The 122,378-nt window shown below is 41.0% G+C and overlaps 12 protein-coding genes across 17 annotated transcripts; 5 read left to right on the top strand and 7 right to left on the bottom strand.

Annotated features, from left to right (window-relative positions):
* The first annotated feature begins 712 nt into the window (after positions 1–712).
* LOC129103352 (TOG array regulator of axonemal microtubules protein 1) lies at positions 713–14,490 on the top strand. 3 transcript variants are annotated; one of them, XM_054613785.1, is made up of 23 exons: positions 713–1,012; positions 1,366–2,542; positions 4,379–4,445; positions 6,398–6,526; positions 6,699–6,962; positions 7,083–7,372; positions 7,488–7,711; positions 8,122–8,222; positions 8,307–8,471; positions 8,569–8,634; positions 8,895–9,064; positions 9,156–9,324; positions 9,603–9,839; positions 10,256–10,379; positions 10,492–10,597; positions 10,812–11,047; positions 11,180–11,338; positions 11,822–11,948; positions 12,045–12,160; positions 12,346–12,529; positions 12,682–12,901; positions 13,012–13,098; positions 13,206–14,490. In XM_054613785.1, the coding sequence occupies exons 2-23, from the start codon at positions 1,436–1,438 to the stop codon at positions 13,457–13,459; spliced, it is 4,602 nt and encodes a 1,533-aa protein (XP_054469760.1). In that variant the 5' UTR covers positions 713–1,012; positions 1,366–1,435; the 3' UTR covers positions 13,460–14,490. The 3 variants fall into 3 exon arrangements, with proteins under 3 accessions (XP_054469760.1, XP_054469758.1, XP_054469759.1); XM_054613783.1 differs by having other exon boundaries at positions 9,153–9,324; XM_054613784.1 differs by lacking the exon at positions 713–1,012 and adding an exon at positions 1,163–1,227 and having other exon boundaries at positions 9,153–9,324.
* A 338-nt stretch (positions 14,491–14,828) lies between these two features.
* Positions 14,829–20,641, bottom strand: ccdc28b (coiled-coil domain containing 28B). 2 transcript variants are annotated; one of them, XM_054614141.1, is made up of 6 exons: positions 20,274–20,641; positions 18,687–19,105; positions 17,841–18,010; positions 17,459–17,613; positions 16,146–16,168; positions 14,829–16,015 (listed from the first exon to the last, which is right to left on the bottom strand). In XM_054614141.1, exons 2-6 carry the CDS (start codon positions 18,926–18,928, stop codon positions 15,961–15,963), a joined length of 645 nt encoding a protein of 214 aa, XP_054470116.1. In that variant the 5' UTR covers positions 18,929–19,105; positions 20,274–20,641; the 3' UTR covers positions 14,829–15,960. The 2 variants fall into 2 exon arrangements, with proteins under 2 accessions (XP_054470116.1, XP_054470117.1); XM_054614142.1 differs by having other exon boundaries at positions 20,290–20,641.
* A 1,196-nt stretch (positions 20,642–21,837) lies between these two features.
* tmem39b (transmembrane protein 39B) lies at positions 21,838–25,977 on the bottom strand. 2 transcript variants are annotated; one of them, XM_054614035.1, is made up of 9 exons: positions 25,746–25,977; positions 24,967–25,170; positions 24,570–24,789; positions 24,266–24,349; positions 23,867–24,021; positions 22,874–23,207; positions 22,594–22,781; positions 22,378–22,498; positions 21,838–22,218 (listed from the first exon to the last, which is right to left on the bottom strand). In XM_054614035.1, exons 2-9 carry the CDS (start codon positions 25,095–25,097, stop codon positions 21,985–21,987), a joined length of 1,467 nt encoding a protein of 488 aa, XP_054470010.1. In that variant the 5' UTR covers positions 25,098–25,170; positions 25,746–25,977; the 3' UTR covers positions 21,838–21,984. The 2 variants fall into 2 exon arrangements, with proteins under 2 accessions (XP_054470010.1, XP_054470011.1); XM_054614036.1 differs by lacking the exon at positions 25,746–25,977 and adding an exon at positions 25,637–25,726.
* A 946-nt stretch (positions 25,978–26,923) lies between these two features.
* khdrbs1a (KH domain containing, RNA binding, signal transduction associated 1a) lies at positions 26,924–32,076 on the bottom strand. Its single transcript, XM_054613782.1, has 11 exons — positions 31,729–32,076; positions 31,138–31,265; positions 30,651–30,767; positions 30,411–30,557; positions 30,125–30,252; positions 29,756–30,014; positions 29,529–29,605; positions 29,370–29,431; positions 29,071–29,245; positions 27,226–27,285; positions 26,924–27,142 (listed from the first exon to the last, which is right to left on the bottom strand). The coding sequence occupies exons 1-9, from the start codon at positions 31,817–31,819 to the stop codon at positions 29,136–29,138; spliced, it is 1,119 nt and encodes a 372-aa protein (XP_054469757.1). The 5' UTR covers positions 31,820–32,076; the 3' UTR covers positions 26,924–27,142; positions 27,226–27,285; positions 29,071–29,135.
* A 2,333-nt stretch (positions 32,077–34,409) lies between these two features.
* zbtb8os (zinc finger and BTB domain containing 8 opposite strand) lies at positions 34,410–37,551 on the bottom strand. The gene is made up of 7 exons (XM_054613788.1): positions 37,369–37,551; positions 37,206–37,230; positions 36,630–36,751; positions 36,451–36,533; positions 36,111–36,163; positions 35,175–35,211; positions 34,410–34,969 (listed from the first exon to the last, which is right to left on the bottom strand). Exons 1-7 carry the CDS (start codon positions 37,448–37,450, stop codon positions 34,883–34,885), a joined length of 489 nt encoding a protein of 162 aa, XP_054469763.1. The 5' UTR covers positions 37,451–37,551; the 3' UTR covers positions 34,410–34,882.
* A 74-nt stretch (positions 37,552–37,625) lies between these two features.
* Positions 37,626–41,496, top strand: LOC129103353 (histone-binding protein RBBP4). Its single transcript, XM_054613787.1, has 11 exons — positions 37,626–37,745; positions 38,164–38,311; positions 38,400–38,545; positions 39,029–39,202; positions 39,296–39,411; positions 39,669–39,829; positions 39,950–40,076; positions 40,197–40,274; positions 40,801–40,935; positions 41,020–41,130; positions 41,290–41,496. The coding sequence occupies exons 1-11, from the start codon at positions 37,730–37,732 to the stop codon at positions 41,350–41,352; spliced, it is 1,275 nt and encodes a 424-aa protein (XP_054469762.1). The 5' UTR covers positions 37,626–37,729; the 3' UTR covers positions 41,353–41,496.
* Positions 41,497–42,049: 553 nt separating this feature from the next.
* LOC129102988 (syncoilin-like) lies at positions 42,050–44,230 on the bottom strand. The gene is made up of 4 exons (XM_054613227.1): positions 43,748–44,230; positions 42,392–42,802; positions 42,184–42,308; positions 42,050–42,095 (listed from the first exon to the last, which is right to left on the bottom strand). Exons 1-4 carry the CDS (start codon positions 44,228–44,230, stop codon positions 42,050–42,052), a joined length of 1,065 nt encoding a protein of 354 aa, XP_054469202.1.
* A 1,832-nt stretch (positions 44,231–46,062) lies between these two features.
* si:dkey-157l19.2 (uncharacterized protein KIAA1522 homolog) lies at positions 46,063–73,396 on the top strand. 2 transcript variants are annotated; one of them, XM_054614506.1, is made up of 8 exons: positions 46,063–46,356; positions 55,495–55,789; positions 66,722–66,865; positions 67,031–67,074; positions 67,176–67,311; positions 67,482–67,592; positions 67,778–71,692; positions 72,444–73,396. In XM_054614506.1, the coding sequence occupies exons 2-8, from the start codon at positions 55,519–55,521 to the stop codon at positions 72,506–72,508; spliced, it is 4,686 nt and encodes a 1,561-aa protein (XP_054470481.1). In that variant the 5' UTR covers positions 46,063–46,356; positions 55,495–55,518; the 3' UTR covers positions 72,509–73,396. The 2 variants fall into 2 exon arrangements, with proteins under 2 accessions (XP_054470481.1, XP_054470480.1); XM_054614505.1 differs by having other exon boundaries at positions 55,495–55,801.
* A 202-nt stretch (positions 73,397–73,598) lies between these two features.
* si:ch211-67f13.7 (uncharacterized protein LOC565426 homolog) lies at positions 73,599–76,730 on the bottom strand. The gene is made up of 8 exons (XM_054614424.1): positions 76,181–76,730; positions 75,994–76,106; positions 75,717–75,823; positions 75,416–75,590; positions 75,207–75,321; positions 75,057–75,136; positions 74,888–74,976; positions 73,599–74,320 (listed from the first exon to the last, which is right to left on the bottom strand). Exons 1-8 carry the CDS (start codon positions 76,631–76,633, stop codon positions 73,692–73,694), a joined length of 1,761 nt encoding a protein of 586 aa, XP_054470399.1. The 5' UTR covers positions 76,634–76,730; the 3' UTR covers positions 73,599–73,691.
* A 477-nt stretch (positions 76,731–77,207) lies between these two features.
* On the bottom strand, positions 77,208–88,635 carry LOC129103401 (sodium-dependent lysophosphatidylcholine symporter 1-B-like). The gene is made up of 14 exons (XM_054613861.1): positions 88,357–88,635; positions 86,543–86,671; positions 85,759–85,883; positions 82,909–83,032; positions 82,736–82,814; positions 82,504–82,649; positions 82,304–82,394; positions 81,930–82,045; positions 81,574–81,657; positions 79,673–79,756; positions 79,461–79,573; positions 79,222–79,365; positions 78,803–78,979; positions 77,208–78,499 (listed from the first exon to the last, which is right to left on the bottom strand). Exons 1-14 carry the CDS (start codon positions 88,438–88,440, stop codon positions 78,457–78,459), a joined length of 1,539 nt encoding a protein of 512 aa, XP_054469836.1. The 5' UTR covers positions 88,441–88,635; the 3' UTR covers positions 77,208–78,456.
* Positions 88,636–96,193: 7,558 nt separating this feature from the next.
* Positions 96,194–99,761, top strand: mycla (MYCL proto-oncogene, bHLH transcription factor a). Its single transcript, XM_054614140.1, has 3 exons — positions 96,194–96,540; positions 97,056–97,678; positions 98,405–99,761. Exons 2-3 carry the CDS (start codon positions 97,135–97,137, stop codon positions 99,040–99,042), a joined length of 1,182 nt encoding a protein of 393 aa, XP_054470115.1. The 5' UTR covers positions 96,194–96,540; positions 97,056–97,134; the 3' UTR covers positions 99,043–99,761.
* A 10,696-nt stretch (positions 99,762–110,457) lies between these two features.
* Positions 110,458–117,381, top strand: LOC129103017 (cytosolic 5'-nucleotidase 1A-like). The gene is made up of 6 exons (XM_054613262.1): positions 110,458–110,586; positions 111,826–111,993; positions 112,213–112,342; positions 115,952–116,074; positions 116,169–116,353; positions 117,010–117,381. The coding sequence occupies exons 1-6, from the start codon at positions 110,458–110,460 to the stop codon at positions 117,379–117,381; spliced, it is 1,107 nt and encodes a 368-aa protein (XP_054469237.1).
* Positions 117,382–122,378: the final 4,997 nt, after the last annotated feature.

Genomic DNA, 122,378 nt, shown 5'->3' with positions numbered 1-122,378 from the left:
CCACATAATTCCATATGTGTTCCTTCATAGTTTGGATGTCTTCAATATTAATCTACAATGTGGAAAAAAAAATAAAAAATAAAGAAAGAAAAACCATTGAATGAGAAGGTGTGTCCAAACTTTTGACTGGTACTGTATATATATTATTATTTATTTAATTTTCTTCTGCAGGTTTTACAAAAAGACAAAACCTACGCAATGGATATTCTGGTTTGTTGAGCATTTGTTTGTTTACCACATAATTCCATATGTGTTCCTTCATAGTTTGGATGTCAAAATCAAAATAATACAATAAATAAAAAATGATATCATAACGGTAACAATAGATATAATAACTGCAATCGTAGCTCAAAATATTGCCTTCATTCAACTAATAACTTTCACATTTCTACACTTTTGACTGGTACTGTATATATATAATATTTTATATAAAATTTAAATTAAAATAAAGAAAAACTATTGAATGAGAAGGTGTGTCCAAACATTTGACTGGTACTGTATATATATAAAATAAAAAATATATATAAAAAAAAAATAAAGAAAAAACATTGAATGAGAAGGTGTGTCCAAACTTTTGACTGGTACTGTGTTTGATAAAATATGCACAAATAATAAAACACAAAAAAACATATTTATTTTGTATTCCTACTCAATGCAGAGTATTAAACTAGACACACAACACAGCACACAGAGGCATGTGTGTGCTGCAGCAGCTCCGTGGTGACGGCAGACCGCCTGGAGGAGCCTCGAACTCGCGTCACCATGGAAGCGCTGGTTTGCGACATCCATACGCCATTTTGCTTCCTCTGCGCGTGTGTGTGTGTGTGTGTGTATGCGTGTGTATGTGTGTATGTGTGTGGGCTCCTCTCTGTGTGGCTTCCAAACATCCAACACTCCAGACAGCAACAACCAGAGAGGAGGACATGTCTTCACTTATGGACACCGTGTCTGCCGCCACATGACGCGGACATTTGGACGACGTCGCAGAGGAGCAGCGGGGGGGGAATTCAAGGTCTGCTTTCTGCCTGTTTTTTCTAACTTTGCCAGCCCAGTCAGCCAGCAGGATCAGCTCAAACAGTCGGGTTAGCTTAGCATCGTTTGAGTGCTGCTGCAGGAGGCTCTACGTCGCTGACGTAACTCAGCCAAGGTTCGATTCTGGAACGTGTAACGTTCAGGGGCTGTACGTCATAAATGTTATATAAACCATTGTGCTGATAACGTCCACAGGTGGTTGTGTTTAATCCCTCTAATCTGACACATTATAGTGATGCATCATTAAGACTTGTGCTCATCATTTCACTCTGAGTAAAAATGTGCATTGATCCAGTCACGTGTTCACCCTTTCCTTATGTTTTGCACTCACAGCTTGATGAACAGGAGAGCCGGTTTCCCATCACCAGCCACTCAGGATGAAATCACGAAGTAAAGAGGACGGATGTTGTTGTCCTCACAGGATTGTGTCTGCGCCTTTGGATTCTCACATTTGACCGCAACCACCAGACCATCGATAATGATACCTGGATTGATCTCCCAGGAGTTGCAGGAGCATCTTCTGGACCTGAAGAACTACCAGAATCGCACAAATGGGGTGGACAAGCTCAAACACATCCTCTCAGAAGTGGACATGAAGTCAGTCCCCCCTGGCAGTATTGAGGAGTTCATCAATTTCCTCCCTCGACTTCTGGATGACAGTAATTTTAAAGTCTTGTATGGCACTTTACAAGTTTTAAACCTACTCATTCAGAAGCTAGACACAGGTGTAGATAGATATTTCCAACAGATCGTCTCAGTGGCCCTGAAGGCCCTAGGGGACACTCGCACCATCACCAGAAATGAATACATGAATGTGTTTCGACAGCTTATGAAAACTCTTGCGCCGCAACAAGTGCTGGATCTTGTCATTGGCAACTTGAAACACAAGAATTCGAGGGTTCGGGAAGATGTCCTTAACATCATTATGGCAGCTATGCTCAGTCATCCTAGGAAAGATTTCAACATCCCCAAGCTTTGTTTTGAGGTTGCACCATACCTGGCGGACAGCAAAAGGAAGGTCCGCCACGCCGCCCTCGAACTGTTTGCTGTTTTTGACCATTGCCTCGACACGGGGAAAAAGCAGCCTCTGATTAAAGCTGTGGACACGGTCGAACTCAACGAGGACGCAGAGGGTCTTATGGCAGCTGTACAGGCAAGACGAGCAAGGCACATCCTTCCCAAACTCTCCTCAGAGGGGATAGTGGAGTACGGCATGGTGGTCCCCAAACCGGCACATCGGGGCTCCCTGCAGTACAGCTCTGGAGCTGATCTGGACTGGGTGATGAACGGAGGGCGGATAAGCAGTGCAAGGAGCCACAGAACCGAACCAGACTCTGACCGATTGTATGGCTATGGCAGCCTAGGCTCCCTCACTGATGACCTTCCACTTCAGAGGAGGATTGTCAGCGCGGGCAAAGGGAAGAACAAACTACCCTGGGAGATGTCGAGCTTCTCACCCACTGAGAATGATCAGCAAGGCAGTACGCTGAATAATAAGTGCTCTGAAAAGGTGGGGTCCATCATCAGTGTTGATTTGATTTTGTGATAATTAAGCCATCTAGAAACATTACCGGATTTAGCATATGGTTTTTCTAACTTTGATTCTCTGCTAAGATGAGGCAGCTGACCGGAGTATTCGGGTATATTCTTGGTTAATTTGCCCAGAGAACAGATGGAAATGTTGTCCTTTTATTTACCATTGAGTGACACTAATGAAGCAGCTATTGACTCAACAAGCAGCATTCACTTTTTTTTTTTTCCTCTAAAAATACTCTTTGTAATCCACTGCAATTAAGGCTTAATTAGTCATTTGTACAGATTCTTCAGGAGCATCAGAGTGCTTTTCATACTGAATTTGTAATCACAGAGCATCTCGGTAACCTGGAAATCTGTTGATTTGCTCACAATCAGTCAAGCAGTGCAGCAAGTGCAGTCATTGAAGAGCCTGGAAGGAGGGGTTCTTTTTCTGGGCTTGCTTTTCCTGCCTCCCTTTTCGTCACGCAATGATAAAGCTAAACCTCAGTAAGAATGAGTTTATCTCATTCTTACTGAGGTCTTGTTTGTTTACTGTCAGAATTGCACAATTGTTCTTTGAACAAGCTGAGTCACACCCAAAGGAACCCAGCCAAAAATACATCTTAGAGGTGTCACTTTCCTCAGAGAAAAACCTAAATATAGTTATATCTCCCATGATGCAGTATGGATGCAGTGCAGCAAAGGGATAGATGCATGTTTCTCACATCTTACGACATAGAGATCTGAAGCATCCTCTTCAATCAACCTCTGCGTGTGATTTCATATTGTTTGACAGCTCATAATGCTTGATAAGAGATTTTTATTTCTGTTCTTTTATAAATACATTGAATTAATCAGTATTGGCAGCGTAACAATAGGTGTAATTGTATTGTTGAATATCTATCTCAAATAGATAGATAAAAATCGGACAGCACTCCAGGATCACTGACTCTATTCCTGGAAGAAATGCAGCAGGTGACTGGTTTCTCTGCTCAGTGACGATGTTGCTGCAAAGATGAGCATCCAATGTCTTGAGAAAAAGCCATGTGAAAATCAAGGTTATCCTACCACTTCGTTGGGGAATGGATGTAATGTGGAATATACATAACGTGTTGTATTTTATTTGCTATCAAATTGGAATGCTTTGTTAAACTAAGCCACTATCAGCTCTATTCTAAAAGTGTCCATTTGTTGAGATGAATGGCCTTTTTTCCATTAGTTATTGATTGACAATATTTTGTTCTGGAAACTATTATCCAGCTTAAAGCCTTCATTTAAAAAAAAAAAAAAAAAAAAAACCTTCTGTTTGCAGCAGTGTCTGTTTCCCAGCAACCCCATTACCTAACAGCACACTTACTGAAGGGGGGGTGACCCATAATTGGATATATCAGCATGTTATGCTTGTAAAACATGGCTTATTTACTGCTCTAGTGTTGATTGCTATCACACCAAGTGATCCACAATGAGTGCTGATCAGGTTGAAGGCAGTGGGAATAACCTCTGCCTCACGCTCTTTCTCTCTTTTAGAGGCTGAGATGCATGCAGTGATGAAAAATCTGTCATAATTCTGTCTCTACTTGATTTATTTATATTTATCTTTATGTATATTCAGTTTAGTCTGTGTACAGTAGGAGAAGATAGAAGATCCTTGCAAATGCCAGCGACTCTTGTCTGAGCTGGAAAATACATGCTACATCCCTTTTGTTCAGGCCAGTGGATGGAATTACACTCAGAGTCGTGTTTGTTTAAGGGTTGATTTACACAAGTTATTTGTACTTCATCCTCTATTCTCTAACATTGTTAAAATAAATTATTTTCTGCCCACTAATAGGTGGCCAGTGGGGATTTCCTTCCCCTGTCCAGGAAGCTGAGTCCAGAGAACTACATACCCAGTTTCAGTAAGTGCCAATACTCTCTTCTCTCAATATTACACTCGTGTATATACATTCCATACGAGGTGACAAGTACAACTAACTGGTTGTCATGGTACACTTTAGCTGAACTCAATTTAGAGCTGCTTTAAATTGGATTAGCATGCTGAGTCAGAGGAGTCACAGTGCCACATGTCACTAAAAGCCATACCAGTCTCACAAGCATACCAGTAGAGGCCATGACATTCACCAACTGTTTTAGTTCTCTGAAGCGTAGCCTGCTGGAATGTTATGGACACAAAGAATCCTATCAGAAAATAGTCGTCAAACTCTATCTCTAAACTATCATTCTACCTTAAAATGTCCAAAGGGTCACATACTCTGTATTCTCTCCATGCATCTCCACTTTAACCCTGGTACATTCAGTAAACAGTTTCAGAGAATGTCGCAGTGTGAGGAAGGATTATTGTGTGAGCATGAATCACCCCTAAATGTCCCTCAGGTTGTAAAAAGTAAGCCCTTCTACCTAAGATTTATGAATTGTATATCAGTGGCAAGAAGCTCTTGTAATTAGCTGACTGCTATGGGTAATCAAGCCTAGCAATTGTGTTGTGTTACCGCTGCTGTAACTGTAGAACGCTGTTGTGGGTTTATAGCAGGTTGTCTGTGCTGTTCAATTAAAAATAACCTGCCAGCCATGATTACCCCTCAGTTTGGCAAAAGCAGTAAAAGACTAGTGATTTTTCAATCATTTTTATGAGAGGAAAAGCATAGTAGCCCTTACCAATTATTCTTGCCCCAATGTTATGTTATCAAAATGTGATTTTTGTTTCCCACCTAAGTGAATTCTATGTTGTTTGATTTGGACTACTAACACAGGAATAAACTCATTCCAATGCTGCTATTATATTTAATGTAATCAAGACACACGCTTGTTGTGTCCTTAAATGAAGAGCACAAGTCTAGTAGGTGTTCTCCCAATATTAGAATGCAGTCTCCTTTTCAATTTGGTACTTTGCTAAATGTCTAGATCTTGTGTAACATCACTTTGTAAATGTCTTTTTTTATGACCACTGCTGTGTGTGACCTCCTCCACCTACTCTCTGTGTTCCAGAACAGTCTGTTCTCATTCTTATTGAATGTGTCTCATCGCGTATTTACCGCCTCAGTTAAGCAAACAATCTAATCATCAATCTAGTCTCTCTTATTCCTTCAATCTTCAGTCAAGATCTGTTTTTTATAAATATGTATTCTTCAGGAAGAAACATTTCAGCCAAAAGTTGAGGAACATTTGTTAACATTGTTGGATTTGAACATTTTCTTAGTGCAACAGTCAGGCACAGACATTAAATCATGTATTAAATAAGGTTTAAGAAGTCCCCGGAAAGAGAAGAACTGACCACCAGAAGCATTTATTAACAATGCTAAATTCTTCTCCTTAACAACACCAGATCAGGTTCACACTGTTGGGATAGTCTACAGTTTTATTCTCGATTGTCATTATATTTTTTTAAAATGGGATTGGCACTGAATTCTTGATAGCTAGTCTTCTTTAGTCACTCTGAACTGTGACTCAACACCAACACAGCAAAACAGTAACGCCCCCAGCTTCAGTGTCTCTGGGTTCACATCAGATTAATTTTTCTGTTTATTTCACCTGTTACTGTTACACTCAGTAAAACAACAACAACAGCAGGAAGGAGGTAAAATTACTTAATTAAGTGGAAATAATCCCCAAACTATGGTATACCATACAAATACATTACAAAACATACCTGAGTGTATCCCTAACAAAATGAAAGAAAACCAAGTATAGTAACTAGGAATACAATAATTGTATCCCCCTTTGTACCACACATTTAACAAGCTTTGGTTTACAGAGAGGTTGTTACTCTCATGTTAGTTATTTGAGCATTGTGCAACCCTTAGGTTGGTTAATAGTGTGAAAAATACAAAAAATGAATATAATTTCCATCTAGGTTCTGCACAGCCTCAGAAGCCACAATCCTCCAGAATGAGGGAGTCCCCTGCACGCCTCAGAAGAAGTGGAAGCCTCAACTTGGACCCCGACATCTTTAAAACGACCAACTTCTCCGACCCAGATGTTGGTAAGGAGTCATAATACTTATGTGAAGAAAAAAAATCAGCATATCAATACACCAAGTCCTTTAAATGTAAAGTTTTCATCATCCAAACAGTCATGAGCAATATTTCCACCTTGTTACCTTTTATCTACTCAGTACTTCATAGTTCCTGACATGTGAATGATCTTTCTCACAGTGGCACCCAAGGGAAGCATACTCTCAAGGAACCCCAGTGTTGAGCGCACATTCTCCCTCCCCTCGAACCCCACCACATCCGGATCCTTCCTGCTGCCCTCCTACCCACTGGCCTCACTCCCGGCAGGCATGCTCACTCCGACACTGTCCCGCCGTCATGCAGACTCCTCCCTCTCTATGTCCAACACTTGGCCCAACAAGAGAGAGAACATCCCCCACCAACGAGACACCAGCCCGTGGAGAGACATGACAAGTCAACCAAAGGGTAATTTAGTAAAAAAAAACATCTTAATTGACATGTGATGAATGTAAAAACGGTGTGGCCTCTTTGTATCTGTTTTTCATCCTCCACGTTGTTTTATCATCCATGTTCTACCCCCTTCAGGAGACCATCTCTCAAGCAGATGCTCTCCCCGGCCTCTTCGTGCCTCCCTTGTGAGTTCTTCTTCTTCTTCCACTTCGTCTTTCCGCCGGGCTCTGAGCAGCACCAGGGCCACACTATCTATCTCGCCAGTTGTCCCACCAGCAGAGCAGGTCCAGTCCCATAATGGCCAGAGGTCCAATGCTCCAGGCAGCCCTCAAAATCAACAGCTAGAGAGGGACTTTCATCTGTACTCTGATGGAATCAACGTGGCGCAAGAAACTCAAGAGGATGATCCTCTGGACATGCAAGAGGTCAGCAAACACACTTAAAGAAACACACTCTGCAGGTCCACGGGGCTGAAGTTTGACTCCCCTTAATCATATTCCTCTCCATGCTCATATGTGCCCATTTTTGTTATGCTCACAGATGCTGAACTCCCTGCGCTCGTTGCGAAACAGTGCTGCCAAGAAGAGGGCCAAGGTGAGCCTTAGCAGTTCAGATCCAGACAGCCCTGACTCAGCTGTGAGGCTGGACCCGGGTCTGGACTCACCATCACACACCTCTCCAATGCTTACCAGCTCAGCCAGTGAAAGTGGTCTTTCCAGTCTGAGCTCAGTCGCCAACTCAAGCTTCAATGGCATCAAAACCATGTAAGGGCTCTGCTTTTTGCTGCATTTAGCATATGTTGTTATGCTTGTGATATAATAGTTATTCTCACACCATAGGTTCCTCTTGTAGACTAGATGATCTGATTAGATCAATAGCAATATGAAGGGGAAAAACACACAGCATATGTTGTATCATGTTGTAGATGTAGGTATGTATGTATGCATGTCCTATGTAATCACAAACCTAAAGATAGTTTATAACATAAAATTGTTTCATAAGGAATACAGTATGTCAGGACATAAGTCAGACCAGTACCTGTTGTTATGTGTCATTTAACTGAGTCAATGATAAAGCAGTGATAACGTTGTACCCATCTGGTGGTCTTTGACTGTGTGTTGAAGTGCTGAGCATGGTGTCAGCATTATTGCTCACATGTCACATCTGTCAACAGTCCCGGAAACTCTGCTACTCCAGGAATGAAACCTCGCATTGCGAGAGTGCCTTCTGCAAAACTGAGGTCTTCTGTGTCCATGGACTTCAGCAGCCTTCAAGGTATAAAAGGGATTATATGGTTTGCCCAAACTATTTGATCATTTACTTTATCTTATTTACGCTTTTATTTTTGTTTTTTTAAAGGATTGTCAGAGAGAAACGAACTATCGTCAGACGTTGGTGTTGTTGGACAGAGAGTCACTTACTCCAACGGTATAATCAAAACTGAGGAAGAGACAACAGAACCGTCCCCTCCGCTGGTCAAACCAGCCTTCCGTGAATCAGTCAGAGCTCTTAAGCCTGTCAAAGGTCAGTCAAACTGATATCAAACAGAACAGGGCTTTTCCCCTGAATTTACCTGTTTTGTCTAGACAATAAATCAGTATTCCTCTGCTTTGATTCTTAGGTTCTCAGAGCCACAGCAGCAGAAACTCTCCAGCCACAGACATGGCTGAAGGAGTCATTGGAAGAGGTCAGTTTCTGCAGATCTTGATTTGTACCCATAAGTTATCATTCAATTCTCCAATAATCCATTCTATTGCCAAGGTGTTCAGACTGAGTGCCTCTTTTTTTTTTTTTTACCTAAAATTGAAAGGCAAGTGTCATGCCACATAATCACATTGTTGCAAAATTCTGAGTTTAGATACATCTCATTACTAATTATTTTAGCAGTTGATAAGGTTTAATGTCCACCAGTCTGATTACTGCAAACATCACCCTCTGGCTTCCCAGGCATGTTTGGCACTGCAGCGTCCTCCAGCCGTCCAGGAGCTGCCTCGTCATTTGAGCAGGGTGATTGTGTGGCCAAACCCCCCACTGATCCCTCAGCAGGCGTCTACAGCCACGCTGTGTCTGGCAGTCACCTAGACAGTGATGACAGCCCACGTCCGGATGAGGTTAAGGTTAGTCACACTTTGTCCAGTGCTAAATCATAGTACATCATACAAAGTTTCCAGGTACTAAAGTCCCTTTTGGTGTTTTTTTTTTCAGCAGAGAGTGAAGAATGCACGGTTTAGCCGGGATAAGATGAGGCTGCAGTGTCTGGATCAGCAAGAGGGGCAGTGCAGTCAAGTGGACCACACACGAGACAAGATCCGCCAACGAGTTAGGCAGATGCTGTCTGACTCACCCACAGAGGAGAATAGACTATTAATCATCAAAGGCAAGAGAAGATTTGGGAACTTCAACCCAAATGTTTTTATTTTTTGCTGAAATGTATATTTGATTATAATGTGGAGTTTAAGTCAGAGTTTGAATTGTAGCTCGTTTAGATTTTTCTGATTCTTTCTCTTAGTTATGAATAGGCAAATAGCACAGCACTTAATTTGGTAATCATTTTTATCACTTTTTTTGCCATATTAAACTTTTTTGCATTGTTTTTTTCTGTGATGTACTTTATTGAATCCTATTTTAATCCTAAATAATTTTTTTCCGATGTAGATCTGAATCTCAACGGCAGCACACTGGCTTCCACCAGAGCAGACCTTCTCTCTGATGAGTCTCCTATCAGCCCCACCAGTCCTGTCAGCCCACCAGGACCCCAAAGCCCCATCAAGTGCTTGACTCCACCCCACCAGCCGAGCCCCCCCACAGTGCCCCCGAACCCCAAAAACCTGTCCCGTCTTAGGAGGGCCCCTAGCCTGAGCAGAACCCGACCATCGCTGTCCCACAGCTCAGGTTAGTATTTCTTAAAAGACTTCATCTACCTGCTGAAGCAAATGTCAAGCTCAGTAATGTGTTTTTTAAAGAACCAAACATGTCACTGTTTAGCTTTATAATATTGCCATGCATCCTCTCTCAGTGGGTCCGACACTGGCTTGCAATTTAGCAATATTCCACCGCATTATAAATAGATGAACCAGTGCTTCAACGGGTCTTTGTTCATAGGAAATGTTGAAACATTAATTAGACAGTCGGAGCCATCGGAGCATGGCTGAATAACATGTTTGCTTCGCATAATGTGCCAAAATGCTTTGTTTTGACAACCTACCGTTAATGCACCGCCGCCCACGCGCACTACTTGTTGTCAGACTGATAGAGATGTAACAAGAGACCGAATCTGTGTGTTGTTTGGTGTCTGACGGGGCATTTAGATGAGCTCTCCCCTGGTACTATGGGCCACAAGAAAAATCTCTCAGAGCCTCCGGAGCTGTGTCCGTTTTCCAAGCCTGACCTGGCACTGACGCAGAGCTTTAACCTGCTTAATTCCGAAGACTGGTGAGAAACACTTGCATGTTACAGTGTCTCAGAATAGTTTTGATCCATCATACTGATAACTCAAATCCAGGAGATCTACAGAAGTTTTCATTTTCTTTTTTTCTATCCTCAGGGAGAAGAAGATCGAGGGTCTGAATTTCATGCGCAGTCTGGCTCACTACCACTCAGACACACTCCAGGGCAGGCTTCATGATGTCTGCCTCTGTCTCATTCAAGAGGTAGTATAACTTGTTGTATAACACTCCTACATAATTTTTACTTGGTTTTTTTTTTGCTGGTTTGCTCCATCTGAACCTGAACTGCTTTGCTGCTGATTTATGTATTGAATTCTTATTTTGCAGCTCATTTCTCGGTGTTGTAGTAACTGACTGCCAGCAATGCTTGAATGAGCTTGTTTCCCGTTTCGGTATTAATAACGTCCATGTCATTCAGGTGAAGAACCTGCGATCAAGCGTTTCGAGGGTTGCATTGTGTACTCTGGGCGACCTGTACACCCACCTTGAGAAGGCAATGGACCAGGAGCTGGAGGGGACGGTTAAAGCGCTATTGCAGAAGGCCGGGGAGTGTAACGCATTCATTAGGCAGGATGTGGATGCAGCACTGGGCTGCATGGTCCAGCACTGCACACCAACACGTGGCATCAATGCTTTACTCTCTGGAGGACTCGGGTCAGTATTTATCTCTGCAAACACACACAGTGACGTGCTGTTTCACCGCACTTACATTTTATACTTTTTGTGTACGTTTTTAAAAAAATGTTAATCTATGATTTCTGAAATTGTTACCCCCTCTTTTGATAGTCACCTCAATGCAGTGGTGAGAAAATGCACTGGCCAGCACCTGGCTAATCTGGTGGAGAAGGTTGGTGCTGCCCGCCTTCTGTCTGGAGGTAAAGATCTCACAGACAGAATCCTCCCTGCCGTCACCAAACTCGCACAAGACTCCTCACAGGAAGCCAGGTACACTTTGTTTTTGTTGCTGCATGCATTTTCAGTTCTTACACAAGAATTTTCTTTTAACTTTTACGTTAGCACACATTTTACGAGATTTATGATTATTTCCTGATTTAAAAAAATGTTTGTTGGACATTGGTTCACACATGTTATATAATCAACTTAGTGACCAGAAAAATAGATGTTCAGTTTTTGTCGACTCTATTTTTTTTTTTACTCATTTTTGATGCCATAGTTTGTTGGGGTTCTTATTGGATCGAAGTGTTTGAAATATTTTGTTGCCTCATGTATGTTAATGGGACTATGACTGAAATCGATATCTAAAAACAAAAGTAGCTTTTCCTGCTAAACAGCTGATTTATGGAGGTGAAATCTGCAAGACCAACAAAGATATCTCAGCTTAGAAGCCAAAATTTACACAAGAGAGAGACCGTTAATATCTGGACCTAAGTGTCCGAGTTCAAACTATCAAACTGGTTCAACCCACAGGTACTTTGGGCGTCGAATGCTGCTGTCCCTGTCAGCCCACCCTGACTTTGACAAGATCCTGGAGAAATATATCCCCGCCAAAGACCTGCCGACTGTCAGAGACACTGTCTTCACTCTGAAGACAAAAGTCAGAACTTTTTTTCTGCATCTCTTCAGAACATTTACGTGCTTGAGCTAAAGGTCACACCGTCATCTTAACTGGAGATAATTGTTGTTTTTTTAGGGTCTTGGTGAGATGCCCCAAGACACCCAGTCAGCCAGGGGTAGACGCTCCCTCCCAGGCAGCGGTACAGTCAGGGCCTCCTCTCTCACCAGAGAGCCACTCAACCAGAACAACCGGTGGGTGTAAATATATACCTGTACAGAAGCACTGTACACTCTACAACACTAAATTCAGTCTTTTATTCAAAGATGTAGCTTTTCTATGCATATAGAAAGTACAAAGTTATTCATACATACTCACAGGTTTATAAAAGTAAACCGTTTAAAAGTAAACCGTTTGATGTTCTTTGCATCATCTACAGGGAGGCTAACAGCCATTACAGCTGTAGATCTCAGACACAGAGTATTGCAGACAAGACCGAATACATCAAGCAGATCTCAGGTCTGCTGGGTTCAAAGGACTTCAGAGAGAGGATCAAGGGAATGGACCAGCTTGTGGCTGACTGCCAGCACAACCCCAACATTGTCATCAACAGTATATTCCCTGTAAGTACTAGCTTTTTTTTTTTTTCCAAAGCCTATTAATATTTATTTGTCATGTGCCTGGTCATGGTACTCAGTTACCATCATACAAGTCACAACACCAAAATGTGTCTCTTTGACCTTTTGTTCTTTTCCATTTGTTTCCCTTCGTTCAGGTGTTTGATGCGTTCAAGGCCAGGCTGCAGGAGTCCAACAGCAAGGTCAACCTGTATGCCCTCGAGTCTCTGCAGAAAATCATCCACTTGTTAAAGGACAACCTGTCCCAAGTGGTCAACATCCTGGTCCCAGCAATCATGGACAATCACCTCAACTCAAAGAACAACGCCATCTACTCTGCTGCTATTGGAGCTATTAATGCACTAATCTTAAATCTTGGTATTCATTTTGGGCCTTCAACTATTTCTGTTAGAAGTGAATTTAAAGGCTCAGTCTAATTGGATAACTGTCTTTATATGACTTTTAAAATTTCTTTGTTTCCATGACAGATAACATACTTCTTCTTCAGCCTTTCTGCACCAAGGCTCAGTTCTTAAATGGCAAAGCAAAGGTGGATCTTATCGAAAAGGTTGCAGGTATGTTTGTCGTAACAGTTCTGAATACTGCAGTAGTTTCAGCCGTGGCTCTCAAAAATGGTTTGTGCGTCTGACCACCTCGTTTCTTCTCGCTTTTTTGTTTCTAGATCTTGTGACAGAGCTCTATCCTCGGAAGCCCCAGATGGTGGAGCAGAAAGTGCTTCCCTTGCTGTGGCACCTCCTTGGCACCTCCACCCACAGCGGTACCATTCACGGCCGGAGCGGCAGCGTGAGGGGTGCGACCGCCAGCCTGTGCCAAGCCCTTCACGCCCAGATGGGGCCCAGCCTGACTGAGTGTGCTGCCTCCCAGCCTGCCAATGTCCATAAAAGTTTAAATGAGGTCCTGAGGACCTTATCCTAAAGGTAAAACAGAATCCAAACTCATCCTAAGAGAAGAACTCTAACACTGACCTTACTTGAAGACAGAGATGTTCTACATTTCTTATAGTGCCTGCACTTTTATATCAATAAAGAGAAAGTCCTTTAAAGAATAGGAGCTCTTAATCTTATCTCAGTGAGATTTCCTCTGGTACAGAACCATGGACAGCTGTAATATACTGACATCAGGTCTTACACATACTCCACCTGCTCTCTTTGCACTTTGAAAAGGTAGATCATTATCATGATAGATTTCATGAGTTTTACATTTTACCACCCTACGATTGTCTGGTTTTTTTTTCATAATCTAAACGTGTACTGTAGACAAATCAGAGACACTATTGCAGAATGTAAGATTGAAATGCACAAAAGACGAGGAACAAGACAGGGACCTGAAAGGTGTATATTTTTGCTGTTTCATCAAATGCTATGTGATATTTTCAAAATGTCTTATGTAGTTGTTTTTTTGTGATTTGAGATTAACAAAAGTACAAAATATCTTTGTACAGTCTAAATGTGTATTTGCACAGTATTAGCTTAATCTGTAATCGCATGCTGTATAATGGTACAGTTTATCATTTATCTATTGTGTAATGGTTTAAAAGTCTCGTTAATGATGTGCTGAGTTGTTACCTTTTGTCTGTTTTTTTGCATGACCAAAGTTTACTGGCAGGATCAAAATTGTTTAGAATTTTGTTAAGGAGATATATATATATGTACACTGATGCCTGGATCAAGGTTGGGTCGGAACCAATTCTCCTTGATGTGGACAGCGTGAAAGGACAAGGAGTTCAGTTTTTCTCCAGCTGTTGCCTGAGAAACAGTGAAGAACCAGATCTGATGTCTCAGTATAGTGCCAGTCTTCAAGTAGCCTTTTAACTCATCTATTGTTAAATTATATTAAACTTGTTTGTGAACAAGAGACAGATTGATATATATATCTATATATAAATAAAGTGTTTTATTTCTGTAAAACCAACTTCCCGGTGCCTCATTCAAATTGTATTGGGATTGGGAAAGGGTTATTGATGGGCCTTGACCAAATATGTTAAGGTCTAACCTTGACTGTTACATTTTGTTTTAAAGGGTTAATTCAAATTTACTCAATAAACAAACATTCTATGCCTGTTGTTTATTGAGTAAATTTGAATTAACCCAGTTTTCCATTGTTTTGAATGTCATATTTATACATTATGCTATAATACAGCCTGAAATGTTCTACAGAAAATTGCAGGCTATAAATTATATTTGATGGAGCAACCAGAATATAAATGTATTATGTGCATGTAGAGAAAAAAAAATTATTTTTTTTAATAACCAATTGCACCAATGCTTTGATTTTCAAATCACTCTTAACTTTAATAAGCTTGTCAGAGATGATATATTATGGCCATGGTACACTGCTACCAAGTCTGGAATTAATACAACACAAATCAGAAACTCACCCCCATAACTTTTAATTATAAAAAATAGCTGCCAATTTGAAAAGAGTTCTTCCAGCCGCATTTATCTTTGAATGTGCTTTCCAACACCATGGTATCATGAGAGACAAGTGAATTTGTTCTAGTGTCAGACGGGACAGACTCCCTGTGACATCTCTGTTACAGCAGCTCATTTTAGAGCATCTCAGTAGAAGGTCAACCCTGATAAAGTACTCACAACATCCTCCGACGCAAGTTATTTTAACCAATCAGTGTCAACAATTACAGTAGCTGGATGGCAAATGAGCAAAACGTATAAACCATTTTACATGCAAGTTCATCAAACATACATTTTGTATCTTTTCATATAGACCTTTTAAAATGTATCAAAGACTCAGCCAAGTTTTTTTTAAATCCAGTTTTTTTCCCCCCCCAGTAGTAATCTTTAAATGCAAAGCTATAAAAACAAGGGAGTGCTTTCAGAATAATAGCAAAAGTGAAATATCCCTTTTTAAAGTTCTAAGCTAACCACAGTGGTGTTGTCGACTAGTGCTAACATCTCTTACCTTTGCTAACAGAGCGGCATACCTTCTGAAACGATGAAAATGACAAGGCATACTGTGAAATCAACTTCTTGAAAGTGTCGTGAAATTTGCTTTTGTGACATGAAAAACCAAAGCTTACACTTCATTTCAATTATTTGTTCCAAAATGATGTAACAAGAAACTGGAGTCAAGTCAGTTTGTGCCAAGAACGTGCTAAAAACTTGAACAAAACATATTTCATCTAACACAGCTGTTTACTAAACCCTCTGGTCGTTCCTTGTGCCATGACTGAGGGCTTTATGGTTTTGGTTGAGTGTTCATTTAATGCTCTGCTGCTTTGAGTCACTATATTGTTCCCTCTGCCACACTGACCAAATGGAAAAATAGCTCCTCCTCCTCCTCCTGTGGATCGTTCCATTCTGTAACTAAGGCAGCTGGATCAATGCCATGGCAACCTGGACTGGTAAGGTGTTGGGAGAATATGACTGTGTGGTCCCCATCCTCCACACCTCACTCTGTCAGGGACCAGATGTCTTAGGCAGGTCCTGGTTCTCAGCCAAGTGGAGCTTTTGTCTGAGCGTGGTCACGTTAAGGATTCACACAGACAAACACTGAGGTGAAAATAGATTATTTAAAACCACTGTCTGTGCCTGGAGTGCTGGGTGATTCCCATAAATAAACATTCAATTGTGGAAAAGGATACATCGAGGTGCTGAGCTCCTCCAGCTGCAGGAACAAATGAACAAAAGGGTGAGATGTGTGCCAAAAATAGAATCGGACAAAATTAGAACATGGTGTGGAAGTAGAAGGGGACTAATCACTAACTGATCATATTACATAGCAGCATGGGTGTGTCACATCAATATTTGATTAAACTCCCATCGTCAGACCATGTTGTTTACAAAAGCAAATGGTCAACTTCCCTTCTTATCCACACAAAGGAGAGTCACTTCACAGCCCTTCTGCTCTGAGGCACAATTATCCTCCGCCGCTTCAACAACTATTCCTGGCAGCAGTATCTGTAACGAGCTGAAGGCTTTTTCTCACCTCCCTCACACATAGCAATGCAGCTTCCCCTCAAGCGAGCATACCAGCCTCAGGCGTGGGTAGCCAGGAGCCGCACAACATGCTAACAATAGACACTCTTTCAAGGCATTCTTGGACTACACCTAGCTGTTTGTGCTGGATAACAATAATCTCAATTAAACACAAACAAGAAACTCAGCAGAGCAGTCAACAATTCCAACTGCTACAAGACTAGTCTCAGACAGTCATATCTGCTTTAATGAAAAGGTTCACAGCTAAGACTGAGAGGAAGAAAAAATAGGTTAGGTCTATGATATACTGCATGTCAGGACCTTGACTCGTTAACACGGCATAGATGTGATAAATGCCTTTCTCTGAGGATCAAAAGAAAGCATATTGCAGTATTTCACTTTTCCCCTGATTAAATATATTTAATGACACTTTGTGGACAGTTGATAACTGTAGTGCTCCCATGAACTAATCATGTAAATCTCTCCAGGTTCTAATATACAATTGTTTTGAAGGGTAAATAAAGTGTGTAGCTTAGGCCAGATAATAAACACAAAATATGCGGAACAAGCCGGGACATGGCCTGATGTTCCATGTCTGAAACACTTATTAAAATCCATCAATTGCATTTAAGAAATTGGACGAATTAACTTAATGGAGGGTTTTATTTCTTTGGTTAAAATGTCTCTGAAATAGTAAAATAGCCATAGCCTCAGATGTGACAGTTTGTAAAACAAACGGTGAAACCAACAAAACCAGAATAGACTTTCAGTGTCACGTGATGCCGTTTCAGTGACACGTCTAGCATAGCAGAGACGATAATGTCACACACGATTTATTGTCATTTAGGGTGTAGTTTTGGCAATTTAAAAATAAATGTGCCGAAAAAAAATAAATGCATACAAACTTTAAGACCTGGTAAAAACTGAGATGATGCATCTCTTGCTTAGATGACCTTTCGTTGCTGATGTTTGTGCTTACGTTACAGAGCAGGTGCTCCAGGTTGTGGTCGGAGGCACACTTCCTCTGGTCCTCTGATAGCTCCTCCACGTGGCTGTCGAGGCTGAAGTGCAGTCGTGCCAGCTTCTCCTGCATCTCACGCACATGCTCCAGTTGCTCAAAGGAGCACACCTTACCTAGAAAAAAGTGTAACTTTTCTTAGGCACAAAGTGTCATCTCTTTTGGTTTCAGGAGGACAACAGCAAAGTCATGAGTATTTCCATGGCACCAGAAGTGTAAATATAGCACCACAACTATCGGATTTCAGATTGATCCGTTTAACAAAACCACTTCTCAACTAGCTTTACTTTCAGCCCGTAACAGAATATTCCCTCGGTGGCCTTTCTAATCGAGGTTATCTTACCGAAAGCCTGTAGTTTGCCTGAGTGGAAGTCATTGAGGAGGTTGAGGAGGCCTCCCTCCATCTCTCTCACGTCTGAGACATCTGTGAGAAACGAGTGCTGCAGGGGGGAAGACTGGACTACTCGGCTGGGCCCGGCAGGCTGGGGGGCCCTGGGCTTCTCCCTGTTGGGCCTGAGGATAAACAAACAGAAACATCACGATAATACCCAATATGTCCTTATAAATCAAAATCCTGCCTTTAATTGCTTCGTAACATTCAGACAGTGCTTTTGTTGTATATTAAGATAAAATGCAACCTGACTCATCTACTTTTGCTATTCTCGTTATGGCTTTTGACAACCCTAATGACTGATGTTATAAAACTGAAAATATTACTGTATAACAGACATTGAGTCAGTTTGCTGATTTTCTGACTTTGTTACAACGGGCTTAGCATGACAGCTAAATGCACCAAAGCTATTTCATTCAAATCTAAATCCGTTTGTTTAGCATTTTAGCTGAATGTTTAACAGTTGTTCAGCAATAGATATTGACACGCTTTCAAGACAAATTCTTTCTGATATGATATAACATATTGACTATCCCTGTATTTTTAAATGTAAATGTTTTTTAAGGGACTTTCAAGATTACAGTCACTTTTTCTACTAACTCAGATGTAGCTGTGGTGGAGACACTGCACACTATGTGTATGTGATCTCACTTCAACTATTTCAGTAAGTTATCTGTTTGAACATAATTGAGATGATGGGGTGATGGGACATGATGATGGGACATAAAAAGGCAAAGAACATGTGCAGCAGCTGTTCATAACTACTAGTGGATCTCCCCGTTCCGGTGTGACACAAACCTGGTGGTCTTCGGTGGAGCTACGACAGCTGCGAACACCTCTTTGGGCTGTCCCGGCGCCCCTATGGACCTCTTAAACTTGCCTCTGTTCTTGGGGGAGGGGGGCTGCGGCAGGCCGAGAGAGAAGGTGGCACTTTTGCTGGCAGGCATGACGGCGAGTTTGCGGGGGTTGATGGGGGGAGGAGGGGGCTGGGGGAGAGACACCTTTGGGCTCCGCTTCTTGCGTTTGTCCTCCATGATCATTTATCTTTTAAGTGAAACAGTCTGGGGTAAAGAACAGGGGGTATGCCTGGCTGCCGTACAGGACGTCCTGAAGCAACAAAGGTAGGAAGTCGAAAAACCTGCAGCCTTCCCCTCCCTGAGAAAAAGGGCTCAGTGGAAGATTCTGACTGTGCCTGCTGCAGCTCAGGATTCTCCACTCTGCAAAAAAAAAAAAAAAAAAAAAAGAAAAGCATTAAGTGGTGCACTCATTACTTTAACAGCGTCAGTAGATCATCACTACAATATATCTGTCACACAACAATCTAAATCATCAGTGTTAGTGGGCTGCTACCACATTTTAATACAAATTGAGAGTGAGGAAGATTATGTGATTGCATTTAGATGAAATTTTCAAATGGAAGCAATTTTCCGGCTTTTTTTTTTTTTTTTCATAATGCTTCCCTGGTGTAAAAAGAGAGAGAGTGAAACAGTGGCCTAGAAAGGTATTTTTAGAACAGCCTCAAAGTAGAAATACCTTAGAGAATATGCGTGAACTGAAGGACACCTATTACTGGTTTGACAACATTTTCCAAACAAACTGATTATATGCTAAAAAAAAAAAAATGTGATCAAGAAATCCAAACATCCCACACTGCATAGGCTCTGTTTTTAATCTTCACTGCTCAAATAGCTGAAATCCACAGATAGGTAACATGAATCCTTAGAGGAGCATACTCTGCTATACAAATGGATATAATGTGCACAGCTTTTAGACAAATGGATGGAGGAGAAAATCAATACACTGCATTATTATTGAGATTTAAAAAAAGTCTTACCCTTATCTATTTACACACATTTTGTGACCAGAAAACAAACACATTTTACAGGCTTCAGTGGCCCATTTAAATGTAATAGCCCTGCAATAAATTAAAAATATTTCACTATGAATTAAAAAAAGGCAGTATTGCAAGACAATTGGATTACAATAATCTGTCGTTTGTTGTTCACATTTCTGTGTGGTACTTTACATTTGGCTCAGTGGTATTAGTAGTGCTTGTTGATTGTCATCAACAGCCCAGGTGGGCACAGTAATGTCACCGTGGTCTCGGCACTGTGTTTAAATGATCACTATTATAATAGCTTCCATCTCCTTGACACTCTTCACTGCCTCCCGTTCAAACAATACAATCCAAAGATGGCCACTACAGTCATACACAAAGGCAACTTTATGCGCTGAAATCCTTGTTTACTTGCACTACATCAGCCCTGCGGATAAACTGCTCTTTCAGAACAACATGGAGACCGCAGCTTGCTCCGCTGTGTTGTTCAATTCAGCCAGAGAGAGAGAGAAAGACGCGTAAACAGATTTGACACAAACACGACTTACCGAATCAATTACGCACCAGCGCGCAAACCGGCGGAGCGACGCGTCAAAGCGCTCCATCCGCCATTTAGGCTCGTCTAGGTAGACCTCAAATAGATCCGTCCTTATACAACCACAGTTTTTTTCTTTTGAATTCTCCGCAGGTGTAAATCGATGATAATCACTGATCAGATGTGGAGAGCGGCATCGATGCGCTCGGCTGGTGCGGAGCGGTCCTGTTTGATCCGTCTTAAAGGCACAGTGCGCTCCGGAGCACAGGCAGCGCTTCAGGTCGGTATCTCTGTTTACTCTGCGCGTCATACAGGTGCGACGAGTATCCTGCCGGGGTACTGCTGAGCACTGATCAGCTGATGGTGCATATGTCCTTTATTCTGTCGTGGTCTGGTGGGTTGGCCATTGCAGTCACTTGCCAACTGGAGATACTACACTCAGGCCACATGGCGACGCCAATGTTCCCCATCCTCCTCTAGGATCCTCACTCTGTGACATCATGAGATATGACACACTTTATATGCTTGTGTTCTGTCAGATAATGGTGGGAAAGTAGCTTACTCTTGTGGTTTAAAAATACTGTTACAAGTAACAGTTGTGTGTTCAAAAAGAGTACATAAGTATCAGCATCAAAATGTGCAAATATTCTTAAATTACCAAAAGTAAAAGTGCTCTTTATGTAGAATGGCCTATTTCATAAATATCATATCAATGGGTTATTATTACTGACCCATCTATGTGTAAGCATTACTAATGATGCAGCTAATCTCAACTACTTTGTATCATGCCAGGTACCTCAATCCACAATAAAACTTATTTAGTTGTTTAGTCAGCTATAGTCGATTTATTTGTTTATTTTTATGTTGTATTAATAATCTGAATCTGCAAAGTAACTAGTAACTGATGTTGAAAAAATTAAATAAGTAGAGCCAAGTAAAATATTTCCCTCTGAAATGTAGTGGTGTAGTATAAAGTAGCATAAAATGGAAATATAGAAGTACAAGAAACTAAAACATCATGCTAGTACAGTACTCCAGTCAACAGTTCGTTTTTTATATCACAGCATAGCCTGAAATCAAGAATTTGCTTTAAAGGGCGTTGTAATCTCTACAGCGTTCAACAACCTCCATCCTTAAACTCTCAGCACGGATAAGAACAAAAAAAACTTCTTTGTGAAAAAAAGGAAAGAGCCAAATCCCCCAGCTTTATGAAAAAGTGTAACACTATGATGCAGAAAAAGGCTGTGATCATTTCAATTAAATGTTTAGTACACAGTACTCTGGGTTGCATTTTCACCACTGAATTTATAGCATCCAGTTTTACATTCCAAAAATATGACTCTCGGATACTGTTAATAATCTTAGCTTCCATAAATTCCCAATAGTCGAAAAAAAAACATTTCATGTTGTTATTCAGTAATTGTAACTCAAACATTTAAAAATGACCAAATTCTCAGCAATGAAAAGTCAATAAGTTAGTACAACCTGTCAACTGAAATGTGCACCTATTGGCTGAGAAATAGTTCTTGTGGTCAGAATAAAAAAAGATATCTGAACCAAATAAAACTAAAGCAAACTTTTAAAGTAATACAAAAATATGTCTTTTTATTATGGCAGATCAGAACAAAAACGCGACACAAAATGCAGTTTGTAGAAAAAATACAGAGCTCTTAGGCATGTTTGTGTGGTTCCAAAAGTGAATGCGAACAATAATAACTAAAAATCTAACTGACTTTCTGGTCTGATGAGCTGTTTGAGTACGAGTATGCCTTTCCTAGGACTATTCTGTCTCTGAGCAGCTTGAAGAAGGCGTAGTAGTTGCTGAAGAGGATCAGAGCCAGTGATATCGTCTGATGCCACTTTTCTGAACATATCAACGAGTAGAGCTGGTAGAATATCATGGCACCTTCAAGGATGATGAGTATGTTCAATATTCGTAAAGGCTTGTTGAAGAAGAACTAAAGGGAGGGAGAGAGACAGGGTGCAGTCATGAGATAGAGTATGTACAAGTTGCTGCCTTTTTATGATACTGCAGATATTTTACAAAACAGGTAGAACAGGAAATCTGTGGTGTCTAGTGTTGTTCTACAAAACTTCTTCCATTTAGGAATACTCACATAAAAGCGATAATGGGACACATCTGATGGAACTGCAACATTGTAGTGACCCATGGCCTTGTAGACGTTCTTATTATGTTTAACCAGAACTCCCTGTGGCCACATGTACTCCTCTGTCCATCTGCGAAAAGAGAGACAGCAGATTGTAATTAGGATTTGAATCGAATTAGTCCAGATGGACCTAGAGCCCAGTAATACACCATGAGTGGTACATACATGTGCTGAAGAACATTGGAGCAGAGCGAGGGGTCTACTTTCTGCCAGCAGCCGAGGTGAGCTGCGGCTTTGTGAAGTAGGTCGCAGTATCGAGGTGGCAACAGGTGCCTCATGAGGATGACTGACGTACTGACTGACACCAGGATGAAGAGCTCACAAGACCAGCGCTTGTCCACATACTGTGTACTCTGAGAGGAAAAAAAAAAAAAAAAAGAGAGAAGCGATATTAAAGCTTATTAAATTATTAACATTAAAAGTTACAATTGAAACAGTTTCTTACCTTGACAAACCAGACAGGAACAAAGGCCACATAGTAAGCGCTGAGCATCGAGCTGACCAGCACCTCCTTCATCCTCCAGTTGAAGTCCATCTTCAGGTACTCCACCTCCTTGCGAATGAGATCCGGGGAGAGGCAGCAGGCATGGGTGGGCATGGCCTGGACGCCGTACAGCTGGCTGGTGTGCTGCTTCCACGTCTCCTTCAGCACAGTCAGGTAGTCCCTGCCCCGGCCCACGCTGCCCACCTCCTTGGAGCCGATGCTGGCGACGGGGGAGAGCGGACCTGCTCGCCGGAAGTCACAGCTCAGCCGGAAGAATGGAATATACATCCCGAATCTGTGGAAAAACAACAGCTGCATTTCACAATACCTAGAGCCCTGCATCCACACTGCCAGGGGGGCACATTGAAAAACAAACAGTCTGCAATGATGTTAAAAAAATAAAATAAATATGGCTCCCAATATCTTTGAGGCTTCAGCTAAAAACAAAATAATACCACATCATGAAACTTGACCACTTTCTGCACGTCACTGCTTGTTAGGTGAAATGCGAAGGCCACTCATGCTTAAAGTGTTTGCAATCAAAGACATCATGGACAACAGCATCCCATCATCATATTATTAATATTCAATAAACCAGATGTTATGAGCCAGTGTTTCAATTGTAGCCCCTCACTAGAGTGCTCATGTGACAACAAACACCAGATCACTTCAATCCTTCAAACCTCAGTTCAGACTACTTTTTAAATGAGCCCAATTTTCTGTCAACCATGTATCCAACACATTTGATATCCAGCTGTCCTAACATGAAAGTTAGGAAAATATAAATGCAAACACACCAGCAGGAACCAAACCAACTGAAGCTGGGCTACACAAACTATGAAATACATGCAAATGCATTGAAACTTCTATAATGTGTCAGGATAACATGCAAACACCACAAATATTTTCTATCAATTGAGTTCAACCATCTCTATCCTCCTTGTGTATACCCACGGGTAGCAGAGGAAGAGCAGGCTGAGGACAGAGTAGGTCCTGAAGAGGTAAATAAGGGAGCGGCACAGGCTCCAGCCCGTCAGCGTGAGCACAGCAAACCGAGCCATCACTAGAAAGATCGAATGAGGGAAGGACAGTTTCCCACTCTGTGATGCCTGGAGGAGACAGCAGGAGGGAGAGAGAATAGTTGCATTAATACAATTTTGCAGTTAGACTTATATTCAACATAAAACATTCTCACAGACTAATTTTATATCTGTAGTAGTTCTTTACTTCGTAACCTTGCATCAAAAACAGAGTGACATGACTTGTGCCATTTCATATTTGAATGTATAGCAACACGTGAGAGTGACGAAAGCTGAATTCTGAAAACGTTGAAGCCAAAAATATAACTCCTACCTCTTTAACGATTGCTGCAATTAACCTCCGTGCCAGTATGATGATTGTGAACACCAGCATGTTATAATCGATAAGGTGAAAGTTCTGGAAATAATGAGATTGATTCAGGATTATTTCTCCCATTTACATTATTTTGTCACATTAAGCACAGCTTTGAAATACTAGTTCAGGTTACCAGCAGGATATGCAAATTTCAAAAACAGAGATACGGTGATCTATGGCAGACAAAGAGATTGCTGAAGATAATATCTGATGACCAAAATAAACATGATCATCAGTCAATAGCTGACCACTGAGTGCTCACCAGTGATGTGTGAGAGGGAGGGTGTGATGGGGGGTACCACCACACAGTCTTGTAGATGTTGACGTAATGGACAAAAAGGGCGATGAGGTGGCAGAAGAAAAGATGGAGCTCGAACAGCACGTTACGATCCACCGATAACTCTGGGATCTTACAGTGCTTCAGAGGAACAACCGTCTGCGCAGCCAGAGGGGGATTGGACATGCATGTCCCTGAACCATTCCTGCAGACAAAGCAAAGCCTATTTTATTATGACGCGTACATCAATCAGTGATATTATGGGACAACTGGAGGAAGACACATCGGTGTCACAGGTCATAGCTGCTGCCCAGATGAGGGGAAAGTCCGTGAAGACTCTCTAGATGCTCTAACTCCCTCAGTGTGTAATATGAGACCTTACCTTGTACGAGATCGCACCCCTGTGACCGGGGAGCTGGTGGAGTGATTGCCGTTGCTGACCGAGCCTGGTTCGTTGCTTAGTGGAGGTCTGCAGTACGTGGTACGGTTTGCCCCTCTCCTTCCACCAGCCATTGCAGACACTCCCACAGCTCACCTCTCCCAGCTATGCAACTGGTTTTTATGATTTCTCTCCTTGGGCTTTTATCTGTTTACAAGGAAGCAGGGTCACTGTGATTGAGAATGTCAAAATATGTAATAATATGTGATAATGATTTAAATCTGGCTGTGATATGTGTCACACAGGATAGAATCAGTCAGTCATGAAGTTGTGTGTTTTGCTAATAAGGAGTGGTGCAGAGCCATATCAACAATAACATAAACACATATTTGCAAGATTAAGGCTTTAAGGCAAATTGCAGCACCTGCACAGTTTAAGTGATCTGAAAAAAAACAAAGTCACACTAATCTTCAGATGGCGCTAAACAAGTATGACATAGCTGCATTGCATCTTTCTATATGGTGCAAGTTGTTTTTTTTGCGGAAGCTGACATTACAAGCGAGCTAAGAAGCAACACACTTTGCTCTCTTCCTGGGTCTTATATTGCTTATGTTCACGAGGAGCCGTTTCAGCGCGAAACACGAGGAAGAGAGCACAGAAAAAAAACACCCACCAACGTGGACCCGGGCTGCGGTCTGTCCGCAGAGACCATGCTTGATTAGATGCAAAGATTGAGGCCTAGGCTAGCAGTGTCTGTGGCTAACAGGTTAGCTCCGACCCACCTACAAAAACAGGCTGGACGAGTGGACGCGCGCTCCCCGGTGGCAGGCTCCGGTGTGCGTGCAGGAGGCCGCTCTGTGGCATAAACTACGGGTCAACCGCGACACATCTTCAAAACACTGGTTGAAATACTGGCGTGTTTCCCACTGAAATCAGCGAAGACAGTCATTGTTGATGTGAAACTAGCCGCTGGTAGATGGGGGCGCGGATATGTGAGCGACCTGTGGGAGGAGAGTCATTTAAAGGGACACTACACCGAGATCCTGCAGCGGTGCACTGAACATACTTACATGTTATGCACACTGCAAGATCATAAAAGCATGGTTTTCTTTGGTGTTGCAACTGTATGTAATTGCTATGGATCCTCTTAGTCTGAATTGAATATATATAGTGTGTGTGTGTGTGTGTGTGTGTGTGTGTGTGTGTGTGTGTGTACACAACGCCTGCAGAAAGTTGGTTTGGTGCAACTTGTTTACATGGTTGTAAAAAATTGTGCATTTGTATTTATGACAGATTTTTGCTAATAATTGGCCAACATGAGCTATGACTAACAAATGTATAAACAGGGAAGGCATGTGGAATTAAATATTTTTGGAATTGTTTAGGGACATGTTTATTTTTTACCAGATTTACCAATTTCTAACTATCACTGGTGTTAAAAGTGCAGCACAAAATTCTACAGGCTTCAGCACTAGACCCCCTTTACGAATCCTAACGACATCACGAGATCAGGTTTTGGAACTGGCTCTCAAGACCTTCTGTGTTTTGAGTTATTTCCACATAAGGTAGAGTATGTAGTGTACAACATTGTCTGTTATACCAAAAACACCTCACTTTTTATGGCAGTTCACCTATGTGGATCTCTTAATTGGATTTGCCCTAGACTGTAAGCATGATTGTCCTGGGTCTTGAAATGGCAGAGTCAAGGAAGGTCTACAGGGGTTTTCCTTGCATGTGAAAAGTGACAGAATGCCAAACCACAGCAATGTAAATAGCATTAATGCATATATAGTGCATGACCAAACTGAAAAGCAAGATATGTATCTTAATCTACTCTACTTATCAGAAACCTTAGTGCAGCTGAAAATATAATACAGACAGGCTACTTCTGGTGACCAAAACACATGGAAATCAACAGGAAACACAAGTTACATTAAAAAAAACTTTATTTTCAGTTGATTTTTTTTTTTATAAAAAAGGCAGTTAAGATGTCTTGTGTAAAAATAGTGTTAATCTGGACACGTTCAATAAAAACGTTAAAATTCAACATGAACAATGACCACATCCTCATGAAAAGTATAAAACCCACAAATCCCCTGGGGGGTTAGTATTGACAAAGAAGCAGTCAGCCTCAGAGACACAGCTGGGCCTCTGCTCTTTCCAGGGACTTTCAATGGACCTGTTAAAGACAGAAAATTATTTAATATTGTAAACAGCAAAATACAAAGCCAACACTTATTTGCAGTATCTTTTTTAACTGACCATTAAAAACAGGTAACCTGGAGTTCAATGTGTCAACTGCATGTACAGTTTTCTGACAACCTAAGAAGAGAAACAGAAATGAGATCTTGCACACACCAGTAACTTAGTACAAAGTGAATAACACACATGCAAAGTTAACTTTATACTAGAAAAGCATCATGCAACTCAAGCTAAAAGGTTTTGTCCACCAATGGGAAGTTTTAACGCTTTGAGTTCAACTACTAGTTTTCATTAAACTACATTCTACAGAAATTATCAAGATGGAAATTGGTAAGTATTGAGTGAAATGAATGGACCATTATTGGTTTTATTTGAGCAAGAGTTGCATCACAACCATTTCTGATTGTTTTGTACGGCTTATTTTGCTCGGAAATAACTACAGATAGCATAATTTTGTACTTCAATGTTTTTGATATGTTTTGGATGACTTTCATTACTTGATATTTTGCACAGAAAACAAAAAATAAATAAAAAATCTAACAAATGAGTGTTGGGGTTAGTTTTACCTTCTTGTGGCGATCTTTAGGCTTTTAGAATCCTCTCCTCTGCGATTTTTTTCTTTTATAAAAACCAGCCAGCATGACTTTGCATCAAAGTCAAGTAAGATCCCTGCAAGCTTGATTTGAAATACTGTTGAAATTCAGTTATTTCAAGTGGCTGAAGATACATTGCTCTCTTTAGAGCTTGAATAGGTACACTAACTGAAGGTTAATGACAATCCATGTTCAAGCACTACATCATTCTCAATTCAAACAGTTATTTGGCAGCACATTACCTCAAGGAATGATGAGCTTTATTTGTATTTTGAAGGTGACATTACAAGTGTCATTTAGATAAGTTTTGAAAACAGACGAAGAGGATAAGCTCACTGTCATAACACTGCTTTTGTTTTTTTTGTCAGACTAACGTGTATACATACAGCTTATTCAGCGTTGTTGAGAAACCACTGAGGACCACTTGCACAAACTGAAGGCATTCCTTTGGTACAACAAAGGCAAAATACCATGTTTAGTTTGATTAAAAAGAAACTAGAAACTTTATTGAAACACGCACTGCAGAAAAACATTTGGGGATATATTTAGTATCCTATTTAGCCAAAGGTACACAGGCATTATGCATTTTGGAGACGGTACGGCTGAAAGCATACACAGTTTTCCTAAGGTTATGTACAAAATATTGAGTTGGCTGCTGCCTTCCTCTCACACAGTAAGGATTGTTAGTCCTTCAAGCTTTTACAAGAATAAGTCGTTCAGCGTTGATTTCGCAAGTAATAGTCTGGACAGATCACAATCAATTGTAAAGTGTGGCAAAAAAGCATTTTTCTTTGCCAAATGGATTTCAATAGTATTTTAGGATACTCTTTAGCTTCACACCAGACTAGATTTGTATTGAAGTATAAACAAATATATGATAAGACCTTTGTTGTTTTTTATCAAAACGGCTCAGGGCTGTATTTGAGTTTGTGACTAAATCTGTTCTAGTTATAGTGAAGTTACATTGAGGCATTGTGAATAATTTTTTTGTCCAGCGATTAAGGACTTTTAGAATGCAGCCTACGTGAGAAGAATTTATCGCCACAGTCACATTTTGTTCAGATGCAATTAACTTAAAGGATAAATCATCATCATTAAAATGTTACTCGTTTCTTTGTTTGGGTTATGTCACTAGGACCTGCCAACTACGCAACTGAAAACATTAAATGGTAACAGGTAAACAACGAAAAAACTCCGTCTTCACGTTTTCCTCTGGCACTCTATGATACATCCAACAAAACGTCTACCGAGTTAAAAAAACAAAAAAATAAAATAAACCATAAAAAAGGGGAACAAACGAGAGGGAAATTACTTTTGAAAAGTTCAGTGAGTAACAATCGGAGACAGTTGCCATAGCAACTCTCTACCAGTAGCCGTTCAGTATCTTCCATAGGGATGCTCTCTATACGTTCCCTTCGACTGCCTGGGAGTGGGGGTCTTGCCTCCAGCCCCGGAATTGGACCATGAGTTGTCCCACTCATCTTGAGCTACAAAGACAGAAGGGAGAAACACAGGAAAGCAACATCAGTGAGGTAAACAGGAGGTCCAATCAGAGCCATGTCCTCAGTGACAGTGTGCTAGAAAAATTGGGGGCAGTTTTTATTATCTTACCATAAGGCTCATATGGGGTTTCCTGGGCCTCCCCGTGTCCATAATCATAATATTCAGTGTCCCTGTGGGCCATAAAGAAGTATGAGTATAGTGCTCCTCCAATTTACATAGTCAGACTTAATGGGCACATAAAGTCTACTGAACTTAATTTTGACTTACGCAGGTGCAGGTTGCTGATTATAATAATTATCATATCCCTCATAGGAAGGCTCTGCGTACTGCTCATCATATGCAGGCTAAAATGACAACAAATTAAGTTAGACAATGTCAAGCGAGTCACAACTATCACAACAAAAGGAACCCACATTGCACCAAATAAGAGATCACCATTGTCTGGCAAGAAACAAGTCTTGTGAAAAGAAGAAATCAGGACTTAAGCGACTTACGTAGTCCTCATAGCCATCAGATTTGGACTGTGATGATGAGGGAGGACCCTGGTGGGACATGGCTGCAGAGGGGAGCATCCTTGGAGCCCCTGCTGCAGGTGGTCTGGAGCGGGGAGCTGAGCCTCCTCTGTTAGGAGCAGACGGTGGTCCACCCCTACCGGATGGTGCACCTCTATGCCCGTTGCCTCGCCCTAATCCCCCCCGTGGGCCTCCACGTGGCATCCCTCCTCGGGGAGCTCCACGTGGCATCCCTCGCCCCCTGTGGACAGTTAATAAGGTTGTATATGTGATTAAGAAATTGGGAAAACTGATCCTTAAAACTAGCAAAATTGTGAGTTAGATGTTATTGTCACAAAATCAGGCTCCTACCTTGGTCCTCCAGCACCAGGTGGTCCACCCCTGCCTCTTCCGAGGTGACCACCTCGCCCCCTGCCTGAACCGTCCTGGGAGCCATTCAGGAAGTGAGGATCCATGTATGGGTCATGCTCGCCGGGCTCCTGCAGACAGGGGAAAAAAAAAATTGTCATTCATCCAAATACTACATTGGAGGTTAGTCACCATGGCAACTAGCAAAGCTGCCTTACTTGAATGGCAATGTTATGCACAAAAAAACATTTCTGTAATTGGGGTGTAAAATGTTCCCTTGGTCACATACCGGGATAAGGAACTTCTTGACCTCCTCCATTGCATGGGCCATGCGCATGTAGGCTTCTGGTATGGGTGCCATCACCTCAATGAACACATGCAGCTCCATGGCCAAGTGAGCATATTTGGCCTCACCACCCTTCCTCAACTCTTCCTCCTGATTAACAGAAGAAATTTTGATTAATAAAACATCAGGATAATAGAGTGTAACATCCTTTGAAAGGTGCAGCTAGGAAAACGCTTCAAATACCTTATTCTTGTCTCTCATGGAGCCTTTACCCAGAACGGAAATCTTTGCACCAGTCTCCTCCTGGAGTCTCTTGATTGTGCTGCCCTGTGGCCCCAAAAGCTTACCAACAAAGTTGACCTGAGGAATATAGCAATTTAATTATAGCATTGCATTAATTATGTTACGAGTTATGAAGAAAAGTAGACTACAATAAAAAAACACAGCAGGTAGTACAGACAATCCAGAATGAAAGCAGGTCACTGTCAACACCACAGCTAAAACGGTCCCTCTAAATCTAAATCTGCATTTTTTTTGTTTTTAATACTGCAAAATCAAATCATGCAGAAAATAGTGCATGACTTGACTAATTATGGGACAACCCAGCTGTAAGAAGAGAAGATGCTTCTATCAGACTCAGAATTTTAAATGTGTAATCTCCAATTCACCAAACACAGCATCCAGTGGTCAAGCATCATTAGCTGAGAGAGAGAGCTAATGAAACTCTTACCCTGGGGTATTGCTTGGTAGGAATGAGTACCCGCTCTTTCAGTTTTTGATTCTTCGTAGCAAACAGGTCCAGATAATTTTCCTTTTCTGGCTCTTTCTTGGTTTCCCCTTTCTGGATCCTTTCAATCTCTGCATGTGAGAAAGAAAACATTTTAAGCATGTGGAATTCACAGGTGCAATGACTATAGATATAGATATATATATATATACACACACACACCACATTATGATGCATACCAATGGGAAATATATTTAGAGCATAATTAAATAAATAATAATCCATTATATGAGCCTTAACATGCAAAAGATGAGTGGATGAGTCTAACTGAGCCATCCTCTTTCATTCATAAATAAACATTTATAAGGTTACATTCTTTTGAAAGAGGATACTGTCTGTTAAATTAAACTACACATGGTCCATGCTCAGCCAGGAGGGTTTGACCCACATCTCCTAACAACCACGTGTTCGTGAGGCCATTGTTCAGGCCTGCACCGGCCGCTGAGGACGCGTTTCAATTTAAACAAAAAAAAAAAAAGACGCAAGGCCTCGCGCCACGCTGAGCTTCACGTGCATAAGCTTCCCCAACATTACCTGCAGAAATGAGCTTCATCGCGTGCGTGAACGACGAATCCAAGCTGTCTTTCTCAGCCAGGAGCTCCGGAAGGTATTTAGTGTCTTCCATTTTGATTTTTTTTCTCTTTCCTTTGTGGGCTCCACTTGCACGGCGGACTCGGATCTAAACGCGCGGCTCGTGACGCACCAGTACGGCCAGAACACAGCGCGAGGCCCCGCAACAAAGAACTGCGACCCAGTAGATTTTAAAAAAGAAAAAAAAAACAACCACTTTATGTGTCGGAGTTGTGCAGGACGAGCCCGGTGTGTTTGTGCAGAGTCGCGCTGCTCTCTTCAATGGACAAAGGAGCAATGGCGCAGCTGCATTTCAGCGCGGAGGGAGGAGCGAGGGGAGGCGGTGACGTCACGGAGAACCGAGAGGGGGAGGGAAGACAACAGCAGGGGGGGGGGGGGGGTGAACTCACTGAGATCAGTGGAGACTCAACGCTGGAATACATTACATTACATTACAGTCATTTAGCAGACGCTTTTATCCAAAGCGACTTACAGGAAGTGTATTCAACATAGGTATTCAAGAGAACTACTAGTCACCAGAAGTCATAAGTGCATCTCCTTTCTTAAACAAGCATCTCAAAGCATAAGCCAGAGCAAAAGTATAGTGCAGAGGCAGATTACTATGAAAACAATAATTGCAACAGACTAATCCGAATATAGTAAGTGCAACAGTCTGCATATCATTTGAGCAGAGAAGGTGAATCTTCCATCAGTGGTTGATACTGAAAAGTGGAGCTGTTGCTTTACTGGTTTTGTATCAGGGGTTGGGTTGTCCTGCTGTGGTTTCATATGGTTCCAACTGGTTAAAATGGTGGAATTTATTGTTGCAATTGTGGTTGAAACAATGGGGTGCCTCCATTTAAAACAATTTTTTGCAACTTGCATTATTTACATGTTGAAAATATTTTAGCTAAGCTGCAATAAACAATTATTTGTATGATTCTATTGTTTCTTCTTTTTAATTATTTAGAATTATTTGTTTAATCACCAAGTACAACCCTCAGCCTTCCACTTAGCACTTATTCTATTCCTATTAGTCTGTTGCACTTATTCTATTCCTATTAGTCTGTTGCACTTATTTATTGCTTATTATTCATATTAGTCTGTTGCACTTATTTATTCCTATTATTGCACTTATTCTATTCCTATTAGTCTGTTGCACTTATTATTCCTATTTCTGTTGCACTTATTCTATTATTCCTATTAGTCTGTTGCACTTATTCCTATTATTCTTATTGTATTATTAGTCTGTTGCACTTATTGTATTCGTATTAGTTTGTTTCTGTACTTTTGCTCTGGTTTATGCTCTTAGATGCTTGTTTAAGAAAGGAGATGCACTTATGACTTCTGGTGACTAGTAGTTCTCTTGAATACCTATGTTGAATACACTTATTGTAAGTCGCTTTGGATAAAAGCGTCTGCTAAATGACTGTAATGTAATGTAATGTTTAATAATTTTTCATGCAAACTATTGAAAACTTACCTTCATATTTTAACACTGCACAAAGCGATCCCTTCAGCCAATGAACCCAGTTATACATTTTTACACTAATATGAAACAAAGAAAAACAAGCTAATCTACCATTTGATTCCAATGTTGTACATTTTTAATGCTTGATACGTTACTCAAATCATTAGTTATAAAGTAGTTATCTTTAAATTTTTTGTCCATTAAGTAATCAGTTATTGAGCTATTTAAATTGTAGGCCAGTAATTTATCAAAGTGCATTGAAGTTACTGTGTCCTATATTGGATATTTGTCTCAGAATGAGTATTTCAGTTAAGACTGATTTGTAGTACCCTTTTTTTATTACTATTATTATTTTGCATATTCCACAATTAGTCAGTCCTGCATGGAATTTGGCACGGATTAATTACTGCAATAAAATACTACAGCGAAAGCCTCTAATGTACCTACAACTAATATATATATATATGCACGTCTTTTTACTCTATTTATCCAGAACAGCTTTCAGAGACTGCCTGGGATTGTTTGGTCAATATTAATTAAAAAAAATGTCATATTCTATCAGTAAAGTGTTGTTAGATTTGTCCCTGCACGGGGTTTACTGTAATCATGCTTGTCGTGTCTTATCGTTCTTTTTTGGCTGCATATTACTAATAAAGGATTATCTTATCTTATCTTATCTTATATGAGGTAAAAACACCAGCTGGTCTTTTTGGATGTGATTTAATACTGGATATTAGCAGAACAATGTATTGCATAATAAAAGCACCCACAAAACCCAGGGCCATCTGAGATACATTGGCCAGAGAGTAGAGTATACAATCCGTACACTATAATACATTTATCTCAGTTTAAAAATGTACTACAAAATGAAATATCCTGCTATTCTTCAATGTTGACTCATTGGATGCCTTCTCCCTTTTGAAATTACAGACACATCACATCATTAAGACCTTACTGTATAGAAATAAACACAGATTTGTTAAACAATTTAAATCCTCCAGTGTTATTAACAATAATGCATATTCTACACTTGCATGGCAGTTTCTAAAATACTGCTGTGTTGAAAGTGAGATATGGTTATTTTTATGGTTATTTTCTTTGCTATGTAATTCTGGAGTTGGAGCTTCTGTTTACTGCTTTGTCCTCCTAAATGACCAAACACACACAAAATATTCAAAAGCAAGATTTTATTTTAAAGTACCAGTAACCATTTAATCAATTCCACAGCAGAAAAATAAAAGTATGTTGATTTATTTACAATGAATAACGAATTGAAACAATTCATGTCAAATTTGTGATAAATAAGAATTTGCAAAAGCATTTCAAGTAAAACTGGTTTGACAAAATGTTTTACATTGTTCTAAATTAGAGTTTGACCTTTCAATAGTGACTATAAGCAAAGAGTCATTATTTACGAGGTTTTGTGATTTCTGAAATTATACAATTTATAAAATATCAGTGTCATATCACTGTAATCTATTAGTGAACAGAAATGTTGGGAAACATTTCTGTTGGTAAACAGTTCACCTTACAAATACAAAACCAGATTTTACAATCAAGAATCAGTGCCTTAAGGCCACTTAAATTGGCCGATTAGATATTCCAGTTTCATTGAACCAGGAGTGTTGTCTGCCTCTGGAGGTATTGTCAGATATCAATGATGGCAAATATCTCTGGTTTTTCAATGTCATGGATCTGCATTGCGGAGTATGTGATGGCTTTCACTTCAGTTCCCTGGATTTACAAAAGAGGATACAACACAAACACAGCATTTATGTATCTTTTATTATGTATTCTACACAATTCTCTTTTAAGTGTTGATGATTTTAAAAAACATAGCCCTCTGTAATTGTATTCTGTTATTTAATTATATACAGAATAATAATCTGAAAAAGGGATATTTTACAGGGATATCTTCAAACAAGCTTCACTGACTTACCTGTGGATGCTTTGCCAGAGAGAATTCTTCACCCCAACTTAAATCAATAAAAGAAAGATGACCGTATGAGAAAGCAGCTTAAAATAAATAAATAAAATAGAAAGGTAAGACTAAAAAGATGAAGAAGATAACACAAAGGAGATGGGAGGGAGGGGCAGCCAAGATTATCCAGAAACACTGTGGTCAGGCTTTTGGGAGTGGAACGAGGTAGGTTTTTAAATCTGGAGTAAAAGGCATCAAGTGTGTTTGGGAGAGAGAGGTCAGCTATAGTATTTAAAATCTGTTCATATCAGGGACTCCTTCCAAACCGACAAACAGTCAAAGGTAGAAAATTACTGTTCCAGTTTGTCCTCATATTGTTATTTGTCTGACTTTACTGCACTTATGTGCCGGCTTTTCACCTTTATAAACCATCCAGTCACCACTCCTGTAGACCTTCTCTTTGTTGTTTTGAAGCTTCCTGAGCTCAAAGGGGAACCAGGATTTATCATCATTCAAGGAGCGCGTTATCCTGGTGGTTGTCTTCACAGAAGCTGATATATGAGGTCATTGTTTCAGTGTAGTGATACGTTGTGTCTCCCTCGAGAGTGTAGCCTCCAATTAAGTTGTTGCGCTTATTTGATTGATTATCGTTTGCGGGTCACCCCGTGATATTTCCATCCCAAATGCACGATAGACCCACAGAAAGTTTCTGTAGAAGTGAGCTTCTAACAAATATATGTTTGTTTGATCAAAAGTTATCTGGGTGGAGTTGCAGGGAATGAGTTAAGTAAAGACAGAAAAACCCACCAAAACATTGTGGCTACCTGGCAGCATTGTGACGTAAAACTAAAAACTCAGGCATGACTGGTTTATAACATTTTCTGATCAGCAAACATGTCTACTCCATATGCGAGTAGTAATTTTAAGACAACTAAGATTTCTAACCAAACTTACCCAATGGAGCGGATCTTGAAGTGCATTCTGTCTATGTGCAAAACTTTGACCTCCTAGTGGATAGATGTCACAAATGATTGTGTCAGTAGAATAACGTAGGAAAATAAATTATCAATTTATAAACAAAATATTAACATACACTATCCATAGAACAACAATCAATTTACGTGATATGTAAATTATGCACAGAATAGTGCATACTGTGGCACATGTGGGTGACATTCAAATTCCTGATAAATAATATGATTGTAGTTTATGCCGCGATGTCACCATTGGACGTTTTCAAATAAACTTCATACAAAACATGTCCAGCACCCCATGACTGATCCAACAAACTCACCCGGGGAACAAAGAAGAGATCTGCACTAAACTTGTACAGCCAGTCATCTAGGAAGTGGAAAAGAAGAGACTCCATGTCATCACCTTTTGAGAAGGGAAAAGGATATATACATAGAGGTTTAGTTCTTGTGATCCAGAAGCAGCATGACAGCCATGATTAAAAACTGAACGTGCCCTCACCCTCTGATTCCACTTCAACAGTGTCAATCGGCTCTACTGTCTCTGTGTCCGTCATGTAGCCAAACATGCCCATGGCACACTGCTCGAAGGCTTCCTCCAAATCGTTTCCCCAAGAGTGAATTCTTTGAAGAGAGATCCGCAAATATAAGATAAAATAAACTAAAATAAGATAATCCTTTATTAGTCCCGCAGCAGGGAAATTTACAGGAATACAGCAGCATAGAGGATAGTGCAAACAAGAGACATAGTAAAAAATAAAAGATCAAAATAAGTATTATAAATAAGCAAATGAGCAATAAAAAAAAAGTAACTGAATACAGTATATATATATATATATATATATACAGACAGAAACTATTGTATTATTATTATTATTATTATTATTATTATTATTATTATTATTATATTCCTTTATTGATCCCCATGGGGGAAATTCGGGTGTTGCAGCAGCTCAACTACATAGAAACAGACAATAAATACAACATATTATTGCAGTGTATTAGTGTCGTGTGGTCGAACAGTGACCGAACAACAGAGAGACACGAGATTTAACCAAGATATCAAAAACACACTCACTGTACATCTGCTGTGTGATCCAGGTCTGTAATTGTAAAACACAAGGAGACATGTTGAGACAGGCCATGCTGCAGCACGAGCTTCAAACAGCTGGGCAGGTTTGACAACACAACAGTGTCCACGAGTTAAGTAATGTTTCATTTAATCATAACATCAGACTCACATTCATATTTCTTGTTGATCGGCGGGTATTTGGACTTCGTCGCTTTCTGTGCCGCTGTCAGGTCCAGCTCACGGTCGTCCATTATGTCTCTAACTCTTTAAAATCAACCAAAACAACTTCCACCATCTCGGTGTGTCACAACCATTCACGTCCGGTCTCCAAATGTGTCGCAGTAGAGGCGTTCCGGATGGAGCAGAGCGCTGTGCGGCAACCACTTCCGGTCGGTGTTTTGCTGAACGCTGATTGGTCAATCCCGTTCTACGGAGTTGGCGCCATTGCGAGGCTTCGTTCTGTGCACACAGAGCTCTCCTCAGTGTTTGTTTCTGCTCTTCGCCGGTATTAGTGGTTCAACTGCGACACAATGGCTGATAAAGACGGTAAGGGTGGTTACTTGTTTCCATATTTATCTGGTTAAATGTGTGTGTGTGTTGTGCAGGATGATAGAAACTAGCAGTCGGGATGCACCGGGGTTGGCGCGCCAGGCAGCATCACCTTTCATTGTCATGAACCAGCCGGCTAGTAGCTAACGTGAGAGGCTAGCAGGCTGGAGGAGCAGATGTTTGTATGTATTTACCAGTGTAGGTTAGCTCACTGCTTAGGCTTATCCCCCACTGGCTGATAATGATTGTGTATTCATGCAGATAACTATATCTTAGCAGCCAAATACACCTTAGTGCTGTTTATTGAACAAGGGAAAGACTTTTATGTCTCTCCAATATCCTCTATATTCAGATCCAGCATGACCTAAGTGATTATAATATAACTGCATGTTCCTGGTAAATGTGACCTTTGCAGCTGCCTTTGATGATGCTGTGGAGGAGAGAGTGATCAATGAGGAGTACAAGATCTGGAAGAAGAACACCCCTTTCCTCTATGACCTGGTCATGACTCACGCCCTGGAGTGGCCCAGCCTCACTGCCCAGTGGCTCCCAGATGTCACCAGGTGAGAAAACATGACATAAGAGGGGATCACGTCGTTTTTTTTAAATAGATGAATAACGACTCGTTCTTTAACTCTTCCCTCTTCACAGACCAGAGGGGAAAGACTACAGCGTACACAGGCTGGTTTTGGGAACACACACGTCCGATGAGCAGAATCACCTCGTAATTGCGAGCGTTCAGCTCCCCAATGACGATGCCCAGTTTGATGCATCACACTATGACAGCGAGAAAGGAGGTGAGGGATCATTTACGCATGGGAGGTTGTGTTATGTGGAAAGCTAGAGTATATCATGTGTTGTATCTGGCCGCTTGATGTGCAAAATAAATGGCTTGATGGGTAAAAAAAAATTCAGGTCCACTACCAAGTCACGTAGGTTAAACAAATTATTCACATTGCCGTTGTTAGGCTTATGCGATATTGCAATATTAACATTATTGTCATTCAGTGTTATCAAATTGTCCCAAACAAATTCTTGTATTTGAAAATTGTGGCTCACAGTTCTTCTCAATGAATGAATACATTTAAATCTTGCTGAAATCTTTAATGCTTCAGAAAACATGGGTACGTACTTTTGTTTTAGATTACATTTTAGTTAGTAAAATGCATTAAACCATACTTGCATAGAATTGACCTTTTTAAAATGCTCAGTAGAACAGAATTTTATTCGACACCGGCTCATTTGCATTAAAAATGTAATATAACTGTTGTTTATTTCAGAGTTTGGAGGCTTTGGATCTGTAAGTGGGAAGATAGAGATTGAGATCAAGATCAACCATGAGGGGGAAGTGAACAGAGCCCGCTACATGCCCCAGAATCCTTGCATCATTGCAACCAAGACCCCCACTAGTGATGTGCTGGTATTTGATTACACAAAGCACCCCTCCAAGCCTGGTAGGATTACAGCCAAACACTCATTTTCTTCAACTACTGTTGTTTTCTGCACATTTTTAGTTACATTAAACATGATTTTAATTCATATTGAAGACCCTTCTGGAGAATGCACCCCAGATCTGCGGTTGCGAGGCCACCAGAAGGAGGGCTATGGCCTCTCCTGGAACTCAAACCTCAGCGGCTGCCTCCTCAGTGCTTCTGATGACCACGTAAGCAACCTGTCACAACACAGTGGAACTCCTAAGTCCAGTGTTGTCTTTCTTCCCGTGTTAAGTAGAATCTTGTGTCTTCCTGTGGCTCATGTTAAGTTTCTTGGATGTTGAAATAGTCTTGAGTTATTATAAATTAACCTGTTTGTTACTGGTTTACATAACTAGTCTTTCTTTTGTCGCTATTGCAAAGCACTCTGTAACATTGTTTGGATTTTTTGTTGTTGTTGTTCTCAACCATCTCTGCTGTTTTACAGACAATCTGCCTTTGGGACATCAGCACAGTGCCCAAGGAGGGAAAGATAGTGGATGCCAAGACCATCTTCACGGGCCACACAGCTGTGGTGGAGGACGTTTCCTGGCACCTGCTCCACGAGTCGCTCTTTGGGTCCGTGGCCGATGACCAGAAACTCATGATGTGAGTAGCTCTTTAGTTGGTAACAAAATGAACTAACTGTGATAACTCATGTGAAATAAAAGTTGTTGTTCAGTTTCAGTGATATTTTTAACAATGGGGCTTTTGTCTGCTTTGGCACAGCTGGGACACGCGGTCCAACAACACCTCCAAGCCCAGCCATGCAGTGGACGCCCACACCGCTGAGGTCAACTGCTTGTCCTTCAATCCCTACAGTGAGTTCATCCTGGCCTCTGGCTCTGCAGATAAGGTGGGTCCACTCTTCCCCAGTAAAGCTGTTACATAGCATGTTGCTGTCCAGTGAAATAGGCTCTGCTCTCATTTTTTATGAATGGAATCCGTTGAAGCTGGAGCTATTTTTTCTTTTCAGACTGTTGCTCTTTGGGACCTTAGGAATCTGAAACTAAAGCTGCACTCGTTTGAGTCACACAAGGACGAGATCTTCCAGGTAAGAAGTGACCCTCTGGTCAGTTACATTCATCTAAAAGATTATGTTGCAGATCTGGGGTAATGTTGGGCTTTAGACTTTGGCAAACAAAGCTACAACTACGGACTGGTATTGGGGTGTTGCTATGTTGTGTCGTGTCTTCTGATGGTCACTGATAGGTGACCTGCAGATGTTTTTATGTTATTCTGTTAATTTTTTGGAGCATTTGATCCAGGACAAATTTTATGTGAAAGGACAATTAAGTTTGATTTAATTCCAAACAGTAGAAACATAAGGCTCTAGTTAGAAATTCAAGCTTAAGAAGCAAATATTTGCCTTTTTAAGCACACGTGCAACCTCTGCACCAAGCTTCTGGTTGTATGATATCAAGCACGTTACAGTTGTCATCCATCTGATATGATTCAAAAGAGCCATTGTAAACAGGAATAGTTTTAGTCTTGTTGATTGTGGCTTTATGTTGATAGTGTTACGTTTATGGAGCTCTTTGTCACAGAAATGTAACATCTGGCCCATCTCTACTCCACAGGTTCAGTGGTCTCCTCATAACGAAACCATCCTGGCATCCAGTGGTACCGACAGGAGGCTCAACGTCTGGGACCTCAGTAAGATCGGAGAGGAACAGTCACCTGAGGATGCTGAGGACGGCCCTCCTGAGCTGCTGGTCAGTTGTGTCAAAATCAACGACTGTGTGTTTTAATGAAATGTAAAGTGCTGTTGTGATCCCTCCTGCTCTGCCTCTCTCTAGTTCATCCATGGGGGACACACAGCCAAGATCTCAGACTTCTCTTGGAACCCCAACGAGCCTTGGGTCATCTGCTCTGTATCAGAGGACAACATCATGCAAGTCTGGCAAATGGTAAGAGCTTTGTTTTGTCCCATGGTGGAAACTTCAGAGGTTTGTGAAATTATGTGGAACAATTCAGACACAGACGTCATGGGTATAATTTCAAAGTGCATTTATTAACATTGAATACCAGTTACAGTGTATCTACTTTTGAATTGTGTCTTCTCAAAGGCTGAAAATATCTACAACGACGAGGACCCTGAAGGTGCTGCAGATACAGAGGTCCAAGCATGAGTCCAGTCTCCACATCTCTCCATTTGACCTGCTTGTTGAAAACGGATCCGTTGTCCAGTGTCGGGTGCATAAGCAGTAATCTCCTTTTCAAATGCATTTTTGGGCAGCAGGGGTTTTTTTGTAAAAAAAAAAAAAAAAAAAAAAAAAAAGAATAAAATGCTGCGTAGTCATCTTGTGGTGAAGTATTTAAAGTAAGTCTGTATTGATCAGATTTTTTAATCTTTTTAGTTATTCAAAGTCCCAGTACTCCACTCTGGCTTGTGATAAATCCATCACAGATGTGTTCAACATTCAGGTTTGCTTTTTGATGGTTTTATTTTTTTCATCCTGTCTAGTTGTGCTGAACAAATTTCTACAAAGATCCATTTTTTATTCAGATTGTACATACTGTCGGGTTCTTGTATTTGCTTGATCTTTCCAGATTCTGTGTCACTTTTATATGTGTTGTCTCTTTCTGCATAATTTTAAATCTGTGTTCCATCTTGTGTACTTAAGTAAATTCATAATAAAATATTTACAGTAAATCTGTTTGCTTTGCTTCTTGACCCAGCATGCCAGATGTTAAGTTGTATGTAGTTTAAGAGTAAATTTATTCTGCATTTTATATTAATTTATATAATTTCTTTATTAAATGTAAATTATATGCCATGGTTTAATGTAGATTATCAGCATAAGAATATTTACTGCAAACCAAATATTAAGGATCCTCCTCTTCAGTGGTTTCACTGGGTTCATCACTGCCTCTGTAAAACAAGCCACATGTTAGTCTTTTTTTAATCCTGATCACAATTCAAAGTCAATTAAACAGTAGAAGGTTCAGAGTAAATGTACCTCAGAAATGTGAGCTCTTTTCTAATGCTGTCATTATGATCCTCCAATTTTTTCTTAGATTTTCTTTGAACCTCAAACTCTACTTCTAGTTCTCTCAGAGTCTCTTTTAGTTCCTCCACGGTCTCCTGCAAAGTGTAGAAAAATCTCAGTGGGTCTAGTTTCACCAACCATCCGTTATATATTTCATGTTCTACTTGACTTCCGTCACCTTGTGTTGTGTGATGCTCTCCTCCCTCTCCCTCTCCATCAGAGTGACCCTCTGCTCCAGACAGGCTCTCTGTACTTCCAGTCTCTGCATGGCCTCCCTGAGGGGCCCCAGACTGGCTCTCAGGTCCAGGGCCTGCTCTCTGCTCTTCCTCAAGGACTCCTCCCCAACCTGCCTCCTCTTAAGCAGGGCCATGAGCCGGGGCTCGTACCAGCACTCCAGGGCCTTCACGCTGCCGCTGATCCGCCGCTGGAGTCTGACAGAAGCCTGCCGGCAATGGCTGACGTCACTCATGGCCCTGGGCCTGCAGTGCTTAGAAGCCTGGTCCCTCAGGGTGTTTAGCTGGTTCTGCTGGGCCTCCTTGAGCTGGGACAAGTCCTGGGTCAGACTTTGGATGTGGGCCTTGAGCTCCTCCTGTGGATGGATGTGAAATTGATTTAAAAGAAAAAACATACAGAACTGATATAGTTGAGCAAAGCTACAGTAAACCAAGTTGTTGAAGAAGGGAAAACAATATAAAATAAAAATATTAAAAACATACAACCTATTTATATCTTACACACATATACCTTCATGTAATTTTGTTCATACATTTTTATATATGCAAATCAAACATTTAGATGATTAATTTATAACGTGTGCTATATGTTTTCAGTTCCTCACAACAACTTATCCATAAATTCATGATGAAATCCAATGTTTTTTTTGTTTGTTTTTTACATAATTCCTTTGTTTTTAAAAGCCACACAGACTTTTTATAATAAAAAAAAATGTGGGGATGCTACATGTTGGTATTTAAAACTTTTTTATGTATAAGTTTGATAATGATATGTTTATTGTTCTATATATTTAAATATTATTATTTTATTTATTTTCCCCATTCTTCTACACATTTCTAATGTATGACATTGTCATAAGTGAACAATATAAGGTCTATGATTATGCTTGATTACATTTTATACAGTATTGCAATAGAGACAATGTTGCTTTAACAAAATGTGTATATGTGGTCTCTAACATAATGAGTTTTTACTCCCAATAAGTTGATTTCAGACAATCTTTCAAATTAAACATAATTTATGATATATTTGCTTCATTTTTTTTCTGCTGCCTTACATTCAGCATTGACCCTTCTCCTTGCTCACTGCTGTTTGTTGCACATATTGACTGTTTTATGTAATGTTGGTTTTAGTATTTGCTGCTCCATATTACTGTTTGTGATGAATTTGGATAAAATGATTTACATGCAGTAGATGATATGATAGAGATGATATAAACTGCAGAACAAACCACAGTTATCTGTCATAACCTGCTACAGTAAGCCAATCCTCCAGGCATCATCATTCCAGTGGTTCCTACCTGTGTAACAGCAGACTGAGCCACCTCGTACTCCTGTTCAGCCAGCGTCACCTGGCTCCGGATGCAGTCTCTTGCGGTGGCAAACAGTTTCCTCTTCACCTCCTTCAAATCCTCATAAACAGCGACATAATCCAGTTGAGCCAGCGTGACCAGCCTCTGAGTCTCCATCAGCTTCCCTCTCAGGTGCCCAACAACTCGCAGAATGGGTTCCTGCAGACGGAGGAGCTCCTGTATCAGCTCATTCCTCTGCGTCTCCAGATGGGACACTAGCTGGATGCAGTATTCGAAAAGCTGCCCCAAGTTGTCCATGACTGCCTGGTCCATTGGTGGTATGGGATGTGGTGTACACTCACCCACGGGCGTGATTGTCCCTGTTTCAGAGTCAGTATAGCTGCTGTCTGTGAAACCCTCAACAAGTCCCATGTGTGAGTCCTCAGTAGACGTCATGTTTTTCCCATTTTCTGTTGATGCTTGATTGTCCATGGCCTTCTAAGAGACAAGCTGGAAGAGAGAAGAGAACGGCCATTAATCAAATGACCCACAGCAATAGATGATGATTGGTTTTTAAAAGCCCTCTAATCTGGTCATTCTTGTTATATTGTTTTGCTTAACAAAGTAATTTAATGTAAATTTAATCATGATGAAAATTCTGATCATACAAAGTACCAACACAATGGGACCCTTCAAACATTAATTGTCAAAATCTTAAACTGATCAGTAATAATTCTTACTAACTTGTGGTTCTACGTACTTACTTTGTTTGGAGAGGACGGTCCAGCCAGCTATGAAAAAGGTTTGTTGTTAACTTTAAGGAAAGCTCTGCGGTGTGTCTGTCTCTAGCAAAACAGAGGCACAATTTGTGTTTATTAATAACACTGGAGGCAAGGGAGGAAACTCTATCCAAGACTCTCTCATACCCCCACAGGGGATCACAAACTGTGTCAGTGCTGAGGGCAGACCGGCCCACATGCTCTGGATGCATCAGCTAACACATGTCTGGACCAGCCTGGGTGCCAGAGACAGCTATATTTATACAGCTGTTTTTATGTGCATATCAGAAGGTGGTGGCATCATGATTTAAAAGTATTCCCTATAATTTTCCCACCTTTTTGCTTCAGACAATTGCACAGGCAGAGGAGGTTGCATCTACAGGTCTATTCTTTCAATAGCTACCTTCAGTATTGAGCTCATCTGCCCACAAACTCTGCATGGTTCATATACAATATATTTGCATGGAGTGTTTTGCATGCTGCTTGTCAATTACTCACACACAGAAGAGACAAACAACCACCACACAAAAGGAAACCTAAGGAGGAATTTCATAATGGAGGCAACTCTGAGAGATCATTTTTACAGAATTAGTTCTATTTTGTTCAATATGATATCTCATATCCCACATGAAAAAACATACTAAAATACAGCAAAACAGCACCAACACTTGAAAGTTAGAAACAGGTACTGTATGTTTATCCAGAGTGCCTTCATGTAGCATGACTACATCATCTGTGACCATGGCAACAACAAGTTATTGTTTACGATTTCACTAAATATCATAGTTTATTCTCTACTCTCTGTAAAAACAACAAAAAACACGTATCTCCGAATGTGGTGAATTTTACAGTAACAGTCAAAAGTTTGGACACACCTTCTCATTCAACTACTTTGAAGAATCTAAAATATAAAACATATTCTGGTTTGTTGAGCATTTGTTTGTTTACCACATAATTCCATATGTGTTCCTTCATAGTTTGGATGTCTTCAATATTAATCTACAATGTAGAAAAAAATAAAAAATAAAGAAAGACCATTGAATGAGAAGGTGTGTCCAAACTTTTGACTGGTACTGTAGGTCAGTGACATGTCTTATGTTTCTAGTATGGTTTTGCATTAATGTATTGTTCTGCATAAATAAAAACAAACAAAGGAAAATAGTTACATTTGAACTCTAAGCCTTTTTTAATTCATTGTCAAACAATATTATTAGTTTTTTTACATGAATAAAAATGGAATCTAAATGCAATGCAATTTGTATCCTTTCTATTAACTCTCAGATACTGCCATTCATTATCACATACGTCTTGTGTGTAAACAGTTAACATCACGATGTGCATACACATTCAAAACATTTCTTCAGGAAACTTAAGTGTGTTGGACAAAAGAATCCACCATCGCCTTCTCCTGCGCCGTGTCACTTGTTGTTCCCGTGTCTCGCCGCTAGGTGTCCCCACACCGCTGACCGCAGGCTTGCGCTCTCACCTGCGCGCACCCAGCCTCCTCCAGGTGGGAGCTGCAGGTCGACGGCAACCTTTTTCCCGCACTTCCCCCCTCTGCGGTCCACCGGAGCGTCCACGCAGACGAGCAGCGCTGACAGCAGGAGGAGACGTGAGGTAGAACCAGCCGACATCCAAACCAAACGGAGCCGTACCCGCGGGTCCGAGTTAATCCAGACTCCGGTCGCTTCCTGAAGTGGTTTACGCGGAAATGGTTCACCTGAAGTTTTCCTTCCGACGGTGAAAGTTTTGAGTTTTGGAGAGGAAGGACGCAGCAGGGAGACGCTTCAAATGGAGAGAGGCTGAATCAATCCTTCTGGATCATAAAAGTTCATAAAGGTAGGGGAAACAGTTCGTTTTTGTCTTGTCGTTGTGAGTTTTGGACAAAAAAAAGCGCAGTCATTTGTACCATTTTATATATTTTAATTCCTCACACATAGAGGTCTCGTATGCTATGTTTTGGTAAATAGTGAAAAATAGAGTTTAGTTGACTTTCAAAAAGTTCAATTGACAGAACTAAAAGGCACCAAGAGCGACTCAATGGACTTTGAAGGATATCTAAGTACATTTAGGGGAAGCTGTTGCCTGTTGTCTGATTTGTTTACTGCATTTGCTAGAATAAAAATAAAAGTAAATAGTCCCCATATGTGGAAAAACCTCCCACTGCTCTACAGTGTTATCAGATAAAGTGAGGTGCAAATGGATGGCAGGAGATCCAGGTTGAGTGTAGGCTTGCATGGAAAACTAGGTGTGGGAGATTTGCTTTGCTTGGCCTTGAGGGATCCTAAGCAAGAGGTAATATAAGACCAGTAGTGCTTCTCTCAGCTTATGACAATGAAGACTATTGTGTTTTTTATCCTCGTCACTTACCCAGCAGCAAATGACTGCAGCATGGTGCTCTGACACTTGGTTTAATCTATACTAATCAATGACAGTCTCTGCTCTTACATGGACCCACTGCCTGTTGGTTAACCTACCAGAGATAACAGGACCACCACTCTTAGGGGTCTCCACCTCTCTGTTTGTCTGCTGCCTCTCCTGCACTTTGGACTGGAAGCTCCAAATCCAAACTTTTCTGAAAACTCTGCAGCCCTTACCAGCTATCAAGAGTTGATGGACGCTGTTTTTTTCCCCTTCCTCCACGGCTTCAAGTTCACCTCTTGTACCCTCTGGTAGGTGAGGCTGAGACACAGCCATTTGTTTAGTAAGGGTGTGTCTCGTACCAGTGCTGCTTCTTCGCCAGCCTGCCAAGCCAGGGCTTGTACCCATGGAGATCACAGGTGTGTTAGGTAAGCATTAGAGGTACAGCAGAGCCTGCTTGATACCTGAGAAAGATCAAGGCAGAGACGGAGTGATAACGTTGAGGCAGTGAGAGATGAGGGACAAACATAAGGAAGACATATTGAAAGTTCATTCTGTATTTGGGAAATGGTGAAGCCAGGCAGGCTCCACTTTTCTGTTGTTTAATGTGTTGAAGTGGCAGCTCAGTGGAGGAAAGGGGAAAGCCGTTGGTCAAGAGAAGGCAGCAGGAGGAACAGTTGGTGTTATAATTATGTGTGTGAATGTTGAGCGACTGTTGTGTGGGTCATGCAGGCCCGCGGTGAGAGGAAACTCTCCTGATGTGTGGAACCCAGTGTGCTGGTTAACACAAGGATTAGCTGATGACTAATTCATCCGTGAGCTAATCAATACTTCTGATCAATTTAATCAATATCTGTTAGGGTCAAGAGGGCTCTGTCCATTTATGTTTGTTCTACTGCACTTACATCCTAGACTCTTTCTTTTCGGGTCTTTCTGATAGTTCACAGTTCTGGTCTAAAAGTGAAGATTTTTTTTTTTTTTTTTTATTCCCATTCTACATTTTTCTTTGACTGACATCCACTCAGGCGACAGTCCGGCAGATTGAAGGATTTCAAAGCAGCTACAGAGTTTTTGTTTTGAGCGGGTAAGAGCAGACACACTGAAATGCCAGGATGTATTTTTAAACCCTCGTGTCCAGCTGTGTTTGCCTTCGCTGTGAGCTGGTCACCACTGTTGCACAACACTTTCTTTTTCACCCTTCACTGACCTGTCAGTTCAGGGGTCTTAAGCTCCACAGAGGCTGCAGTCCAGACTTGGACCCCTGGCAACCCCTGGAAGAAAAGCAAACAACGCACTCTACAGAGCTCTGCCACTGTCTCTGCTGGCTGTCGCCTCTTAAGCTGCTGCAGACAAGTAAAATATGCCTGATTGTTGTGTCCTGAAACAAAGATGTAAACAATGGAAACTGGGATTATAGGGGACTCAAAAAGTACATTTATATCACGTACCAGGGAGGTGCACCTCTTATGCATTGTTGACAAAGTATATCAGCATTTCAAAATATTAGCGCTGAAGAAATCAGTCAAATAATTGATTAGTTCACGAATATTTAATCAGCAATTGTTTTCATAATCAATTAGTCATTTAAGTAATTTTCAAGCAAATAAAAACCACACAAAAATCTTTGGGTTTAGGACTGATCATCAAATTAAACAGCCCCCTTTGACTATGGCAGTGGTTCTCAAATGGGGGTACGTGTACCTCTGGGGGTACGTGAAGGCACTCCAGGGGGTACGTGAGATTTTAAAAAAATATATTTAAAAATTAGCATCCATTCAAAAATCCTTTATCCTGTTATTTAATAAATATTCAATAAAATATAAGTGTAAGTTAATAAACTGAATTTAATGCAACAATGCAATCGTCAGTGTTGACAGTTTAATAATCAGACACTGATGGCAGAGCGCTGTGTATTACATCTTTTTTTCAACCAAAAATGCTTTGCGCTGGTTAGGGGGTACTTGGCTAAAAAAAGTATTTCACAGGGGGTACATCACTGAAAAAAGGTTGAGAACCACTGGACTATGGGGTTTATATATATATATATTTTATATATATTTTTTTTTTTTTTTTAATTTTGACATTGACAAACTGATTAATCAAGAAAAATATTAGCAGATTGATTGTTAATGAAAATGATCATTAGTTGCAGCCCTAAATAGAAACATTTTGGGTTCTTCAGAATATATTTCCAGATGTGTATCAAGACAAACAAAACAAAATCAGTTACCAGGAAATTGCAATTCTCAAACTATTGTCAAAACATATCTTCTTAGTGTGTAAATATATGTTTTTATACATTATATAATTAGTGCATTAATACATTTTTCATATGTATGATGCATATGTTTCCATTTGCTCTGTAAAGGACACATCTGTCCTGTTTCCTTAGAGGTAAATCATTTGTGATTCCCCTCTAAAGAGAATACACAGTGAACAATTGTCTTGGTCAGCGCACACAACCCCATGTTATAATCCTATCTCAAAATGACTCTCATGCGCCAGCCATTATCGTTATTTATTTCATGGCTCGGTCTCTGAGGCCACTGTACTGTATGAGGGATGTGTGGCAGGGAGGGAGGGAGGGAGGGAGGGAGGGGGTGAAAGGGAGAACAAGGAGGGGAGGAAGGGGGTCGGGGGGGGGGGGGGGGTGAAAGCAGATTTGGAGTGAAGAGTTTCTCAGTCGGTAATTATCAATCTCTTAGGAATGCAGCCGCTGCTCTTACCAGACAAGCTGCTGCATGGCTACAGCGGCCTTGCATTGCACCAACTTGGATTACCCCGTCCACAGATCTCTGAGAGACACACACACAAACGCACAAACGCACACGCACATACAGCGTCTATAACCTCAGTGAGTTCAGTTACATAGCATTTTGGTTTATTTGTGTCATTATTGTCTTAGGCCGTTGTTGTTTATTTTTATCACTGGCATTACCTACATGGTCTTTTTCTGAAACTTTATCCTTTCTGCAGCAAACAAAGGGACCACATAATGTCAGTAAGGGCTTGTGTTTCTGTCCCAAGTCCTTCGCCACCGTGTGTCTGAGCTGATATGTTGGTATGGAACCAGGAAACTTGCGGCCACCCCGAAACCCAACTCTTGAAACAAAGTTTTCATGAGCCATTTGGTCTCATTAGTAATATTTCTTGTAATCCTCTCTGTCAAAACAAAAATACTCCCCTTAAGATGGGAAATCTTTTATTGATGACTCCCACAAAGACCTTGTTAAAAGCTTTCCTCAGTCATTTCATTTCCTCAAGCCGCGGGATTGAGCATTTCCAGTTTGTGTCTTGGTGGCCTCATTCCATCACAGTGCATTTCTTCTACACTGAGCTGTTGTAGCCCAGACATTGTTGCTTAAGTTTGCTTTTGAGAGCAGTCATGCTCCTCTTTGTTTGATAATGCCTTGAGAAGACAGCCAACGCCCTGATTGATGCCTGCAAGTGCTACACAGTAACACTAGTTTTTACAGTGCTGCACACTTGCAATTTAGTTAGAGGGTCACTCTAAGTGTGGTTTAAAAACTGGCTCCTTGTAACTGGGAAGCCTATTCCAATGATATCAGCAAGGGCACTGGAACAGAACAGAAACATCCTCTCTTCATTCCCCACAAAAAGGAGGATATAACTTTGTTAATCTGTTATTTCCGTCTAACCACATTCAGTCTGACCTTACCCTCGCTCATTGGCAGCTAAATCATGCAATGTGAATCCTAGCAGCTCTTGCGTAGATGTGAATGGCCTCCTGGTCAAACTGAGTCAGTCCTAATTCAAACAAAGGTGGCTGCCTGTGTAGCTGCCGCTCCCTCTTGGTTTTTTGAGGCATTGTAGAGTCAGCTCCGTCAGCTTCCCCGTGTGAGTCACCGCAGTCAATGTTACATTTCCTGGAGACCCTCCCCCTCCCTCGTCCCCAGCCACTAACTGCGAAATTCACATTGTTCATATTTGTCCCTCGATAAGGGTGTGATAACATGTGAGCATAAAATCTGAATTGTGAGTTTAATTTAACCCCTTATTGCCTGAATTTATTAATTATTTGTGTTTTTGCTTTCATGCAGATGCTAAATTAAGTGGAGGTTGTTAATTTCAATATAGCACATACAATAGATATAAATTTTGGTATGAGGCAAATTAGCGACATTAGGCATAATTCGGCTGCATTAAGACCGGAAGCAGTTTGAAGCGAATTCGCGACAATAGTCTACAAGGGGTTAAGGGCAGTCCAGCTCTTAATTTGGATCAAATAGTATTTTAACCTACTTTTTTATGACAAATGAAAAATTGTCTTGTGGAGTAAATCCCTAAAAGAAATACTGCAACTTATTAAAGTATTTTTACACTAGCGATATGGCTCAAATGGCATCATATCCAGATAACAATATATATAATGATACAGCATGTTTTCTGGTAATAACACAAGTAAATAGTCTATATGAAATAAGCACATGGTTTTGCATACTCCCATGTGAATTAAATACCTGGCGAATGAAAAGTACTGAATATATTCTCATTTAATTAACAACTTTAGTGCAAAGTGATCGGATTTTCTGAGGCATTGGTAGAATGGGGTTGTCATCATCAATTTTAAACAACGTAATTTTGCATCAGGATATCTTAACGTGATTTCGTGAAAATATTATTCCATTAAAGACGATCAATTATCATATTGAATCCACCCAGCCCTAACTGTCTTTTTCTCATTCTTTTTACGCAGCAGTTTGTCAAATAAAGGTACAATAGAGTCCATTGTGAGAGGGAGATTTTGGTATATTCACAGATTTGAGTTTGGATTTGCAGAGTAAGCTATGCAACTGTGTTTTGCTTTAGGCAAGGCAGGTGTCAGTGCTTTGCTTTGCTGGAAGTCTATTGACCCGCCTCGGAGAGGATACCCCCATTTTGCTCTGGAATTTATGTCCTCAAGCTCCACTCCAGGACGTATAGCTGTCAAAAATACACAGTCAATAAGTTGAATTTCCAGATATGCTCACAGAATCTCACAGTCCGTTTCATGATTGTGTGTAAACTATTATCAGCCCCAGTTCACTTCATAGTGATGTGTATACAGACTGCTGTTAATGTCAGACAATCAGTCAGTGCTGCAGCTATTGACACACTGCGTTGAGGTCTGCTGTGTTTGAGCGGTATCTCCTGTTCAATGTGAAAGCCTAGCGTCTTTTGTAAAGGATAAGTAAACAGCATGTTGGAACACATGCCTGCTCTGGCAGTACTGGGGCTGGGCTGGGAAACCAGAGCGGTGTGTGTGTGTGTGTGTGTGTGTGTGTGTGTGTGTGTGTGTGTGTGTGTGTGTGTGTGTGTGTGTGTGTGTGTGTGTGTGAGTGTGTGTGTGTGTGTGTGTGTGTGTGTGTGAGTGTGAGAGAGAGAACATCTTTTTTTTTTGTTAATCAACTAAGCCTTTGTGACATGATCGAGATAACATGCTAATCCCTGATTTGTGTAGTGTAGGCATTGCTTTTTTTCAGCTAGGTTTGTGCTACAAATCCTCAATAACAAAATTCGATTTTAAAGCCTTCTTTTGTGCCTGTAGTTAGAGTATCAGCTATTTATGAATTGAAAGGTGTGGTTAAGGGTTAAGTAACTGCTGGGACGGTGAAGCGACTCTGTAATTAAGATGTCCGCCATGGTGCTTTAACTTTGAGGAGAGACTGTGAGTCTAAGAGATTGTGACAGTTACCTTTTTACCTATAAACCCAAGTGTTGCGTCAGTTGCTCTTAAGAGCAATTGTAAAAAAGGATAAATCGATGTCATCAAACAAACAGTGAGAATTTTAAAAGACATTCCAGCTTCTACGACGCCTCATTACATTTGTTTGGAAAACTGAAAATTGTAGGTTGTTATGCGTAACCACAGCAATAGTGGCATGAGTCAACTCACAGACACAGCGGTCTGATGGGTGGTCCTCGGTTGTGTCCGAGTTCTTACTTATTACTCTTGTCCCTCTGTGATGGAAATGATACGAGGAGTTGTTGCACTCAGAACTGCCCCCATTATAAATGAATGAACCAGCCTCCTCTCCTTCCGAGAGAGACGCCTGATTATTGGCAACTGTAGCCAATACAGATGCACAGATCTTAGTCATGCCCAAATGACTGTAATTTGGAGCAGGAGAAACATGGGGCTTATTGCAAGGAGAGAGGGCTGGTACTTTTCTCTGGAGAAGATGGATGCCCTGTCTTGTTATTGGCCTTCCACAAAAAACTCACTCCTCACATCTGCTCCATGCGCGCTGTGCCACAACAGATGTGAAGCAGCGGATAACAAGCACTGCTGGGTTACATTAAGATAACAAATTACTTCAAAAAACGCCCAAATATGTATAAAGTTTAGAGACGCGTTCAAGTATTTCAAGTACTCTTCCTAAGCCTCTCATATGGGGCTGCATAGAGCTTTCTGGACAGGACAGAACCACATTTAAATCTACTTTTTAGCTATACTAGCAGCATTGTTGAGTCTGGAATATTTCTATACTTCCTCTACTATTGGATGAATTATCATGAAATGTTGTACCAACATGCATAGTGCCCAGAGGATGAATCCTGATCTATTCCTCTAGTGCCATCATCTGGTCAGAATTTTTGTATTTCGTCCAATACTTGGGCATGATGGCCAAATACGTGCAAAACTAAAGATATTCCTGTTCGCTTTTTGTGTAGTGCTACTTAGAAAATGTTAGCATGCTTAATTAAGACAGCGAACATGCTAAACATTATACCGGCATTTGCTGTGCCTTAGTTGACATGTAGGCCTGTTTCTACTTTTAGTAGCCTACACAGTGAAGACCAATAATGCCTTGGAAACGTCACTCGGTTTCCAGTTTATTAGGTTCACCTACCTAAAACTAATGCAGTCCAATACAGGAGTACTGCAATAAATCCTACTGTCAAGAAGGTTCAACCATTTTAGAGAGTCTAAAATGTATGTAAGGTATGTAAGGCATCTGGTTTTAAAAAAGTGCACATCTGATTGAGAACTTTCTTGACGAAACATCCAAACTAGAGTCTTCTAACTTCTCAGTACAACTCCCCCTCTGCACTACACAGAGCTTTGATGAAGAGAAGCAGTTTGGAAAAGTCCCATTTGTAATCCTTCCAGAACACGACAGGTTTCTGTGGTTTAGCTTCATGTCTCGTCAGGGGCAGGAAAGTATTCACACAAACCGTAGAAGATGTTTAGTCGTATTACTCACACATTGCTTGTGCTTAAATCTGCCTGTGTTTTTCATGCACGACCGTGAAGCAAGATAGCAGCCAACAACTTTTCATGAACTTACTCAACAACCAATCATCCAGGGATTTATAATTCTCTCACTCTGACTCCACTCCCACCTTCCTCCAGTCTTTGTGTGCTTATTTACAAGCTGTGACTCCTGTCATCTTAAGAGCTTGCTCCTACTATTTTAGCCTGTTATTTGGAGATAAGTATCTAATAAAGTACGCAGCTGGAAGAAGCCCAATGTAAGCTACAGATCCCCAGGAGCAAGGCTGGGAAACCTGCCTCAGAGTAGAGGAGTTCATGCAAAGTGAAGCGGTGGATGAAGGCAGTAAGCTCATTCTACTGAGGAAAAAGATGAAGGAAGACAATGAAACATAACAAGCAACGAGAAACAGAAACTACACTGATATATGAATGGACACTGATTGCTACAAACGTCTCAATGCACCCTGGTGACTGTTTCTTGTTTACTTTTACGTTTCCCACCATGATCTATTGCTTACAATCTCTTCCCAACAAACATCTATAATACCTTGATGCATAAGATAGTATACATAGACAGACTGTTTATTTTTCTATTGTCTAGCTCTTCCTAGTGTGCCGTTGTGCCTGTGTGCAAAAGTGCAGGAGCCTCACGGGTGCGGCTTTGTGAAGTATGACTCCATGTTATGGAATGAAGGGAGCGGTGCCAGTGCTTTCTTTGCAGAACTGTGAAGTTTGGTTTAGAGGCAGGAGGGGGTCTGTGTAGCATGTGGGTCGAACGAGCAGTGCCCACGGAGATGCAGAAACGCAAACAGACATATACATACACATACCAACTGGGGTTGTCTAAAGAATACAACTTTGCAACTTTATGCTGTGTTTATGTGCAGTACAACCGGATGTATTTACTTCACTGACGAGCATTTTCCAAAGCATACTTTAAGTTTTAGATTGATTAAAAAAAAACTTAAGAACCGCCTATGTTCAAGAGGAAAATCATCTTCTTCCAAGACTTGAAACCTGTTTGGCTAGGTGTAATCCATCATTGTGAACCTTGGTGCTTCTGTGGTGCATTCAAGGAAGCACCAAGATATCTACTACAGGAAGAGCATGTGAATAATGAGTTATGTTGATGGGAAATCAATCCTGGAAGGCAGACAGTAATCAGATACAGTAATTGTTTTAAGAACTGATTTGGGAACTTCCTGAGTTAAAAAGGTTTTCTCTGCAGCAGCCAACTCTCAAATATCAGATATTTTCATTTTCTTGAACAGAACAGCATTGTTGATTTTCATAACAGCCCTGCTTGCAACTGCACACAATGTCCAAATTAACTTTAATGGATTACGATGATGATAATGACTAAAATGTAATTTCATTCTCCCCTTCTCTTCTTTCAGGGCGTAGCTCCAGTGTGAGTTGGGATGTCAAACCGTGACTCGCTAGGGTTTGGGGACCTGCTTCCCCAGGATGTGGTTGATATTTTTGCCCAGGAGAAGCACAGCAAGAGGGGCCGGAAGAAGCGCAGTCGCTCCCTGGGCCGGGCTCTGGGCTGGCTGAAGGGCAAGAAGAGGAAGGATCTTGATGCTAAGGGGCAGGGCCTGGGTCTAGGTCCGGCACTTGACTTGGCTTTGGATGGGCACCCTGCTGGACACAAGGGAGGACAGAAGTCAGGAAGACAGGCTCATTCACAAGGTAACAATCATGGTAAGAGTCTACAGGATGCTCAGTGGCTATTTTATCCTCTTTAATATTAAATAAGTATGTTTGAAACTGCTTTGTGACAATTTAACAATTAAGAGAATTTCCTTTGGCACACCATGGATAATTTAGGTGGGACACTTCATCAGAAACAAAGACAACCCCCTCTCACATTACAATAGTTAATACACTTTTATGAAATAAAACATCAAGCTGTTGGCTAAAAGAGCAGAAGAACTACTTGACACAGCAAATACCATAAAGAACACATTGAATGTAGTAATTGAATAGGCTTTCCTCTTCTATTTTAATTTAGCACAAGATGAGTAGTTGGCTGTCTTACCACCTTGGCGAAACAATTTTCCAGGGGAAACCCAGATATATATTTCCTAGCTTCCAGAGGACCATTGGTGTCATTTCAACAGGAAATCATGGAGTAGGTTAAGTGAAGCAATTTGCTGTTAATGGGCTAAAGCCCAATAATGTAGCCAGTAATAATAATAATAATAATAATAATCAAGCCTTTATTAGTCCCACAATGGGGAAATTATTTCTCTGCATTTAACCCATCCCAGAGGAGCAGTGGGCTGCAATGAAGCGCCCGGGGAGCAACTTGGGGTTAGGTGTCTTGCTCAAGGCATGTTGCCGGTAGAGGGGTTTGAACCACCAACCTTGTGGTTACGGGACAAGCGCTCTACCTCATGTGCCACAGCCGCCCCAAATGCATTGAACCTTAACAAAGAGGTCTTTAAAATACACTTAAATACATTTCTTTAGAGAGCAGTTTTTCTAAGATGAGTAGGAACAAGGTCCTGGGAAACCAGCTGAATATGCTGCTCCTTGGCTGCCAGGCATGTGTGTTTGTTCACTGGCGGGATGCTTGAACGAACTGACTTCCTACTTGCCTTCTGACCTTCGACTTGCTTTGTTTGCCCTAAAAGAAATCTCTGTCCGTCCTGTTCTGTGATACCGTCACTTAACTTACCTGGTCTTCAGGTTACATGGAGTGTGAAGTGCTGCAATGTAGCTGCCATCACCGCATGACACGCGTGGAAGTGGACAGCCTTTGTGCAGCCACACACATACACAGTCAACAACTTAAGTAAAACCAAACTCACACACACAGTGAACAAAAAAATAAAAATAAAGTTATTGTTCACACGCGCCCAAGGAAATTGCAGCATCATACTTTTCATAGAACTGTTTGGGATCTTGTTGGAGCTTGCAGATGTGCACTCGTATGTCAGCATGCAGAACTTTAGTCCTGTTGTTGTTTTTTTACAGTGTGAACTTTAAGTACTAACTTTAGTTTAACAGCCACATTAATCACACCTTGATAATGTCAGACCTGAAACACAAAAACAGCAACCATCAAAACCTTCCTTCTAGTGAGTCGGCTTATGCAAAAACAGAAAATCGACCACAGTGTTTGGTTCGGGCGGTTTGATTTCTGTTTCTCTACTTATGCCTGTGCAGTCTTGGCTAATTACTTTACAGACAGAGGCCTGTTTCTTTTTCTGCGTCTTCTACGTGTAGAATCTCAGGGCTTGTAGTTCAGCTGGAAGGTTATATTGTGCTACTATACTAGCAGAGAGGAATTTTGTAAGAGAAAGTAAACTGTGAAGACAGATAAGATATTTCCCCTCTACCAAGGTCGACTTCGAGGCTACTTCCCGCGTCAGGGAATCGTTCTATTTTACTAACTCAAGAAGAAAAAGGTAGATTTCTGGATTTAAACAAAGTTTGATCCAACCTTTAAACAATGTTGTGATGGTAGCCACAATGAATATTCATAATATATTTTATTGCCTTAACATAATAGGCCTGATAAGGTTCACACAATATATGACTACAAAGCCAGAAGTGTTGAGTGTGATTTATGTTGCCAGTCATTAACATATGCTCCTGTGTGGCATGCATATTGTTGGTGCTGGCAACAACCACAGCACACTCCTTGCCAGACGCTTCCTCTGATTAGACAATGAGCTCGGCAATTCCCAAAATGCATCCAGAGGAGTTTTATAGTAGGAGCAGGACATGGTGCAATGTAACACACTTGCCCAGAAAATTTAATACCTCCAGCTGAGCCTGTGATGACCATCTGTATTGATGCCAGAGGGGCCTCCTGCCCACTAAATGCCTGGCATGGCAGGCACAGTGCCAGTTAATTAAAAGCCATGCCAGGACGGTTACAGTGAGGGAAGAACAAGGGGTTCTATTTTCCTGACCCCTCTACTCCCACTGGTCCTACTCGCATGGAGACACTGGTACCATAGAGGATCACATGTATGTGTACGTATGACAATAGTATGATCTACTTGGTATTAAACCCCAGTACTTTATTTGTGACTTATAGATCGCCATAGATACAAAGTGTAGAATATAACGTAAACATTTTCTCTTTAAGTAGATTTGACAAAATACTATATTTACTTTCATTGAATGAAGTTCACAAGTGAAATATAATCTATATATCTTAAATAAAGCAAATGGAACAAGCAATTTGCTTTGAGAACCTTAGGCCTTCGGAAATTTTAATGGGCATTTTTTTCCAATTTTCTGCCCTTCTTTTATACCAACTAATCAGCAGATTCATTGATAATAAAAATAATTGTTTGTTCCAGCGCTAGACAATATAACAACTGTTCAACCAACTTTTAAAAAAGTTTTATTTGACCCATCAATACAAAGTAGCAAATTCTGTAGTCTTTCAAACTCAATCAATCTTCTCAACTCTCAATACTTAATAATCCAAACTAACTACAGTTGGCCTCAACACTCTCCTTTACCTAAGTTCATTTTGTTCATTTTTTAAAAATTGTTTTGTTTTAGCAAATTGTACTGGATCATTCCCTGAAAATATTTTGGAGAATATGTATTTGGTGGAGGGTTGACCAACTTTATTGTGTCCGTTCCACCAAGTATCAAAAACTGGTATTGAATGTCAAGTCAGATTCATAATCTTGGTAAATATTATTTTATCAGATATTTTCAGATTTTATGCTGATAGATCACTGACAAAGTAACCTTCTATTAAGACATCAGACAATGTAATCTCTCCCTTGTCTTTGCTTTTATGACCGTGCCGGTAGATTCCCTGTTAGGGTGAACACCTAACCCTGTGTTACCCTTTGCTCTTGTGGGAATGTTTTTTGTAAACAAGGCCCATGGAGTTTGACCAGACAGGGAAGTGCACAGTAGCAGGTTTTGGAACGATAAACTCTGGCCTCATGGACCTTTCAGTGTGGTAAACCCATTGTCTTCTCTGATTACCTGAACAGTGTTTCATCCTGAGCCAAAAGGCAAAGATTATCTGTTGTCACATGTTCATTTGCTTCCATTTGTCTAATTCCTTACACTATTGATGCCCGTCACCGGCTCCCTGTCAGACATTGATTTATGTCCCTGCCGTGCTGTCGGTTTACTCTATCCTGTGTAAAACTATACGGCGGGCCTCTCTTATGCAACTTTGGTAGCTCCGATCCTGTCCTGACCTCATAATGGGTTTGGAGAGGAATGGTTTTGGTTTTGTTAAATTTAAATAAGGTGAAGGGATGACTGATTGGGTCATACATTCCTACCAAGATTCACTCAGAAGGTCACCTGTTCGCCCGAAACACTCCTTCAGAGATTCCTCACATTCCTGAGCTTTATGAAGATATTTCTTTGAGGAGGCTAGAAATAGGGAGCCCTTTGTGTGTGTTTGGCATACATGCCAGGTGACAGATCATATGAGCCATTTCTTTTGGCTTTTATTGAAGATTTTGTTAAAGCTTAATTTAAGAAATTATTTTAAGCCCAATTGTATTTATCTGTTTCTTGACTGTATTTTCTTTTTTGTCAGTTTATCTTGCGGCGTTAAACCCTGTTAGTAAAAGGTGCCATATGGAGCATTTGGACACTGATAAACCATCGCCACATTATTTTAGATACAGTTATATAAAAGATTTGCAGCTTTTAGAGGTTCTTCACCAGGTAAGTTTGAGTGTAAAATCTGACAGATTGTATATAGTGCAGATTGCATTATACCATAAATCAGGAAAAATAGTGTTTTTATGGAAAGTAGAGCTCAAGTGTACAGTTTTGGGATGTTAGATAATAGAATATGTAAAAGACTGATGGGGAAACTTGCAACACATTTAGGGAAGTGAAAGAAAACAAGGCGGCAACTGGGCACAAGTTAAAGCTTCCTTGTTTAGATCCATTTGGAATATACATAATTATACACACCACAGTCTGCAGTGAAACACACAGTAGTTTAATTTATTTAAGAAGAAGAACACTATAAAGCTAACAACAACACTGAGACATTGGTCAAAGTCAACATCAACCTCTGTTTAATTAATGGAAAATGCTGTTAAAATGGTAGGCCTAACTTCAATATTTACAATACTTTAATTTTGTGTGTTCGTAGTTATTGTATTTGTGTTGCGATGATGACACATTACAAGTGCAGGAGAACAGGTTTGAGAAAACTGACAAATTGTAGAGTTTCACTTTCTGCCTCTCATGGTCAACCAGCCCGTCAGGGAGGTATTTGCCTCTGACAGACATTTTTCAACCTTCATGCACTTGTTGAATCTCTCATGTGCTGTTTTCTGTTGTACTTAAGTTGTACTTTTTGGTCACTTTGTATATAAAATATCTGAATCTTAAGCAGATATTGATACTGATCTTAAGCTAACACAACACAAGCACACACTCTGCTCAGGTGTTATGTGAGCATCAAGGCAATGCTGACGTTGTGGGAATTTCTGTAGATGGGGACTTAACTACCTGTATAATAAACATCTGCACAAATGGTTGTTTATAATCACATGGTTTTATGGGCATTTACTAGGATTTCATTTTAATATGCGAAGAGTCACCACACCTGAAGGGCAGAGGAGATCATATTTAGGTCACTCAAATGGTAAGAGAAGTTTACTAAGTGCCAGTAAGCCCTCTGGTCCCAACTGAATAATGAGCTCCAGTTTCATTTCATCAAGTTCCTTTTATTCTTTGCAGTCCTTTTAATGTTTGGTGTCAGTGTTACCAAACTCAAACTAAGCAGGATAGCCAAACAGCAACAGTTATTATTTATGAAATCATACATTGTTTCATTGTCAAGATGTGCAGATACGTTACTGTGGCTTTGCACAAACTGCACAAGCTGTAGTCACGAAAGGAAAATGTTTGCCAACACACTGTTGTTTGGAACATTTTCTGAGTCACCAGTCATGACTTTTGTAGTCAACTGGCTTTTTAAGCAATGGGGCTTATTGTAAAGGGTAGAAGATAACTTTATTGGTTTTACCTCACTAGAGTTTAGTAAAGGTGCACACAGTGTTGGTTATTCATGTTTCCATGAACACACTGTACTTTCCTGATGCATTGAAGGACTGGAGCTGTGATAAGCCTGCTTGTATATAATAGAGGGACTTGCCCAGTTTACAGCAGCACAACCTGGTGTTTTAGCTGGCCTACCAAGAGGTGCCAGGGAGGAGATCCACCATTAACTAATGGTAAACAAGAGTTACAGCCATGCGAACAGCTCTTCAAGGCTGTTTGTAGGCGCTAAGGTGTGTTTAGCTAAATGCTAATGTTAGCATAGGAATAACAATGTTGACATACTACGGTGAAGCACGTAATGTTTACCATGTTCACCATGTTCACCATCTACCTTTGTAGTTTTTATTTAATTTGCTAAGTAGCTCTAGAGCTGAGGCTGATGAGGCAGTTTAGCAGGTTTTTGGTAAATTTGGTGGCGCTAGAGGAAAAGTCAGGGGATGAAATAAATCATTAGGATTCATTTAAAGTTAGTGGCTATATATTCTTCCAATTGTTGAGATATTCGGATGGTCTGGACCAAAGTTGTGAACCATCGACTGACTGACACTACTGCACAGCTAGCATGGCTAAGATGTAGTAGCAGTTTGTTCTTTATTTTATACTCTTAAGAAGCTGGTAACGGATGAAGCAATGTTTCTTTTTCTTTATTTGTGATTTAACTAACACTTACCAACTTGCTAGGAATTGTACCTTAAATACACCCTGTCCCTTATTTGTGTTTCTACCCACTCTTCTTCTACTAATATTATTAATAGTAGGAGCCTGTGGCAACTCTTTGCATACATTAAACATGCACTAACAGGCCTGGATCCTGCAGTTTTTTTATAGGATTTGGTAAGTTGCCTATCAAGAGGGACTTCATCCATATGAAGAACATTGACCTTGAGAGTTTGCTCACTCTTGACCTTTCAAATGTGAAGTGACAGATGAATGCTGTTTGGAGGTTCAGGATGGAAACTGATGTAATGATTTTGACTGTGGTGCCAACTGCAAAAAAAAAAAAAACTGGCCACCTGCAAAATACAAGTGCATTCTTGTGCACCTTGAGTATATTTCTGGAGGTATCTGATATGTGCTGCTCTGCAAGTGAAGTAGAGTGTAACCCTGCGTGCCGGATCATACAGGTGTATCTGTTACCTGGATTGTCCTCCTTGTCACACCAAGCTTCGTTCTTCCTTTCTTTCAGCTTAGATGTTTATATTTTATTCATTGAAAACCAAGAGCGTGAAAATAGTCAATGGAGCACGCAAGCTTTGACCAGGATGTGTCCAGTCAGTGTATCGAGACTATAGATACTTGCTTTTAGAGAAACTGTAAACCTCCAGCCCGTTACTACTGCCATCGCCATGCCTTCAGTTGGGTTTGTGCTGATTAGAGAGGCTTAAGAAACTGGCAGACTTCACCCTCAGAGCTGGAGAGAATAATGCCTCTGCGCGGCTGTCTGCTTGGTGGTGCAAAACAAGAGAGACGAGAGGGGCAAGTTGGGGCAGGGAGGTTAGGTGTGTGTGGGGTATTTGCATCTGTTTGATTCCCATGAAGCAGTGTTAGGAAGAGTCACATCACGTCAGTGGTATTTTGTCTGTGTTAATAGTGGTCTGTCGCTCTTCTAAAGAAGGGGTCTGAAACCGTTGTTGACACATATAGTATCTGTCAGAATCGTGGCTATGATGACAGCGAGGCCATATTTTAGCAACTTGGAAGGAGTTTTACATCCTACTATAGAAATAAAATAAAGTGTGTGAGTATTTTACAGTTTACACCAGTTTATTTACACATAATAAGTCAGAAATGGCCTCTTTTAGGTATTTTTATTTAAGGATTCAGTATTTCCTGGCTAGAATTTTAGTCATGGCAGTGGGGTGAGGGCTTAAAAACAGCATTTAGACCTTATGGAAATAGAATTTTACAGAAAATGATAGGACTGTCCTCGACCAAAGAAATTCATAGTTTACTAACTAAAAAGTATTTTTGTTGACGAATTGATTTGTTGATTATTTGACAGATCTGTACAACTTGAATTTCTCCAAAAAACAACCATACAAAAGGACCACTACAAAATTATTTTTTCACAAGTTTCTTGGAATTAAGCCATTCAGCATGAAAAAAGCAAGAAAGAATTACAGATTTACTAAAGAAATCTTAGTTGACTAAAACCAAAATGACCGAATTGTTGGCTTAGAGGGGGCAGCCCTTGAAAATGTAAGTGAACAGTTTACTGAATAAATGAAATATGAAAAACATTCAAACATTTAGAGACTTGGACCTTTCCTGGTCTTGGCAAACCAAACTGCTGTTGGTCAGAGGTAAACTGTTTAGTAAACTGTTAGTCACATTTTAAATGTTGAATGCAAAATTTCTGTGTTCTGATTTTGAAGCCTTGCTAGAAAATGCTAAAAAATCCCTCTCAAGTAATTTCTTGGCCCTTCTTTCTAAACGTATTTTAATTCACAGATGAGTGCTCCTAATCTTAAATGAGTAGTCACAGCTAAAATTTACAAAGTAATGCCATGGTTGCATATCATAAACACTCTTGATCTCCGTCTGTGTCACTGGCTGTAATTTGTTTACAGAGTTGATGACGCAACCCTTTTGTCTCTGTTTTTCTGCCAGAGAATCCATATCTTATACATTTTATAAATTTCCAACAGATGATTGCTCATTTAAAATGTTCTACTTTAAATTACTTTTATTTACTTGTCATACAATTAAATTATAATTCCCCCCTCAAGCTGATCTTTTTTTTAACACATTGTTTTTCCTAGAACTTGAATGAACGGTATCCCATCCATTAGATTTAGTCTGTTTATCCAAATCCGAGATGTAAACATCAGTTTGGGCTTCATACATAATCACTAGCAGCCCGTTAATACTGCCAGCGTCAGTGACAGATGGTGCCTTTAATATGTCCGTGATTAATTTGGACACAATTACAATGTGATCACAGAACCAGTGATAATATGAACCCCTCATTAACATGCAGCCGTACTCCACCCATCACTACAAACCTCTCCAGTTGAGTGTGTGCTGAATCGTGATAATCAGATAAGTGTTGTCCTAGACTTTACCATACACATGCATATCAACTTTCTGTTTACATCTTTAGGTTGAAGCCTCCACTTAAGCAGTGGATATTGTTCAAATGGCGATCCTTTTCTACTTGTTGCTATGTACTAGTAACACATGCGATTAATTTCTTCTTTTTTTTTTGCTTTGTAAACTGCTTTTGTCTTGAGTCACTTGTGGGATCACAACCATGGGAATGTTTTCCATTTGTTCAGATGGCATACATTCCATGTCATGTCTGCTCAGCGCACCAGGAAGTGAATAACCCCTTAGAGCAAATGAGTTTGAGGTGTCCTTAATAGGAAGAAAGAAAGAAGTAAAACAAAAAAGAATGAAATTGGACTTAAAAACAAGTTAAAAAAGGTGTTTTATTCAACTCAAGATCATAAAATTCCTCTCTAGATAGCATCTCTTGATTAACTGAGTAATTAATGAACTTCTGTCATCCTCTGTATTCGCGCTGCACGGTAACAAATGTAATGTAATGTAATGCTGCGGGGAACAATAGAACCTTTTTCACATGTGTAACATGTGCCTTTGAGCTGCAGGGCTCTTTTTAAACATGTTTTTAATCTGGTTTTAGAACTACATTCTTTTAATTCACTCACTCCCCCTTGTGGCAAAACAATAAAGTTAAACTCTTATAATGAAGTCTTAGGAAGTAAATACATTTGTTGTGTTTCTTGAGTTTTACAGTGAAAATGGTGTACAATCCAACAAAGCAGTGTAGTGTTATTTATTAACAGTGCTAAAGCTGCGGCTCAAGTGAGGGGGGGCAACCCGTGACGCCCTCGTACCTCAAATCCCTGACAACAGCTTTCTCTTCCTTTCAATGTTTACATGTATGATGTCAGTTTGATCTTTGCCCTGACTGACCAATCCGGGGCGAGCTTGCCTGCTGATGGGGAGCAACAGTGGGATGTTGGGTATCTTGTTGAGCAGCGAGTGGGGGAGATACAGTAGAGAGGGATGGCAGGAATTAGGCTGCTGAGGATTAGTGTCTGAGCTCTGATTGTCTATTGGCTGTAGAGACCGATAACGCTCCGCTTGGACCTGAACTGGCAACAACAACTTCATCAAAAACAAGCAGTACTGTCAAGGGTCCGTGATCTATCCAGGATGTTTTTTGATCTGACGTCCTGCACATCTAAATCTAATTCTTGCTCCTCTTTCTTTAACCCAACTTGGGCATAGTTTTGGTGTACTTTTGGAATACTTTACGAGAACCATGGTAGTGCTTCTGACTAACAACTCCAGAACTTTTTTCTACTGTTTTCCAACTCTCTTCAATAGGAAAGGTGAGTGAAAGCAGCACAATTGTTTGACATTACACGACAACAGACCTGATTGCTTTATGACTCAAACCAATTGCTCCTGCCCTGATTGTAACAACTGATAGTCAACTATGACCAGGATGGGCTGGATCAACTGGCTCGCCTAGGACAGGCTGTAAAGTAATCAAGAGTGGACATCACTGTAGCTGTGGACCATAAAAACTACTATCAGTTTGTTATGTTTAATCACCTGATATATAATATGCTGTGATTTAGTCTCACTTCAGCAACTAATACGAAATTGCAGGTGAATAGAATAAGGTATTAGAATTTTGCGTATTTATAGATCATTTCCTATTTGGAGCCCCATTAATACTGGTACAAAAGAGACGGTGCTAAAACTTAGCAGCGATCACGGAGCACATGGCTAATTTCAGCATGGTCTTACAGCGACAGTACGGACAGTAGAGAACAGTAGGTGGCTAAATGTGGAGCAGCTGTCACTATTACATAAAAGTGTCTTAGCAGGTTGTTAAACTGTGTCCTGGAAGCGTGAGGGCACTACATGGATCACTCCACTACATGGAGTTCAATCACATGCCAGTTGGTCAGCAAATGTAAACCTAGTGTAACATTGTTTTTTGTAATTTATCCTGGTTTTTATCATTCTTTTAATTTTCATGTTAAGTCTAATGTATATTGCACTTTCTAAGTAAAACCATTAAATTCAACTTGAAAATGTATGTCAGCACGTCATTAAAAGAGGTTATTTAGTTTTTTGAGTGCAACATTTTTTTGGCACTCAAACCCATGGTTCATGACATTGTATTTCATAATTGGTTAATAAAATATTGAACTGAGGTAATTTGGATGCAACAAGATGTGACATCAATTTAACGAGTGTCCTCACCGACAATTACTCTCACTCTAATTAAATGATTCTAGAAGAAGATGCATGATACCGAGCATACATGTCTGACGGTAGATTTTTTGATGTGATGATCCCTTCTTAAACGTTACAGTCAGAGTCGCTGGAGTTTAATCCTGCACAAGTTGAAGGAACTGGTTCAGCCGTTTTAATTCGCGCACTCTCGTGTAATTAACCGTCAAACATATTTACTGCTCTTGTGCTTAAATGTCCATGGCAGACACCTGAACGCTCTCATCCCGTCCATATGGCTCCCTCATCTACTGTTACAGTAACACAGAGCTTTGAGTTGATCCAGACTTATCCCCTCTACCCTCTCTCTACTTCAAGCTGTCCCAAAGCGAGATGACGATGACAAGACCCAGGCAACCCCGTTGTTCCAGGAGAACGTGTTCATCGAGGCCAGCAGGCCAAAGTATCTGGAGAACCTTCACTCTGAGGCCCTGGAGGGATTGAAAATGATGCAGCAGGAAGGTACAAAGCACTCTAGTGATACGGTCTTACATCTGTGCACTAAATTAGAGGTGTGCCATGCCAACGTGTTGACAACTGTTGCTCAAGAGGTGTGCACCTGAGGATATAAACACTGCTAAGGATTTTAATTGCGATTTTTATATCTGTTAATTACTCTCCTTGCAGAAACAAACAATGGAGTGGAGTTCCAGGACAATGAAAGCACAATTGTAAGTGACACAATTGCAGTTTCTCTTATGGCAAAAGCAGAGCTCTTGTACATGAGTTTTTGTTTTGTTTTTAACGAAAGTATTTTCTCTTCTTTTGCCAGTCGACAATGACGGACCACACAGACGGGGAAGGTGGAGGGTTTATGACAGACAGCACCATTGCTGACACATCTTCTGTCGTCTCTGTAAAATCATCTGCGTCCACAAGATCCTCCCGCTCTGGACTCACCAGGCAAGGTAACTTCACCACAAGTTCAAAATACTAATTACATCTTGCAACATATGGTGACGTACACACATAATATGATAGATTAAACATGTAATGAGTTAGTTGTACGGATTGTTCACTTTTGGTTTTAATGTTTAAAGGATCAACGGATTTGTGTCTTTCTCTCATGTCTGTCTAGAATCAACATTCAGGCCCTTGAACTCTGGGAAAAAGTCAGAAAAGACCAAGACAAGGAGAAGACACAGGAAGACTGTTGGGGGAATCCCACAGCATGTTCAGAGAGAACTGGGTAAATGGCTCATTTTAAACATATTGCTTAGAAGAGCCATCTGTCTAAAAATTGTATGAGCTACATTCAGGAATATCATAGTATTTAATATGGTTATGTTACTGTCTCCTTTATAGGTAATAGGTGATTTCTTTGCATGTCCATTTCCTCATTTATTGATATTAACTTCTCCTGCCTTCTCTCAGGCCTGGACAGAGTGGGTTGGTCAGTGACGCAGAGGTTAGATGAGGAACATCCCTATGATGGTGAAACTGACGACAGCTCAACCACCGATGGGCCAAAGCAGGCAGCAGAGTCACAAAAGGGAGCCAGTGCCATCCTTCAGAATCATCCCCTCAACAAAGAACAACTCAAGCAGCTTGGTGACCATTCTGGTCACAGGGATGACCTGGCCCTGCTGTACCGCCTTGGCCCGAACTTCTCAGGTGAGCAGAGGCCTCGGTCCCTGGCCGTTCCCTGGATGACCACTGCCAACAGCCTCCATCACGAGGCGCCTAGCCCTGTCATTACCACGTCACCCCAGGCCGCCTACATGTCCAAAATCATTCCCAACGCTGTGTTGCCACCTTCCATCGAGGTGCTGGAAATAAGCCGTGGACGGAGTCGCAACAGCGTCCGCACCGTCAGCAAGAGCAGCCTGATATTGTCCAGTCCGTCCCCCTCCCGTGCTTCCTCTAGAGCCTCTTCGTCCAGAACCACTTCCTCCAGATCCTCCAACATCACCTCCGCATCCCGCCAATACCCTATGAATGTGTCCGACAGCTCTTGTTGGAGCAACTCTGAGTCTTCCGAGACCTTGGTATCCGACTCCTCTACCATCTCCAGGAGCAGCACCCCAAGACAGATGAGGTCACAGGACGGAGATGCATCTGCTAGAGAGGACCAAATCAGTGTTCACTCCTCCATCAGCAAGGCTTCAAAACACACGTCAAATGGCAAGCTCATCAAGGGGGAGGGGGTTAAAAAAGATGGGCCCTTTGTGCGTAGCCTCTCCATCATGAAACCCAAGAAGGCCCCTCCTCCTCCAAGCCGCTCCTATTCCCTCCACAGTAAGATGAAGCGACGGTCACGTGATCTGGCAGAGCTTAGGGTCAACTCAAGAGAGTCCTCTGTCCATAACCCCTCAGCTTCTGGTGAGGAAAATGAAAAAAACAAATCAGGATATTCTCCTGCACCCTCCAGAACCATAGACAGCCCTGGATACAATGCTGACACCAGTTCTCTGGACGACTCCACAGGTTCTGCATCATTCAGTCCCTACAGATCCCAGCTCCAGGCACTTAAGGCAGAAGAAGCTGCAATGGTTGAGGACATGGTTTCCAAAAATGCTTCACAAGAGAAGCAGAAAGTACTTCAGGAGAATAAGCCCAGCATAATAATATCCCCGTCCAGTGGCTACTCCAGCCAAGATGGCGTATCATCACAGGTTTCTAAACAGCCCCACAAGAGAGGCATCTTAGCAAAGCTCCAAAGGTTTTTTCCAGGCTCCACTCCTGCTGCTTCAACTGCATCCCCTCTCCTGCAGCATGAGCATCTCAAACCTGACACCACAGTCGATACGGCCAGCGCCAGCCCTTCTGTTAGGGCCTTGAGAGAACTTTTCAACATCCCTCCGCCACCTAAGGTCCATGCACCTCCACCCCCTCCTCCAGAGGTATGGTGCCACAGCAAGCGTTCCTTTGAGCTGCTGCTGGGACCTCCGGCACCTGATAACCTTTACGCTATCATAAAGAAGAATCCAAAGGACAGGAGACAACAGAGGCAGTCCCCATCTGCATCTACAGACAGCTCCGTGAAGAGCTTAGTGATAGAAAGAAAACACAAGAATCCAGCTGTGACAGCGGAGTCCATAAATAGATCCCTACAGATGCTGGAGACAAAGAAAGTTCAAGAAAGTGGGATTTTGAGTGCAGAGGTTCACAAAGAGAACGACAGATTGGCTGAGCAGATCATTGATTTGAAAGGAAACAGTAAAGTGACAGAAAAGGTTGAGAAAGTAAGAGCAAGTGACATAATAAATGGGATGTTGGTGAAGGCTGTAGAGAAACGTGAAGGAAGGCTGGAAGCAGTGAAAGAAGAAGAAGAAGCCAAAAAGATAGCCACACAGACTTACGTGGATACGTTACCTGCCATTTTATTAGCACGCATTCTTCCTTCTCCCTCTCCTCCTCTGGTGCACCATCCTCCCCAACAGACCGCTGTTGCTTCTGACACATCAGTTGTTGTGTCCAACGAGTCGTCCTGGCCACTACCACCTCCACCACTGGCACAGGCAGGCCTCAATGGACGTGATGAGATTGATCTCCCTCTACCGCCTCCCCCGATGTTCGGTGAGGCGGTGTTAGTTTTACCTGTTGATGTTCTACCAGAGAGGTCCATTCCTGGCGGGGACTCCTCTTCATCAACTACGTCTGTTATATCAGTGGTTGAACCACAGAATCCCAGTCCATCCCAGGGTATCGCACCTCCAACCCTGAATATCCCACCTCCTCCAACATATACAGCTCCCCCTCCACCAGTTAAAGCAGTCTCCCCTCCTACTTCTAAAAAGGTCTCTCCTCCACCACCAGCTAAGCAGGTGTCTCCTCCTCCTCCACCAAAAGAGCTGACTCCTCTTCCACCACTTAAAGAGGTGTCTCCTCCTCCTCCACCACCTAAAGAGGTGACTCCTCCTCCTCCACCTAAAAAGGTTACTCCTCTTCCACCACTTAAAGAGGTTTCTCCTGTGAGGCCCAAAGAGTCCTCTGCCCCAGTGGTTCAAGAGGTGCCCCCTCCCCTTGTTAAAGACGTCTCTGTCACAGTGGTTGCCGTAGTATCACCCTCACCAGTTAAAGAGATCTCCCCTCCACTGGTTATCAAGTTCTCCCCTCAGCCTCCTACAGATGTCTCCACTATTTCCGTTGAAGAGGTTTCTTTTCCAACTACTCAAGAGAATGCCTGTCAATCCTCTGAAGAGGTTAGCAAGCTCACTCCACCACAAAGTATTCCACCTCCACCACCCTTGCCGTCACAAACCAAGTCAGAACAGGAGATTGATCTTCCACAAGAGAGCATCCCATTCGAATCCAGTGGCCCAGATTCGTCTTACAGTATTCTCACTCCCCCTCAGAGTATCCCCCCTCCGCCTCCCGTACAGCCTCTCCTTCATCCTCAGGTGGTAACCCAGAACACCGACGGTCCAACAACCCAGGAGTCCCCCCCTTTGCCACACTCTGAAGTTTCCATCCCGTCATCTGCTGAAAACTCTCCTTCTCCAGAAAAGACTCATGAACCTGCTTCTTCTCCACCTGTAAACGTTCCTTTACCAGTGCAGGGTCCTACCAGCATTAAGGACCTGCCTAGTCCTACAAGCACAGAAAACAAAGCCCCAGAACTGCCGTCTGACCCTGTTGTACAGGAGGAACCCGATCCTATTCTCACCCCTTCACCCAATAGCAACCCTGAGACTCCTGAAGCTCAGGAGCAACCAGAGGTGGAGGTCACAATGAGGAAGCAGCAGCCCAGCAATCCAGTCCAAACCTCATCTACCAGTGGTGAGGCTCCTCAGAAGCCTATCAGGAAGTCTCTGATCATCATCACTTCCACATCTCCACCACCCGACTCTCCACCACCCACCTCGCCACCTGCCACTGTTACTACACAACCAGCTCTGCCAAAGTCCAAGTCTCTTTTGGTTCTACCTGCATCTTCATCTACAGCCGTCTCCCCTACAAAAAAGTCTCCTCCTGCCATGACCGCCTCCCCTTCCATGAACCTACAGGAGGCCATCCGCCTGAGGACCGCAGCCAGATCAAAGGCCAGCCCGCCATCTCGCCTCAGCTTGAACTCTCCAACATCACCGGTGGACCTCCATAAATCCCCCTCCAGCACGGCAAGCTTTATCTTCTCCAAGAGCAACAAGAAGGTGGTGATTGAGACCAAGCCGGCACTGGAAATCATGGCAACCGCAGAGAAGAAGCTGGAGGTGTCCTCTGTTACAAAGGGAGTCAAGGTGCCTCCACCTGTTGCAAAGAAACCCAAATCAAAGGGTAAAGAGATTGAGACTAGTGAAGAGACAGAGCAAACTGCCGAACAGGAAGCACTGCAAGAGAGTATCATGGGTAAGAGAGATTATTCACTATAAATAAAACACATCACAGTTAGTCTATACAGCCACGCTAGCGGCTCTGTGAGGCTGTACTACCACACAGCTGTCCTTTGAGCTAAAAACTAACATCAGCATGCTAAAATTCTCAAAATGTCTGAATGAATGTAGGCCGTCATATCATTTTGACCGAAATTGTGAGCAACCAAGTCAGAAAAACGGATAACTACAGCACCCAAATTATAATTCCAAGTCAGATCAGAATCTAATTTAATGAACATATTAATACTTTTAACTTTTTATTTAGAAACTGATCAACAAAATGTTACACTGTAAAAGTAGCTTGTTTAAGCTGTTAAAATAAGGTGACTACAGGGTTGGCAGTGGTGTTAACAATCGTGGAATAATGTAGGAACACTCATTGCACGATTGCAGCTTTAACAGGTTTAGTGTTGACCTCGCTAGTTTAGCTTGTTAGCATGCTCACATTTGCTAACCAGCACTAAGTATCTCATAAACCAAAGTAAAGGACAAATTAAAGAGAGATTAAAGTGATTGCAATTCATTCTGAAGGGGACACGAATGCAAAATGTCATACCAAACCATCCAATAGCTGTTGAGATATTTCAGTTTGGACCAACCAACATACACTTCCATCCCCAGAGCCGTGCTGCTAGCATGGCTAAAAATCCAAATCAGTTTTAAATTTATAGAACAACTCTTGTGGACTCTGTTAAACTCACTCTGCCTTAATCCTTCAACCTCAGATGCTGCAGAGAAAACAATTGAGACAGCAGGTACTGTTGAAGGAGGAGGGACGCCATCCACATGATTGTAAAGACTGAAGGAGACCTGGGGATGGACTTTACAACAACACTGAAATTGCTGCGAGTTGGCCATTGTGGGAGAGACATGAAGCTGGATGAGGATAGATGAGATGCCTTTTTCAAAGATTACATTTTGAAAACCCTTTGATTTTAATGTTAATGGTGTGGGTCTTCATTTTCTAAAGTACTCATTTTGCATTTTACTAAGAGTGATTACAGCATATTTTTCTTTTGCCAGAGGGTCCTCTGAGTTTTTGCATTGCAAGAGATGGGAATACATCGCCCTCTAGTGTCAGATATTGATTGTACCACTGATGTCCTGCTGAATCAGAGCTTTAGTAAATACTTGTAACAATGGGACTTTTGGGCGCTCATCTGTAAATATAGCACGATTTTGTACATTTAACATATCCAGTAATGATGGATCTGTGCTAAGGAGTTCTGTATTTTCTCCAAAAGAGTTTCCACACAAATTATATTTGTTAAAAAAATATTAATTATCTTAAGTTATTTTTCATGTTGAGAGGAGGGTCTCTGCTGACAGAATGTCTTCTTCGCAATGTTGTGTTACACCCCAATATCATTTAAATCAAGTTGTATGGCTCTTAATCGTTTCCAAAATTATGTTCTTCTCAAGAATCCCACGTAATTTTTTATGATTTAAGGCTCTCCATGTGCATGATCATTATTGTCCCAGAAACAATGAGCAGACATGTAAAATTATATTACAGTTTTTATTTTCTGCTGCTTTTAGTTAAGGCATTGCCTTTCCTCACAGTTTTTGCTCAAACAGTGGGATATTTCTGTGTAAAACTATAATATATAGTTCAAACTGGTTTCAGACACTGTAATGTAATAAATCATTTATAATGGAAAGAATAAAGATTTATGGACAGATCAAATTGTTGCAATGACTGAGGAGCATCCTTTCTTATGTATTTTCTTATTTCACCCTTCTATTCTTGAGCCTCAAGTCTACAAACACAAGTATGTCATTTGTAGAAATAATCATAGACATTTCCTGATTGACCTAATCAAATATAAATACAATACAACCTTTGGAAAATAAAGTTATGACAAGAGTCCAACTGCATTTTTATGTTTTTATTGAAATAAGTCAGAATATCCTGTCAATGGAGAGTCACAAAAATCTTTGAGCAGAGTACTGATCGATGCATTCAACTAATGCTACCTCCATATGAAATACCAGGTCATCTCACTATCATCTACTAAATCTGACAGGCCGTCATCGTTCTTCCACTCCACCTCAGAGGCTATCAACCGGTCATCCTCGTCCCCTCTACCTGTATGATTCCTGTTTTCTTCTTCACCTTCAGATACTAGCAGATGTAACCCTCTCTGTAGGGTGTTTTCTGATTGGAACATCTGCTCCACCTCCTCCCAATGTCGCAACACTTCAGCTTCCTTCTGATTCAAATTGATCTCATCTTCCTCACTCTCTTCTTGAACTACATACCCTGACCCATCCTCTTCGAAATTATTTGAATCCTTCCCTACAGACTCTGTCTTCTCCTCCACTAAGACCCTTTCCCTAAAACCTAACTCATCAGGTTCTGTCATCACTCCGTGGATAAACCCACTATCCTCTTCATCTCGTTCATGCTTTTCCTCCTCCTCTTCTTCTTCTTCATCTGCGTAGTCATGCTCGTCGTCATCATTGTACTTGACTAAATCTGCACTTTCCCACAGGTTCTCAGGACTTTTCAGCTCAACGCCTTCTCTGGTGACTGGTGGTAAGTCATCTTCTGCTGTGTACGGCTGATCAGAGACCATCAATGATCCACTGCTAGCAGAGCCTTGAACAAGGATAAGAGATGTTGCCTTTTTTAATAAAAAGGGACAGTTCATTCCTAAATCCCAAAATACATATTTTCCTTCTTACCTGTAGAGCTTTTTATCAGTCTAGATTGTTTTAGTGTGGGTGGCCTGGTGTTGGAGATATCGGCCAGGGAGAACTATATTTCTTTAAGCTATAGTTCCTAAGTGAAACTGCTCACAACAACGTCTGTGGATTATCTTGAGAAACCAGGTCATGATTTCCCAAAAGAAGCACTGCTGTTGAGTTTTTCAAATGTAATTTTTGTTTGCTTTGAGCACCGCATGTGCTATATAGTCACATTATATTAGACGGAAGGCAGCCATCTCTACGGTTGATATCTCCAAAGCTAGGCAGCTCACACCAAAACAATTTAGATTGTTAAATAGCACCACAGGTCAGAGGGAAAATATAATATTTTGATTTTTGCAGTGGTCCCTTTAAAGCAAACACTACAATCAAATCTATCCGAGTAGGAATGTTGCATAAATATTTCCTTCAAATCTTATCAAGGCTAAAATAAATTTAAAAAAAGTCTGCCACATACCTTCCATCAAGGCCCGCCAGGGTTTAGACGTCACACATTGTGAATCACAGCATTCACAAACTGAGTCGTCACCAGTGAGGGCCTTCCATCTATCATAGTAAATGCACAAATATGCTCAAGACCTCTACAGTCCTGGAATGAAATGTGTATTTATAGTGTCAACAATCACCTGTTCCCTCTGTAGGTGCATGATTTGTGTGCAGGACCCGGGTCCTCAGATATGACAAACAATTTGCAGTGAATATTGACCTAAAAATGGAAACAGGGATAAGCAGCAAATAAAACTTTGTGAATGCAGAGAATTATTAACCATGCTCACCTCCATGTCAGGGTCAGATGTAAACTGAAAAGCCTTGAGGGAGAATCTCAGGGTCTTGTCCGTCCGAGAGATAAACTGAGAGCCCCCTGGGTCACTTTTACTGTCCAACATACAGCTGTGGATGACAACACCACCACGCTTAATTCAAATCAGGACACCAAGGGTAAAACCAAAAGGACTTTAAATGAATTACCGTCCATAATACTCACCCAAAATTGTCAATGATGGCGTATTTGAGGGATGACGTAGAGCCACTGGATGGTGTAGCATAGCAGGTATTGATGTAGAGTTTCCCACCAGTTGAGAGATGAGGAGCAGAGACTTGGAAATTAACAGTCTTTCCAATCTGGTACACCTGGGACTTGACTGGTCTGCTCCATGAATCTAAGGGTTCATTCAAATATATTGCATCCTTTAGCCTTTTACCAACACTTTATGACACAAAAACCGATATGCACTGAAAATATAAGCTGTTCTTTATCACTGAAATCCACATTTCCTTAAACTCACCATCCATCAACTCCATCTGGAAGTCACTTGGACTTCCTCTCAGCTTTTTACGCACAACAGTAGTTTCCCAGGTGGGCTGCACAGTCAGTTTGTACACATGGTGGTTCCTGGACAGGTTTTTTGAGATTGTAAATAGCGAGCTTACACACACACACACACACACACACACACACACACACACACACACACACACACACGACACACACACACACAACACACACACACACACACACACACACACACACACACGATGTTGGAAACGGATGAGAAGTCTAACCTTTGATAATGGCACTCAATGTCGACATTGATCCGGTGCGCTCTGCTTGGGAAACGTTTTGACGAAGGCTCGTAATGGAGCACGAATTTGTAGAGCAGATAACCGCGGGGCGACTGTTACAGAGGGGTCAGACACGGTTGATTATTATGCAAAGAGAGTCGGAGTCAACAACCGAGTCAAATCTTACCTCCCGCACGGCATCACACGAGGTCAGAGGATAGGTGAAGAGCAGGTCCCCGTACGGCCCGAGGACCCCGTTGCTCTTGCAGGTGCTGCCTAATTTCAGCTCCTCTGCGTCCGCGCCCAGACCGTAGAAAGACGGTTTGACTCGCACGACAAAGTTGGACGTGGAGCAGGTCACAGAAACGTCTGGGAGGTAAGCAAAGTCCGACTGGATCTTTGGCCCGGGCTCCTCTGGACGCATGGGTCGAGGTGTCGGAGGAGGAGGGTGAGGCCTTGGGGACATGAGGTGAGGTAATGGAGAAGCGCCTGACTGTTTGATTTGTTTAGAATTTGGCGTTCCCAGTTTGAAAACCCTTTTCCTTTTGGTTAATGTAGATTCAGAAGTGTCCAGTGCACAGCTGGGGGAGCAAAGTGATAAAACACTCCACAAAATATAGAGATAGCACTTTGCTGTCATCGCAACAGACTGCTGTCCTTCTACCTTTCCCTTTCAAACTGCGCGTGAAACCACCGCTCAGCCACGGCTGGAGATGATTAGTGGGGGGGATAATTTGGCAGCCTGCCGAAGATAAGCTTCTTTTTTGGTTGATTTCAGTCTTTAAAGGGAACCATTGACGGGTTTTTTTTTAACTGCACATTTCTTTTTTTTTTAGTAAGGTTCTTCATTAAAGTCACAATATCTTTATATAAGCACTGTAGCACTTGAGGTTTTGGAAACTGACTTAAATAGAAATAAGTGAAATGATTCAGGCCTAACGTTTTGTAGGTGCAGTGAGAACACCTGCCAGTATGTAAGGTGTCAAGAGTTTCATTAATTTAATACAATACAATCCTAAAATTTGAGGACAGATCATGTTTTCCTATTAGTAAGCAGCTTGTGATAATATTGAATTAAAAGTCAAATTTGAGATTGCATGAGCTTTGTATTTACATCAATATCTACTGTAGAATAATGAAAAATGATGTAAAGGTTTTGATACTAATAATTAGATATCTTCAGCTTTCATCAAAGGTCCTGCCTTTACCTTAAATTAAACAGAAACTGGGTTCGGGCAGCTGATTTTAAGAGTCACAACACCGGCAGAGGCAGCTTGTTTATCACATTTATCATTTGTGTAATTTTCTTGTCTTAGAAAAAAAGCAATTCTGATGTTCTCAATGTTTTACACAGGACATGAAAATCACTCACACATCCATCAACAAGCATTCACTGCTAATACATTACTATACACATGTGCTTTTATACGTACAATTATCATCCCTTAAGATTGTTTGTTTGAATAAATAGTTAAATAATGCATTTCCTTCCCTTTGGGAAGTGAGAAGATGGAGAGCTCCAGTATGAAATGACTTAATACTGGAGTTTGTAGTGAAAAGCACATTCAGAAATGTCTATTAAACCTGACAGAGATTGGCTAAAATGCTAAAGCACAAAAAAAGGTGGGATGGCAAAACCTTGTCAGTAGCTAAAAGGACAATAATCTGACTAACAAGTTCAACAGAACATATTCAAGATGTGTGTAAGGCAGTGATTCAGACATACAGTACATTATACCACAAGGTGCCTTTTCTCATTCAGAAGATTCAAGTACACTTATTGTTTTTGCCTTTCTGAAATAATCTACAAGAGCAGCAACACCTAATGAAAGGTAGATAGTGTAAGAAAGCGCCATACAACTCCAATTAGTGAAATAGTGCTGGCATGCCCTTTGTAAATACGGGCTGATACTGTATATTTCCTTCAGAGCACTGCCTGAACACAAGTGACTTAAGACATAGTAAACACCAAAGTATCACACTCTTCTGTTCGAGTGAAGGTCTGATCTTGTAAACCAACAAATAAATACTTAATAAAGAACACCACAAATCAAAAGCTGTGTCCCAAATACAACCTAGTATTTCAGTATGAAATACTAGGTTGTGAAAAAAATGTGAAAAATGTGAAAAAAATGTCCACAAGGCAAAGCACAAAAGAAATAGTGGAGCTGCCAGAAGTCACAAATCTTTGGAAAAACTGTTTTGATTTTTCTCTTAGTTGAGTTAAACCCCACTAAGATAAAATGACTACAGCTCCCATGAATGAAGATGCCACTGGCCGGCCACTAGAGGGCGATGTAGACCTGCGTGATCCACTGGTGGGAGCTGGTTAATGATGGCTTTGTTTGGGCAGCAGTGGTCTGCGGTCTCTCCTGTGTTAGTCCAGATGGTTGGTGGTCGTGTCCCTGGACAGCCTGTGCAAAACTGTTAAAGCGTCTGTGGTGGTTGGCTAGTCCTCTGCGGCTACACCTCGCTTCCAAGTACTGAAGTTTCAGACTCAGAGTCCCTGTTAAAGGAAAGGGAAAACAGCCAGAAGTCACACACAAAGGACTTGGCTTGTCCAAACGGGGTGAAAGCGCATGCCAACACTGTAGCAAAACAGCTTTTTATAAAGGTTTCATTAAGATTTAGTTCAGGTACACAGAGCGGAATTGAATTTAGCATCTCACTGGTTTGTTTACTGTGATCCGCCACACGGACTGCTGCACATCAACAGGTGTCTAGCCCGGTGTGGTAAACCCTGAATTAAGCATAAACTTCTGTGCAGTTGTTTGTTAAATGCTTGTATGCTCATTTCCGTTTCACTTACAGTATTTTCTGCAGTAGTTTTTGGTTGCCCTGTCTCCTTTCTTCATCGATTGGGTATGTCCTCAATATCAACAGTCCCACAGCTATAAGAGCGACAGGCACAGGAGCGACCAGCACCTTCAGGGTTAAACTGACCGCCTCTGGTTGTGAGCAGCTCCCAGTCACATATCCGGCAAATCTGTGAAAAAATGCAGATAGAGGGAGAAACGTTGAGCTGTTGTGAGTACAGTTTGGCAAGACTGTTGAAGGATTATGTGATTGTTGAGCACATGATCACTGGCCTCATGCGCTATAACACTGAGCTAATCTCTAATAGCGTGAGAGGCCTAAACTTACATGTTAAGGAGGAGAGTGAGGATAGAAATGTATATGAGAATAATTTATGACAACAAGGCTACAGATATTTATTAGCTAACTCACTTCAAACTGAGTGTAGAGACACCCAGGGAAACTCCAGAGGCAAACTTGATGAAGAACACGTAGAAGGAGTAGAAGAGGGCTTCGTGACCATGGATGTCTGGGTTTTTAGCCTTGAAGTCATCCACTACATCGGGAAGCATTGACCTGAAAGCACAAACACAACATTTAGAAGGAAACTCGAGGCACAATCAACACATAAGATGTTGTTTCATTGTTTCTGTGCATGAACTCAGGCTCACCAAGGCAGGAGGAAAGCTGCCGCCACGCTCACACCTGCTGCCACTGAGACCAAGTATGAAATGATAAGGTTGCTCTTGATGCAGATGATTAGGATCATGAAAGGTACTGCCCACTGGGGGAAGAGAGAGAAGGATGTAAGCAATTCCATGAAAACACATCTCGTTTGATTCACTGCCTCTGTCGCACCGAAAACAAACATATTGGTGCTCACCGTGATGCCGAAGTAAACTGCTTTCTTCTTCCCAAACCGGGTCAGAAACCACTGCCACCACGGGATGGTTAGAGCCCCGGAAAGCTGGAAAAAAACGAGTTATCAGTATTGTTGATCGTTTAATCTCATTATGCATGCTCGCAAATAGACAAGGGTTACATACAGTTCATTTAGGGTCTTTTATTCACCATCACATCAACCAAATTAATAATAAAAACATCCGATCTATCTGGAATCACTCAGTCGGATGAAAAAATGTAGCTTAGCAAGATTAGCTTTGTTCATATATAATTTAAGATAGAGGCATTCAATTCTTGAAGCGATATGGAATTTTTTTTGTTTCCAATCTAAATTTCTAAATCTAAACAAATAAAAATATTTATCTGCACTCTCATATTGCTGCAGATAATCTAACACATATTTACAAAAAAATGTGTATGCTGTAGGAAAACTTGAAGTCGAGTAAAGGATTGCCCCTTGTATCACTTGCATAGTTATTCGTGAGGTATGATCCGAGCCTTAGTTACCAGTGAGAACTCTGAGGTCATTCCCTCTGTATTTTGGGTGATGTTGACGCTTTACTTTGTTAATAAACTTTTAGTTTTGGCAACACTTTTGACTGTCAACTTTGTTTGTTTCCGTGCATGCATTTTCCTACGAAACATTTAAATGTAAATGTAAGACCTTTATCGACTTCTTAAGAAATAGGAAATAAGAAATAGGTTTGGAAATCAGCGGAGACCACAGTCTGTCATCATGCTGACCAGCCCATGTGGATATACTGTACATTTTTTATTTGTATTCTTATTTTTTATTTGTATTCTTATTTTTTATTTTATTCTATTTTTATTTTATTGTATAATATGTGTATTTATTATCTGTTTCTGTGTAGTTGAGCTGCTGCAACACCCGAATTTCCCCCATGGGGATCAATAAAGGAATATAATAATAATAAATATACATGTTGGTCAGTTCTTTTTTGGACTTGAAACAACACAAAAAAAAAGCTGCATGCTGGACTTGCAATACTATACAACCTAAGCATATCTATAATCAGGGCAGGGCTGCAGCTCAGGTGCAATTGAAGTTACCTCAATGATAACTTAACATTAATTTGTTATAATAAACAATCCATGGAATTGTGTGAAATGGTTATTTCTAAAAGAAGCGGTCTCCATTGAAATCAATCAAACTTCTAACTGGGCCTCATTTAAATTCTGGAAAATGTTGGAAGCGGAAAGAATAAAGTGACCACTGCAGGAGGAGGTCAAGGGACAAGGGCACAATATGCTTTGTGTGGTCTTGACTTGACCCTGCAGTGGGAATACAACCTCTGACCTCCAGGTCAAACTTGGTCAACCAGTGTTAAATGACCACACAAGATACTTTGGCCAGTACGATGGTAAATATTAGCTTTTTCCCCCCTCAAATCCCATGTTTCCAAATATGATACATGGTGCCCAAAAATGTTTCCACTCCTAATCAGAGGGAAAGGCACCGGAGAAGAAAGCAGCGAGAAGCGGAAGGAAAGGAGGGCGCAACCAATGGTGGCAGTTCCCATGGTGGCAGTGAGGGCTCGCCGAGGCAACAAAAGCTCCACCGTTTGACAGTCTCTCCCTCCATCTCCTGGTAAGGCCAAGCGAGTTGTGCGACTGGGAGACAGGTTCCCAGGAGCCCAAACAACACGTCCTCTCACCCTGAAAATCTGCCCTTTCAGCCCCGGTACCATGCGCCTCCTCGCGTGAGGAAAGGCCTCAGAGACGGGCTGAAAAACCCCAATAACACTGGGTGCTTACTCCGTGCTACAAGGATAGCCAAACAAGGTTTTCTGCTGCAGATGTCCTCCAAACCTCTTTTACATGGAGGTAAACAGCCCTTCAGTGGAAAATAGAAGAACTCACCATGATGACCAGGAGAATATTCTGGAAGTCTTTCCTATGGCCGAGAGAGTAGGTGATGAAAAGGGCAAAGTTTCCCTCCAGCAGCTGTAAAAAAATAAATAAATGAAGATTTATCTTTATGCAAACAGATAAAAGAACAGCTAGCCCCTTAGTTTCCAGTCTTTAAGCTAAGCTAAGCTTGCTGTAGCTTAAGTTATTAGACAGATATGAGAGTGGTATCAATCTTCTCCTCTTACGCTCATACAAAAAAGTTTAAATTATTTCCCAAAATGCTGAATTATTCCTTTAACTATGACTTCATCAATAACTTCTTTATCAAGCACGAGAGATAATGAGATCATGAAACACAGTATTACCATGAATGCCAGAGATGTGAAGAGGAAGCCGATGACTAGTTTTACGTACGGTCCGTAGCTCATCACCAGCCACAGGCCCTGACGGAAGGTGAGCAGTGTTTTTTCCCCCCCGTTCTCTATAATCCAATAAGGATGAGAAGAGAACAAAGATAAGATAGCTGAAAATATTTTCTGTAAAGAATTTAATCCACAATGCAGAGCCATTACTGTGAGAAACAATGTTCTGGCATTCGTGACATTTTTGTCGGTGATAAGGCCAAAAGCTTCCCAAGGACAACTGATACAAACTTCAAATCATCCTCTGTCCAATGTTAATTAAAACATTTCTACCATGGCATTGTGAGAACTTTTCTTGGTATTTCATGGATCCATACCTTTTCGTTCCTTCACACCCAAAAACAAGACTCCTGCACAGAGGACATAGATGATGCAGATGACCCCTGAAGCAATCAAATAAGCTTGTTTCTGAGGACAGAAAAAAAACAGAATTAGCATGGACTAACACTCATGTAAACGCTGTATGTAAAGATCCTCATTTATCAGACACAAAGCCGTCAAGACACAAGAGACTCACCGTCTCATCGAGTGAAACTCTGGACGTGTTAGTGGAGTTTCTGCTGTCCAGGTCATAAGGCTCAGTGGGACAATTTGTGGAGCCGCCTACTATCTGTCCCTGGATTGCTGTGCCCAGAACTGTGCCCAGCACCTCCACCATCATACCTGAGAGAAACACAGAAATGTAGCTTGAGTGCCTGAAAGACAACACATGCATAAAAGCATTCAATCACGCTGTCGAGCTGACTTACGATAAGCAGTGGCGGAGTCCCTCTCTTTCTGGTCGTTGGTGATGAACATGGTGAGGGCTGAATACGGCACGTGAAAGCACTGCAAACGTACACAAACACACAGTTAGGCTAGTGCACCCACTGGGACCAAAAGGGGAACAAAGTGGTGGGGAGCGTCAACATGACATACTAACCGTCTGCATTGACTGGAAGAGGCAGTAAAAGACCAGGTACCAGAGCACCTTCCCTTGCCCAAAAGAAGGCACGTACCAAATCAGGAAGTAAGTTAGCACTGCGAACGGAGTAGAGCAAAGGATCCTGAGAAGAAAAAGAGGTGGAGGATCTTTGTTAGGAGACAATAATTTGCGGTGTTTTCAAAAAGCAAATGTGTGTTATAGAAAAAAGCAAGAATATTTATTTAATTTGAGCCACTACATAGCTGTTCACCATGCACGCTGTACTGTTTGGCTCAAAACAAAAAGTGTGCCCAGCATGCTGTTTTACTGTTGCTAAAGACTGTGTTTAATGAATTCTGCCAACTGTTACTGTAGCTTTACAGTAACAGTTATTGCAGACATTTCTATTAAACTTTCTCGTGGCCGCTTTGAGAATTAATCCCCCTAATCCTTCCTTGTTAGAGCTCTTGTGTGGAGAAGGGGACGACGAAGGGGGACCTTGCTCTCACCCAACTCAGTGTCAGCAGCTTTTTCTGTCCTCCAGCTGACCTCCGTCAGAGAAGCTGGTGCCACTTCAGACACCTGTTTTCAAAACAGTCCAGCTAATACTCCCCCATGAACATGAGGATGTTTTTTTTCTTCTTCTTTTACATAGTCCCCTGGGTTATAACTTATCGCTGCGGGGCAGTGAAGCGATACATTAGCATACTTTATTTATGTGTTTCTTATTGGCATCAACACACCCTAACAGGTCAAGTAGTGCTAAACCGTAACTAATTATTTATTAGTTGATTAACAGAAAAATAATTGCTAAAGTCACTTTTCAAGCAAACATTTTTTTCTCCAGCTTCTCAGTTGTGTATTTTCTGTTTATGTGATAGTAAACCTAATACCTTTGGGTTTTGGACTGTTGGTCAAATTAAACAAGAAATCTGGAGATTACTCCTTGGGCTCCTGGAATTTGTGATTGTGAAAAAAAAAATTCTGGCATTTTGTTTAGACCAAAACAAATAACTGAAAAGGTAGCTGGATCATAGCCACAACAAATATCCTCCTGCAGTGCTCTAAAATGACAGCAAATCTAACTAATATCTAAATCAATATTTGTGCCACTCATGCAAGAGATATTGTGCAGACTCTCTCTGAGGGCCATATCACTGAACACAAAGTTGTTTCTTTATTGAACAGGACACCTCTGCACTCGTAAATGGTCATATGAGCCCCCCCCCCTTCTTCTGTGACACACATGGGAAATAAGACAGAAAGCACCTCCTGATTCCCTCTAATGTCGCAGTGAATTGGGCTAATGAGAGCTAATTTATCTGGAAATGGAGGCCAGGTTGCAACTGTTTCACACACTTGCATGGCTGATTGAACACACATCACAGATTTTAATGTGTCACATTTGGAGGTCAGTAAAGCACGGGAAATGACATTGAGGAACATAAACTGAATCAATTTACAGAGTGCACATGCAAAAACTGTTAATGTGTTTAATATTCACACAAAACTAAATGTCCAATTCAACGTCACAATATCTGAATGCAAGACATTTTCAGCACAGAAGAGTTAGTGATATGTGTGTTTTTATCTAACAGCTGATTGTTTCACTTCAATTTGAAAAGCTACACAGGCCACAGAGGATGTACATGTTGCCTTTTTAAACAATGACCTGCATTATTTCTAACAAGCGTGCCTCTTTCTTGACCTAAGGTAACCTCCCAAACAGTGAATCACACAAAAATGGACACACCCCCCCCCATTGGTTTGAAGCTGATGGTGTGTTGTGGGTTGGACCAATCACAGCAGAAGACGTAACATTCCCCTTCCCCCTTCAAACCAGAGCATGAAACTCATGCACACAGCCAGCATCTCTGACTCATATAACGACGATGCTCAAGATACCAACGTGATATCATGTGAGAGAAATGCCAGTAAAATATTTAGATTGGTTACTGTGCAAATCATATCAAGGCCTACAGTCTTTGTTTCAGAACCAGACACTCTCATAACAGTCACATTCTGCAGCCACATTTTACACTCTCCCTCCCTCCCTTCACACACACATGTAAAAGAAGGTGCAGCCCATTTCACTCTATGAGCAGAATATCAAGGTCATCTTCCTTTTCCTTTACTTGCATTCTAATTCTACAATTTTGAAACCTGCACTTCCTTGCTTCATGTTGAGCCTTTCAGTGCTTACGGTAAAAAATAAATGAAATCATATATCGAGCCTGTACAGGGTTGCTGGGAGCTGAAGCTAATCCCAGCATGCTTTTGGAAAGAGGCAGGAATACCCTTGACAGATGCAAGCTGCTCGCCAGTGTAACATGTACAATAATCAAACGCATTCACACATACATAGGATTGACAATATGCTGTAGACTGTAGTATTTAACTATTCCACCGATCTACTGGTAGAGGTAACGCCCCAAGAAACGCATCAATGCGCCAACAAAGGCAGTGAATAAGAACACTTCTAGCAAATAAACATAAATGTATTAAAAGGCAGTGTATTGATTTGTGGCACACTTTTTAAATGATACGTTTTAATCGTATCTTTCTATGGGAGGGTTTCAAGTACTTTCAAGTCAAAAGGCTCAAGTCCAAGTCAAGTAACAAGTCTTTTTGGAATTTGTCAAGTCGAGCCTAAAGTCATCAGATTTGTCTCTAGTTTGACTCCAGTCCAAATCATGTGACTCAAGTCCTCAATGCTTTATCCTCACAGTCCTACCACTTATTTCTCCTCAGGAGCCACCAGGTCCCTGTTGCCATGGATACAGCTCATGATCTGTTTTTTGTCAGTACATTTGCCTCACGATTTTCACCCCAACTCTGCATGTGCTGCTGTAAGATTCAAACACCTACCAGGGCATCATGCGGCCGATGCCGGTCCATTTACTCCGGCTCACCAGGAAACCCACTGTGGGGTCTGTGACAGCGTCCCAGGCCCGGCCCACAAAGAGGATGATAGAGGCATGGAAGGGATCCAGCTGAAGGGAGAAATGGAAAAAGAGTGAGACACAAAACCAAAACAAAGAGGATGCTTAATACTACCTCATATGGCACGGCCAGTGAGCGAGTCAAAGAAACCACGACACCTAATGCTATGAAGACATCTCGAGACTTTGTAACTGAAGTGCAGTGAAATAAAAAACTGTGTCATTTGCTTAAGAACAAAGTAGCATTCAAAGCAACTGTAATGGTCTCATCTTTTGAGCTGAAAGGCCTTTATTTAAGTTCCTACTGTGTACAGTGGAGAAGTCTAATTTGGTAATTGAGTAACAAAGCAAAGCAGTAGGAGTCCAGGTTAACGCGCTTGACCGGCTCCTGCAGGATGAAGACTGTTAAAGCGATACAAGGCTGAGAAGAGAAAACACAAGCTTTGGCCTTGAAGTTGTCTGTAAACTGAGCTATGAGAAAAATGCAAAGATAAGGAAAAGAGTCTCCGACTTGTTTGCTGCAGGATTAACAAATGGATGAACTTTGTTTTGAAGGATCTCAACGTTTAATTTAACACTTACCTACAGCGTTTTCCAGTGATACAAAACATACTTTTTTCTAACTAAATCAGAGATAAATACTCAAAGACAATGTGTTTACAAGCTTTGACAAGTGTGATTTCCGTCTTTGTGTCGCTCTTGTCAATCACCTGAGCCACATCCAACAGGTAGATCTGCAGGAAGAAGCCCAAAGCGCTGCCTGTGATCTGGTAGGGAGCCCCTCCGATGGCATAGCACAGTTTATTCCACACAGTCAGACGATTTCTCTGGGCCTTTGGCTGGAAGACAATGAGAGGGGAGGACAGAGGAGACATGCAAGATGGTTAGTTTGGCTTTGAAACCATTTGTGCATCTGACTGTCAACAGTGAAATGTGCACATTCCCAGAGGAGCTATAAATTCAGATGAAGTGATGTGGGCAGTAGTGCGCTACGTGATCATTATCTTCAGATTTCCTCTGGAGTTAATTTAATCCCCCTTTTCTGCTTCAACTACCCTCATCCATCCCTCTGTCAAAAACTTTTGGCATAATTGACGCAGTGTTAAACAACCTGTTGCCACGAGGGAATGAGATTGGCTAACTTCCCTCACCCCATCGCTCAGAATGCCAGATTAGAGGCAAATCCCTGATGCAGGCTGGGCGTACACGCTGCAGTCACACAGTGATGTGAAACTATGAGGCTACTGTAGTTCAAACACGCTCACACTACACCAGAGACACTCCAACGCTGCCATTGGCTCTATCAATAGGATGTTGGAGGTAGTGTGACATTTCATGCTGAGTAGCCAGCAGTCAGCAGACAGCTTAGAGTCTTATCACATCCCACAGCCACGGCCAATCAGCTGTAACGGTCTGATGATGTCAGCCAGGAGGGTCTCTACACCACAATTCACATCCGACACAAAAGCGGCACCACCTCAGTCCTGTTGGGAGCAAATCGCTGCCTCCTCACATTCTCTTCCCCCAAATCCTTCAGCGTCACAAGGCCACGTTGGCATAATTATCAGGTGAGAATAGAACTGAAGTTACATGAAGGGATGCAGTCTGTGACCTTTGATGACTGGTGAGGAAAATCCCTCATCAACACAGAGATGCTGGATCCAAGGAAATAGCTGTAGACAAGTATTTACATTATATCAACCAATTTTTCTTGATTAAATAACTACAAAGGGTCTGAATGCAGTGAGAATGCCAATTTGTTTCGGTCAGCAGTATGTATTAAAAGGTATTAATGAAATTCAACAATTTTTACAGAGCTAAGATTCTAGGCTACATGCTCTTGTAAATTTGGAATGCCCTGTTATCTGGTTTTTGCTGTTAAAAGAGTGATCATAGCACAGACAAGATGTTTAGCCTGCAGATAGATAAAATGCCTAGCTGTCACACCTTTTAATACGACATACCAACACTTGGGAATCATCTCGAGACCCATCAGACACAGTTGAGTTCCTAAATGCTTTCAGACTGGTATAATACACACACAAGTCCCTGCAGGACAGGTTGGTTGAAATGCTTTTTAAACATTATTATAGGAAACACGCTCATTTTTTATTTTTTTTAGACTCTCAAACCAAATAAATCATTAACCTCTGGAGCCGCCGACCGCACCACGTTTCTGCAGCACATCTATCATCTACCAAGGCTGCTATTTTTAACGAGCCTGTACGGTTTGAATCAAATGCTCCAAATGGCAAGTTTAATTAAGACGTGGTCCCTTTAAAACCGGTAACGTTACACCTCACGAACAGCTGCCCGTGGCAGATGGACAAACCGGGTGAAATTCAAATACTGAGGACAAGTCACTCAAGGATCGACCCAGAAACCGAAAGGAAGGAAACGACCACAGTTTTTCAAAGCTTAATTTAAATTTAGGCGCCTTTTTACCCGCCTGAATAAACGGGTGAAACGCATTTTAATAACCCCAGAAATAAAAAAATAAATAAAATCCTTTCATTGCTCTTACCTTTGCTGTCTTGATGTCTGTGTTTATAGGTTTGATTGATAATAAACCGGTCGAATACTGCTCTGCGCCCTCTCCTCGTGCCATTGTTCTTTCAAGACGATAAAGTAATTAATAGGTCTCTTTAAATATATTAATATTCATCAGTGTCGGAAGAAAAACCCCGCTTCATAGGTCCACAGTGTCTCTGTCGGTGCCTCAGTGAAGTCTTTGGTGTTCTGTGTCTCTTCAGCTCATTCATTCCACTACGCCCACGTCACTGAATGAATGACGCTTCATCGCGTGTTCTGTGTCGATGCTGCTTTCACTTCTAAAGAAAGTCATTCTTATATAAACACTTAATGTTCAATTTGTCATATTTTACTCTTGCTACACATTTTATAAAATAAATCTCAGGGACCATTTGCTCTGTGTTTACCTGTACTTGTTTTCTAAAGGTGCAATATTAGATTCAGACCGAACCAAATGCTTCTTTGCATTAGCAGAGTTAATGCAAAGAATCATCTTCTTTGTAAGGATATAGTGTTTTGCTCATGGCACTGTGCTCAGCTGATAACAATCCTGACCAACAGCTTCATTGCAGAAGCATAGCACCCACCTTCCCTCAGGTACACATTATGGTTTGGCTCAGCTGTTACCCCATTGAGAGCCATTGAGAGGCAATAGAAATGCTCCCTATTGCAGCAACTTTAAACTGCAACCTCGAAAAAACGACCTTACAATTAGCCATTAAACGCAGCAGTGTCACAATTAAAGCCAGAGTGGTTGCCAGTCACTGTAAATACCCTTTCACACAACATTTACACAGTATCACAAAGCATAATAACTTAATGTTTAATCAGCAATCATAAAGTATAACCCAAGGGAACAATTGTTCTGTCCTGTGCTCTGTGTCCTCTGGCTATTTGGTGTAGCATTGTATTTCCTGTTGCCTCCTTTCTAAATAGGATTCTAGTTTCTCCAATGTAAATACACATTAAACACACACCATTTTGCCTATTTGCACACTCATTAAACACAAAAAGAAAAGCAACTGAAAGAAAATGAGCTCTCCTTCCCTATAATATTTCATTTCCTTCCTCTTATTGACCTCTATCATTCAACAGCACAGCTATTCAAAAGTTAAAATATGATGCCAGCTGCGTGTTACTGCTTCTCCTTCAAACAAGACACATAAACACACAAATCCCACACATGCCACTGTAGCAGAGTTTATGATCCACTTCCCATCACTGGCTGTTAGTAAAGATAAAATAAGATAAAATAATCCAATGTATTATCTTAAATTAATTTACAATGTATTTCCCACTTGGACTAGGGTGCTGTGTGTGGCACGAGCGGCCTCTGCTGGGCCCCTGCAGACTTGAGCGGTGCGCCCTGCAGTCTGTTACCAGTCTGCTGTACGCTGTCTCCGTGGTAACAAGCTCCTTTGTAACATTTATTGTGTTTATTGTTTCCTTGTGGTCATTTGTTAAGCTCACCACATTGTCTGTAACTCGCTAGCTCAATAAGAAATCTCCATGAAGTGTACACACCTGCTAAACCACAACATACTGTTTCCTTTCAACCATGTAAAAGTTGACTCTAGAAGCAAAGCTTTAAAGGAGTGTGTGTTGTAGTGAGTCAAGAAGATTAATCCAAATCCTCTGTGAAAGACAGAGAGGAGGGGAATCCAGTGTCAGTCAAGTCCATGACTTTATGTAAAACTGTGTCATCTGTTGATCATCAGTCACTGTCAGACTGGAGTGATGCCAGACTGACATCACTTTCTCATAGTTTGTCTCTTTCTGCACGGATGTGTGGCTCTTTTGAAAGACACTGCAGGTTTTCTTATATACACTCTCTAGGTTTCCCCTTGTTGTTTATTGACCGAGCTACAGTGAAACAAAGCTTACATGGTTGGCTTGGCGGAGGTCAGGGGATCTTACTCGGTTTTATGACATACAATAACTAAAAACATCTTAATCCTGCAGATTTGCTTCCAGCAAGAGTGGAAGTATGGCCGACCTTTACATTTTATTTAAATAAGTAACTATGAGTACTAGGGTGGATACTTTTACATTTACTTACCCTTTAACCAAAGCTTTACTTCAGATCAGAGTGCAATGGCCAAAACTTGTAAAATGATCTTAGATTCTGTTGTTTCCAGTAAGTCACGTCCATCTGGCTTTACATGATTTATTTTTCCAGTTGAAATCTATTTTGAAGCCTTTTTACAGTTGAATCACATCATACATAAAAATGCCCATCTAGTCATGTAATCAACCTTCATGTGATAAAATGCAATTAACCCATGACTTCACAATAAATAAAACACACCTTTGCTCAGTTTAGTACACTCACAGGTTTTGTTTCTGTGTCCTTATTTGGTCTGATATGAATAGCTTATTTTGGCTAATGTTAGCGAACTTTAGGTTCATATATATTTAACTCTACTTTACTGTATTATTTCCATTTTATCCAACTTTATAATTTTTCACTACATTTTAGAGACAAATATTTTTTTACTTTTTTCTTGCATTTCTCTGACATCTTTAGTTCATTTTCATGTGTTAGGTTTCATCCCGTTCATGTCCAGTGAAAACTATGCATCTCTGAAAAGAAGTCCAAAGTCTATTAATCCAAACAGGAAGGACTGCAGATATTGATGGGTCTGGGCATCGCTGAGGTGATGCCTATATGTTTTATAATATCCTCATATCATATGTATAAAAACTCTTAAACTGCAAAGCAAGTAGTCACTTTAGCAGTAAGAAAAATGAACAGGAGTAAAATCTACAAAATTTGAAAATACAAGACTTCTAATGTATTATAAAATAGAACTATGAATGTTAGTTAGAGTCTGATGGGCAGGTGGCACCTGTCATCAGTGTGTGAATGGGTGAATGAAATGTAATATAAGCTTTGAGCTACTGATTGTAAGTCGCTTTGGATAAAAGCATCTTCTAAATGACTGTAATGTAATGTAATGACTCAAGTCAAGTCCCACCTAAATTATCTTAAGTACAGCATGCTACTGTGGCGCCATCTAATGGACATCAATGCAAGTTTGTGCTGCAACACCTGATAAAATTATAATTGTATTCCTCAGCTTAATAGATATTCACATGTATTAACAACAAACATATCAAACAGTAGTAACAGTGCACAATACAGAGCGCTGATATAGATTGCAGTGTTTTTAGTTACAGGGATTTTAGATACAGCAAGCTCATCAGTTCCATCAGGTGTAAGGGATATTAGGATCTGTAATTCTGTGCACTTCTTGTTTGATTATATGGGTTATACTGGCCATCTGCAGAAGTCTGTCAATCTTTGTGAGATCTTTTAGGGTCTGCCATGATCACCTGTTGAATCTTTTTCTGTTCTGTTATACTGTTGTTTGGAGTCAGGACATTCCGGTGGCCGAATGTACATCTACTCAGATACTTCACTTTAATATTAATCTAGGATACCTGCACTTTGAGTACTTACTTTGATCATTCCCATTATATTCTAGTTTCTATGTCTCTTTCTCCTTGTGTCTATTCTTTTTGCTCCACTACTAAGTATTTGACAGCATATTTTATTTGTTACCTTTCTGAATAAGATTTTACATAAAGAAAACTCCCGATCATTGTATAAAACATGATGAATTGCTATAGATTAACACTCAACAGTATTTTAAGTATGGAATATTGGCTCTTCCCTGACCAGCTACAACATTAAAATGCTATTTTAAAAAATATACTTTTTACCTCTGCTAAAAATATAAAATAACACCTATGCTATATTATAGTTCTGTGCTGTTCCCTATTTTCAATGTGAGATTTTTACATGTCATGGCGTACTTTGTTGTAACTCTACTATGTCTTAAATACAGAATATGGACACTTCATGTACCACCGGGCCATTCCACAGTAACATGAGTAAAGAGATCAGTTATTTACACTTAGCATACACCAGGTGGCAGCCTAACTTAGTCCATGTGTGCTGCAGTGAGGCCATGGCTGTGGTCAGGGATGTGGCTCTCCAACTGCTACACTCATGGTAGTATTTCTAACAAGTTGATTTCAGTTTGTACAGCCATATGTCACAAATATTAGGCTAGTGTAAGAAACCAATTTATGTGCACGACCTGTGTTAATCAATAACTCAGAGGTGCAGTTGACATTTGGACATTAACCGCAATAATTTATAATTTAATGCTTCAGGATCAAAGACTGTAATCATATCTAATGATATTTTCTGTGACGCAGCACTGAGGAGGAGATGAAAAGACAAGGCTTGATATAAGGCATGCATTGTTAGACATAGATCTCTGGTGTGTGAGAGCTGTTGGCAGGTAAAGCTGGCACCCTACTGATCACACTCTTGTGGTATTTTAGGAAGGGGGGTGTCAGAATACGGTGCGTTACATCCCTGGGGAGCAATAACACTTGTGTGAATTATTTACGTTGTCTTTCTCATCTGCATGGCTTTTCTCTCTGAGCTGCGGGTGACTGGTCCCACTTTTGCTACAGATTGTATCTTTTTAGATGGGTGGAAAAGGTGAGAGGTCAGGCTAAGGGGGTTCACGTGTCACCGAGGTCGTGGGGAAAAGGAGGACACCCCCTTGTATAGCACATAGGGACAATTCCACACAGTCCCCAGAAAAAAACAAAACATTCAAATTCCTGCACTGCATTGAGGCCGATATTCTTCAGACGGGTGAGTGGGTGTTGCAGACATGCGGACTCTGCTGAGGTGGATCCCGACCCCCGCACCCTCTTTTTTACCATCCTCACACATATGCTACTATAACAATGAAGGACAATGGCAGGTACTTGAAGTTAAGCTGCGAAATGACTTGGGGAGCAGGCTATTGTTGGTGTTAAGCATTGTTAACCCAACAATGTCCTTGCTGAGGAAAATATCCCCAAGTTTTGATGAAGGAACAGAAGAGAGGAGAAGGAGGAGGAGGAGGGCCTCATCTGAATTTTATGGGACCAAAGATGTTTCTTTCTTCTCCTTGGCCGGGATGAAATTCTCCCAACATAGCAGATTGAGGGTTGGTCCACTGTGTAATTATGGGATGCGAAGTTACAGGATCTACAGGCTATGATCATTGCTCTGTGGGTGAAATAACTCCAACATCACATTGGTGAAGCTTAAAGTTGGCAAGAATGTCTCTTTTTGAACTCATTTAAAATTCCGAATGCAATCAAATACAAATTCACTGATGTGCATACATTTTCCTACTTCATGTTTCCTTTATTTAACCAGGTAAAAGTCTAAGTGAAATTCAAATATATTTTTTTAATGAGAGATCTGGCCAAGCAGGCAACATTATCCTAATATCACAACAGTAAATAAAAACAGGCTTAGAGAACTGTAACAGGCTTTAAAAAAGTGTAAAGACTTTCCAGGTAAGATTCACAAAGTTTCCAAAATTCACTAATGTAAAAAAAAGAATGAAGTTGGAAGAAAATCTTTTCACCAAGTCCATATTTGCAGAGTTATTGTATATTTAATATTTTCCTCAGAGCATATGTGAAAAATTGACTAATTGACCTGCAATTGAAAATGGATTTTCTAAATAATATGTGGATTCACCTTGCATTTGGTACAGAAAAATGATGTGCAGGTCACTCAAGTAAGTCTCAGGTCTTGGCTATGAAATTCAGAGTCAAGTCTTAAGTCAAGACTGGAAAGACGAAATCAAGTCCGACCCTCAACTTTGTGTTTCATTTGAAATAAAAAGATTAATATATAAAAAAACATGGAATTATTTTGTTATTTCATGGCAACTGGGCGGACTCCATCTGCTGAGAGAGATCTTGCAAAACGATGAAAAGCTCCCAAACAGCTACTGTATGTATTGATTGGTACTGCCTTTAGTTCACTTGAACCACGCGCAACCCTCGAAGACGCCACACAGTCAGGGGAATGACCTCAGGCCTGTTGCTGACAACAGATGCCCATCACTAATCAGTGTCATTAACTCTTGTCGGCCAAGACGCTTAATCAAGGAGGGGACGCGCATGCTATGGACCAAACTAATCAATATGTTAGGCAGGACGAGGTCGAGGCCTCGGTTGGTGTATGATTTTGACCTGGTGGTCTCTGGTCATGAGACGTTGGTGAACTCTGACCTCTTGCTCTAACGTGAGGCTGCATTTGTTCACGCCAGACAAGATTTTTACAAATCATGTCTCTACTTAATCATTGCCCTGTTCAATATGGTCAAATCATGGTTAAAATAATTAAATGTTTCAGGTTGTTTCAGGTCGCACGTCGGTTTTACAACGTGCGACCTGAAACACCTGACGTGCGACCTGTTTCTTTTTCTAGCCGAGCTGTTATTGTGTCCTGTAAACAAGGAATTTAAGAACCAATATAATAGTGTTTGTTTAAGACATTAAGTTGTTTGCCGCTGAAGAGGCTCTCTACTCACTTCACCACCACCTGCAGACAGCTGGATCTCGACGGTTTGTGTACTCGGTGTGCTCTTTTGTGTTAAATGCAGGTCATTGAAAGATGCACTCCACCCTTTACTGTGGAAATGTTCAGTAGCTTGGAAAATAATACACCTGTGTCCTGCTTGACATGGAAATTAAGGACATTGAATTCCTATCTTTTGTAATACAAATTAAAAGACTTGATACTGTGATTCAACAACATGTTCCCTTTCTGTCTGATGTGCCTCCAGCTGGTACTCAGTCATAATGGACATGTTAAACAGTGCTGGTGGAAAAAGAGGATTGGGAATTTCTTAGACTTTAGAGATCTGCTGATTTTATCTGGATTGAGGAAAAGAGGATCAGCTTTAAACTAATGTTTGGCCTCAAGGTTGAGCCATTTCAACTTTACCTAAGTCTCGAAATATGCAGAGACAGCAATGAAGACGCTAGACTGGACATGACGGCTTTGGAAAAGGCTGAACGCCACTACTTTGTGGACTATGTCAAATGCGTTTGTGGTTATGGTGAAACATTAATTTAGTTCTTATTCTGCTGGGACGCAGCGGAGGAGGATGGATCCTTTGAATTAGTAAAAGCAGACCTTCATCAATGTAAAAATACTCCATTACAAGTTAAAGTCCTGCATTTAAACGTGTGCTTTCAAGTAAAAGTATGCAGAAAAATTGTCCCAAGGGATTTTTGTAATTATAATTTCATACAATTGGGACATTTCATTAGCCAAACCTGTTGTTTATTATCTCATAAATCAATACCTTGTTTAATCTATAAAATGTTTGAAAAAAGGTGTCTTGTTTTGTGCAATCAAAAATATTCAGCTCGTTATAATATAAGACAAAGACAATCGACTACTTGCTTCAGCTTTTTATATCATACAAATGCATCATTATTATCTTTATCTTTTACTTCTGTAGCAGGTGAACGTGGAACTGAATGCTAACTTATATACAGATGAATTTAATCTATGACTCAGCTTTATATTTATTTTTAAATTGATCATAAGTTGATCCTTTAATACAACATTTTGTATATCGAACATAAAAAAAAAGCGATTAGCAACTAAAGCTGTCAATTTAAATATAGTGGAGTAAAAAGTACAGTGTTCCACTTTTAAATGTTGTCGAGTAGAAGTGAAAAGCGGCAAAAGATGGTCAAATAAATGAATCTGTATGGGAATACCAATCTCTCAGATGAAAGGAAATGACTATCAAAAAAAAACAAAAAACATATTCTGTCCTTTTTCTACTTCACAGAGCAACAAATATCGATGATGAAATGTGTCAGTTATTGTGACCATAATTGGTGTTGTAGACGGGGCGGGGCCGAGTGCCTCCCCTCCCCCCCCCTCATGCAAATGGAGGGGCTTACCCGGATCTACCGCTGCAGACATTTCCGAGGCTCCGCCCTGCATTTTTTTTTTAGCACTTTATAACAGGATATCTCACTGGCGCGAAAAACGCACTGTGTGGCTTTTCTGTAACACATTGTGGGGCGGAACCTGTGCCTGTTGTTTGAACCCAGGTTTTTTTTCTCCCCCCATTAACTTAAACTGCAACAAAAGTAAGAAAAAAAAAAGCTGCGTCCGAACACAGCGCGTCGTTGTATCCGACAGCAAACCCGCTTCATCCCTTTGATCCCCTGTGAGCCGTGGACTCGGTGCTCTTTGGCTGCGGAGGGATTTCTAATGCCCTGAATTGTCGCTGTTGGATTCTTTTTTTTGTTTTTGTTTGTTTGTTGCAGAGAGCCGGTGAGTAGTTTTATTCTAGTGCCAGTCTGTGAAAGTTTTCCCCAGTGAGGGGGAATAGAGGTCTGTTTGTGAGGCTTAGAGCAAACCCACGCTGTGACTTTTCTCGCCGGTTCACATGACTGTTCTGTGGAACAAAGCGCTGCCTGCATTTCAGGAAATGCACCCACGCTCATTACTTTTACGCATGACGGTCATGTAACTCTGGAGACTATTAGTTCTCTCGTGTCGTCTCACGTAGTGTAATTTAATAAATACATAAATATATATATACTGAATCATAGTTCACGCCTTTATTTATATACATATATAAAAAGATTCAGTGCCCTGGACAGTATACACCCATCCCCTCAAAGAGCGCATCCGCAAGATGAGATCAATTATTCATGTGTTGTCCCGTTTGTAGAAAGTAGGCTGTTAAGGGGATGTGCTATCCTAATGGACCATTAGATGGATACTTGAAATGTGTTCAAACTGGGAGCTACTCATTACTAATCACTGTGATGTTCCCCCCTCAGGGTTGTGCAGGACGTGGTCGGTGGCATTTGATCCTTTCTGGGAATAAACTCTAGAGGATTTTTATTATTAACCGTGAACATGGAGTTCGACTGTTACCAGCACTATTTTTTCGACGACTTTGACAGAGAGGAGGATTTTTACAAGTCGACTGCACCAAGCGAGGACATATGGAAAAAGTTCGAGTTGCTGCCCACCCCTCCCATGTCTCCCACCCGGACTCTGAGCGGCGGTGCCCTCCACATCTCGCCGGGGGACAAGCTCAGTTGGCTGTCCAAAGTCCTGGGGCAGGACGAGGAGTGCGAGGGCCAGTTCATCCCCGACACAGAGGAGCTGTTCGGCAACCTCAGCTCCATCATCATCCAGGACTGCATGTGGAGTTGCTTTTCGGCCAGTAAGCAGCTGGAGAAGGTCACTGGGAGAGTGTCAGCTGCGGCGCAGACCGCTGCCCCCCCCGTGGCCCCGATCACCGTGAGACCGAGCAAAACGCAGTGCGTCTCTCCCGGCGGCCCGCTCACCGCCTCGGCGACAGACTGCGTCGACCCTACGGCGGTTCTCACCTTCCCGACAAGCAGCTGCAGGAAGCCGGCGTCGTCTGGCTCTGAGTCTCGCTCCGATTCCTCTGGTAAGGAAGCAGTCATGCTCTAAATTGCCCCACCCTGCTCCTGCCTCAGGATTATATTGCCCTCTAACAATGCGTAATTTGGAAAGCTGGGCTGCTGTTGCATAACTGTGGTCAATGGTGCAGAGGGGTTATCAAGTCCAACTGTCGGTAACCTTAAAGCTGCATTTTATTATTTTTTAAACTCTCACTTTGATGATGCGCCACATGTTTGATCAGATTACCCATGCATCTTTTAAAAACCGCGCCCCCGTCACTTTAACTTGAATTTCCCCCTCTCAATATCTTCCACTGGCTCTGCATTACAATCAGAGAGTGCGGTAGAGGGGCGGGGTGACCGAGACCTGATGATTTATAGCTACTACACTCTCATGGCGACAGACCGTGAGAGTAACTCTTTCACATTTCCCAAATTAGGGAGTGCCCCCCTGCCAGCAGATCTCCCCATTTAAATAGTTGATGAATGCTCAGTGTTCAAAGACAAAAGCCTGAATTCCAGCAAGCTTTGGCATGGATGACCACTGCTGTTAACACATCAGCTCCTACTCTGCCCTCCTCAGATGGAGGAGTAGAGATTTGCATGCTTGGCTGTGGAATGCTCTTCCTTATAATCAATTTAGTTAAATTTTGATTCTTCTTTGACATATTTAGTAAAGAATGGCATAGAAACATCATGCTGTTAAAACTGTTTTCTAAGTGTACTGATGAGTTGTTCATATGTGATCACAGATGATGATGATGAGGAGGAAATCGATGTTGTCACTGTGGAGAGCAAGCAGAACCGGGTGCGGCTGGTGAACGTCAGAAAACCAGTGACCATCACGGTTCGGGCTGACCCCTGCCCCAAACGCTTCCACATGTCTGTCCATCGGCAGCAGCACAACTACGCCGCCCGCTCCCCAGACAGTGAACCGGAGGACGACGAGGATGAAGACGACGAGGAGGAGGATGATGATGATGAGGAGGAGGAGGAGGAAGAAGAAGAGGAGAATGCAGAAGAGCCTCCAAGCAAGCGTAGCTGCACATCATCCAGTCAGAAGCCGGGCTCTTCGGCCGGTGTGTCCCGGCCCGGTTCCCCCTCTGAGAGTCCCGAAAACTCAGACGTAGAGGACATCGACCGCAGGCGGAACCACAACTTCCTTGAGCGGAAGAGGAGGAACGATCTCCGGTCTCGTTTCCTTGCCCTGCGTGATCAGATACCCGGCTTGGAGTCGGCCAAGACCCCAAAGGTGGCCATCCTGACCCACGCGACCGAGTACCTGTCGGACCTGCACACCAGGGAGAAACGGCAGCTCCAAGAGAAGAAACGCCTCAAAACCCGACAGCAGCAACTTCTCCGCCGATTAGCTGAGCTGAAGCGCTCTTGAGACACTTTTGAAATGATCACCTCATTATTCACATTCAGGAACTTTACCCTCAAGTTATCTTGTCACTTTTGGAAAGCTACAGTTTTTATATAACAGCCTCATGTAAATAGCTGTTTTGTTTTGGAATACATTCATATTGCTGTGGGCTTCCTAGGAATTGACTGTGCTGGCCAATGAACCTGATATGGGGAGGAGGAGCAGCTAGTGTGCTGTTTTATTTTTCTTTGGACAGTATTTTAGTTTTGAACAGGGGTAATGAATTTGATCTATAGCTATGACTAAGATATATCTTGGTATGCTGTGATGGGGAAATAAGAACTTTTGTCAATAGTTTGGGTGTGATAATGAGTTAATGTAGCCTTCTGGATGTGTGTTTTAATGAAATGAAGTGTGAATGCATTTCTGTGTACATATGAGTGAATGAGCCAGTGTTTGCTGTACAAATTGTTCTGTAAATAATAGCTTATCACTCCTGGTGAAGGAGACAAAACTAAGAGTTGTCACTGAGCTTTGCTCCTCTTTATGACGTGCCACCAGGCATCGAGGAACCTCTATTTTGTTAAGAAAATAAGAAAATGGGTGAAAAAATAAGTAGCACTGCTGTACTTTATATTCACACGTCACTTTGTGATTTCAATGCTTCTCCAGATTTTGGTTGTTTTTTTGTTTTTTTTGAAGCATGCTAACATTGACGGCAACATTAAAATTTTTATACCATATTTGCATACAAACCTGTAGTCTTGTTTTTATTCAAACATTTACCAATGACATACACAAGTAACTGTATCCCTCTGTAAAATGTTATCAAATAACATTTTGACCGTGCCATAAAAATTTCTCCATGCTACTACAGCTTTAGTTAATTAGCTTCCATGGCAACCTAAATAAACCTTGCACCAGAGTGAACCCGAGATTTAAATGTTTGAGGCGGAAGTAAACAGATTTATGAAGTCTAACACTGATGGTGTAGGTAAGATCCACCACATGCTGCTGTGGTAGTGCCTCTACATAAAAACAATCTACTCAAATCAGCTGTAGATGAGGGCAGGTCATAAAAAAAAAATAACCTGACTGATTTCCTCCCCTCTGTGTCACTTAGCGGTCTCGGTTGTTAAAACCAACACGTCTTGTGCAGCAGCTGCTGGTCACCAGGAGGTTAAACCCAGCTTGTCCTTGAGACTTGCCCTTGAAAAGTGTGTGTGTGTGATACTGTTGTGGATCCTCCCCTCTGCAGTGGCTGCTGCATGCTGGGCAACTGATGTGCACTGAACTAGGTTACACTCACACACAGGTACAACCGGTATCTTTAGAACAGCCCCCCCAGTGGTTTGGAGACGGGGGTTGAGTGGACTGCTAGTTGTATCTGGTGCAGTTATTCACACAGGTATGCAGTCGGAGAGCAGCACTGCTTCATTCTAAGTGGCTGTAAAATGGCCATTAAATGGAAAAATTTCTTCATTATTTAATGACACTACTCTTTTATCCACTTTCATAAGGCTTGCATTTGTTATGTGACAAGCCTTTTACTTTGCTTTAGTCGTACTCTATTGCTTTTTGTTCCATTGAATTAGGGGGTGTGTTGTGTGCCAGTCAGATTCATGCAGCTGCTGTTCCCCAGAGAGCTACTAGAGGAGAGCTGAAAACTGTAGTAAAGATAGATTTAATTCTTTTTTTTCTTAATTTTGATAAACAGTTGTGTTTAGCAGCAGATGCTTAGTTCAGTGTTAAACAGCAACCTGAGACTCTAATCTGACTACAGATTTTCAGTTCATAGTCCCTGTAGGATTTATAACCCGGCGGTAGCTAAGATAGATAAGATAAGACATAATTTACAGACAGGTAGTTGTGGGTACCTCCTGCCATATATTTATGAGGGTTGAGGGTAGTCAATGGAGTTAAAAATGGAGAGCATACCCACACTGGATTTAAGTAAACAAGACTTAATAGGACTGAAAAAGGTAAATTCCTGTGTGATTCTGCTGCCCCATCGATGACCTCTCAGACAAGTCTCTGCAAGCAATGATGACTCAGGTTGGACAGCCAATGATTTGTATAATAGACTCAAAGCAACCATTTCATTCAAGTACAGCCTGACAGACGAGCCAGGCACACCCTGAACTCCAACCGTCTCACATCTCACTGGCCTTTGTTGCGGCACGGTTAGCTTGGTGTTCCACCTGCCTGTGTTCACTCTCTGGGTCCCATTTTCAGCCCTAAGGGCACTTTTTTCTGGCACAGTTTATTATTTCCGTTACATAATCAGCATTTAGTCTCAGGAGGTCCATTGAGGGAGTAAAATGACCCCATCTATACACATTAGATAATTGAAACTTCTTGCAAAAATATTGACTTTGCTTTGTCATTTATTTAAGAAATAACTGTAATACTTCTGAAAAACTTAGTGCCTTGTAAAACTCCTATTTCCTTGGTGAACTGAGAACAAGTAAACAGATGTATGAGGTGATGCAAACTGAGTGAAAGGGTGATGAAGTCTAGTCATAGAAAACAGTATATACTGCATCAGGAAGTGAAAGCAGAAATCAGATATTAGGTCTTGGACCAAATCGGAGCAACCTGTCTGTTGTTTCCTGTTACCTTCTGAACACAAAATTCATCTAAAGTGATGCAACACAAGAGTAGGAACCAAAAATGAACGTAATAACAGTCAAGGTTCAAAGCAGTTCTTCAAGAGATGTGATATTAACCTAGTTGCTGGTTCATTTCTGGGCCATGCAACTATCCAGCACCAACATGCAAAGTATTTTAATGTTTGTGTAAAGATAGCATCTCAATGTTGGCATTCTTCAAGAACTGAAATATTCAGGCTTGTTTTCAAAATACCCAACATTTCCTCCAGTGGTTTATTAAAAGATAAATCATCTCAACTCATCAAAACCCACATTGATAGGAAGTTCTCAACGGCAGCTGCATGTGTGATACTATTGAGAGTATAAGCACTCAGTGATTAGGATTCTCCTATGTTTGAAAAAAAAGGGTTTTCCCTAAAGGAAATAATGAGGTAACAGGATCTCTTTTTCCTGTGGGATGCTCTGCTCTGTTCTGCTCTGCTTTGACGGTTAACTTGCCTGACCAGATTTTCTGCTCTCAAGTTCATGCAACGCCCACACTGACTTCTGAAGTGCACGTGTGATCACTTTCACACACATGCCCAAACTGTGACTGTGTCCTCTTAGAGCACATGTGTTTTATTCCCTCACATCTGTGGGCTACATTTGTTTTCCGCAGTAAAATAAGCCTTTTAGTCCAAAACAGCTGCAACCTGTTGCTGTCCCCTTTATTAAATATCAGGCGGATGTAAGAGGAGATCCATTCATGGCTGTGTCATAGAGGTCTACATATTCCCAGGGTACAAGACAGAATGGGACAGCTTTACTGGTGGTCAGACAGAAGTGTGTGTTGATGTGTGCGATCAGGGTGGGACTGTGGAGAATTGATGATTTGGTTGGATGGAGAGCAGCCTCTCGTTGATTTATACATCACCCTCACACACACACGCACACAAACACACACACACTTGTCTTATGTAAAAAGCAATCTCATTCATCTTTAATTTCCTTTTTGATCATGTGTGTAGTTACCAACAACTTTCATCCTGTTAATATTCCTATTTCCAAAGAATGAGTATGTTTAGTATGTTCTTTGCATGTGTAACCCTTGGCATACAAATACATCATCCAGAACAATGGCTCAACCTTGCAAACATTGGCAGAAAAACACAAAAGCACACAAGCATGTCTTATCTTTGGCAGGTCTCACTGACAAGAAACACTACCAGTTATACTTGTCGCTCCGGCATGTCTTGCTACTAAACCACCATCCAGGTCAAAAGAGTTTGAATCTGCAGCTCGGGAAAAAAGAGTGTGATAACTACATATAACTTTACAAGCTTCTACTTGAGCAACATATGAGGTGCATCTGTGTGTTCCTGGAAAGTGGGAGGATAAACTTTCGCAACTTTTAAAACCCCATAGCTGTCTCTGTGATAAATCTCTTACCTCTGCGCTTTCAAAGAGAAAAAAAAACGCACAGACACACAGGCACATTGAGCAACATCTCCACCATGTCAACTTGTTGGGTTCTGACTGGCCTGGTTTGTATGGCATGTATACATTGTGTGTTTACACAGTGGGGCAGAGGAGGAAACGCACCATGAGCAAAAAGGCACTGGTTTGTGATTCTAAGAGCATGGTTGAACTGGCTGCTTATCTCTGACCTACATGTAGAAGAATAAAGGACCTATAATATAGACGGAGGAGAAATATGTTTATGTTAAGACAACCTTATGATCTTCCGTGTGAGAATGATCTGTAGTTGATTTGAATAATCTTCCATTAGGTTGCTTAGATCAGAAATTTGGGACGCTTGAGTGCTCGGCAGGAATCGTAGTCGGCTGGAGAGAGAAGTGGAATCACTGTCATTCGAAATTCTTACTCAACACTCAACACACACCCTTCCCCTTATTCTATTTTTCAAGTGGCTGACGGTCAAGGAAGATGGGGGAAACACAAGCGGGAAGAGATACACACATATTGCTTGTGAGGGCACACACACACAAAACTGATTGCAGGAAACTTTCCCTTTCTTAGTCCTCGATTACTCTGCCTACTGACCCACATTCCAGCCTGGTTGTGTCACTGGGACTCAGCCAAGGCTGTGGCCACTACTGTCCATCTGAACACAGTGAGGCTGTGAGCCTACCACAGAAAAATGATTTTGCTGCAAGAAATCACATTCTTTGACTCCATGCTTTCCTGTTTATCTGTCATTCCTGCTGTTTTTTGCCTCCCAATCTTTCTCCCTGCACCCCTTGTTCCCTGACTGTCCCCCTCAGACCAAGTCTGCTGGTTCCTGCCCCCCCAACACAGGTACTTATCTCCACCATTTACTGATCTAGGTCAGTCTTCTGAGCTCAGTTTCTCTCTCTCTGTCTGTTGCTCACCCTCCCCATCCTAAGGCCAGTGTTACATAACAGTGATGATTCAGTTGGAACATGCTGTATATGTTCCTCTCTCTGTGGATACATCTGGCAACAGCTGACTGGTGTCAAACCAGTGTTTTGCTTTAAACCTCAGCCAGGACAACAAATTTGACCCCCTTATAGCCAAATAATCACACAAAGTGTTGCAAGCTCCTGTTCCGCACCTGCTGTGTGGTCACATGTTTTCGTTTTTTCTTTTCCAGCTATCCTGTCTGCTGAGTGTTGGTAGCATCTGAGACAAATTCAGTAGGGTTAGCGTGGGGCTAGGCGGCCATATCGTGTCGGCGGAGCAGGCCATTCAACTCGCCTGTCTAATCTGGAGTTAATCCTAATCCCGTTAGTGTAAACACCGCTGCCATCTGGGCCCAGACACACCACCGCTCTGATTATAATGAACCCATCAAAAGGTCTTCAAACCATCACACTGCGTGAGCCGTCAGTGACTCGGGCCAAACTCTCTGACCTGGATTTATGACACAATCACGTTGAGGATGGACAGTCCAACAGTCGATGGGTAAACAAACAAATGAGCCAATGCTAAAGAAGGCAATTAGGATGGGAAACTAGAAAAAAAAAAAGCCTCATAAATTGTGTGTAAGAGTTTGTAGACACAAACATGAGTAATTTGTTTCTATAAGGTCTTTGGCCACTGGAGACATAAGAGGGAGCATTAGCTGCGATGATGTAGCCATGGTGCTGGTTAATGGATAAGTACAAGGAGAGAGGGGGGGAAAGGGCCTCAACAGTGACAGCTGTCCTACCCTCACCTTGGCAACCCACTCACCACCACCCCTTCCAACACACACACACACACACACACACACACACACACACACACACACACACACACACACACACACACACACACACACACACACACACATACACTGAATGGGTGAGGGTGACATGGCTTGTGAGTGAGTCACTAAAGCTGGCAGTATGCTCCCACTGTGTATCTTGGTGTTGACTCTTATCATTATCATATTTTATTATTTTCATATTGGGGATATGATGTAACACCTGGTTATTTACATGCCTGAATACATGATTCATTGTAAATATTTCTGATCTGACATGTCTTTGACTCGTGAACATTGTGCCATTGTTTGTCATTTCTATACTGTCAGTATAGAGGATAAACCCCCTTGGTTTTCTGGTTTTCTGGACTTTCTTCATGTCTCTGTTGAGTTTGGTCATATCACTAGCAATGAAAATAATAATTTGAGTTTTGTGACTCAGGAGTTGGTGCATCCAAACCAGACCTAAAATGTGAATGAACATTGGACTTACATTTTTCAGGCGGAGACAAACACAACCCCAAACTAATTATAATATTCCTCCATGTCTGTTTGTTGTGTGAATAAAACATTGACCATATTGAATAGATTTTTTATTAACAAAACATAAAAAGATAAATATATGCTATATATAAATAATGCATATATGCAAAGCATTATATAATTGTATACATTTTGTCAAAAGAATAAAACGCTATAAAGCCCCAGAGCTTATTACCATTATGGTCCTATGATGTATGTTTGACTACTCTAGTGTTTGAGTGAGTATATTAGATCAATAAATACAGGCCCAATGTATACATACATTATTTAACATGAATTAGGCTTCATTAACTTTATAACGATAATGATACTATGTCAATGATCTGTTAACAGTTATTTGCACAGCCATCAAACGGCCACCAAAAATAAAACAATAAATGCAGGTTTAACATTGTCGGTGGAACCTTTGTTTCAAGTAGATCATCATTGAATTGTTTATGGTTATCTTTCTATGTTTTAACTCTGCAAATCACGTTAAAGATGCCACAGCACATTGCAGACAGCAAGTAAGTTTCACAAAACTAGGATAAGGGCCGATCTGGGTCCCTGAAACCAAGATATGAGTATATGTGCCAACAAATGATTTTGAAAACTGAGATACAAGTTGATGCACTATTTGATATAGAATCTGAAATGTTCCCAAACTGCTTTTGAAAACATTTAAACTTTCAACATTTAAAAACAATTTTATGCTTTCAAAATAAAGTGGAGCTATCTCGTCCGATTGCCAGAGGCATTGAGCTGATACCAAGTATCTATGATCTCAGAATTATCTTGAAACCTGTTGCTACTGTTTGTGGTTTTATCCACAGAGTAGAAGTTTAAATCAGAGCCACTGCTGCTCTCACAGCTTTGTCAGCCAGCAGATGTTCCATTGTTTGGCTCTGCGGTGTAAGGTTGCTTCAGTTGAAGTTGAGACACTTACTGCATCTTTTGAATTTAGCTCCATTGAGTGCCATCACCACCAACCCCCACCTCCTTCTGCCCCCCCCAGCTACTCAGAGAGGGGCTTAACCCCTCCCCCAAGTCCCCTTTAACCCCCTGCAGACCTCATAGTTGCCCCACCACGACTACAACCCCCTCTAGGTCTTCACTTTAGTGCTTGTGCTCTTTGTCTCCCCCTCAGTGAGGCCTCCCTCTCCCACCCTCATCAGAAGCCAATTTATTGACCAATTACTGCAGCGTGAGAGTATATGGAGTGTATTTGAATAAATATACATTTGAATGCTAAAACGCAGATTCACACACACACACACACACACACACACACACACACACACACACACACACACACAACACATGCAGTGTGTTATCAGATTGTCTCTTATCAGATGGTGAATGTATAGTGAATTGATGCCTCTCTCTGTCTTGCGTGGTTACAATTCCTCCTTTCAGCCTGCGTCTGAATGTGACTGCTGTTGTAGTCAGTGCCTGAGTGACCACCACTGTGGAGCTTATGTAATAATCAGTGCCCTGCTTCCCTATTCCCCACTATAGGCCTGTGTGTGTTAAACATAGAGAGAGAGAGAGAAAGAGAGAGAGGCTGTGTTAAAGGCCTAGGAAACACACAGGCAGCACAGACTTCCTGTTTTTGTGTTGCACCCATTGGAGGCAGGAAGTGAGAAGAACCGCTGCACTGCTCTTTTTGCTCTCTGATGGGTGAATTTTGCCAGACAAAACGATGCCGATGCTTAGTCAGCTGCCACTCACTTACACACGCTACAAATTTAGGGGGGGTCGGGGTGAATCTACGCTGTTGCCTCACTGAAAGCCAATAAGAACAAATCCAATGATGTCACTTGAAGTGCAGTGTGGGTGCTGTTAATGGCCTGTGATGCGGCTTCAGCAAATGACCTTCATACGATGGCGGTGGATGATCGCTAGCTCTTAACTCAGAAAGAAAGGGGCCTCTACTTGTGTCTGGTAAAGACATATGTGTGTGGCTGTGAGTTTTATACATGGAAAGGGTTTCAGCCAAAACTAAGTAGAACCCCAGTTAGAACAAAGAATCTGGTGGTGGCAAACATGCCTGAGTGGTTGCTTTGAAGGACTGATTAAGGTTATAATAGTCATCTGCCTTGCCTCAAGCCCTCGGGCTGTGTGTTAGGGGTGGGGGCTGATAAGAGGCGGGGGGGGGGGGTAGTCCAGGCTGTTACCCTCTTTGTTCTGGCCCCATCCACTCATGCCTGCTTTTGTCTCCACCCACAGCCTACCACTGAGAGAGCATTATCTCTCTATCCGTCTCGCGCCAAAACAGATAGGGAGGCGTGTTGCTTTTTCTTCCTCTTTTCTTTCTCACTGTCCTTATTTTCCCTCGGTACATTCTCTGCCGAACATGCATCCAGGGCAACCCAGTGACTGCAGGTAAAGAGAGGGTGTGCAAAACCGGCCTGTGCAGTACCAGTCCCCACTCTCTTTCTCTCTATCTCTGTGCCTCTTTCTCTCTAGCATTTCCCGCCACTCCAGGGTGCATGGGGGGTGGTGTTACAGCCGGTCTGAAGAAAGGCTAGCTCCGCGCCAAATGCCGGCTTTATTCAAATCAGCTCAGTGGGTGCGGCCCAACTGTCTCCATGTCCTGTTAACCCCCTCTGAGCTCAAGACTAGAAACCAGAGACACAAAGGCAGAGAGCAAGTAGGGCCTTAGAGTTTTGCCACAGCAAGGGTAAATGTATAATTGATGTTCCACAGATGCAGCAGTATGTGATGTTTTTTTATCCATCTATTAAAAAACAGATTAAAATCATGTTGTTCATGTGATTTTTTTGCTGTTTCAGAGGCTCTTTGTAGACATGAAATGTGGTATTTCTACATTATGTGAAGCTTTATATTGTCACAGTTTACCAACCTCTCCTTAATAAAACAGAATGTTAAACTTTCTTTGAAAATATAAGGTTTATTCTAGTTATACAATAACTTTTAGCCTATAAAAATGAATATGAATAATCACATACACACACTAGAGAGGATGATAGCGGCTACTATCCCAAATTTAAAGTGTTACAAGACACAAAACTCCTGTTTCAGATCAACTTCCTCTCTCGCACTCACAGAGTATCTCTTTCATGTCCTCTTTGTCTGCAACGCCCAGTGCAATGAATGAAGCAGGGAAGTGTTCATGACCACACTGCAGGACTGAGAGGTTTATCCTCTACCACGCTCTAGTGGCTGTGATCATGTAATGCAAGAAATGACTGCTGTACCACCGCACTACTTAGAGTCAACTGGGATTTTTTAATCAGGATAAAATTAAATATATTGTTCGATGTATAGATCTTAGGGTTGTTCTGTGCTTATTTTTACACATATAAGTGTTGAAAACACTAATGAGTGTGCATTATTAATTACTAATTACGTCTTACATGTATGATTATAATACAAATACTTAAGAGAGCTAATAGATTGTATCTACAGATCATCAGGTTCCACACAATAAAAGACACACAATCCCTCTGCTGTCCTCTGTCAATCGATAAAAGCTATATGAGTCTGGTCTCTTGAGAGCCTGGAGGAGAGTGTGTGGTCCCAGCCAGACACATTATCCTGATGGTACCACGGGCACAACAGCAAATGGAACTTTGCACTGTTTCATGCATGCTGCCCAGAAGTATTGGACAGATAAGTATAATGGACCCGGGTGGGTTTGTAATTTGATTCCATCTTGATTTCAATAGTTGGAAAGTGTAGAAAGCAATGCTATAAATCTAGCCTAAAAAGTAGTGGAAGAAACTGAACACTTTAAAAAAATTACTGTTGGTCACGAACAGTGTCAGCAAAGCAGCTTTATTTATTTTTTTACATAGCTTTTGCTAACTCTGTAATGCTGACACGTATAGAGAGATGATGGCTGTATATGCCCATCAGGTTGTGTCTTTATTCATTTTTGTTCCTCGAGTCCCTGCATGAATATCTGTTCAGTATCTTTTAGCCAACGAACATCTGTAGTTGCTAAATTGCCGGTTTGTTCTCATATAATCAAATATAATTTATTCTACGTGTATGCTCTTCAAAGAGAAACCTTTCATCTTTGTTCCCTGCATCCCCGGTCTGTTTCTGATCATGCCATATTTGGAGGGCTATATATACAGTCGGGTGTCCCCACAGCCAATCAGATCCAAGATATGGACCTCCCAGCCAGTCTGACTCCCTAGCCGTTGCCTGGCAACTGGGACTGCTGCTCCGTCATTCAATCAATGAAAAGATCCTGCAGGGGTTTATATGGGAAGGGGCAAGAAGAAATTATCATTTGATGCACAGGGGGAAGCAAATGACCCAGGAGGGACTCCATTTCCCACACTGCTGAGCAGGATTATGAAAGAATAGTGTACTATTGGGAATTTAGAGCACATGGGATACAATGCAACATAATAAAAATAATAACAACCACCTTCACTTTAAAAGATTTATTGATGCATTGTATTATAAAACAGTTGTCCTTTATATTCTAGGATACCCAACTCCAACTCTCTCCTTGGAGAACTGAAGCATGAATGCATCACAAGCATCATGACACAGGGGCAAATCTGGCCTGCTGGCCTGATTTGTCCAATAGGGTGCCTCAACCAGTTGTCACATACATTAAATCACATGCTCTGCTGCTGCTCCAGTAGATTTGACACTGAAAGGGTTAAAAAGGGGGAGGATGCAATATGGCAGAGTCATCAGTGTGTGTGAGTACCAGGAGAACACAAAAAAAGCCAAGCACAGAAGGGCTGAAGAAGAAATACAATGCGCATGATGCTAGCGATAAGAGGAAATATTAACAGCTTTTTTCTAAAATCTCTGTCCATCTCTCTTTTATTCTGCGACACCTCACTCTTTATCTTCCTTCCTTCTTTGAGAGTGCCTGGCTGAGCCTCTGCAGCTGCAGTCAGAGTGACCTCATCTCCTGAGTGCACCAGGGCTGAATTCAAATTGTAAATATACAAGAGTGAGTAAGGTCTTTGGTGGGAACCCCTGCTGAAGAGAGAGAGAGAGAGAGAGAGAGAGAGAGAGACTAGATAAGGGAGCTATCAGGGTAAACACTGCTACTCAGTGTGGATCTGAGGAAGACAGAAGAGTGGTGAGCCAAAAGGTAAGATGAGTCTTAACAGCGGTCACACTCTGACCGCCAGTGGACAGGACTTGACCAGCAAAGACAATCGAGCTCCCTTGGAAGATGCTAGGACGGTGTTGAAGCCCTCCACCCCCACCAGAAAACCTAAACCAGTGAGTACAGCCTTCCTAATGCAGCATCCACTTACAGGAGCAGTTTCTATGAGTTTCCATTCCTATGTGAAATATCAGAGTTGTTGACAGAAAAGAGGAGCCTGTTTGCACATATCAGATGCGAACAGTGAAGTCAAATTTTACCTTGTTATCGTCATCACCTTTGGAGCTTAATTATGTTGTTTTACTTCTATTTAAAGCCTGCCAAGACACAGTTATGTTCCCTACTTCGAGGCTGCTTATTTATAGGTGGCCATGACTTTATCAAAGTCTAGCCTTAGAAACAGCAGGAGGGTTAATACCAGGTTTACTAGCAAGTGCTTAATTTAAAGCTGTAGTGAAAGAAAGTTAGGTGGAGATGTAGTCTGGTGAAACAGGATACGGTGGATCAGTTTTATTGTGTCTGCTGGAAACTGAGCAAAGCACACAGGGCTCTTGTTTCAAAGCAGGTGAACGGTTCTCCATGAAGGCTATCGACTGTTTGGATTTTCTTCCAAAGGGAAAACGAACCAAAATACAGAAACAGAAACAACGACTGCAAATATCAGGGAGTTGCAGGATGCCTGGAGTTGTCTTGGTTGTTAGTTTGGGCAAAATGTGACATTAACTCTTGGTTTTGGTCTTGGTCAGTAAAAGTAAAAAGTTTTTATCCCATACGTATTTTCTCCCGAGGTTTCAGGCCGATTTTATTATTTGCAGATTTGTCTTGTCTTTAAATCAGTAACTGCAATTATAGTTATATATATCTCCAGTTCAGCCCACTTATAACCAATGAGAATGTATTACAAAACAAGAAAAATTAAAAAAATTGTTGTGGTTATCATTCAAAACATGACCAAACAGTTCAAGCATTATTATATACACAGTGTGACAACTCAATTTGTGTAGAGTTAACATGTGTCAACCAGCCTGGTATGTGGGCCTGCACTATCAGAGTCTTCCAGAGGAAAGTATTTCATATCACACTGTCGCCTCTGTTCTGTCACATCAGCTCACTCAGTTTACCCACTGTTGGAAATAAAGCCTTTATTAAATTATTCATTATTGACGAGAACTGTTTCCAATATTCTTATGCTAGTGCTCAGACCATGAGCAGGCAGAGGAAGTAACAGGTAGAAAAGTTACAACTCTGAACCTGATTGGATAGCAAACACTCTTATTCACATAAATCAACTGTGTTTGTGAAGAACAAGTCAAATCTGGATTTAAATTAAATGTTCTTTAACTCTTATCCTCCAGCCCAAGCCAGAGAATGCCATCACGATCGGTGTGTCTGCACGAGTCCTCTTCAACATGGAGAAGGAGCAGCACATCTACGAGCAGCAAGGCATGGAGGAGTACATCAAGTATCAGGTGGAGCATGAAACGCAGCCCTTTAGCCCTGGACCTGCCTTCTCCTTTGTCAAGGTCAGAGAAACAAACCAATACACTCTATATCGAATCCAATGCAGAGTGATGTGTTGGTGTCACTGTTATGTGTTAGGTCGTGTCTCTGGAGGTGGTGAATGAGTAATAAGCATAAAAACCCAACCCACTCATCCTCACACACATATCCATCCCCGCTGCAGTGATATAGCTTGATCTTTTTCCTTTATAACTCGTATCTGTGTTTGGTTGTGTTGCCAGGCTCTGGAGGCTGTGAACATGCGACTGAGGGAGCTTTACCCCGAGAGTGAGGAGCTCTTTGATGTTGTGCTCATGACCAACAACCACGCATACGTCGGCCTAAGACTCATCAATACCATCAATCATCACCGTGAGTTACTAAAACACATGAACGACAAAAACTTACTTGTGAAACAGACTTTGTCCATAAATCCTCATCCATCATTATTGGCTTTATCCTTTTAGCTTGTTCAGTAGACCCACAATGTGTACAATTAATGTAAACTAGTTAGTGTAATGATGTTGTGCTTGTAGAGAAATGAGACAATTCACATGAAATTTAATTTGTTTCCCTAATCTGTCTTTAAATAAATAAACAAATAAACATCTAAGAAATAAATACAAGGTGACAGGACTGTATGTTTAGAGTGCAATGATTACTTTTTGTCTTCCTATGGCCTTCAGGCGACTTAAATGGTGCTACTTTATTTTGATCATGTGACTTGTATAAAGTCTCAAATTATTTAGAGGGAGGGAATCGTCATGGTATCAAGGCTGAGTGAGAACCTGGGGACAGAACTGATACATTCATTTCCGATGAGAAAATGTATTGCCGGCTAAGTCTAAATTGAAAAAATCCCCAAATAATACAAAAAAATAAGATTTCTGAAGGATTCTTATTATCATATTTCATGGTGAAGTGTGTTCACGAGAGACAACTTCCTCTTTTTCAGTGTTTTAGGTTGTTTTATAGCTCCGGGGCGAAAACCGCATTGTTCCTCTTCAATCCGTCGGCGAGCCCTTCCAGCACCTTGGAGTAGACTTTACCAGGAGGCTGAGAAGTGTGATACCCGGTAATTGGCACACACTCTCTGGTCCCCCTTTTTGAACAGGGGAACCACCACCCCGGTTTGCCACTTGGCACACCCGAGTCCACGCGATGTTGAATAGGCGTGTATTTTGATCTGTGACTTGTATAAAGTCTCAAATTATTTAGAGGGAGGGAATCGTCATGGTATCAAGGCTGAGTGAGAACCTGGGGACAGAACTGATACATTCATTTCCGATGAGAAAATGTATTGCCGGCTAAGTCTAAATTGAAAAAATCCCCAAATAATACAAAAAAAACAAGATTTCTGAAGGATTCTTATTATCATATTTCATGGTGAAGTGACTTGTGAGAGACAATAAGGTTGTTTTTATATCAGGTTTTACATGATGTATCTTCAAATAGCAATAAGGTTTTACATGATGTATCTTCAAATAGCAATAAGGACGACGTGCAGGGCACTCGGCTTGATATTATCATTTTGTTTATGTTTAACCCTGTTCATTTTGTTAACGTATTGTTTCTTTATCAGAGTTTATCTCGATATATGGGCTAGTTAATACTATGCTATGTTGTGCCAGTTGCATTACTATGGTGAAATGTGTAGTTTGAGAAGCTGCCCTCCGTTTTTGAGTAGCACGTGAACCTATCAGGTTGTTTTCCTTAGGTGTGCGTTGGGTGGTCAGGTGTCAATTGGTCAATAGCTAAGCAGAACCAATCAGAGATGATTATTGTGACTACCGGTTACTGAGAGGGGTCGGACTAAAATAATCGAGAAAAAGACGAGAGAGGAGAAGAGGGTGAAAATAGGAAAATGTTGGTTATTGGTCATCAAAGTTAAGAGCCTGGAGTTTTATATCAGTGTGTACACTTTAAAGTGGGAGAGTGAGCCGTGTGTTTGAGCTGTTTTCATGGAATATACATTTAAGCCAATCTGAAAACATAAATAGGACTATTGCCTTTTTCGGAATAAGGGCAAAAACATGAATATTTGGTGCATGTAAACGTAGTCAGTTTCATCCAAAGACAACACTACCTAAAATGGTCCTAACCAGACTAACCTCAGACTTGCTATGGAGCTCGACATCTGTAGCAGTTAGTACACATTGTGCTACCTTTTAGTTAAGGAAGATGACATTAAAATGTGTTTATACCCATCTCCTTTTATGAGATACAAAAGCACTTTTAGTACTTGATAGGTTAAACTACTTATCAACAGTGCAACCGGTGCAGCTGCACAGGGGGCCAAAAGCTGTCAGGGGCCATGTAGGAAGGCAATTTATTTGCCGCTTCACTATAGTAGGTGGGCCCTCTCACCCATTCACTGTCTACGCAGTCTTCATGAGCAATGTTGTTAATGACTTTGCTGAGCCCAGGGCCTGTAGAATAAACTTCTAATAGATGATACAGATTTCGTATTGTTTTTTGGAGTGGGATGATGGGTTTAAATCTATAGCAATGTAATTGTTACCATTAATTTGTTGATAAATGCGCTTAGTCCGGCACAAGCTTTCTAAATTAGCGTTGATAAATTTGACGCCCCGGCTGCTGTCCATTGTGCTGACCAAAGGCTGACGTGTCCGTGCGTGTGTGGGCACAAGCAGTGCCAAAGCTGCTATCCATAGGTCTGATCAAAGGTTAGTTTGCAGTATGGGATTTGCATGGTGAGCCTCTCCATGGTGACAGTAATTTTCTGCTTTGAGTGGTTGTATGTCTCCATGTGTGTGTGTGCACAAGAAACAAAATTACATAAGGGCCAATCACCATTATGTTACACTGCTGGTTAGAGGGAATGTTGTGACCTATTCTAAAACTTGTTCAATGCAGTCAGTAGGGCAAGACCATTTTTGTTAGGGGGAAAGTGTAGTACCCTGCCAATATGTGAGACTTTTTGCGGGACTGAGTGAGTTTGGGAAACCATTTTGCCACAGAGTTTCTGAGTGAGCATAGACATTGAGGAATGTATGATCTGGACATTTAATGTTAAGAGATAGAAGTCCATTGGTGGTTGTTCACTTGGTGGGGAATGTGCGTGGGATGCTGCCACACTTTCTGCTTCAGTAGATAAGCTCAGGACTCGCAGCTGCATGTTAGAGGAACCTGTGTTTTGATCTTGGACAGAGTCTGAGGATGGGTTCCTTTATCGCACAGCTCACCGCAAGACAGAGGGTTTGAATCGACCGTTACTTACAATCAACTGAGTTCCAAGGAACATTGACTACAGACAATGGTTTTATATTTATATTATATTTTTTGTAATTGCTTTCAGTCATTGTGGTTTGATATTTATTGCATGTTTAATTGTTATGTGATTCATGACATGATTCATTTCATTAGATATGGCTTATAGTGGCTAAGTATGATTGCTTTGGACTTTAAAGGTTACAATAACATCATAGCTATACACTCAGCTAACTTGGCCTTTCTGCCCCCTAGTCAATAATATGCCCAAAGTGACATTTATTGTAGACTCATCCTAATTTTATATTTTAGTAACCCTCACCAGTTCACTTGCCGTGCAAAGGGACTATCAAATGTAACATTAAAGGGTCACGCCAAGATGCACAAAAATAATAGATTAACTTAATTCATTTCACAAATTAACAAAATGGGAATTGAGTGAGTGGGCAACAATGTCCTTTTGAGTGTTGACAGACTCCCTCTCAGTTTAAGGGGTCGCTTGGCAGGAAAATCACAAGCGCTTCCCTTTCATGTCACTCCGGGTTTGCTCTTCCTCTCCTCTGCTCTGCCTCCTAAAGCCTCACACCAACAGCAATCAGTATTTGCTGTCGACAGTAATCAGCTATAAATGTAAAAATAGATAGTTATATCCCTGATTCTTTCGCACCATTGTGATCGGTCAACTCTTGCATATCTTTAATTTTATTCCCATCAGCTGTTCACTGATCTTTTAATTCCTCCTCTTTGCAGAGTTGTTCATTGAGCGCTTCTGTATGACGGGGGGGAACAGCCCCATAGGCTACTTGAAGGCCTACCACACTAACCTTTACCTGTCAGCTGATCCAGTCAAGGTTCGGGAAGCTCTGGAAGAAGGTATATTACTTAGAAGCTGAAATACTACACTAAAGAAGCAAAAGTTAGTGTCTCTGCTACATGCTATGATGAATTTATACACACGTGTATTTAGGAATAGCGGCAGCCACCATGTTCACCCCAGAGAAGATGGCGGAAGTGTCGGAGACTCAGCTGCGTGTCGCGTTTGATGGTGACGCCGTCCTCTTTTCTGATGAGTCCGAGCGCATTTACAAGGCCCATGGACTGGACAAGTTCTTTGAGCATGAGAAGGCGCACGAGAACAAGCTACTGGACCATGTACAGTATACACATAGAGACAATTTAAATATCAGCATCACACTATTGAAAATGTAGTGCATGTAATATATTTACCCTTGGACAGACAGGTCAAGACAAACAGGACAAAGAAGACAATGCTTGAAGAGCAGCATTGCAGCCAAAAAGCAGTCAGATAATCAGATTATCAAAAGAACCTTAACTAGAGGTAAACTAAAAGTAAGCGCACCTGAAAAGTCGACAACAAACCCTAATTCCTCAGGAAAACAATGTGCATGTGTAAGTACAGTAGGTCAAAGACCACGGCATTTGGTCTTTAAACTTGGATCCTAATTTTATCGTTTGCTTTCTCTTATTCAAACAAATTCTGTCTTAAATAGGCCTGACAGCTTGTTTCTTGGCCCGTCTGACTTCTGTTAATGATCTCAGGAACTAACTTGGTATTAACAATGTTATTATACCAATAAGAATGACAAGCCAATGCAATGAAAGTAAGTCCCAAGTTATTATAAAGCAGCTGGCAAACTCTGCATACAGAACACAGTGTTTTATAAACGTTGCCTTTTGGCCAAGAATCTATCAATTGCGTAGATTTGACTGCGTAGTGAGCCACATATAAATGTAGAAACTACCAAATGGAGTCTGTAAGCTTACTTTATACCTTCTTCTTTCTGCAGGGACCGTTGAAAGGTTTACTGGAGGCTTTAGGAAAGCTACAGAAGAAATTTTATGCCAAAGGCCAGCGCATGGATTGCCCTATTCGGACCTACTTGGTGACAGCTCGCAGCGCAGCCAGCTCTGGTACCAGAGCCCTTAAAACTCTGCGGTCCTGGGGGCTGGAGATCGATGAGGCTCTCTTTCTGGCAGGGGCACCAAAGGGCCCCATGCTTGAGAAGATCAGGCCGCACATTTTCTTTGATGACCAGATGTTTCATGTTGAGGGGGCAGCAGTAATGGGGACAGTAGCGTGCCACGTGCCCTATGGGATAGCTCAGAGAGTTACCAAGAGAGAAATTAATGACAAAGAGACTTCTTCAGCACCCAAGTAGCCTGAACATCACTGTGCAAAGGCCCAGGAGACTAAAGGAACATTTAATTTGGGCCCTCAGCCACTGAGGATGTTATAACTGTATTTAAAACCATGAAAACGGGTCCTGGAAATGGATAGGGAATGTAATAAAACCCAGCTGATGCAATATGACCTGTAAATTCTGTAATCATGTTACTAAGCAATGGGATGTCATGGGGTTGTGTCATGGCAACATACATATGTTTTTTCATTATCAGTTAATGGCATTTCTGGGGGTTGTTTTTATCCATTGGTTTACCAGTTAATAAAGCGTTACAACTTTCTAGTGTTCTAATAAACCCTTTATGAACTGTCTATAAGTTGGAACTAATGGCTTAATAAGAACAATGTTTGGGTTGCCAGCTTGTATTTGTATTTTACTGCCTGGGCCATGTGATCCTGTACCTTGTAGAAAAAAGGCAGCAGAGGATCTATACCAAAATGAACCACTTTATGAACCGATTTACTAACAATAATTATTGCATTTTCACTAAATGGAGAGTATAAACACCAGTCAAACCTACATTTGTTCTTAGCTTAGCCTGTAACTGTTCTATAAAGAATTCCTAAATAATTATTTAACCATTAAAAAGCCATTAGTTAAAACTTACAAACCTTTATGAAGATCACCTTATTAGAATTAGGAGCACTGAAAGCTGTTTGTGTTCCAAAAAATTGTTATCAGTACTAGAAACTTTACCTTACATACCAGCAACCTCCTGTATTGTTTTCTGTATTTCTATATTCCTTCCCATCTCTTTAAACATCTTAGCCTTTAGAAAGAAGAAAAAAAAAAGGCAATCAATATAAAGCATATTTAAAGTCAAGCAGAACGAAATAATAGTCATATAAAACATCTCCAAATTCCTAACACTATTTATTTAGATGCCAGGTAGCTGAGGAAACATCAAGTGACTTAAGGCTATTTTTGATATAGCATGATTACATCCTTAATGTACCAAATTGATTAGACTGAAGATATGCAATCAGTCATTTTATGCAGGATGCTTTATAATTGTATCAATTTACTGCTTGTCTGTGTGTTTAAGAGTTTTTAAAACCGGTGCCTTTTTCTTCACTGTTCCTGGATGTTTTCATCAATCTTGCATGTTGTTGGTAGATGTATGTTGTACATGTGTTTGTTTGTTTGAATGAATGCATTTTAAGATTACAACTTGGTAAAATTTGAAGACTTTACTTCCTTTTAATTGTTTCTTCTGGTTCAAGACAATATTGTTTTAACATTTTCAGCATTTTATGACATGCATCATGTGCAATTTGTATTTCTGTCCCAAAAGTGCAGAAGGTTCTTACTTGTTGTTGCCTGCCTGTCTGTCTTATTTTGTCATTTAGGTGTGTTATTGGTATTCTTGGCACTGTAAAACCAAACTTGCTCATATGTGGAATCTGGGAAAGTCTGGGCTAAATGTGTATTGTGGACTGTGTGCAATCAAGTTTTTCTGTTTCAAGATTTGAAGTAAAAATGACTATATTGAAAAAGCACTCTCTCGTAATTTTCACCATTAAAGAACATTTTTGACTTTTTTCGACATGCTATACTATGACTTTTTTATGACTTTTTTCGACATACTATACTATCACTTTTTATATGACTTTTTACGCCATACTATACGATGACTTTTTTATGACTTTTTACGACATACTATACTATGACTTTTTTTATGACTTTTTACGACATACTATACTATCACTTTTCATTACACACAATACGATGACTTTTCCACATACTATAATATGACTTTTTCATTGCTTTTTACGAGATACTATACTATGACTTTTTTATGAATTTTTTCGACATAATATACTATGACTTTTCATTACACACAATACGATGACTTTTTCGACATACTATAATATGACTTTTTTATTGCTTTTTTCGACATACAATACTATGACGTTTTCTATGACTTTTTAAGACATAAAACACCTTGACTTTTTTCGACATATTACATACTATATACACAGTACTGCGGCTGTGGCGCAGTGGGGAGCAGGGTAGTCAGAGGCGGTTAAATACCCGGCTTCTGCAGTCGATGTGTCCTTGGGCAAGACACTTAACCCAGAGTTGCTCCCAAAGGCTTTGCCATCGGTGTGGACTGGATGTTGCATGGAAGTTAGTTAGAGACTGATGGGCAGGTGGCACCTTGCCCTGCCATGACTTTTTTCGACATACTATAATATGACAATTTTTTATGACTTTTTACGACATACTATACTATGACTTTTTTTATGACTTTTTACGACATACTATACTATCACTTTTCATTACACACAATACGATGACTTTTCCACATACTATAATATGACTTTTTTATTGCTTTTTTCGACATACTATACTATGACCTTTTTTATGACTTTTTACGACATACTATACTATGACTTTTTATGACTTTTTACGAGATACTATATTATGACTTTTGTCGACATACTATACTATGACTTTTTTATGACTTTTTACGACATACTATACTATGACTTTTTTTTTGACTTTTTACGACATACTATACTATGACTTTTATGACTTTTTATGACATACTCTATTATGACTTTTTTTCGACATACTATATATACTATGACCTTTTTATGACTTTTTCGACATACTATACTATGACTTTTTTTATGACTTTTTATGACATACTATACTATGACTTTTTTTTTTAACTTTTTACGACATACTATACTATCACTTTTCATTACACACAATACGATGATTTTTTCGACATACTATAATATGACCTTTTTATTGCTTTTTTCCACGTACAGTACTATGACTTTTTTATGACTTTTTAAGACATAAAACACCTAGACTTTATTTGACATATTACATACTATATACTCAGTACTGCGGCTGTGGCGCAGTGGGGAGCAGGGTAGTTTTCCAATCAGAGGCTCGGCGGTTCGATACCCGATTTCGGCAGTCGATGTGTCCTTGGGCAAGACACTTAACCCTGAGTTGCTCCCAAAGGCTTTGCCATCGGTGTGCACTGGATGTTGCATGAGTGTTAGTTGATGATGGGCAGGTGGCACCTTGTCCTTCCATGACTTTTTTCGACATACTATACTATGACTTTTTCATGACTTTTTTCGAAATACTATACTATGACTTTTATTGCTTTTTTCGACATACAATATTATGACTTTTTTATGACTTTTTTTTTTTCGACATACTATACTATGTCGTCTTTTATGACTTTTTAAGACATAAAACACCTTGACTTTTTCGACATATTACATACTATATACCCAATACTGCGGCTGTGGCACAGTGGGGAGCAGGGTAGTTCTCCAATAAGAGGCTCGGCGGTTCGATACCCGGCTTCGGCAGTCGATGTGTCCTTGGGCAAGACACTTAACCCAGAGTTGCTCCCAAAGGCTTTGCCATCGGTGTGGACTGGATATTGCATGAATGTTTGTTAGAGACTGATGGGCAGGTGGCACCTTGCCCTGCCATGACTTTTTTCGACATACTATACTATGACCTTTTTATGACTTTTTCGACATACTATACTATGACCTTTTGTATGACTTTTTACGACATACTATACTATGACTTTTTATGACTTTTTACGAGATACTATATTATGACTTTTAATGACTCGACATGATATACTATGACTTATTTAATGACTTTTCACGACATACTATACTATGACTTTTTTATGACTTTTTACGACATACTATAGTATGACTTTCTTTATGACTTTTTACGACATACTATGCTATGACTTTTTATGACTTTTTACGGGATACTATATTATGACTTTTGTCGACATGATATAATATGACTTTTTTATGACATTTCACGACATACTATACTATGACTTTTTTTATGACTTTTTACGACATACTATACTATCACTTTTCATTACACACAATACGATGACTTTTTCGACATACTATAATATGACTTTTTTATTGCTTTTTTAAACATACAATACTATGACCTTTTTATGACTTTTTTATGACATACTATACTATGACTTTTTTATGACTTTTTACGACATACTATACTATGACTTTTTTATGACTTTTTTCGACATACTATGACTTTTTTATGACTTTTTACGACATACTATACTATCACTTTTCATTATACACAATACGATGACTTTTTCGACATACTATAATATGACTTTTATTGCTTTTTTCGACATACAATACTATGACTTTTTTCGACATACTATACTAAGACTTTTTTATGACTTTTTTCGACATACTATACTATCACTTTTCATTACACACAATACGATGACTTTTTCGACATACTATAATATGACTTTTTTATTGCTTTTTTCGACATACAATATTATGACTTTTTTATGACTTTTTTCGACATACTATCCTATGTCGTTTTTTATGACTTTTTAAGACATAAAACACCTTGACTTTTTTCGACATATTACATACTATATACCCAGTACTGCGGCTGTGGCACAGTGGGGAGCAGGGTAGTTCTCCAATAAGAGGCTCGGCGGTTCGATACCCGGCTTCGGCAGTCGATGTGTCCTTGTGCAAAACACTTAACCCAGAGTTGCTCCCAAAGGCTTTGCCATTGGTGTGGACTGGATACTGCATGAATGTTAGTTAGAGACTGATGGGCAGGTGGCGCCCTGCCATGACTTTTTTCGACATACTATACTATGACTTTTTTTGACTTTTTACGACATACTATAGTATGACTTTCTTTATGACTTTTTACAACATACTATACTATCACTTTTCATTACACACAATACGATGACTTTTTCGACATACTATAATATGACTTTTATTGCTTTTTTCGACATACAATATTATGACTTTTTTATGACTTTTTACGACATACTATACTATGTTTTCATTTTATGACTTTTTAAGACATAAAACACCATGACTTTTTTTCGACATATTACATACTATATACCCAGTACTGCGGCTGTGGCACAGTGGGGAGCAGGGTAGTTCTCCAATAAGAGG

This window comes from Anoplopoma fimbria, chromosome 15 (genome assembly GCF_027596085.1).
Source record: "Anoplopoma fimbria isolate UVic2021 breed Golden Eagle Sablefish chromosome 15, Afim_UVic_2022, whole genome shotgun sequence".
Taxonomy (NCBI): Eukaryota; Metazoa; Chordata; class Actinopteri; order Perciformes; family Anoplopomatidae; genus Anoplopoma; species Anoplopoma fimbria.
Note: the sequence above shows the minus strand (reverse complement) of the source record. Positions and strands in the feature narration are given on the sequence as shown.

Excerpts from the sequence above, each read along its gene's own strand:
- LOC129102988 (XM_054613227.1), bottom strand. The coding sequence starts at position 44,230 with ATGGACAATCAAGCATCAACAGAAAATGGGAAAAACATGACGTCTACT. Across the intron at positions 42,803-43,747 it reads CTCAGTCTGCTGTTACACAG|GAGGAGCTCAAGGCCCACAT; the intron begins GTAGGAACCACT and ends ATCCATCCACAG. Across the intron at positions 42,096-42,183 it reads AAAGAGCTCACATTTCTGAG|AGGCAGTGATGAACCCAGTG; the intron begins GTACATTTACTC and ends CTTGTTTTACAG.
- zbtb8os (XM_054613788.1), bottom strand. The coding sequence starts at position 37,450 with ATGGACGACCGTGAGCTGGACCTGACAGCGGCACAGAAAGCGACGAAG. Across the intron at positions 36,752-37,205 it reads GATCACACAGCAGATGTACA|AATTCACTCTTGGGGAAACG; the intron begins GTGAGTGTGTTT and ends CTCTCTTCAAAG. Across the intron at positions 36,534-36,629 it reads TGTTGAAGTGGAATCAGAGG|GTGATGACATGGAGTCTCTT; the intron begins GTGAGGGCACGT and ends CCTTCTCAAAAG.
- LOC129103353 (XM_054613787.1), top strand. Across the intron at positions 39,203-39,295 it reads AAAGCACCCCTCCAAGCCTG|ACCCTTCTGGAGAATGCACC; the intron begins GTAGGATTACAG and ends TTCATATTGAAG. Across the intron at positions 39,830-39,949 it reads GATGACCAGAAACTCATGAT|CTGGGACACGCGGTCCAACA; the intron begins GTGAGTAGCTCT and ends GCTTTGGCACAG.
- LOC129103017 (XM_054613262.1), top strand. The coding sequence starts at position 110,458 with ATGAGTCTTAACAGCGGTCACACTCTGACCGCCAGTGGACAGGACTTG. Across the intron at positions 110,587-111,825 it reads CCACCAGAAAACCTAAACCA|CCCAAGCCAGAGAATGCCAT; the intron begins GTGAGTACAGCC and ends CTTATCCTCCAG. Across the intron at positions 112,343-115,951 it reads CAATACCATCAATCATCACC|AGTTGTTCATTGAGCGCTTC; the intron begins GTGAGTTACTAA and ends TCCTCTTTGCAG.
- LOC129103352 (XM_054613783.1), top strand. The coding sequence starts at position 1,436 with ATGTTGTTGTCCTCACAGGATTGTGTCTGCGCCTTTGGATTCTCACAT. Across the intron at positions 4,446-6,397 it reads GAACTACATACCCAGTTTCA|GTTCTGCACAGCCTCAGAAG; the intron begins GTAAGTGCCAAT and ends ATTTCCATCTAG. Across the intron at positions 10,598-10,811 it reads GCCTCTGTCTCATTCAAGAG|GTGAAGAACCTGCGATCAAG; the intron begins GTAGTATAACTT and ends CATGTCATTCAG.
- khdrbs1a (XM_054613782.1), bottom strand. The coding sequence starts at position 31,819 with ATGGAAGACACTAAATACCTTCCGGAGCTCCTGGCTGAGAAAGACAGC. Across the intron at positions 30,015-30,124 it reads CCTGGTGCTGGAGGACCAAG|GGGGCGAGGGATGCCACGTG; the intron begins GTAGGAGCCTGA and ends AACTGTCCACAG. Across the intron at positions 29,606-29,755 it reads CTGATGGCTATGAGGACTAC|CCTGCATATGATGAGCAGTA; the intron begins GTAAGTCGCTTA and ends TTGTCATTTTAG.
- LOC129103401 (XM_054613861.1), bottom strand. The coding sequence starts at position 88,440 with ATGGCACGAGGAGAGGGCGCAGAGCAGTATTCGACCGGTTTATTATCA. Across the intron at positions 85,884-86,542 it reads ACCTGTTGGATGTGGCTCAG|CTGGATCCCTTCCATGCCTC; the intron begins GTGATTGACAAG and ends TTCTCCCTTCAG. Across the intron at positions 81,658-81,929 it reads TCACATCTCTGGCATTCATG|CTGCTGGAGGGAAACTTTGC; the intron begins GTAATACTGTGT and ends ATTTTTTTACAG.
- ccdc28b (XM_054614141.1), bottom strand. The coding sequence starts at position 18,928 with ATGATCATGGAGGACAAACGCAAGAAGCGGAGCCCAAAGGTGTCTCTC. Across the intron at positions 16,169-17,458 it reads TGGAGCACCTGCTCTGTAAC|CTGGAGGAGCTCAGCACCTC; the intron begins GTAAGCACAAAC and ends TTGTTCCTGCAG. Across the intron at positions 16,016-16,145 it reads GAGGAGCTCAGCACCTCGAT|ACAAAAGCTCCACTTGGCTG; the intron begins GTATCCTTTTCC and ends GACCACGCTCAG.
- tmem39b (XM_054614035.1), bottom strand. The coding sequence starts at position 25,097 with ATGGCTGGTGGAAGGAGAGGGGCAAACCGTACCACGTACTGCAGACCT. Across the intron at positions 24,790-24,966 it reads GGGGTGCGATCTCGTACAAG|GAATGGTTCAGGGACATGCA; the intron begins GTAAGGTCTCAT and ends CTTTGTCTGCAG. Across the intron at positions 23,208-23,866 it reads CTGCTCTTCCTCTGCTACCC|ATTCGGGATGTATATTCCAT; the intron begins GTGGGTATACAC and ends GTTTTTCCACAG.
- si:dkey-157l19.2 (XM_054614505.1), top strand. The coding sequence starts at position 55,519 with ATGTCAAACCGTGACTCGCTAGGGTTTGGGGACCTGCTTCCCCAGGAT. Across the intron at positions 55,802-66,721 it reads TTCACAAGGTAACAATCATG|CTGTCCCAAAGCGAGATGAC; the intron begins GTAAGAGTCTAC and ends CTCTACTTCAAG. Across the intron at positions 67,312-67,481 it reads CTCTGGACTCACCAGGCAAG|AATCAACATTCAGGCCCTTG; the intron begins GTAACTTCACCA and ends ATGTCTGTCTAG.
- si:ch211-67f13.7 (XM_054614424.1), bottom strand. The coding sequence starts at position 76,633 with ATGACAGCAAAGTGCTATCTCTATATTTTGTGGAGTGTTTTATCACTT. Across the intron at positions 76,107-76,180 it reads CGTGTGATGCCGTGCGGGAG|TCGCCCCGCGGTTATCTGCT; the intron begins GTAAGATTTGAC and ends CCTCTGTAACAG. Across the intron at positions 75,591-75,716 it reads CCAGATGGAGTTGATGGATG|ATTCATGGAGCAGACCAGTC; the intron begins GTGAGTTTAAGG and ends ATGAACCCTTAG.
- mycla (XM_054614140.1), top strand. The coding sequence starts at position 97,135 with ATGGAGTTCGACTGTTACCAGCACTATTTTTTCGACGACTTTGACAGA. Across the intron at positions 97,679-98,404 it reads GTCTCGCTCCGATTCCTCTG|ATGATGATGATGAGGAGGAA; the intron begins GTAAGGAAGCAG and ends ATGTGATCACAG.